The sequence below is a fragment of the Myxine glutinosa genome, chromosome 5, assembly GCF_964187855.1.
Source record: "Myxine glutinosa chromosome 5, kmMyxGlut1.1, whole genome shotgun sequence".
NCBI classification, from domain to species: Eukaryota; Metazoa; Chordata; class Myxini; order Myxiniformes; family Myxinidae; genus Myxine; species Myxine glutinosa.
In genome coordinates, this window is record NC_136265.1 from 105,220,715 (window position 1) to 105,364,893 (window position 144,179).

General features: G+C 45.0%; 2 protein-coding genes across 3 annotated transcripts in view; one reads left to right on the forward strand and one right to left on the reverse strand.

Annotated features, from left to right (window-relative positions):
- Positions 1-13,141, forward strand: part of LOC137427286 (uncharacterized) — a 77,554-nt gene extending 64,413 nt beyond the window's left edge. For both annotated transcript variants that reach the window (XM_078778472.1, XM_078778471.1), the window contains 3 exons: positions 1-197; positions 11,254-11,382; positions 11,475-13,141. The exon at positions 1-197 is cut by the window's left edge and continues 8 nt beyond it. In XM_078778472.1, coding sequence (XP_078634598.1) covers positions 1-197; positions 11,254-11,382; positions 11,475-12,793 — 1,645 coding nt within the window. In that variant the 3' untranslated portion in view covers positions 12,794-13,141. The remainder of the gene's footprint in view (positions 198-11,253; positions 11,383-11,474) is intronic.
- A 5,061-nt stretch (positions 13,142-18,202) lies between these two features.
- Positions 18,203-101,021, reverse strand: LOC137427284 (serotransferrin-B). Its single transcript, XM_068116672.2, has 17 exons — positions 100,839-101,021; positions 98,548-98,720; positions 92,578-92,680; positions 92,206-92,406; positions 91,932-92,097; positions 82,881-82,948; positions 78,448-78,614; positions 76,870-77,059; positions 74,557-74,687; positions 72,770-72,866; positions 68,542-68,577; positions 68,231-68,401; positions 67,947-68,112; positions 62,712-62,776; positions 59,818-60,002; positions 19,668-19,860; positions 18,203-18,492 (listed from the first exon to the last, which is right to left on the reverse strand). Exons 1-17 carry the CDS (start codon positions 100,954-100,956, stop codon positions 18,431-18,433), a joined length of 2,292 nt encoding a protein of 763 aa, XP_067972773.1. The 5' UTR covers positions 100,957-101,021; the 3' UTR covers positions 18,203-18,430.
- Positions 101,022-144,179: the final 43,158 nt, after the last annotated feature.

Below are 144,179 nucleotides of genomic sequence, written 5' to 3' on the forward strand. Positions count from 1 at the left end.
CCAAGAATGTGATTGGCTCTTTGAGTTAAAAAGGCCCAATTCCTCCCACTATCTGTGGGCTTCCTTGAAGAGGCTAAACGCTACCATCGGTCGCCAGCAGCACCAGCTGGATTCCCTGAAAGTCATGCAGGAAAAAATGGCTGAGCGTCTGACCACCAGCATCGGTCAAATGGACCACAGGCCACTGGAAAAAAGAGGTGAGTTTCATGGAAAACAGTTTTGGGAATGCTGGTAAATTATTGTTCCTAAATGTGGATTGTATTCCGGGGCGGCCTGTTCGGCATTGCCACCTCAACCTATGATGCTCATGATGCTGGGAACCCGGAACCCGGAACCCGTGAATTCATATGAACGTGTACTGATGTCTACTAATGCACCTATTCTGCACATGATCTATGCACAACCTCATCTATGAGCCTTACATGAATGTAAAGATAAACAAGACCCAAAGTCTAACAGCGGCCTAGCCGGCCTTGTTTGATACTTTTGTTGAAGAGGATAGAATGACCTGGGTGGAGATATCAGTTAGAAAATTATGTATTTAATTATTTTGAAATACTCTGTCTCCAAGCTGTCTGTCACCATGGAAACAAAGAGATTGCATTGAGACACTGGTTTATTACCCTCGCCAGAGGAGAGGGTATTGCATTTGAGTCCGTTTGTTTGTTTGTCTGTTTGTTACTTGGCAAATGGTTTTTTTTTTTTGCAAGGGTGTTGATCACTCCGGTTTGTGTGTTTGTTTGTGTGTGTTTGTTTGTGTGTGTTTGTTTGTGTGTTTGTTTGTGTATGTGTTTGTGTGTTTGTCTGTCCGCTCACTAATACTTGCCTACAGGCCACAATTTTAAACCGATCTTCATGAAGCTTCACCAAATGGTGGAGTGCGTAGTCTGACATAATCCTATATATTTTTGAAGTCAAAAGGTAGGTCAACTAATAGGCCAAAGGTCAACCACTTTTTTTTAATTTCTAAAACCCTCAATTTTAATCCGATTGAATTGATATTTGAATAGGATTTAAATATCGGCTGACTGAATTCAACCACCAACTATTTTTTAGATCGGCTTCGGCCAGTCAACCACTATTTTTGAATTTCTAAAATCCTCAATTTTAATCCGATTTACTTAATATTTGAATAGGATTTACATATCAGCTAACTGAATTCAACCACCAACTATTTTTGAGATCAGCTTTGGCCAAAAGGTCAACATGGGCCAAAGGTCAACAACAATTTCAAATTTCTAAAATCCTCAATTTTCATTCGATTCACTTGAAATTTGAATGGGATTTACATATCAGCTAACTGAATTCAACCACCAACTATTTTTGAGATCACCATAGGCCAAAAGTTCAACATAGGCCAAAGGTCAACCACTTCTTTCAAATTTCTAAAATCCTCAATTTTCATCCGATTAACTTGAAATTTAATTGATATTTTCATATCGGCGAACTGAATTCAACCACCAACTATTTTTGAGATCAGCATCGGCCAAAAGGTCAACATAGGCTAAAGGTCAACCACTTTTTTGAATTTCTTAAATCCTCAATTTTAATCCGATTTACTTGATATTTGAATAGGATTTACATATCAGCTAACTGAATTCAACCACCAACTATTTTTGAGATCAGCTTTGGCCAAAAGATCAACATGGGCCAAAGGTCAACAACAATTTCAAATTTCTAAAATCCTCAATTTTCATTCGATTCACTTGAAATTTGAATGGGATTTACATATCAGCTAACTGAATTCAACCACCAACTATTTTTGAGATCACCATAGGCCAAAAGGTCAACATAGGCCAAAGGTCAACCACTTCTTTCAAATTTCTAAAATCCTCAATTTTCATCCGATTAACTTGAAATTTAATTGATATTTTCATATCGGCGAATTGAATTTTCAACCACCAACTATTTTTGAGATCAGCATAGGCCAAAAGTTCAACATAGCCTAAAGGTCAACCACTTTTTTCAAATTTCTAAAATCCTCAATTTTCATCCGATTGACTTGAAATTTGAATAGGATTTTCATAACATGCTAACTGAATTCAACCACCAACTATTTTGTGGTCAAAAGGATGCTCTACTGAGCACCATTCTACTTTGTTCTGTTTTGCCAAGTGTCGCTCTATGAGTGATTTTTCATCTGTTTGTTTGTTTATGTGTTTGTCCGTACAGGAAAAATATGATTTTTCTCTGCAACCTTTGGTCCGATTGACAGGAAATTTTCACGGTAGGTGCAAATCCACCTGTATAATTTTTTAATGACAATACGTGGTTCGGCCGCCATCTTGGAAAAACCGAAAAAAATTGCACCTCTATATCTTCGAAAGTGCTGAATAGAAAAAATTGAGACATAACTCATTGTAAAGAACTCTCCATGGGGAATAAAATATGTTAATGATGATGTCATAGGTGCTTCCATTATGACGTCATAATTCGACAAGTACAAAACTTCATCCGATCAAGATGAAATTTATTGAGCATAATCTAGGAATAAATTAGTTTAGAAAAAAATAATTATGACATCATCGGTCACGTGGTTCAGCCGTCATATTAATTTTAACACAAAAGCCTTAAAAACCACTGAAAATACATCCTGGCGAGGGTTTGCAATCTCTGATTGCTCTTTTTCTTGTTCTATATGTTGTTCAGTTAGTCAACACTATCAAATTGACCTCAACACCATCCCGACACACACCACTGTGTGTGGTACAGAATGAGGTGTTTTACGATGGCCGGAGTAAAAATCCTGCCACCAACCTCCTTGAGAGTGGACCCAGTGAGTTGGTACTCATTTTGCCCATCTAGGAAAGATGACAGGCTGAGTCAACCGACCTGGTGTTAATTCAACAGCTGACTGGGATTCTAAATCGGGACCCGAGGATCCCAAGCCCTCCACCGTAACGGTTAAGCCAACACCAAGCTTAGGGTGGATGGTTGGAGGCTGTGTTTGGAGAGCCCTTAATCAAAGTTTTAATTTTATATTAGCTGGAGGGCATGCACCCCCCCTCACCCTCCCTCTGCCCCCCCCCCCCCACATCATATATCATCACCCTGTTGTCAGAATTTCAGTTCACCCCAACCTGGTGGGTGTATGACGTAATATATGAGCGTTCCCTAAAGGGTGTTGAAAGAAACATAACTAGCAAAACCAAAGAAACATAACTAGGTGTGTGGAGTCAGTCGTAGAGTCCCTTTATAGAGAGAGTAGCGACAACTAACGATTTGACGCCATTTTGAGTCCATTCAGTGCGGAGCCGCCGTATGGCGCTAGTGCATTGAACCATGTATTCCATTATGTTCTCTATGTATGAGAGATGGGAATGGTCTTTTCCATGTTGATAATGAACAAATTATGTGAAGATGACAAAATAGAAGATTTATGACAACTAAGAGCCATATGATAAAGAAGAAAATCACAGAGCTGGTTGTGATTTAACAGTCACAGACATTTAGAACCATGACAAAGAAGGAATGAACTAGACAGGTACACGTGCTGCTTATTTCAGCCTCATTTTAATTTCAGGGAGGCGAGAGCGAGACTCGAACTCTCACCTCCCTGCTTATACATGTACATGTACAATACAATGTTAAGAGTTATCTTTGTATTTCTGCAGTTGTTTGACCTTGTTTATCGTGTGTGGGTATATATTTGTGTTTGTTTAATTTTAATATTTAAATTATTAATCTAAACTTTGCTGCATGTTGCCGATCATATATTAATCCCACCAAAAATAGATTAGCCCCCCTACCCCCGGCCCCCTCTTTCCCTCTCTCCCTCTATCTCTCTCTCCCTCTATCTCTCTCTCTCTCTCTCTCTCACACACACACACACACACACACACACACACACACACACACACACACACAATCTCTAATACATATACAAATTACATATTTACAATCACACACACACACATACACGCATGTGCTAATGCACACACATACAAATTATAAATTGAAAGTCACACACACAAACACAAGTTAATGTCCTCACACATTCAAATCAACAGAGACAAATACATACATTCAATGCATAACCCCCCCCCCCACCCCCCTTTCTCAGTTGTGGCATACAACTGTATCACTGGCATGAATTGGTTTCTAGCAAATTCTTTCTGAAGCATCATTGAAAATTTTGAATGACAATAAGGATCTAACTAGAGGGAGGATCTAACTCGGAAGAGGTTATATCACAGATTTAAAATGTATTGGTGTGGGTGTAGACTGCCAGATCTCAGGATACTAAACAGGTCGACCACCCCATAGAAGCATAGAAGGCAGCCTATCTAAATTCTGACTGTAGAATGGTCGGGACTGGCTTTTACCTTCTGGAGGTGGGGGAAAGGAGAGGGGAGGGGAGGGGGAAAGGAGAGGAGAGGGGAGGGGAGGAGGAAAGGAAAGGAGAGGGGAGGGAAATGGGGGGGGGGAATGGGGAGGAGGAGGAGGGGGCGGAATGGGAGGAAAGGGCAATGGGGAGAGGGGGAAAGGGGAGGAGGGGGATGGGGGAGAGGAGGAAAGGGGGGAAGGAGGGGAAGAGGTAAAAGGGAGGGCAGGGGTTAAAGGGGGGGGGGGAAAGGGAGGAGCGAAGGGGGGATAGGGGGAGGGGGAAAGGGCGGCAGGGGGAGGGAGAGGAAGAGGAGGAGGGTGGAAGGAGGAGGAGGAGCTCGATGGAGCAGCGAGCGAGCACTTTATGTGTGTGTGTGTGTGTGTGTGTGTGTGTGTGTGTGTGTGTGTGTACGCATATGGGACCATTACCACCATCACACTGACCTGGCAGAGAACTGACGGAGAAGTTACTTTCCATCCAACACGACTGACTCTGTTCTCCCAGATTTTCCATCTTTTAGCATCTGATGGAAATCTATACATCTTGAATCCCTTCTCCGTTCTATTTGTGCACCCACAGGCACTACAACCTGTCATTTTGTCGTAAAATCGATGTAAAACACGAATGAGAATGCTGAGTACAGCGGGAATGTTAAAACGCTGACCGATATGCGTCCGATCCTGATCCTGTCTGCGATGGACTCAAAATGGCTCCACTCAATCACGTGACTAGATTTTTCCGGACCCTATATGTCGCAACTCTGTATATAAAGGGACTCTAGTCAGTCGTATTAAATTCTACCTTTCAGAAGCGTGTAATTGTGGGTATAAAACTCACCCAATATGTAGGATAAATATGTGAGGGACAAACATACATACATATGGAGAGACAAACGCTGTAAACACAGGAACCAAACATCTACAACGTAAAAAATTGTTTGTTTAATCACGAATTTACCAGTTCAAAAAGTCTCTTTTGCGTTTGAAGAAGAGGAAGAAGCCCTAATGTATGGTTTATTCACACGGCAGTTTGAACGGAAACATTTATTATTATATGACAGTGGAAACCCTTTAAAAGGACACGGAACGGGCATACAAATTTATTTATACAGTTGTGATATTTTGCGAAGCAATACAAAACTATACAATAACCCACAAACAACAACAACCACAGCCACGATAACAATCGAGTGTCATAAAAACCCACAAACAACAACAACCACAGCCACGATAACAATCGAGTGTCATAAAAGATCCTCATTTTCACGTGTTTTACTTCATGTGTTTCACGTATTTGTTTGTGTTTCACACTGAATGAAAAGCATAGAGGTAGAGCATGCAGATTGTGATCCGTGACAGGTTTAACGATATGTCCGGCCTGAACGGCATAGGAATCCAAATGGAGGTGTGTGGAGTCAGTCGTAGTACCGCCGTAATGACATCACATCACCCCTGTCATGTGACCAGATCCTCAGCTCTGATTGGTGTACGTTTCAGGGGACATACATACATACATATACATATAAATATATACATACATACAGACAGACAAACACTGTTCGAGACGGCTTTGGGGGAGAAGGTTCTGTATGGGGGTCAGGCTGCGGAAAGGTTCTGGAAGGGCGGCGGGACGGACGCCATGGAAAAATGCCGCCCCATCCCGTGCAGTGACCAATGGGGACCAGCTGTGGGTAGTCCCGCAAGGTGGTATAAACTGTTGGTCCCGCGAGATGGTATAAACTGTTGGTCCCGCGAGATGGTATAAACTGTTGGTCCCGCGAGATGGTATAAACTGTTGGTCCCGCAAGGTGGTATAAACTGTTGGTCCCGCAAGGTGGTATAAACTGTTGGTCCCACGAGATGGTATAAACTGTTGGTCCCGCGAGATGGTATAAACTGTTGGTCCCGCGAGATGGTATAAACTGTTGGTCCCGCGAGATGGTATAAACTGTTGGTCCCGCGAGATGGTATAAACTGTCGGTCCCGCGAGATGGTATAAACTGTAGGTCCCGCGAGATGGTATAAACTGTCGGTCCCGCGAGATGGTATAAACTGTCGGTCCTGCGAGATGGTATAAACTGTCGGTCCCGCGAGATGGTATAAACTGTCGGTCCCGCGAGATGGTATAAACTGTCGGTCCCGCGAGATGGTATAAACTGTCGGTCCCGCGAGATGGTATAAACTGTCAGTCCCGCGAGATGGTATAAACTGTCGGTCCCGCGAGATGGTATAAACTGTCAGTCCCGCGAGATGGTATAAACTGTGGGTCCCGTGAGATGGTATAAACTGTCGGTCCCGCGAGATGGTATAAACTGTCGGTCCCGCGAGATGGTATAAACTGTCGGTCCCACGAGATGGTATAAACTGTTGGTCCCGCTAGATGGTATAAACTGTTGGTCCCGCAAGGTGGTATAAACTGTTGGTCCCGCGAGATGGTATAAACTGTTGGTCCCATGAGGTGGTATAAACTGTTGGTCCCGCGAGATGGTATAAACTGTTGGTCCCACAAGGTGGTATAAACTGTTGGTCCCGCGAGATGGTATAAACTGTTGGTCCCGTGAGGTGGTATAAACTGTTGGTCCCGCGAGATGGTATAAACTGTTGGTCCCGCGAGATGGTATAAACTGTTGGTCCCGCGAGATGGTATAAACTGTGGGTCCTGTGAGATGGTATAAACTGTCGGTCCTGCGAGATGGTATAAACTGTCGGTCCCGCGAGATGGTATAAACTGTCGGTCCCGCAAGGTGGTATAAACTGGTGGTCCCGCGAGATGGTATAAACTGTTGGTCCCGCGAGATGATATAAACTGTCGGTCCCGCAAGATGGTATAAACTGTTGGTCCCGCGAGATGGTATAAACTGTTGGTCCCGCGAGATGGTATAAACTGTTGGTCCCGCGAGATGGTATAAACTGTTGGTCCCGCGAGATGGTATAAACTGTTGGTTCCGCGAGGTGGTATAAACTGTTGGTCCCGCGAGATGGTATAAACTGTTGGTCCCGCGAGATGGTATAAACTGTTGGTCCCGCGAGATGGTATAAACTGTTGGTCCCGCGAGGTGGTATAAACGTGGGAGTTCCGTTTCTGGAAAATGTCACGACATTCAAAACCACGATAGTTAAATTCACTTTTGTATTGTAATGATGAGGAATTTGGTTCTTGCACTTCCATAAATTATAGAGGAAGGTTGGGGAAGCCGAAGAGAAACGCATCACAATTGAAATAAACACGTAAAATGAACATAAATCGGCTTTACGATGAAATCCCCTGTTACATTGAAGCAGATGAAACATTCAGGATGGATTAAACTTCCCCCCTCACCGAAACCATTCCTCCCCTTTAATCTCTTAAGTCGTTTATCTTTGTAATTTGTCCATGTGTTTCTTTTATAAATTGTTCTGCAGTTCACATTAAAACAACAGAAGGCTCGTGGCGAGATAAGCATCACATCTCAGCTCAAAAACCGCGATTGGTCTAAATTTAACCCGCGATAACTAAATCGGTACATGATGAGAGGTTGCCCGTGATTGGTCGAATTTTTTTTTCAAATCCGTGATATTTAAGGGTTCACTGTATATGGGCGAGGTGTGAGTGTGAAGCCTTTTCTTGGATTTCTGCACAATTCCGTACCCCCGGCCCAATCTCCATCAAATCCGTACCCCCGGCCCAATCTCCACCAAATCCGAACCCCCGGCCCAATCTCCACCAATTCCGTACCCCCGGCCCAATCTCCACCAATTCCGTACCCCTGGCCCAATCTCCACCAATTCCGTACCCCCGGCCCAATCTCCACCAAATCCGAACCCCCGGCCCAATCTCCACCAATTCCGTACCCCCGGCCCAATCTCCACCAATTCTGTACCCCCGGCCCAATCTCCACCAATTCCGTACCCCCGGCCCAATCTCCACCAATTCCGTACCCCCGGCCCAATCTCCACCAAATCTTCGTGTTTCCCAGGATCCGGTCAAAGGAATTTTGTGTTATATGTTTCAAGACAATTGATGGCTGAGCAATGTCGTTCGGAGTTTATCCTTCTCTGTTATTTTTGTCCCATGGCAAGTCAACGGAAGCATCTTAGGTTTGTCAAGCTTGCGTTTGATTGACATGATGATTTTCTCCCTGATTATTAGCCCCCATTGGACTTAGTCCGCAACGGGGGCTTATGGATCGGGTCTCGTCCGTCTGTCCATCCGTCCATGCGTGCGTGTTTATATCCGCAACCATATCTCAGAAATGTATGGATCGATTACTTGGCATAAAGACAACATATGATGGGATACATATGTACATCATTTTGTTTCACCATGCAATCAAAGATTGCTGACTGGCGGCCATTTTAGTTGTAAAAAAACAACAACCCGCTATTGAACACGTCTGCAACCATTTCTCGTAAATGTATTTCCCGATCTTGTTAAAAGTTAGCAGACAGATAACAAATGATTGCTTACATTTTCACATTTTTTTTTTTTCGAGATCAGATCCAATATGGCCGACTGATGGCCATTTTGGTATACTAACGTGCCATTTCCTGGCCATGCATGGACATAATTTGTTCAAACTTGGCAAAAAGACAATACATGAGAATCTACATATGTAGAAGCTTTTGTTTTTAATCCAACCAAGGATGGCCGACTGATATTTCCATACAGCAAAATTGCTAAAACCACCGGGACAATGACATTTTGTGTCTTTAGTTCCTTGTTTTTGCATTGACTTGAAGGATTATTTTAAATTGTATTTCCAATTTTTATTCTTCCCAGCTGTCAGATTAGTTGATGTGTATTGGGTTTTGGTTTTCATGAATCCATAATTCATCTTACATAAAACTGGTATTCCTTTTGGTTTTGCATGACTTGTCCAATCCGTAAGCTCTTTAGAGTTGATCACCTCGATTGAGTTTTAAATTTGTTCATGACATTTTGTGCCCCCAAGGGTAAACACACTGTCTAGCCTGGGTGCTTAGTGCCTCCGAGGGTACACATACCGTCTAGCCTGGGTGCTTCGTGCCCCCAAGGGTAAACATACTGTCTAGCCTGGGTGCTTAGTGCCCCCGAGGGTAAATATTCTGTCTAGCCTGGGTGCTTACTGCCCCCCGAGGGTACACATACTGTCTAGCCTGGGTGCTTAGTGCCCCCGAGGGTAAACATTCTGTCTAGCCTGGGTGCTTACTGCCCCCTGAGGGTACACATACTGTCTAGCCTGGGTGCTTAGTGCCCCCGAGGGTAAACATACTGTCTAGCCTGGGTGCTTAGTGCCCCCGAGGGTAAACATACTGTCTAGCCTGGGTGCTTAGTGCCCCCGAGGGTAAACATACTGTCTAGCCTGGGTGCTTAGTGCCCCCGAGGGAAAACATACTGTCTAGCCTGGGTGCTTAGTGCCCCCGAGGGTACACATACTGTCTAGCCTGGGTGCTTAGTGCCCGCGAGGGTAAACATAGTCTAGCCTGGGTGCTTAGTGCCCCCGAGGGTAAAGATACTGTCTAGCCTGGGTGCTTCGTGCCCCCGAGGGTACACATACTGTCTAGCCTGGGTGCTTGGTGCCCCCGAGGGTACACATACTGTCTAGCCTGGGTTTAGTGTCCCCGAGGGTGCACATACTGTCTAGCCTGGGTGCTTGGTGCCCCCGAGGATACACATAATGTCTAGCCTGGGTGCTTAGTGCCCCCGAGGGTACATGTACTGTCTAGCCTGGGTGCTAAGTGCCCCCAAGGGTACACATACTATACTGTCTAGCCTGGGTGCTTAGTGCCCCTGAAGGTACACATACTGTCTATCCTGGGTGCTTAGTGCCCCCAAGGGTACATATACTGTCTAACCTGGGTGCTTAGTGCCCCCGAGGGTACACATACTCACCCCAAAGCTGTCTAGCCTGGTTGCTTACTGCCCCTGGGGGTACACATACTGTCTAGCCTGGGTGATTTGTGCCCCCGAGGGTACACATACTCTCTAGCCTTGGTGCTTAGTGCCCCTGTGGGTACACATACTCACCTCAAAGCTGTCTAGCCTGGTTGCTTACTGCCCCTGAGGGTACACATACTGTCTAGCCTGGGTGATTGGTGCCCCCAAGGGTACACGTACTGTCTAGCCTGGGTGCTTAGTGCCCCCAAGGATACACATATTGTCTAGCCTGGATGCTTAGTGCCCCCGAGTGTACACATACTCTCTAGCCTGGGTGCTTAGTGCCCCTGAGGGTACACATACTCACCCCAAAGCTGTCTCGCCTGGTTGCTTACTGCCCCTGAGGGTACACATACTGTCTAGCCTGGGTGCTTAGTGCCCCCGAGGATACACATATTGTCTGGCCTGGGTGCTTAGTGCCCCTGAGGGTACACATACTCACCCCAAAGCTGTCTAGCCTGGGTCGTCGTTTTCAATTTGACTCGAACAAATGCTGTCCCAGCTCAAGCTTCATCGTCGTCTTCGCTGCCTGTGGCAAGCTGCTTGCTAACCACATTTCTTGTAGAGCACTCGCCAAGTGGCTTAAGCACTCAAGCAAGCACTCCTTTTTAAACCGTTGATAAGGATCAGCTGGCTTGGTAAGTGCTCTCTTCGTAGATTACCCTTTCGATCTGCCCGGATTTGCTTGCGGGTGTTCGAGATAGCTTTGTTGCTCTTTGATAGAAAATGGATGTTGCCCTTCGATTGATGATCTCATCGACTCATTGTTGAGCTGGTACTTGGACTGAATACCAAATTCTGTCTTTTGACGTCCAGCATAGTCATCACATAGCTAGTAGAGTAGTACAAGGTTCATAATTATGACACCTCCAAAGATCAAAGGCCCAAAGAGAGAAGGGACTGTTAGTGGAAGAGGGTTGCCAAAAAAAGGCTTTGTGAGTGTAAGTACGTGACCGGAATACCTTCTTGCCTATCTTACATGACCTTTCCCTCACTCAGGCCTTTCTCTTACTAGGATGTCTCTTTTGCAGCTTCACCAGTAGCGAGATCGAAGGTCCCAGCTTTTTCTGCAATTCTCAGCAAGCCAGCCAAGGTTGGAAAGGTCATTGCATTTGATAAGATTCAAATGAATAACAGAGAAAGTTACGACGTTCGTACAGGTCAGTTTGAACCACCTTCAAATTGCATAATTTCTAGGAGTCTGATGCATAACCTAAAACCACTTGGCTTACCTATAAATGCATTTCTCCAGGTGTTTTTTGGACACCAGAAGCTGGCCTGTATCGTCTCCGCACGGCCCTGACCCCAAGACGTGGATCTCACGTGGTGGCCATTATTCGAGCAGGCGGACGAATGGTGGGACGTTTGGACACGGCTCACAAAGGGGTCAATGAATCTTCCATATCATCGAGGCACAAACTCTTGCACTTGTCAAAGTATCATTATGGATCAAATAATCAATCAGAATTCGAGCTTGCTTCCCAAAAGCAAGATGGGCATTCCTCTGGATCAAACAAGACCAGTGAATCAGGAATGAATGGGTTCAACAGCAGTGATCTCAATGACAACGCACAGAATGATATTCAAGCGAATATCAAGAACAAACCCACGGAACCCACCACTTATAATCAGTCCAATGTGAGCAGTGGAAGAAAAAGGCTTATGGAGTCCTTTTGGAGATCAGAAGAAGTTGACACACAGTTGAAAGGGCAAAACCCAACAGGTGATGCTGTTTCGGGGGCAGTAGGCCAGTGGAAGCATGTTGCAGAATCGCATGGCAGTACCGATGTGGAGGAAGCCAAGCAGAAAAGTGATGGAATAGAAGAGGAGGATAAAAGTAAAGAGATAGTTGGTGGTGATGAAGAAAATAAGAGAAAGGAAGAAGAAAAAAGCAAAATGAAAAATCAAATTGAGAGGCCAATAGATGGAGGGAGTGAAGGAAAGGTGGTTGATGAAGTCGTTGCCGAGGAGACGGATCACGTGGATAAGAAAGAGGACTATATGAAGAAACTATCAGAAATGGACGAAAGGCCCGAAATTGAAGTGGAGGACAAGGAAAGTGAAAATCTAAACACATTGGATCAGGAGGATGGACTTGTGGAGGAGCAAGAAAAAAGTTTGGAAGAGCAGGAAGAGATGGAGGAGGATGGGGATGGTACGGAGGAGGAAGAGATGGAGGAGGAAGGGGACGGTATGGAGGAGGAAGAGATGGAGGAGGAAGGGGATGGTACGGAGGAGGAGGAGATGGAGGAGGAATGGGACGGTACGAAGGAGGAAGAGAAACAAAGGCTGATGGATCAAAAGACCATCACACACAGCAATGTGGAGAAAATGGTGGACGATAAGGAAACCAAGACACAGCGAGGAACTCCAAGGGATAAGATGAAGTTCATGAAGGACAACATCAAGGACAGAGAGGATGAAGACGGAGACGGAGGACTCCTTATTGAACTGGACCTGGCTCTGGGAGAGCCTGTTTACGTGGAGCTAGTGCGGGGTGCTGTCGCTCACTGGCGAAGACCACTTTCCACATTCAGCGGGGTATTGCTACGCCGTACGGCAGGTACATAAACGCCATAGAGGAGAGATGTAGATTTAAGGTGTTCTTCGCTTTAATTTAACTTAAATCTGGAGCCATGTTATTCACGCTAAGTTGGCGCGAAGGTTTCCGGGGACAAGATGGCGGCCGTTGCTGGGGACAAGATGGCGGCCGTTGCTATCGACATGATCCTTTGGATATATTGAGGTTTTGTTTGATCGCTTTCACAAATATTATTGTTTCCCTACACGTGTCGTTTCATGTTCGGTTGTTGAACTTGCGTTTCACATGATCTAGCACCTGCAGGGTATCGGTGTTCTGCCCGATCAATCCACCTGGCCGGATCTGGTCAATTTTACTACTGCGACAGGTGGCACAGTCTTTGGAATAAAAAAAAGATAAATTGAAAAGAAAGGTGTGTAACATGACCTGTATTTTGCAGGTAGTTGTTTATCCTGTGTACCCCGCCCAGTCCTCACCCTTCCACAGATCTCCTGATATCCCAGTTCTCTACTGTTGCTGGACAAACCGCTAAGATGGCGGCTTGCTTTGGCTGGATTGTTCTGTTGGCAGAGGCCCGCAGTCAAGTCATGTGATGTGGCTGATTTAGTCCCAGAAGCAATGAGCATTGCCTGTTCCTATGGACTCCTGGGGATATTATAGGATGGGCAGAAGGAAATGCAGGAAAGGGCAATTCTTCCTCCGAGGCAGGTGTTGTACCTCTAATTTGACACGACAACAAACCGGAACACAAAAAGCACTCAAAAGCCGGACGGCATCATTAGCCCGTCCCTTGCGCACTTCCGTGTGTCTGTCTGTCTGGGCCGTAACCTTTTTACCATTTGAGTTTTATCATCAAATTTTCACGAAACCTTTATTATGATAATATGGAAAAAGCAAGTTAAGAATTTTGTCAAAAGGTCAAAGGTCAGCGTCATATAAAATCATCAATTTATTATTATTATTTTTTTGTATAATAAGTCGAGGCTCGTGTAAGGGCTCACAAATAGAACATATAATAAAGGGAGAGGGAGACAAGGGGGACAGAGGGAAGTACAGCAACAGTAGAGAACTGGGACATCAGGAGATCTGTGGAAGGGAGAGGGCTGGGCGAAGTACACAGGACAAACAAGATGGACACTACTAGGACTTTCAGGAAAGAAAACGGAATTTGAAAAAGGTGGATTTGGGGTGGATTAACAGGGGTAGAATTGTTTGGATGGGGGAAGATAAGAGATGGTGGTGAACAGGTGTTTTAAAGACCTGGAGGGAGGAGTGGGATTGAAGAGAGTGAGGGAGTTTGTTCCAGAGGTGGGAGAAAAGAGGAATGAAGGAGTGAAGGTGAGCAGAGAGTCTTGATTTTGGCAGTTTCACGATAAGAGGGTTGCTGGCAGATCTTGTGCATCCTGTAGGAATATTTGGGGGACAGAGCACAGATAGAGCTGGAGGAGCAAGGCCGGAGAGGAGGCGGTAGAAGACAGAAGGACCACCAACCTACCTGCGGTGAGAGAGAGAGAAAACCCCTCACAATCAGCTTCATCGCGGGAGATTTGAATGACCTGAAATTTAAAGAATTTGTATATCGGGTCACTAAATGCGTTCATCTATCAAAAGCTAGAAGCTGATTTTTTTTTTAGATCAAAAGCTCAAAGGTCAATGCTGCATAAAATCATGAATTAAAATTTTGTATTTTTAAAAATTGTTTTCGTTATTTTGAGCATAAGAAAGAAGAATACATCTGAATGCAAACATACGCGGTCGGGCTTTGCCTTTTCAGATGCCTTCTAGTTTGTTTTGTGTCACAGTTACAATTATAGGTTACAAGGACCTTCAACGCAGGGGGATGCCATTAGGCCCATCAAGCCTAATCAATCCTGTTTTCGTCATCTATATACCCACCATCCACACTACTTCTAGATACATATCTAGATTGAAACAGACTTGCAGGAATGAGTCATAGGTCAAGGTTTTTCTGTGGGCTTTGCCCAAAAATGAGTACTCGGAACGGTGCAAAAGATCTGATCACATTTTGCTAACGGTGCCGCGTTCACTGCAGCTGGAGTCATGTGAAAGGCATCTCAATTATGAGACCAATCGGTTGGAGCTGAATGGATGGAAACGCGCTGTGAGTGGGAAGTGTGATGATCATTGTTTAACATACTGTTGTAGTCGTTCGGTCATTCCAGTTGCCTGGTTTGAATCTGGAAAGTTGCGTCAAAGTGACCGTAACGGTCAACCGATTTGAAACTCTCTGCCGGATCATGTGTCCAAATGCCACGATACCTTGCAGATTGGAACACTGAATCGGGCGAACACCACGCTAATTATATACCAGACACCTCATGTGGCACTGTTCGGGTGTGCGGCGTTGATTGCCGCCGCCAATTATCCTGCAACGGGCTTCTCCTGATCACAAAAGGAGGGCAAACGATAACCTGAATTCACCCTGAGACCAGAAGTATTTAATATAATGTAATCGATGGTCAGGAGAAAGAAAAATAAGGAAGCAACCAATAACAATTAATGATGACACAATAATAACTAGAACGAAACTCTTCGACGTCACGACGTCGACCAATATGCCCTCCCCCCACATTATTACATCATTTTAATACTTGTACCAAGTTTGATTTAAATCCATTCAGCTGTTCCCAAGTTATCACATTTTTACCTGACATGACTTCTGACCTTTGACCTCTTGGCCCAAAATTTAATCAGTTCATCTTTACATCATTATACATGCCTGTACCAAGTTTTACAAGACTACATCCAAAAAGGGTAGGTCAAGGACACAAATTAACTAGAAAGAGCAATCAGAGATTGCAAACCCTCGCCAGGATGTACAGGTGTTTCAAAAAGATGGACCCAATTTCAAAGCAGTATATTTCACGATGGCAACATGTTACAATTACACAAAAAGTTACAAACGGTTTAATGAGTTATCAAGTTTTACGAACCATTTTATAAATGCTCTATGTGCCCTCTACCTGCTGCAAGGACAACATCGAGATGATAGTTGAATTCGTCCCAAACGTCTCTAGAGTGTCTTCTTTCACTGAAGTCACCGCTGCCATGATTCTGTTTTTGAGTTCATCCAGATTAGTCGCTAATGGTGGCACAAAAACACGTTCTTTGACGTATCCCCACAAGAAAAAGTCGCAGAGTGTAATGTCTGGGGATCTTGGGGGCCAAGAGTGTAGCGCCACGTTTTGGGGTCCCGTGCGACCTATCCAACGTTGAGGCAGTGGGTCATTTAGAAAACGTCGAACCTGCAGGTGCCAATGTGGCGGTGCTCCGTCTTGCTGAAAAATGAAGTCATCGGAATCTTCATTAAGTTGTGGAAAGAGCCAGTTCTGCAGCATTTCGAGATAGGTTTGCCCCGTAACTGTTTTTCCCTCGAAAAAGAAAGGGCCTTTATTTGGGCCTCAACCTTTATTTGAGAAACGGCACGAAACACGTTCACTTTCGGGGAATCACGCTCATGCTCTACAGTTTTGTGTGGCTTCTCTAGTCCCCATATGTGCACATTGCGACGGTTAACTTTACCGCTTAGATGAAACGTTGCTTCATCACTAAAAATCAAACGCGGTAAGAAGCTGTCATCTTCCATGTTCTGTCACATCGCATCACTAAATTTTACACGCTTTCCTTTGTCACCTGTACGAAGAGCCGGTACCAGTTGCAACTGGTATGGCCTCAGGATTAAACATCGCCTTAACACACGACAGACAGTCGTATGAGGGATCGCAAGTTCTCGGCTGGCACGACAAGTGGACTTGCATGGGCTACGCAGAAAACTCTCTTGAATTATTCTCACGTTTTCCTCTGAAGTGCGTGGTCGCCCTGGGCTCTTCCCCTTACATAAATAGCCTGTTTCCTCAAATTTATCGGTACCAACGACGAATGCTCTTAGGCATTGGCGGATCAATGCCAAAACGCCATTGAAACGCACGCTGCACCGCAATTACGGATTCAGTCTTACTGAAATGCAGAACGCAAAACGCTTTGTGTTGCGGGGTCACCATCTTGCGAACGACTGAGGCTCGAGGCTGTTGGTGCGCTGGGAGAGCCATCTTGCAGTGGTCATTTGAAACTCTATGCCCCGCCCTTTCAAGTGGTAAGAGGTTCATTTATGGGCGGTTCGTGTTTGCAGAGATATAGCGATTTCAAATCTGGTCCATCTTTTTGAAACACCCTGTATTTTCAGTGGTTTTTAAGGCTTTTTGTTAAAACAAATATGGCGGCCGAACCACGTGACCGATGACGTGTTCATTATTTTTTTTTTCCACTACTTTATTCATAGATTATGCTCAAGAAATTTCATCTTGATCAGAAGTTTTGTACTTGTCAAATTATGACGTCATAATGGAGGCGCCTATGCCATCATCATTAACATATGTTATTCCCCATGGAGAGTTCTTTACAATGAGCCATGTCTCAATTTTTTCTATGCAGCCCTTTCGGAGATATCGAGGTGCAAATGTTTTGGTTTTTCCAAGATGGCGGCCGAACCACGTGACTGGTGACGTCATAATTATCATTAAAAAATTCTACAGGTGGAGGTGCACCTATGGTGAAAACTTCCTGTCAATCGGACCAACGGTTGCAGAGGAAATCATATTTATTCTGTGCGGACAAACAAACAGACAAACAAATGGACTCAAATGCAACACCCTCTCCTCAGGCGAGGGTAAATATCAGGTGTACAAATTCAGTGCAGGTATGCTATTATGATGCAAGAACATCTTGGAAGGCCAAGCGGTCTTTGAGATTCCACATTGGCAAAATTGAGTGATGGTGGATGTGATGTTGGGTGGGAGTGGTTGTGGTTGTGGTGTCATGGATGGGTGGTGGTGGTTGTGGTGTTGGATGAATGTGAGTGTGGTTGTGGTGTAGTGCTCTTCTTGTTATTTGGTTGCTGACCGCTGAACTCGGGAATGGAATATGCGAGGAATGACGCAATCCCTCCAACTTTAACAAACGCTGGTGGCAGAAGTGGGATTCTGGTGGCAGAAGTGGGATTCTGGTGGCAGAAGTAGGATTCTGGTGACAGAAGTGGGATTCTGGTGGCAGAAGTGGGATTCCAGGAAAAGTTCTGGTTCGGGTATGGCGACCCGCTCCAAAATAAGAAATGTTTGCATATTCCGGTTTATTTTGCATTGCCACCAAAAAAAACCTTGCAAACATTGTTTTATTTGTTTTTTATTTGTTTGCGACATTTTTCTTCTCGAAACCTTGCAGCGAGTTGCTGCATGATCTTGCCTTCTCCGTGGAGGTGCCCCAGACCATCGGCCGGCCAATCCACCTTTTAGCTAATTTTAAAGGCAGGGCTTCTCACGTATATCAGAAAGTAGAATTCATACCGAACAACATACGCGGACATTGCCTCGTCCCACAGGATTCTTACACAGAAATGGACACACCAAGATGAAAGAGGGAAATATTTTTTTTATCAAGTTTATTCAGTCCGTTGACGGTAAGGAATTCACAATAAGCTGCCCACCTACACAAGGAATTGCTGTGAGTTCAACACCTGTCTACTGCTCAAAATTCAATGTAATTACTATTTTTTAAGCACCTTTTTCCATTTCTCTTCCAATGTCATCACGGACTACGGACGCCTTTTGCAATCTGCTGCAAGGTAAGATTGGGTCCTTCTGAAATCTTTCTCAAAGCTTGAAATATTTCTTCGGAACTTTGCAAACATCAAACTCACAGGTTTCCACGAGCTCTGTAACACAAAGTCAGCGGAGGATGGTACTTGCCTTCTGGAAGTTAGGTGTATGTTTACCAACTACAGTACCTTGTAAGTCCTAGAGCACATATGGCCACAATCAAATATTGGTGGCCAGCATTATTGGTGAAATGATCCAAGATGTAATAGTTTCATTCGTTCCCGCCATGTTATCGTAGTAAGCCATGAATGCAAAATTGGCACATTTACAGTTCTTTTTGCAAACGTTCAATTGAAAACATTATCCATGTAATAAAACAGGAGTGTCTGTCTGTCTGTCTGTCTGTCCGTCGCCAAACTAGTCCCTCCGTTTTGGAGCTCGCCCCACCAAACTTTCTGTGGAACCTTTTGGGGTCCCAGTGGATGTCCTAAGGTGGCTTGGAGGTTGCATAAATGTCTCAATACAAGAGAGTGAGATTAGGGAGACAGTGAGAGTGCGAGATTTGGGAAAGAGTGAGAGTGCGAGATTTGGGAGAAAGTGTGAGATTTGGGAGAGAGTGAGAGTGTGAGATTTGGGATAGAGTGAGAGTGAGATTTGGGAGAGATTGAGAGTGCGATGTTTGGGAGAGAGTGTGAGTGGGATTTGGGATTTGTAATGTGAGATTTGACAATTATTTCGTTACCGCGATAACTTAAGAACGGCTGAGGGGATTTTCGTCAAACTTGGTGCAGTTATGTATGATGAGATATAGATGCACTGATTAGATTTTGGGGTCATGAGGAGAAAGGTCAGAGGTCATGTTCGGTAAAAATCCTGTTACAACGCTACCTCTATGGGAAATGTTAGCAGGTGTGGGGCACAGCCATCTGGAGAGAATGCAGTAGTTGAAGGGTTGCATGATAGGCACACATGGGTGAGATGAGGTAGTCATGGAAGTGGGTAGGAATGGGTAGGGTAGTAATGGCTGTTTAGACTTCCTGCCAGACATGACATTTGTGAGAAGTGAGAGTACAGGTCTGGGAAGTGTCAAAATGTCATTATGATGTTCTGAGTAGTGAAGCATGGTGGTCTTCGATGTAATGAAGGGGGAATGACGTGGAGTCTGATAACTCATGCAGCTTCGAGTGGGCTGTAGGTATCAATCTATACATTACTGTAATATCTCTCCTATAATATCTCTACATTACTGCTTGTACAGAGAGAGAGGTGTTAATGGGCAGCTAAAACTCACCTGAAGGACCGCAGGTATTGAGGCTTTCCAATACCTCCACATACTTCCCCCCCAAGAACTGCCAGTAGTTGTTGCTTTGTACAGGGATCAGACATTGTGTCGAGTCCTTAAAGAGCAGGTCGCGGCCCTTGTAGCCATTGGAGCTGAACATGGAAAAGATGGCTATCTTCTTTCCGCTACTCCCGAAGTCTTTCTACAAAGAAATGGGATAAAGGACAAGATGGTGGAGTGTGATGTAAATGCTAAATAACGTAAAACAAGATGGTGGGGATGATGGAAATGCTAAATAATAGAAAACAAGATGGTGGAGAATGATGGAAATGCTAAATAATAGAAAACAAGATGGTGGGAATGATGGAAATGCTAAATAACGTAAAACAAGATGGTGGAGAATGATGGAAATGCTAAATAACGTAAAATAAGATGGTGGAGAATGTTGGAAATGCTAAATAATGTAAAACAAGATGGTGGAGGATGATGGAAATGCTAAATAACAGAAAACAAGATGGTGGGGATGATGTAAATGCTAAATAACAGAAAACAAGATGGTGGTGGATGATGGAAATGCTAAATAACAGAAAACAAGATGGTGGAGATGATGGAAATGCTAAATAACAGAAAACAAGATGGTGGAGAATGATGGAAATGCTAAATAACGTAAAACAAGATAGTGGAGAATGATGGAAATGCTAAATAACGTAAAACAAGATGGTGGAGAATGATGTAAATGCTAAATAACGTAAAACAAGATGGTGGAGGATGATGGAAATGCTAAATAACAGAAAAGAAGATGGTGGGGATGATGTAAATGCTAAATAACAGAAAACAAGATGGTGGAGAATGATGGAATTGCTAAATAATGTAAAACAAGATGGTGGAGATGATGTAAATGCGAAATAACAGAAAACAAGATGGTGGAGTGTGATGTAAATGCGAAATAACAGAAAACAAGATGGTGGAGTGTGATGTAAATGCTAAATAACAGAAAACAAGATGGTGGAGGATGATGGAATTGCTAAATAATGTAAAACAAGATGGTGGAGATGATGTAAATGCGAAATAACAGAAAACAAGATGGTGGAGTGTGATGTAAATGCTAAATAACAGAAAACAAGATGGTGGAGTGTGATGTAAATGCTAAATAACAGAAAACAAGATGGTGGGGATGATGTAAATGCTAAATAACAGAAAACAAGATGGTGGAGAATGATGGAATTGCTAAATAATGTAAAACAAGATGGTGGAGGATGATGGAAATGCTAAATAATAGAAAACAAGATGGTGGGGATGATGGAAATGTTAAATAACAGAAAACAAGATGGTGGAGTGTGATGTAAATGCGAAATAACAGAAAACAAGATGGTGGAGATGATGAGAATGTTAAATAACAGAGAGCTTCGTAAGCAAACCTCTATGGCAATTGCATGTATGTGTAAATCCATTCACAATTTCACTATCATTCCCCATTCCCTTGGGAACAAAATTTCATGTTGTCATTTCAAATGTCCCTTCCATGATCCGCCATCTTGCTCACGTGATCTTGCTTTGCTGGCCGATCTCTCAAGCGTTAAACGAAGGCCACACGAAGAACGTGACGTATTTCCGTTTTATTTATCTACTTCCGGCTTTCTTCAAATTAATGCTTAATTTCCGTTACACAATGACAGGAAACAATCCTGAATACACTTTAACTACCTTTAGAGTCGACACCACCACCACCATCATACTCGATTGACTGACCATTGTCGACGAAGCTCTCACTCTACGCAATGCGTATTTTCATATATTTTATCCGATTAATTTAAAATTTGAAGACTATTTGCATATCAGCTAACTGAATACAACAACCAATTATTTTGGAGGACAAATGATGCTCTATGAGTGCCATTCTACTTTGTTCTCTTCTGCCAAGTGTTGCTCTTTGAGTGATTTTTCATTTGTTTGTTTGTGAACAGGACATCTCAAAAAGTTGTGGACAGATTCGGACCAAATGTGGTGGGGAGGTTGGGTATGCGGAGGACGAAATGATTAGATTTGTTGAAGATGACAGTAACTCCAAAAAAAACCCCAAACAAAACCCGCAATGCTGATGCGAGAACCATTAAAGTGATTCTTGACCATTGAGAGATATATAGCATCATATTTCAAAACGTTATGGATGAGTTATAACTAAACTTGGTGGATGAGTTGGTAGGCGACAAGAACAAGCTGATTCGACTTTGGCTGATTTGCTGTTCTAGTTTTACTTGAATTAATCTGTCTCACTAACTTAAACTATCAATTTAGTTAAACTCTTGTAATATACATGACACTCTATCTACGAGTAACGTGCACTTGCAATTTATGTTCAATAACACTCGCTACAGGACACACACACACACACACACACACACACACACACACACACACACACACACACACACACATATATATATATATATATATATATATATATATCAGTCACTATGCGACCTTCATATCATCAGTGGAGAACCGCCAGCAAGGTGTCCCATACAGCTGCTGCTGCACCTTGCTGGGAGCGATAAGCCCCGCCTGCCACGCGGTAACGTTATCTCTGGTATCCACTCATCATATGGAGTCGACCTGGTTGCGGTTGGGAGTTACTAATAATGGTATCTGTAATCTGGTTCTCCAACCTAATGAGCGGACAACATGACGTCATCACCATGCACGTCCGCCTTGCCTGCAAAGTTCCAGAGGAACCATCTAGCAGTGCGTCATTACGGATTATAAATCCAGATACTGTCACAAGTGCATGCAAAACTCACAGTTACCGACCTGGTTTCGCCCTTGTTGGGGCTTCATCAGGGCAACGCAGTGAGGCTTTCCATACACTTGTAACTCTGTGACCCTTTCGGTTTTTATATCAGTCACTATGCGACTGATATAAAAGTGACTAGTGACTAATATAAATGACTAGTGACTAGTGACTGATATAAAAACCGAAAGGGTCACAGAGTTACAAGTGTATGGAAAGCCTCACTGCGTTGCCCTGATGAAGCCCCAACAAGGGCGAAACCAGGTCGGTAACTGTGAGTTTTGCATGCACTTGTGACAGTATCTGTATTTATAATCCGTAATGACGCACTGCTAGATGGTTCCTCTGGAACTTTGCAGGCAAGGCGGACGTGCATGGCGATGACGTCATGTTGTCCGCTCATTAGGTTGGAGAACCAGATTACAGATACCATTATATATATATATATATATATAGTTACGGTTTTTAGAACCTTCACTTTATCAAATTTAGTATTAAAATCCCTAATAACCCCCCATGTACATTTCCCCTTAATTGGCTGTTAATTGAAATAAGTGCACCTTAGCTAGTCCATGTACAAGCACGTAGCCAACCATAGAACCTCTCTATAATTATTTCATTCGTCTGTGTTTCAGATAAGGCTGTGTGTCCAATAGTCGATCTTACGTTGCACCAAAATCAAATAAGATAGATCCCCTTTCGATGGCCCCAGAACCTCCATTGCCAACTGCATTGCCAACTGCATTTTTTTTTTTTTTTTTTTTTTTTTGTATACAAGATCGAGGCTCGTGAAAGAGCGAACATTAATCACACAGAAAGACAAACCGACACATAAAACATATAACATCGGGAGCGGTAGACAAGATGGGGAGAGAGGGAGAAGGACACAAACACAACATTTGAGAGCAGGGACCGAGAGACATGGAGACATCGAGAGATCTGAGAGAGGGCGAGGGCTTTGGGGGGGGGGGGGGGCATGGGAAGGGGGCGGTGGGAGAGGTATAAAACATATGGACACTGCCAGGACTTCCAGGAAAGAAGTTGGAATTTCAAACAAGGTGGATCTGGGGTGAATTAGCGGGGGTAGAAAAGATCAAGGTTTTGGATGGGTGAAGATAAGAGATGGTGGTGAACAGCTGTTTTAAAGACCTGCAGGGAGGAGTGGGATTGAAGGGAGTGAGGGAGTTTGTTCCAGAGGCGGGAGAAAAGAGGAATGAAAGAGTGAAGGTGAGCAGAGAGCCGAGATTTCGGCAGTTTAACCATCAGAGGGTTGCTGGCAGATCTTGTGCGACCTTTAGGAATATTTGGGGGACAGAGCACAGAGAGAGCTGTGGGTGCAAGGCCGGAGAGCAGTCGGTAGAAGACAGAAAGACCATCTACCTGCCTGCGGTGAGTGAGTGAAAGGCCCTCAGAGATAGCTTCATCGCGGGAGATTCCAATAATTCTGAAAGCTTTGGTTTCAACAGCGTGAAGCCGAGCTAGGTGTGAGGCAGGAGCACCGGCCCATAGGGGAGAACAGTATTCCATTGAGCTGCGGATGAAAGCCTTGTATGTGGTGAGGAGCTCAGGTGTGCCGAGGAAGGACTTCGCACGACGGAGGATGCCCAGTCGGCGACTGGCTTTGGAGGCCAGCTTGGAAATGTGGTTTTCCCAAGAAAGATCATGGCAGATAGTGAGACCCAAAATCTTGAGCGACAGAACTTCTTGGAGAGGATTGTTGAGAAAGTAGATGGGAGGGTTGTCCAGTCGATCTTTTCGGAGAGACATAGTAAGAGTGTGAGATTTGTCAGGATTGAAAGACATGTTCCACTTGTTTGACCAGTCTGTGATTTTGTCCAGGTCTTCAGAGAGTGAGGAGGCAGCAGACTGCCGATCTGAGGGAAGAGGAATGGAGCGGCAGAGAGTGGAGTCATCAGCAAAGAGATAGAGAGGATTTTCGAGAGAGTCAGAGAGATCATTGATGAAGACCAGAAAAAGCACGGGGCCAAGAACACTGCCTTGGGGAACTCCAGCCTGAACAGGAAGAGGAGATGAGAGAAACCCATTCGGGGCCACACGTTGACGACGACTAGAGAGGAAGTCCGCCAGCCATGCGTGGAGATTTCCATGGATACCAAAGGAGGAGAGTTTGGTGAGCAGAGCGGGGTGCCAGACCGTGTCGAAGGCACGTGATATGTCGAGGGAGACAGCTCTAATTTCCTGTTTGGCATTGAGGACCTCCATCCATTGTTGAGACAGCAGAAGCAGCATGTCCAGAGTAGAGTGACCTGGTCTGAAACCAAATTGATGATCAGAGATCAAGCCATTGGAGAAGAGGAAAGATTTCATATCCGAAGCAATGATGGATTCCAAGACTTTGCTGATATTTGGGAGAAGGCTGATTGGTCTGTAGTTGCTAGGATCTGTTTTTGCACCTTTTTTGTGCAAAGCGGTGATGTTGGCTGATTTCCAAGCAGATGGCAGTTGACCTTGAGCAAAAGAGAGGGTGAAGAGAACAGAGAGAGGGTGAGATAGAGCAGCAGAGCAGGATTTTAGGACCCGTGGGCTGATGCCGTCGGGTCCAGTTGCAGAATCAGAGTCGAGGGTTGACAGAAACTTTTCCACCTTGTCAGGAGGAAAGGACACGGAGTCCAGGAGCAGCAGGGTACGACTGGGTATGGTGGGTACAGAGAGGGATGGGTTTGGGACACAAGATTTAGAGGCAAACACAGAGTTGAGGCATTCAGCTTTTTCACGTGCGGAGTCAGCTGTGTAGCCGTTTGAGGTAAGGGAGGGGATGGAGGGGGAACAAACACCAGAAACGGATTTGACCAGACGCCACCAGGATTTGGAAGAGGGAGACAGATAAGGGAGTTCGGTCTTGAGAACGGAGAGATATTGTTTCCTGGCTCTCCTGAGGGTGGACACACACTTGTTTCGGGCTTTGTGAAAGGAAATGAGATTTCCTTCCGTTGGATTTGCTTTCCAGGAGACGAAGGCAAGTTGTTTCTGGGCAACAGCCTCACCACAAGATTCCGTGTACCATGGACGGGAGGAAGGGTACGACAACTGAAGACGAGATGGGATAAATCTGTGCATGAGAGAGAGCAATTTACTTTGGAAGAATTCCCAGGATGAGTTGATGTCAGAGGTGGTAGAGATGGGAGACCAGTCCAGATGATTGATGGCTGCTTGAAGACCGTGCCAGTTGGCCTGAGTGAAATGCCAGACTCGTCGACGCTGAGCAGGCTCCCTGAGGATGGTCAGAGAGATGTCCACTTTAACAAGGACATGATTAGATGATCCGATCGGAGCAGAAGAAGAGCAGCAGACATTTTCAGGGAAGTTAGTCATAACCAAGTCCAGAAGAGAAGATGTTCCGTTGACTGAGATCCGGGTCGGGAAATTGCCAGATTGTGTCAGTCCCAGTGAGTCGCAGAAGTCCTTTGCTGAGGAGCCATGGCTGGTGAGAGAGGTACCCACACCCAGCCAACTGGCATGATGACAGTTGAAATCACCACATATGAGGAAGAGAGAGTTGGGATGAGTAGATAGAAGTTGGTCCATATCATCAGACAGCGAGATGTAGATGGAGTCATCACTGTTTGGTGGACGGTACAACACACATATGAACAAGAGGTGGGAGCGAAGGGGAAGCCGTAGCCAGAGGTATTCCTGGGGGTGAGGTGGAGAGAGTGCAGTGCAGGGCGAGTGAGGAAGAGAGTTTTTGATAAAGATAGCAACCCCGCCTCCAGGACGAGGCTCAGGTCTATCATACCGGAGGAGGGAGTAGCCCGGGAGAGATACTATGGAATCAGAGACATCATAAAGGAGGAAAGTTTCTGTTAAGCAGATCACGTCTGGTTTGACAGAAGCAACCTGTATGGAGAGATCAGTTAAGTTTGAACGAAGGCCCCGGATGTTTGAGGTCCATACCGTTAATGAAGAGGAAGGGGGAGCATCAGATACAGAACAGGGGGGAGGAGGGGTAGGGTAAGATGTGGAAGAGGTGGAAGAGGTAGGGAGAGCTGTTGAAGGTGTGTCAGAGATTTCAGAATAGCTCGGAGAAAGGGAAGGATGGGGCGGACAAAAGGTTTGATGGTGATTGGGTGAGCCACAATGAGGTGTTATTTGAGGAGGGGGAAGAGCGAGGCAGAAGGTTGGGGGAGATGGAGGTGAGAGTTTGAAGGGGGAAGAAGCGGGGAGGACGCTTTGAGGAGGGGGAGTGAGAGGGGGGAAATTGAGAAGCAATGAGGGTGGGGAGTTTTGAAGGGGAGGGGTGAGGGGGGAGTTTGGGAGGGAAGGGACAAGGGGAGGGATTTGAAAGGGATGGGATATGGGGGAGATTTGGAGGGGAGGGGTGAGGCAGGAGTCTAGGAGGGGAGGGGCGAGGGGGCGTCTTGGCGGGGAGGGGTGAGGGGGTAGTTTAGGAGGGAGGGGGCAAGGGGGGAGATTTGAAAGGGATGGGTGATGGGGAAGATTTGGAGGGGAGGGGTGATGGGGAAGATTTGGAGGGGAGGGGTTATGGGGAAGATTTGGAGGGGAGGGGTGAGATTGGATTTTTGAAAGTGTACGATTTATGGGAAACGAACATTTATTGCAAAATGAGTTTCTTGTGACCTTCGAGTTAAAAATACGTTTAAGGACGCTGGATGGAGGATGGAGTGCAGGAGAGTTTAGGGAATGTAGAAAAAAGGCACTATAGGAGATGGATATTTTTTTTGGGATGAATTGATTTGGTGAGCAAGTCGAAAGCAGCCTTTTAAAGAAGAAGAAGAAAAAGGTGTTATAAAATATGACGGAATACATAACTTGAGGGGAAAGTGTAAACATTGAAGGTTAATGAGTGAAAACTATCTGGGGAAATGGGGGAGAAACACGTGGTCGAAGAACGAACGAACGAATAAGAATGAATAAACGAATGAGAACAGAGAAGGAAATGTTTTTTTTTTTTTTTTTTTTTTTTTTTTTTGAGTTGAGATTTACACAAGGAAGTAGGCTATGGGTGAAAAGACTGGGAATACAGAGAACGAAAGTTATTGGATCACAAAACGATGGACCGCTGAGAGAAAAACAAAGCCTCAAGGTTGTACAGTGCACACTGTACAAGGCCTCAAGACACGACACGAATTAACACGATTTTCAATACAGGTATGAAAGATTTGCACCGAAAAATCTTCGTCGGGACACAATATACGTACAACACCATAAATAAATAGTTTTAACGAAAATACAAATGGGAACAATCACTTAACTTCAATTTCAAATCGTTCGCGACGCGGCAAAGGCCTTGCTCGCGACACGGCAAACAGACGATCAATTTATGAAAGATAAACACCGAGAAACAACCAAAGTTGCACACAATAACTTCACACACCGAACGATAAATACAGTTTCGACAAAATACAATTGTGAACAGACTTAACTTCGAAAAACGTGGAGACCGTGTGGAGCTTCGAAAATCCCTCCCACCGTCTCCAAGATCTCGCGAGCATTACCTCCATTACCAACTGCATTTGCCGCCATTCAACATGTGCTCCAACTCGGAGAAGAAGGGCGTGGCCCCACCTCGTCATCAAGGGTGGAGCCCCCGAACGACCAACCAGAGATCAGGGGTATGGCTTGAGAGGCGTGACCAAGAAACATCGAGCAGTTTCGCGAACGTTCCAGGGTGTGGCGCTATATAACCCATTGCGCGGAGCCCCCACCTCAGTTGAGGAGTTCCGTGGCAAGCAGTTCTGCAAGAGAGTTTTTGAGGGAGGTGCTTGCGCAGGTGGCGGTCCTGCTGAGAGCTTCGGAGACGCATGAGGCAGAGACACGCAAACCTACAAGGCTACAGACAACAACAAGTGCGGGCACGCGAACCTCGACGTGCCGCGATCCTCGGACCTCCCTGTCGCCTGTTCTGTGGACCAGATTGCGGTGGAGTCGGTGGCCGCTCACCTCCAGCCTGCCGTCCTGCACGAACCCTTCTCTCCCTCCAGCCAATCCAACCTGCAATTCCCCATTCGTGTGAGTCTGCCCGTCGTCTGTCCTCTGTGTTGTCTGGGTTAAAAGTAAAGTTTGTATAAAGATTTGCCCTGTGTATCTGCTTCTTCCTCTTCCCTGTAAATTACTTCGTTCTTCTTTTCTTCTTTGGGTTTGTGTAAATAATAATAAATATCTGTTCCTCCATTCTTTGATTTCTTCTTTCTCATCCGATCGCTTTTGAGATTTCCCAATTGAGTTCCTGTGGTGCGATTTCGGCCAGCGCTTCACGATCGGGTTAGTCTTTGTTAATGGCGCGAACTTCGGACTGCTAACCCGCTCGGCAAATACCATCTTGTCCATGGTTTCGAGCGGAGTTACCCACCTGCCTTGTGGAGGGATTGGCGGAGGTGTACGGGAATCCCTTGACCAATCACCTCGGCCAATCCCACCCCACAGGGGAGCGGGGTAGCTTCAGGATCGGAGACGGCCAGTGCAGAATAGAAGGGGGATTAACCCCCCCCCCCCTTGGGGGGGGGGGGGGAGCGCCGTCCCCGTTTCCGTAACAATATATATATATATATATATATATATATATATATATATATATATATATATATATATATATATATATATATATATATATATACGTATATATACGTATATATATATATATATATATATATATATATATATATATATATATATATATATATACATATATATATATATACGTATATATATATACGAGTGGGGTCACCCGTGGGAATCCCACGGGCATGGACGTGTGTGACATTTCGACATATTGAGTTAGATGCTGCACCTGTTTCACAATAACACATACACACACACACACACACACACACACACACACACCTCGTTTTTTCATTTCTGTATCTCACAATTCGGTCTCTCTCTTATTCACACACCCACACAAACACACACACACACACGTACACCGACACACATACACATCTACACACATATACACATACACACACACATATATACACAAAGAATTAAGTTAAGCACCCCCCCCCCGTTTTTTTACAACCTCGCACATTACAAGTTTGTTGTCGTCAAAACAGTGTAATATACCCATGATATTGCTATATTTTCTGGAGAAGTGATATTATGGTCACATAAAAACATAACAATCATGCCGTTTTCAATATTTTATTCTGAATAATTAAAGGTGAAATTTTTTGGGAATTTTAGGCATATTTGCACCTCAATTTAAGTATGGAGCTATAGGTCCATCACGGACAGTGTGGATGACGTTTATGTTTTCTAACGTACAGTCATTGTTCTGAGAAGACCTCTAGCGATCTTTGCGTCAATAACGTGTGTAGGACCCACGTGATCGGATCACTGACTCAACCCTACGTCTCATAGACCCTGTAAGCCGTCGTATGCGTTGCTGTGGCAGGTTGTTCCATTCCCGATGTAATGCACGTTCCAATTCATCCAGATTGGCTATTGGAGGGACCATCTTCGCAATTTGTCGTCCCAACATGTCCCAAACGTGCTCGAGGGGGTTCAGGTCAGGACTGTACGCAGGCCAGGGGATGGTTGTCACAGCACCTTGCTCCAGCAAGGCTCGGACGCGTCTCGCACGGTGAGGCCTGGCGTTGTCATCCATGAAGATGGGTCTGCTGGCGAGGGTGTGGTCATCGAAGTGCGGGATTACGGTGGTATTCAGGATTTCCTCGGCATATCGCTCTCCGTTGAGGTTACCTCGCACAGTTATCAGGTCCAACTTACAGTCATGGGAGAAGCATCCCCAGACCATAATCGAGCCACCACCAAAGGGTACCGTTGGTTGAATGTTTTTAGGTGCATACGCGGTGTTTTTGTGGCGCCACACCCGAACACGCCCATCTGTCACGTACAGCAAGAACCGGCTTTCATCCGACCAATGAACTCGCCTCCAAGACCGGATGTTCCATCCACGTCGCGCTAGGCACCATGCCAAACGCTCCCTCTGATGTCGTTCGAGTAGCCTTGGACGCTTGATCACTCGTCTTGACCTTAAACCGGCCGATTTCAGGCGGTTCCTCACGGTACGGTGACATAGCCTTCTGTTGGGCAGCCAGTTGTCCTTCAGGAAATGGCTCGAGGCGAAGGGATATCGTCGCACCAGTCTCAAAAGCGCTCTATCTTGGCGGACTGTTGTCACGCGAGGTCTTCCAGACCTTGGGCGGTCCTTCACCGCATCCGTTTCCTGGTGTTTCTGCACCAACCGACTGATCACCGAATGGTGGTAACCAAACGTTCGAGCTACAGCTTTTCTGGACATTCCGGACTCGATCATGCCTATTATCCGCCATCGTTCTCCGTCCGACAACCGTCTACGAGCCACCATTACGAGAAAATGACCATGTAACCCCCACACGAGCTCAGGCGTGACTTGCAATAACCCGTGATGATAGTGCATTTACAGAAAATCACGACCACGTGGACGATAACACGTGCTGCACGAGCGATGGGCGTCACAGATGAGTGCACTCATCTGCATTTCATCAATGGATAATTGCTAATGTCATACCAATCATTATTTGATCTCACATACCTTAGAATATATGCCAATGTATACATATACACAAAGAATATATATTAGGGGGTGCTTACCTTAATTCGTTGTGTAGGGGTGCTTAACTTAATTCTTTGTGTATATATATATACACACACACACACACACACACACACACACACACACACACACACACACACACACACACACACACACACATACACACATACACGTACACACACACACATACACATACACACAGACACATACACATATACACATTCACACACACACACACATGCATACACATACACACATATACATACATACACACATGTACACCCACACACATGCACACACATATATATACACATACAGACACACATATATACACATACAGACACACACATATATACACACACACATATATACACACACATACACACGTGTACACACACATGTACACCGACACACATGCACACACATACACATATGCACATACACACATACACACACATATATATACACATACACACATGTACACCCACACACACACATACATACACACACACACACATACACACACACAAACACATACACACACACACACACACACACACACACATATACACATACAGACACACACATATATACACATGCACAAAAACACACACACACACATATATACACACACATACACGCACACACACACATACAGACAAATGTACATCGACACACATGCACACACATACACACATATGCACACACACATAGATATATATATATACACATACACACACACACACACACACAGACATATATATATATACACACATACACATATATGCACGCACACACACACACACGCACACACACACACACACACACACACACACACACGTCCCACATGTATATATCCCACATCCCACATGTATATACATGTTTAAAGTGTACGTGCCCTTCCTCCCTCCCCCGCCCGGCAACGCTGAGTACTTCTGCTAGTAACTAATGAAATAAAAACGAAGAAATATCTCTGGGTAATTTCCTGAAACTCGGTGAAATTCGCTGAAATTCGCTCGGTGTATCGGTGAAATATTTTATTTGGGCGGTGTATAATTGCTTCGAACGAAATATCTCTAGGCAATTTCCCATCTGTGTTTCATGTCCATGCACACGTGAAATTGAGTTTGTTTTTGCACACGTGAAATGAACATGTGAACCTTTATTTCCGGATAATAATGTTGAATGAAATAAAAACGAAGAAATATAGTGGGGTCACCCGTGGGAATCCCACGGGCATGGACGTGTGTGACATTTCAACATATTGAGTTAGATGCTGCACATTCATTTTTACAAAATGGTTACTGGCAAGTCATCAGATCCAGAAATGGTGTGATGAACACAATTTATTTATTTCACATAATATGTGACCCCTCACTCCTCTCCACCTGACACTCTCCTTTCTCCACCTGACACTCTCCTCTCTCCACCTAGCACTCCTCTCCTCTCCAATCCCTCACCTCTCCAATCCCTCACACTCCTCTCCTCTCCAATCGCTCCTCACTCGCCTCTCCAATCGCTCCTCACTCGCCTCTCCAATCGCTCCTCACTCGCCTCTCCAATCGCTCCTCACTCGCCTCTCCAATCGCTCCTCACTCGCCTCTCCAATCGCTCCTCACTCGCCTCTCCAATCACTCCTCACTCGCCTCTCCAATCGCTCCTCACTCGCCTCTCCAATCGCTCCTCACTCGCCTCTCCAATCTCTCCTCACTCGCCTCTCCAATCTCTCCTCACTCGCCTCTCCAATCGCTCCTCACTCGCCTCTCCAATCGCTCCTCACTCGCCTCTCCAATCGTCTTTCCCCGTCTCGTTTCTCTCATTTTTCTCCCGTCTCGTTCTTTTTCTTGCTCCAAATCGGCCCGTCTCGCCAGTCGGCCCATCGGAATCGGAAATCGGCCCGTCTTGCTTTCTTGCTTGCGCGTAAATAAATTGTGTTCATTACACCATTTCTGGATCTGATGACTTGCCAGTAACCATTTTGTAAAAATGAATGTGCAGCATCTAACTCAATATGTCGAAATGTCACACACTTCCATGCCCGTGGGATTCCCACGGGTGACCCCGCTAGTTTGCATTGACGTTCGTCGATGGACTCGTTCGCCCGTCTCATTCGTTTTCTTGCTGCATCCTGTTCAAGTCTGCGTTCTTCATCGATCGTCTCATTCATTTTGGAAATAGAAGTTTCCACGCAGCGCATGAATTGTTGCGATCCTCAAGAGGAAGTGTCTCGTAATCATCAAATGATAAATGGCAAGTAAATTATATTGTGGAAAATTAAAGATTTCAAATAAACCTATTTAAAGTGTATGCGCACATAACTAATAAAAAAACGAAGAAATATCTCTCGGTAATTTCCTGAAACATATTTTACTTCCGGCTAATAATGTTGAATGAAATAAAAACGAAGAAATATATGTCGGCATCATTGTTGACGTTTTTGTGACGACTGTCGTCAAACGAAAAAGTAATGTATCTTAACGGAAAAGCAAAAGCGAATTTTTAATATATATTGACACGTTGCCGTCGGTGTCATGTTGGGCGGTGTATGATACACCATGAAGCGATTTAAAAAAATATATCTCTGCATTTTCCCGCGTGTGTGGAATGTTCTCAATTATTGCTGACACCGAGTCTAAAACCATCGATAAAAATGAAATCATATGGTGAGTTAGATTCGAGATAAAGGCGTGAGAGAGACTCAATGGCCTTGAAGTTACAGGCGTTTGAGAATTCATTTCGTTCTATAAACGGCAACTTTCATTGGATTTTCTTCCCGTTTTTTTTCAACCGAGTCTAAAACTATGTTAGCGACTGTGAAAAATGAAATGATATATCGAATTTGATTTGAAATAAAACTGGGAGAGAGAGCAAGACACCACGGGCCTACAAAATAGGCCTCAAAGCTATGCGAGTTAATAAAATGGTGGATATTTGTTTATAATTATATGAAGCCACTCCCAGAATGGGTGGAGCTACTCTGCAAACCGAGTAAGCCACACCCCGGACAGACACCCAACAGACAGACAGACAGACAGACAGACAGAATCATCTACGGCTATTATAATATATATATATATATATATTGTTACAGACACGACTTTGATGTTAAGGTGGGCCGAGCGGAATGGCCGTCGTGTCCGCACAAATTACCCGATTGTACTCGAACGTCGACGAAGCCGCGCTACGCTGGCTCAATAGGAAAGAGAAGACACCCGGCTGGGTTATAATGACACAATACGACACCAGGGGTTCAGTTCTCAAGACCTCCGGAGGAGGTTATATTAAGGCGGAAGGTTAGATTACAACTACAAGAGGTACATCATAGGAAGACAGGCACTTAGACACAACCTTATATTATTCCCGACAGACCACAGAGAAACAGGACAAAAACTGACTCACACGGGGTTTGATGGCAAGGAAAGCGGGTATTCGATGGCCAGCACAAGGTGCACCTTGTGCTCAGGGACAGGATGGCGCGGCCCAAAAGATGCAGGAGGTCTCTCAGCGCTCGAGGTGGCGTCTTGTCGTCTCAAGCTGGGGGCGCATCTGTTTCAGCGCTCGCAGGTCCGTCTTTCTCCAGCTGGGGGCGAATCTGACGTCACATCCGGCGCGTGGCCGCGTATATCCGGCGGGGAGTGACACGCCCTCGGCTCGTTAGCTCCGCCTCGTGGAATCGGCACGTTGCTTCTCATTGGGTGCGTGCGGGGGGGGTTTACCAGGCTCCGCCCTTGACGAGGAGCTGACAAGGAGCCCCTTCGTGGTAACCCCGTGGAGCGCATGGTCTGGAGCTAATCGAGCCGGTGGGAGGACGCATCCTCCCCCGCTCCGCCGCCATCTCCTCTGTTGTTGTTGTAATTGTTGGGGAAGAAGATGGAAGGAGGTATGGGAAAGGTCCTAAACTCACTACTGATGCCATATAATCACATTCTGGTGCAACGAAGAGTCATAATTAATGGAGACGAGGCCTTAACTGACATAGAATAAGAATAACTAGGAAGATGTCCGAAAGTTGTCTACGTGTGGTGCGGTGGACCTGGGCACGACATTTAATGGGGGAATAAGGGGAAGGTCGGCTCTACTGATTGTTATTTACATGCAATGGGACTAGGGAATGGGGGATCGGGGAAAGTTGGGGAGTATTGGAGAAAATAGGGGAATATTTACAAGCGGATATGGAGGCCAAATTCCATATTCGCAACATTGCACCCTTCTCTACCCTCGGGGCGTCCCGACCCGATAAATTTTTACCTACTTTAGTGTGGCACGCAATGTAGTTCCCTCTACTATTAACTCTACCCTGAGTGCGACAGTTTTACAGATATTCACAAATGAGTAAATATGTCCCCCTGCGACGTTGCACCCTTCTCCTCACAGAAACACACCCACAGGATAACCGAATCCGGAAAGAATTCTCAAACTAAACATACAGCCGGTAGGGAGCATTATTTACAAGACTACGCTGCTATTTACACTACGATCCAGGACCTGTCTTTGGAGGAACACATGCAGATGTTATGCATAGAGAGAGCGCGCTTGCCAACATCGATACACCAACCCACGAGTGCTCTGTGGCCGACGGCCTTTAATAACGTGCAGAGCACCCTTCCCGAGCATCAACAGCACCACCCCACCACCAATCGGTGCAGTCACCATTGTTCATTGGTATAAAAATAAATTCGACAACCCCTAACACTGCAGGTGTCTCTTGCTCTTCGTGTGGCCTTCAGTGGTGTTAATTAACAGTGGTTCACCTTTATGGCATAGGTGCCACGTTGACCCATAGGTCCTTCCACGGGTGGTGCTTGGCCGCAAAAGAGCTGCGGTCCATTGTGGGTGGCCACAAACATTGCGGTCCATATGGTGTATCGATCCAGGCAGCCAACAGCGAAAGTGCAGGCCCACAACTGCGTAGCCAGCACCTCTCTCTCCTCTCTCTCTACCCCAAAGCCAGATCCTCGGAGGTGGGAGACAAAAGAAGAAACAAGTGAGTAAGGTGGTAAGGGCGCAAAAGTGCACGCAATATAAGGTAATGCACACTGGGGGCACATGGGAACCAGGTGAGACAGGTACGTTCCTATCGTACGCCCCCCCCCCCCCACCAGGTAACCTACATGGCCCCTCCCTTACCCCTTACTGTATCCACAAAACACAACACTACCCATAAACATCTACTTTACAAATCAACAAACATCCCTACTGTCTTCCCCGTTCCTCCCATAAACCAAATTCGTCTTCTCTCCCTCCTAACCAATCAAATTTGCCATTTTCAACTCTCATCAAAATTTGCCATCTCCAACTCAACATCATAATTTGCCATTACCAATTCATCATCAGTCCCTCCTAGGGAGGGAGAGATGGAATCACCCCAATGTCTCATCCACGTCGTGATGCGTCTCACAAATCCACACAGCGATTCATCTCCTGCAACAAAACAAAGAAAACACAGGTGTGGAGTCATCATCATCACCACAGGTAAGTGGCTGCGTATGGTGCGACAGGTTCATCAATCCTAACTATCTCCTAAATGACTTTAACAACTTTACACCACCCGGGGTCTTCCTCCGGCCAAACCATTGGCCCTCTTACACTATGGGTTCTAAAAACCAATTCCCATTGGCCAAACTGTGGTGCTCTTCAATTTGGGGTCTCACTCCCCCCGATTCATCTCCCGGTGCCCTCGCACAATTTCTGGGCTGCGGCGTGTACCTCTCCCAGTGGGTCTACCCACCTGCACACCTCCACCACTGCAGTTGCCTCCGAGCTTACCTGCTCCTTACCCTAACCTAACTACCTGGGGAAGGCCCTCTGGCTCTCTCCCCACTCCGTGCCCTCTCTGGCACTGGGCTGCCCGATCCACACCCGGGATCCTCAGGCACCCACTCACAACTACCGGCTCCCAGAGCCCACCTGCGGCCTCACCTGGCCGACATCCTCACAGTGGTGGAGTGCCCAACCAACTACACACACTAACAGGCTACACGCCCAGCCATTTCCACAACACTAATGCACCCATTCACAACACCATTCTGCAACCGCACCACAAATGCCAATATCCAACCACAATTTACCTGCACCCTCTACCTAACACTTACACTACCCGCCCCGGGTACTCGTGAAAGGGGTCCACTCTTCCCCCATCCACACCTTCGCACCATGCACACCATTCCGTACCACTCACTCCAACTCTCTCCACACACCTGTACCTGCACACCTGTGCTCTCACACCTGGTGCCACCTGCACCCTTCTCTCCCCAAGCGCATTCGCGCTGATCCACACACTCACTACTCATACACTGCTCCACACACCTGTCCAGTTGCACACCTGTGCAATCACACTTGTTCAATCCTCACACACACAGCATCATCTCAGCTAACTACTCCCTTCTGAAACTTGCGCTTCCCAGTCGTCCCTTTAAACTATTGCGCTCCCTCGTCATTATCATCCATACTAATCTACCTGCGTCCCCACTACAGGTATCAGTCACTAACTAAACTTAACGTTACCTACTGTCATCTTCTAGGGCCCTATCAATATAACCTAACCCACCCGGGCTAGTTTTCACTGCCATACACCCCATAAACTATTGCTCCTTTGCCCCCCCTTGTGAGGGATGGTGGATTTGCCATCCCACCACATCGGGGGTCTCTCACTACCAATTTTGCACATCAAATTTCAACAAATCAAAAATTTGCCAATCACTACCCATCATCTGCCAATCACTACTGCCAATCCCTTGCCAATCCCTTGCCAATCATCAAATTTTGTTTTTCTCTAATTTTGGGTCCAAAACACTAACCTCATCACCCAGTCTACTCACTACTACCTCTCGGTGCGCCAATCCCTGTCCAAAGCCCGGCTTCGTAAAGCCAAGCAATGGATGCTGGTTGTTTTGTGCCAGCGGGTGGATGCGTCCGGCATTCGGGGCAGGGACGGGGGCTTACCCGGGCCGAGATCCCACGCATCACCTCGGCGTGGAGCCATCCAATGTCCCGATCTCGACCTGCCGGCACGTCTCAACAAAACGTGGTCGCCATAACGACCCTTCCTATCGGGCTGCCAGCTCCGCCTAGTGGAGCACGGACGCGGCCGTTCAAAGCGAGGCCCAGCACGCACCGAGGGCCCGCTTCGGCTAAAAGTCGACCTGACCTTTAACCCGTGTAACGTCGATGCTTCACCTGCATGCTTACACCCCGCAGCCCGTTCCTTGCTCACACATCCAGCTGTGCCCATGCTCCTCGTACCCTTCCTTACACACCCAGGTACACCCATTCCACTCACAGCCTTGGTCACACACCTGACCACCGAACACTTTGGCACACATTCGTTGCTCGCACACCTCACCAATACACCGCTTCGCACCCCCTCCTCGGTCACCTCCTCTGTGACAATCACAGGTGTGCCCTCATTCGCACACCCAACCACGTGCCTCACCACCAACTCCAGCGTGCATTCCCACTCACGCTCTACCATTCCAGGTGCGCATCCTTCCATCCCAGGTGTACATCCTCGCTCACCTGTCACAACTAACTCACGCTCCATGTCACTCTCACTACTTTCACCTCCATTCCTGACAACGCACTCACCCTTACTCTTGACAGCACACTCTTTCCCCATGCACCTGTCCGTCACACACCTTTCTCGCGCACACTCTCCCGTTACACCCTCTGTAACACTCACCACAGGTGGACACTCTTCCTTACTTCTGACAGCGCACTCTTTCCTCATGCACCTGTCCGTCACACACCTTTCTCGCGCACACTCTCCCGTTACACCCTCTGTAACACTCACCACAGGTGGACACTCTTCCTTACTTCTGACAGCGCACTCTTTCCTCATGCACCTGTCCGTCACACACCTTTCTCGCGCACACTCTCCCGTCACACCCTCTGTAACACTCACCACCCCGCGCTTCCACGTGCTCCCTCGCACACGCGCTACGACCGACTCACTCTCGCCAGCACCCTCACTCCTTGGCACGCACTTTTTCCTCACACACCCCAGAGTCGGACTTTCTCGCACACCTCCTTTTTCGCACACCAGCCCTGTCGCACACTTCACCAACGGCCTTTCACGAACACCCGGATCCAAACCAATCCCCAAGCTTCTTAAATCCCCTGGCGCATCATACGCACGACCATATTGGTCACCACTTACACCGGGTCCTCTTTCTCTTCGCTTCTCCTCCATCACCTGCGAATCCCTCATCCGGTTAATGAGCACATCATCACGATCCGAACACAGACTCTGGACCAATTCTTTTACCTCCTCTTTTATCTCTTTCTTATCCTCTCTCCGTCGCTTTTTAATTTCGCTCACCCCTTCTTCCACTTCTTCTAATTTTTGCTTCATCTCCTTCATCTCTTCGTGCGCCCCTTTAAGTTCTTCCTCTAACTCCACTTTATTTTTTTCTATGTGCTCCCGCACCTCCCGCTCTTTAACCTCCATTACCTCTACCACCTTGTCCATTTTCCTCGTCAGGTCCTCATGTACCGTCTGACACTCTTTTTTAATTACCCCTACGTCCTTTTTCATCTCCTTCTGTGTCGATTTTAAACCCTCTATTACCGCTGTGTTCTTCTTTACCTGGTCCCCCAACTCCTTTTGTCCCACTGTCAGTTGTTCTACTCCCAGCGTCAACTCCTCTATACCACCTTGCAATTTTACAGTCCCCTTTCTCACCTCTTTCTCCATGCGCTCCTTACAGTGCCTCACCTCCTCGCGCACTCCTCCGACCTCCTCACTCACTCCTCTTCTGATCTCCTCTCCCATCACTTGCATCTCCTGCCCAGATGCCACCCTCATCTGCTCCATTTCCTCCCTGTGAGCATCCAGTTTGGTTTCTACCCCCATTCTGACCCCCTCTATCTGCTGCCCCATTTGGTTAACTTCCCTTTCCGCTTGGTCCCTCATGTCCCTCAATTTGCCTTCCATGGTGTTTTCTAACCCCTCTAACCCTTTTTGCATCCCTTCCATTTGATTCTCTTGAGCGGCCATTCTGTTTTCTACCCCCGTTAACCCATGTTTCACTCCCTCTATCTGATTCTCTTGAGCGGCCATTCTGTTTTCTACCCCCATTAACCCATTTCTCACCTCTTTTATCCCGTTGTCTAACCCCTCAAAATTATTGTCTAACCTCCCAAATTTCTTGTCTAACTCCTCAAAATTATTGTCTAACCTCCCAAATTTCTTGTCTAACTCCTCAAAATTATTGTCTAACCTCCCAAATTTCTTGTCTAACTCCTCAAAATTATTGTCTAACCCCTCACTGGTACCCCTCGCTTCGTCCCTCATTACCCCCATTTGGTTTCCCATCCCTTTGAAATTATCGTCTGTTTTTACCATAAAGGCCATCATCTGTTTCATAAACAGGTTCCAATTCATTGGCATCTCGGGTTCGGCTACCGCGACCACGGCCGCGGCTAAATTTGGTGCCGCTACACCCACGTGCGCGACCACGCTATTTTGCGACCCTGCCGCCCTCACTGCTTCGCTCTCCTCGCGTCCCTCAATTTGGTCCTGGACCGACCCTGCTTCACTCTCCCCTACCGGACCCCAGCCGTCTTGATCCGCCATAGCGCGACTTGCAAAATTCGAGTTTCGTAAAACAAATCCAAATTTTTTTTTTATTTTTTTTTTCGTTATAATTTCGTCGAGCGCAGTACGCGCTCCGAATCGATTTTCCCTCCCAAAATTTGGGCCTAACTAATTTAGTCCCGGGTCCGAATCCCACTCCTGACACCAATTGTTACAGACACGACTTTGATGTTAAGGTGGGCCGAGCGGAATGGCCGTCGTGTCCGCACAAATTACCCGATTGTACTCGAACGTCGACGAAGCCGCGCTACGCTGGCTCAATAGGAAAGAGAAGACACCCGGCTGGGTTATAATGACACAATACGACACCAGGGGTTCAGTTCTCAAGACCTCCGGAGGAGGTTATATTAAGGCGGAAGGTTAGATTACAACTACAAGAGGTACATCATAGGAAGACAGGCACTTAGACACAACCTTATATTATTCCCGACAGACCACAGAGAAACAGGACAAAAACTGACTCACACGGGGTTTGATGGCAAGGAAAGCGGGTATTCGATGGCCAGCACAAGGTGCACCTTGTGCTCAGGGACAGGATGGCGCGGCCCAAAAGATGCAGGAGGTCTCTCAGCGCTCGAGGTGGCGTCTTGTCGTCTCAAGCTGGGGGCGCATCTGTTTCAGCGCTCGCAGGTCCGTCTTTCTCCAGCTGGGGGCGAATCTGACGTCACATCCGGCGCGTGGCCGCGTATATCCGGCGGGGAGTGACACGCCCTCGGCTCGTTAGCTCCGCCTCGTGGAATCGGCACGTTGCTTCTCATTGGGTGCGTGCGGGGGGGGTTTACCAGGCTCCGCCCTTGACGAGGAGCTGACAAGGAGCCCCTTCGTGGTAACCCCGTGGAGCGCATGGTCTGGAGCTAATCGAGCCGGTGGGAGGACGCATCCTCCCCCGCTCCGCCGCCATCTCCTCTGTTGTTGTTGTAATTGTTGGGGAAGAAGATGGAAGGAGGTATGGGAAAGGTCCTAAACTCACTACTGATGCCATATAATCACATTCTGGTGCAACGAAGAGTCATAATTAATGGAGACGAGGCCTTAACTGACATAGAATAAGAATAACTAGGAAGATGTCCGAAAGTTGTCTACGTGTGGTGCGGTGGACCTGGGCACGACATTTAATGGGGGAATAAGGGGAAGGTCGGCTCTACTGATTGTTATTTACATGCAATGGGACTAGGGAATGGGGGATCGGGGAAAGTTGGGGAGTATTGGAGAAAATAGGGGAATATTTACAAGCGGATATGGAGGCCAAATTCCATATTCGCAACATTATATATATATATATATATATATATATATATATATATATATAGATAGATATATATTGTTATGGATCTCAGAGACGGCACTCCCCTTAGCAAGGGGGGGTTAAACTCCTTGGCCTGTTAAGCTGGCCGTCTCTCGTCCTGGTACTTGTAACGCTCTTTCGCGGGGTGGAATTGATCAGGGTTATTGGTCAAGGTGTTCTCCCAAATACCTTTACCAATCCCTCCGCAAAACAGGGAGACAAGTACCGCTCAAACCACGGACAAGATGGTATTTGCCGAGCGGTTTAGCAATCCGCGGTTCGAGCCGTTAGCAATTGACTAAACCCGATTCCGAGCGTTGGCCAAATCGTGCCACAGGTATTCAATTGGAGACAGGCCGAAAGCGATCGGGGGAAAGAAGAAACCAAAGGTAAGAAATAACAGACATTTATTAATTATTTACAAAACCAAAGAAGAGGAGGCGAAAGTAATATCCAGAAGAAGAAGAAGACACAGGGCAAACCTTAAAACAATCTTATATTATACCCCAGACAACAAACAGGACAGACAAACAGACTTACACGACAAGGGAATAGCAGGCAGGAATCACTGGAAGAAGGAGAAGGGTCCATGCAGGTGACAGGGTAGGAAGGTCTAGGCCGGTGCGCAGCGTCGAGGTTGGTGTCAGTCCACACTCCGGCTCGAGGCGAATTCGTTTCACGCGGTAGGGGCTTTCTGAAGCAGCTCCGCGCAGCTTCGTCCCTCACAGCCAGACCCCACCAAGCGCCGTCTCCAACCCAAGTCGATTCTCGTTTATCTCCTTCTCACTCGACTTGCAACCGCACCTTCTCACCCGACTCCGGATCACGTCTCTCCCTGCCTTCCTCCCACTGTTGGATCACGTCTCTCTGCCTTCTTCTCTCTGCCTTCCTCCCACGCATCTCTCTCTTGTTCATTCCTCGTTCTTCTCCCAACCGTGCCTTCTCACCGACTCTGGATCACGTCTCTCTCTGCCTTCTTCCCACTGTTGGATCATGTCTCTCTGCCTTCCTCTCACGCGTCTCACTCAAGCAGTCCCTCACAGCCGCTTTTTATTGCCCGTGTTGGAATCAATGCGCGCTTCATGGAGCCACGCCCGTGCTGGTCTTTCGTCAGCCCTGGTTGGCTGGTGGGGGATCGCTCGCCCCGCCTCGGGTGGTGCGTCGGCGTGCCACGCCCATGATCTGGCGGCTCCGCCCCCCTTATATCCTCGGCTTGACCGCATGGCTAATGGCGGCTTGGGGCAATCCAACGAATCAAGGCAAAGAGCAGCGAACGCTGCCCGACTGTTACTTTGCGGAGACGATTGGGGGAATTGAAAGGGACCTATCTTATTTGATTAATGCAACGCAGATTCAACTATTGGGAACAGGTCCTTAACTGAAACACATAATAATGAAATAACTACGAAGAGGTCCTATGGTTCGCTACGTGTTGTTCATGGACGAACTAGGGTGCGATCTTTACCAAGCCAATTGATGGGGGTATTTACAGGGGAACACTTATAATAAATATACCAATTTATTATAACTTTACCAAGCTTTACCAAGCCAATTGATGGGGGTATTTACAGTAAATGCATTCGCATTTACTAAAATTTACTGGTGAAGGTACTAAAAACAGTAACTATATATATATATATATATATATATATATATATATATATATATATATATATATATATATATATATATATATATATATATATTGTTGCGGTTCTCTACGCCGCCCTTAATCCCCTTATCAAGGGGGTATTAATCCCCTTGTCTTTCTGGGCTTGGCGGAACCGAGACTTGAGACGTCCCTCTCGGACACACGTGGAGTAGGGTTTCGGGACTACTTCTCGCTCGTACCTAATTCCCCGCGCTGCCCTGGGAGCGAGGAAACAAGCCTTGCACGAACCACGTGTGATGTGAGTACGCCGAGCAGATTGCGTACACATGGTCCGCACAGTCTTAATTAGTGGAACCTGATTGGAGCGATTTTATTCGTGCCACACTTAGTCAAATGAGGAAACCACAGGAACGGTCGAATCACGAAGAAAGGAAGAACAAAAGGGTTTAATTATTCCCACACGTATATACAAGTTCAAGGACGAAGAGACACAGAGCAACCTTGAGCAGTCTTAACTTATCCCTTGGACAACGGGCCCGTCTCACACTCACAAAGGGAATTGCAGATGGGCAGGTGTTCCCCAACGCGTCAAGAGATGGTCCCCGTTCGGCTCTCCACGGCCCCGGCACGTCCCGTGAAGATGGTGGCAGGCGAAGGCAGGGACTCGTAGCGCGTCTCTCGAACAAAGCAGATGTTGGGGGGTAACGGCAAAGGGCAGACTTAGCGCGGCTAGCGGTTACTCAGCCGTTCTCACTGGCGCGTCTCAAAATGCACGGTATTCGGTTCAAGCGTGTCTGGCTGCACCCGCGTACCTGTACTGCTCTCGTGCAAGTGCGTGAAGTTCATCAACTGCGGCGAGTTCTCCTTTGCACTCGGCTTTCCCGTGCTAGTCCGTTATCTTTCTCTCTCGCAGCAAGTCCTCTGCTTCAGTCCTTTGTTTGCCGCAAGTCCTCTCGAGGGCTTTTGCGCAGCGGTTTTATAGCTACGCCCCCTGAACCTTCTGGAACTCACTCGAACCTTCTCACCACGCCCTCTGACACCACGCCGCCGTCACCACCTCCGAGCTCTGATTGGCGGCTCGTGCTTATAGTCAGCGCTTCCTCCGCTCCACCCTCGACTCCACCCCGACCTTCCTAGGCCTGCCTCGTGTTAACTCGCCCAATGATCAACCAACGTTTAGCAAAATGGATCGAGCCTACGGATGTAGAATGATCGGTATAAGTAGGGCCTATTCTCCTGGCTCCTACTCAACGCAGAACTAACAAAGGAAAAGGACTAAGCTTACAAATACTAAGACATAACTATACTATCGCGAGGCTACATGTTGCTTGTGTGACTAACTATGGGGGGCAAACTTTAACCTTTATTAGGCTCACTCGACAGACTCAAAACTGCAACACTGCCCCCCTCCCTCGTCAGACTCATGCCCGAGTCGAACCTACAAAAACTGGAACGACCGGTTTTGAGAAAGAGTTGGAACTAACTTTTAATTCCGTGTGACACTTAGATGTGTTTCCCCATAACATTTACTCGAAGCCGTGTATGCGACAGTTTTACAACACTAAATATGTCCCACCTACTGCGTTGAGTAGCTAACTGACAGATTCACGCCCACAATTAACCGAATTGCGGAATTATTTTCAAACTAAACATAAAGCCGGTGGGCAGCATTTTTATATACAATCACAAAACCTATCCTTATTCACAGTTCTATGACCCAGGACCTGTCCTTTTTCGGAAAGAAGATTGGAGGGGAAAGAAAAGCACAGCAAAGCACAAAACACATTTCAAAAGTCATCACATTTCACATTTCTGCTGTTGTCTGGCATCTTCTTCTTGCTTCCTGCATCTTCTGTGTGCATAAAACTTACAGTTCTTCTTTCCGAGCACACCAATAATAAAAATGTACAAAACACGTGTTCGTTTTATTTGCCAGCAGGGCCAACCCTATGTGGTCCAACTGCGTGACATTGATGCCACTCAAAACAAGTGGTCCGAAGATGCAAGGTGAGTTTGCAGCAAAGTGCTGCACAGCAAAGTGTAAGGCCTCAAAACCTGTGGTCCATAATGTGTAATGTGGTAATGTGCAGCAAAGTGTCTGTGGTAGCAAGTGCTGCACACATGCAGCAAAGTTATAACAAATGCAAGTAATACGGCAGCAAAGTGCCATGCAGTTCAGCTGCACAGGTGTAGCAAGTGCAGCATGGGTGCTGCACAGGTGCAGCAATATGCAGCTGCACAGTTCCACCTCCAAAATGGTCCTGGGGTGGGGGAGAGACAAAGCACGACCGGCAAAGCGGAAAGGGCACAGAGGTACACAGCAGTACAAGGTAATGCAGCGCAGGGGCGCGGAAGAGCGAGCAGAGCAAGCCATCCCCCTAACCGTCTGTGCCCCCCCACGTCAGCCTACACTACCCCTGCCCTTCCCTGTATTTACAAATGCGTCACTACGTCCTGTCTCCCATATCCCCCTCTAAGCCAAATTAGTCTCCCAATCCCTCCCTGGAAGGAAGGAATGGAACAAAGACATTGTCTCATTACGTCGAGATGCGTCTTACACTCAAATCGTTCACTTGGTGCTGGTGCGGAGCTTTGTCATCCTCGGTGAATGGATGTGGATGGCGCGAAGGGAATCCTCTTCCTAACTACTCTAATAACATTAACTCACTTGCACTACCCGGGGTCGTACCTGCCAATTGGCCTCTTTAAACTATGTGGTTCTAAAAACCGAATTCCCCATTGACCACTCTGCGGTGCCCTACGAATTTGGGTCTCACTCCCCAATTTTTCACACTGTGCCCTTGTACAATTTCGTGGCTGGGTCGTGTGGCTCCACTAGCAGGTCTACCTACCTGCGCACCTCCGCCACTGAAGTCGCCACCCTAGCTTACCTGCTCCTGCGACTACCTAACTGGGGAAGGCCCTCCCTGGCTCTTACCCCCTGATGCCCTCTCTTGCATTGGGCTACCCGGGTCCTTCTCTTGGATCCGCGGGCCCCATTGAACAACTACTCACAACCCTAACTGGCTCCCAGAGCTTACCTGCGGCCTCACCTGGCCGACAAACTACCAGTGGCGGAGTGCTCCAATAACCATACGCACCAACAACGCCACACGCCCAGCCATTCACTGACTCATGCACCCAACCAAAGCACTACTTGCCACTTCCCGCAGCACAGGTGTCAATATCCAAACAATTTACCGAAGCCCTCTACCTGGCTTTAAACTACCCACCCCGGGTATTCGTGAATGGGTCCATCTCCCCCCATTCACTCATTCGCACCATGCATTCCACACCTTTTATTCCACACCAAGCATTCGACACCTTTTACTTTCACACACCATTTATGTCGCACACCTTTCATCTCGCACACCTTTTGTGCCCACACACCTTTTTCCACGCACACCTTTTGTGCTCTCACACCACTTCTCTCGCACACCTGTTGTGCTCACACACTACTTCCCATACACTTCAACCACAACTCCATTTGTTCTCCATACACAATTCCTGGTTATTCTCAACCAATTCCTCATTTGCTCAATACACAAATCCTCACACACGGTTATTCTCAACCAATTCCTCATTTGCTCAATACACAAATCCTCACCCACACGGTTATTCTCAACCAATTCCTCATTTGCTCAATACACAAATCCTCACACACACCGTTATTCTCAACCAATTCCTCATTTGGTTGATCCTCACACACAAATGCTCACACACACGGTTATTCTCAACCAATTCCTCATTTGCTCAATACACAAATCCTCACACACACCGTTATTCTCAACCAATTCCTCATTTGCTCAATACACACATACAGCATCATCTAGCTGACTACTTCCCCTAAAACTCGTGCTTCCCCGTCTTCCCATTAAACTAAGCACACCCTCGTCATTATCAACCACCTAAGCTACCTACGTCCCCTCCATGGTACAAATGTCACTACTTAAATCTTGTCTTCTAAAGTCAGCTAAATCCCTAACAATTAACCTAGCTTGCCCTCGGCTAGCTTCGGTGCCCCAAGGAGGTAACCATTGCTGGCCCCTCCATGTGCATGTCACTGCCATCCCCCTAATCGAATGCTAATGAGCCCCGATGTGTGAGGAATGGTGCAACTACCATTCCCCCACGCTGGGTACCATTCCCCAATACTACTGCTATCCGTCCACTACACTTGAGCCTCTCTGTGTGGAAATACATTTTCACAGCTCGGCTTCGCAAAGCCGAGCGATCCATGCGGGTGGTTTGTCTACTGTTGGTTGGGTCCGTCCGGCATTTTCGATCCAGGGGAGGAGGCGTGGTTGGGCCAAGGTTCAGGGCACCATCTCTGCGTGAGGCCTTGCGGTCCCACGCACGATGGCCCAACCGCCCACGGTCAGAGCACCGCAGCCGCCAGGGGGTGCGGCTCCGAACTCTCCTACCCCCCCTTGAACCTTGCCGATCGCCTTTCCCGCCAAGGCACGGCACCAACCATACAAGGCGGGCCCGGCGCGAACCGTGCACGCCGGTCCTTGTGAGACCACCATGGCAACGATCCCCACCGATCCCACACAACTCACCGAGGGCTCACGTCGGCTATACGTCGCGCTAAACGCTACCCCGGTCTGCGTCGATGCTCGAGCCGCGTTCTCACCACTCGCGACCCATTCCACACTCGCACACCTAGGTGTCCCTGCGCCTCCCATACACCATACATTCCGTTACTGCACTCTCCTGTGCACACTCTTCTCTTGCACACTCAGGTGCACACCACCCAGGCGCACTCACGCCCTCTGGTGTGCATTCTCTCTCACTCTCCTCGGCCATCGCACACTCTGTAACACACTCTCCTGTTACACACTCTTCCCCGATGCACTCCGTCATACACTCGCGCTCCGGTGCACACTTTTCTCGCACACGCGCACCAGTCGCCCTCATACACCGAACCATGGACCTTCCACGACCACCCGGGTTTCGTCTCGATCCCAAGTGCGCCAAAACCCTTTTCCCACCAAACACACTCCCACTCACCTTAGGGACCTTCTTCTCCGGCAGCAGCACCTGCAAACTTTTATTGGGGTTAGCAAGCACGTCATCATGGTGCAAATGCAGACTTTGTGCAAATCCCATTTCTTCCCTCTGTGCTATACTTTCTGACTCTGCCGTCTCTTCGGCCCCAATCATTTCTTCTTCAATTTGAATTATTTCTTTTTCTAGCTCGACGACCGCCGGCGCACATAAAATTTTCTTTTCCAATTCGGCGGCGGTCGGCTCTTTTACACCCCGAGTCGCGATTTCTATACCCTCGGTCAAACTAGCCACGCTCTGCTCTACCTTGCTCTCCAAGCGCTCCTCGTTACCCCGTTGCGTCCCAGTGCGACCTCCTCGCTCAACCTGCGCCCAATGTCCTTCCCCGATTTTTCCATATCACACCTGGATTCCTCCTTCAATTTGTCCATTCGATCACCAAACCCGTCCACGAGCACTAACAGGTGAGTCATGAATGATTGCATGTACCCTGGTATCGCGGGCTCGGCTTCCGCCACCACGTGCGAGGCGCCGCCATTTTCTTCCGCTACTGCCGGCCCCTCATCAATGTCCTCCTCTTCTCCCAATTCTTCCCGTGGGTCCTGGGTCATTAATTCTTCCTCATCTACCTCATCTTCTACCCCCACCGGCATTCGACCGCTTTGGCTAGCCATGGCGCGAATTTAAAATTTTGATTTTAAAACTAAATTTCGTCCACTCACAATTTCAAGTGCGTGAAGCGCACTCCGGGTCCAATCCCACACTCCTGACACCAATTGTTGTGGTTCTCTACGCCGCCCTTAATCCCCTTATCAAGGGGGGATTAATCCCCTTGTCTTTCTGGGCTTGGCGGAACCGAGACTTGAGACGTCCCTCTCGGACACACGCGGAGTAGGGTTTCGGGACTACTTCTCGCTCGTACCTAATTCCCCGCGCTGCCCTAGGAGCGAGGAAACAAGCCTCGCACGAACCACGTGTGATGTGAGTACGCCAAGCGGATTGCGTACACGTGGTCCGCGCAGTCTTAATTAATGGAACCCGATTGGAGCGATCTTATTCGTGCCACGCTTCGTCAAATGAGGAAACCACAGGAACAGTCGAATCAGGAAGAAAGGAAGAACAAAAGGGTTTAATTATTCCCACAACTATATACAAGTTCAAGGACGAAGAGACACAGAGCAACCTTAAGCAGTCTTAACTTATCCCTTGGACAACGGGCCCGTCTCACACTCACACAGGGAATTGCAGATGGGCAGGTGTTCCCCAACGCGTCGAGAGATGGCCCCCGTCCAGCTCTCCACGGCCCCGGCACGTCCCGCGAAGATGGTGGCAGGCGAAGGCAGGGACTCGCAGCGCATCTCTCGAACAAAGCAGATGTTGGGGGGTAAGGCCAAAGGGTGGACTTAGCGCGGCTAGCGGTTACTCAGCCGTTCTCACTCGCGCATCTCAAAATGTGCGGCATTCGGTTTAAGCGCGTCTGGCTGCGCCCGCGTATCTGTACCGCTCTTGTGCAAGTGCGTGAAGTTCATCAAGTTCATCAACTGTGGTGAGTTCTCCTTTGCTCTTGGCTTTCCCGCGCTAGTCCGTTATCTTTCTCTCTCGCAGCAAGTCCTCTGCTTCAGTCCTTCGTTTTCCGCAAATCCTCTCGAGGGCTTTCGTGCAGCGGTTTTATAGCGACACCCCCTGAACCTTCTGGAACTCACTCGAACCTTCTCACCACGCCCTCTGACGCCACGCCGCCGTCACCACCTCCGAGCTCTGATTGGCGGCTCGTGCTTACCGTCCGCGCTTCCGCCGCTCCAGCCTCGACTCCGCCCCGACCTTCCTCGGCCTGCCTCTGGTTAACTCGCCCAATGATCAACCAACGTTTAGCAAAATGGATCGAGCCTACAGATGTAGAATGATCGGTAGAAGTAGGGCCTATTCTCCTGGCTCCTACTCAACGCAGAACTAACAAAGGAAAAGGACTAAGCTTACAAATACAAAGACATAACTATACTATCGCGAGGCTACATGTTGCTTGTGTGACTAACTATGGGGGGCAAACTTTAACCTTTATTAGGCTCACTTGACAGACTCAAAACCGCAACAATATATATATAAATATATATATATATACATACATATATATACATACATATATATACTCAATTCATGGACAGTACTGTGTTAAACTTCTGTACGTTTTCCAGAAGTATCTCTTTATTTTGCACATTAGCCAAAAATTTTTTATAACAAAAACAAAAGTTAAATTACGACTGGGATTACGGACAGGAAAATTACAGTTCAGTACTTCGTGTAACCTCCACGAGCATTCAGGAGAGCACGTACATGTTGAGACATGCTGTTCACGAGATTTGCCAAGGTTTGGACAGGAATCGCTTGCCATGCAGTGACAATAGCCTGCTGCAATTCACGCACAGAGGTCGGCTGCTGGTCCAAGTGGTCGATTTGATGCGTTAATTCTGCCCACAAGTTCTCTATCGGATTCATATCCGGGGACATGGCAGGCCACTCCATATGCTCTACACCACGGTCAGCAAGAAAGTGTTGGATCATGCGAGCATGATGAGGCCGTGCATTGTCATCTTGGAAGACAAAGTTTCTTCAAAAGGCTGCACGAGCAAATGGAAGCAATGTTTCTTCCAGAATGGCCCTGTGCTTGAACTGGTTCAGGTTTCCATTCAGAACAACCAGGTCAGTTTTGCCCCCTGCATGAAAAGCAGCCCAAACGGTCACCCCACCACCTCCAGCTTGGACACTTGGCACTATACAATCTTTGTTGTAGGCTTCATGCACTTGTCTGCACACTCGGACGCGACCATCTTGATGATAGACCAGAAATCTAGACTCGTCACTGAAGATCACGTGATTCCAGTGTCCTGGCTGCCATTGACGGTGCTCTCTGGCCCACTGCAATCGACGCTGGCGGTGTTGTCTGGTCAGGCGTGGCTTTCTCAGGGGATGCCTGGCACGATAGCCTGCTTGAACCAGTCGTTGGTTGACTAGCCTTCTGGATACAGGCACATTTGTCAGTTGCTTCCACTCAGCCCTAAGCCGATTAGCTGACTTGGTACGGCCATTGTGGACTAACCGGTGCAGCTGGCGATCATCCCTCCTTGTGGTTCTGTGGGGACGTCCTGGCCTCGGTATTGGAGTAGGGATACCCCTCTGAGCATTTCGTTTCAGGATCTTTGACACCTGACCTTGAGTGATGCCATACTGTCGAGCAATAGCACGCTGTTTCATGCCGTAATTTCGTAAAGCCACCACTCCATGACAAACAGCATTGTCGAGTTGACGGACCATCTCCAGAGGAAGCGGCAATAACCTTTGGAGACGTGCAGCAGTTGTTTTCCACTAATACAGAACGCAACAACCCTTGTATACCCGACTGTGAAGCCAATCATCAAATGCACCTGTCCGTACATTTTGCCACGCCACCTGTGAGATAATCCTGTTGTTGACTTCTTGCTGCGACAGACAATCAGTGACATGGTTCTTTTAACAAATAAATCACCAACGTGTAAAATCAACTCACTAGATTGATGTACTGAGTTAAGAAAGTAAACCCAAGTCAAGAAAAAAAAAAATATTCCATATTAAATGCCAAGTCTGTATGTATATATATATATATATATATATATATATATATATATATATATATATATATATATATATATATATATATATATAAATAATATTGTTACGGTCCGCGGATTAGATGTTATTTTTACCGAGCGGTGGTGTAACCGCTGCCGAACAGTTTTTCCCCGACTAAAACCCGATTCAACCCAAACGTTGGCCGTATCGCGCCACCGCTATTCAATCGGGAAAAGACTAAGACGACAAATGCAAAGAGGAAAAGGAATAAGACGCGAAAAGGGTTGAAAATACTACTAAATTTATTTACTATTTGCAGGCTCAAAATAACCAAGGAGAAGGAAAGATAATAAAATAATATACAGAAGCTTTTAGAGACACAGGGAAAATACTAGCTTATCTAACAGGCTTACTTACTACCCAGGACAGAACAAACAAAGACACTGACTCACGCGGGGAATTGCAGAGTGGATTGCTGGAAGGAGGTGTGTGGCTGGAGGGGGGAGGACGGCACGGAGCTGGCTGGAGCTTGATCCCGCACGGGACGTCGGGCTGGACCTCGATGGCCGCTGATGCCACCGAGCCTGTCGTGTGCGCGGAGTCACGGTCGGAGCTGCTTGTCTCAGTAAAAACGCATCTGCTCTGGCGACCCAGCTCTTTCTTTGGACTCAGTAAAAGCGCAACTCTCTGACGACCCAGCTCTTTCTTTGGACTCAGTAAAAGCGCAACTCTCTGACGACCCAGCTCTTGTCTCCTCCCTCCTTGTCTCAACTGCTTGGGGAACGCCCTGCCGGCGGGTTATATAGGCCCCGCCCCTCAACCTTTTGCGAACCTCCCCCAAACGCTCTTCCTCCGCCCTCTCAAACCAAACCCCTCGTGCTCAGTTGGTTGTTCGGGGCTGGCTCACTCCTCCCCTCTATGACGAGGTGGAGACACGCCTTTCTTCCCCAACCCTGCCTCGTGGCCAATGGTGGTTGAAGAAAACCGCCCAAAATGCAGTTGGCCATCGAAATGAAATGAAAGGGGACCTATTCTTATTTCACTCGGTGCAATGGAGTATTTCAATTAATGGGAGACACAGCCTTACCCTAAGACACATAATAAGATATAAGCTATCGAACAGGTGTATTCTATGATTGGCTGACGTGTATGCTTTATGGACTAATTACCGAGACGCCCTTTTTACCTTTATACAACTCTGGAGGCAAGAGGGGCCATATCCAACCAATGGTACATAGCAGTTTACCACAATCCAATACACACAATCAAAAAAAATGCCATCCTCATATCCGCAACACTATATATATATATATATATATATATATATATATATATATATATATATATATATATATATATATATATATATATATATATACAGTGGAACCTTGACTTACGAGTGCACCAACTTACGAGTTTTCCGAGATACGAGCCGTCGCTCGGGCGGTTTATTGCTTTGAGATGCGAGCCGAGATCTGAGTTACGAGCTTACACCACCCGCTACCAAGTAGGTTCCGGTCACGTGGTTATCTTGCCGTGCAAGTATCTCTGCCGTATATCGCTGCTGCTTTGTTTTCACATTTTGGTTATTTTGAGTTTACGCCACCCGCCACCAGGTGGGTTCCGGTCACGTGGTTATCTTGCCGTGCAAGTACAGTATCTCTGCCGTATATCGCTGCTGCTTTGTTTTTGCATTTTGGTTATTTTGGAAAATTTCTTCGTTTTAACCATGGGTCCTAAGAAAGTGAGTGCCAAGGGCAGTGCTGAGAAGAAGAAGAGGATGATGTGCTTGGCTATAAAACACGCAATCGTCGAACAACATGAGCGAGGTGTGCGTGTTGTCGACTTGGCGAGGCAGTACGATCGTAGTACTTCTACGATATGTACGATTTTGAAGCAGAAGGAGTCAATAAAGGCTATAACGCCAGCCAAGGGCGTTAAGATTATTTCAAAGCTCCGGACCTCTATCCATGAAGAGATGGAGAAGTTGTTGTTTGTGTGGTTGACGGAGAAGCAGCTCGCAGGAGATACCGTGACCGAGAGCATCATCTGTGAGAAGGCACGAGACATTTACGGGGATTTGGTGCAGCAGACGGCGGGAACATCAACGGACGAGGCATCGGAAGAGTCATTCAAAGCCAGTCGGGGATGGTTTGATAATTTTAAGAAGAGGACCGGCATTCACTCCGTCGTCAGGCATGGTGAAGCAGCAAGCTCGGATGTGAAGGCAGCTGAAGATTTTATTATAACTTTTGCCAAACTGATAGAAGCTGAAGGATACATCCCCCAGCAAATCTTCAACTGTGACGAGACAGGGCTCTTCTGGAAAAAGATGCCGAGGAGGACGTATATAACGGCAGAGGAGAAGAGCATGCCAGGTCACAAACCCATGAAGGATAGGTTAACCCTTGCACTGTGCGCGAATGCGAGTGGTGACTGCAAGATTAAGCCGCTACTCATATATCACTCTGAAAACCCCAGAGCCTTTAAGTCTCATAGGATACTTAAAGAAAAACTACAGGTTATGTGGAGAGCAAACGCAAAGGCGTGGGTCACCAGGCAGTTCTTTGTGGAGTGGGTAAACCTGGTCATTGGTCCTGCCATCAAGAAGTACCTTTTGGAAAATAACCTACCCCTGCAAGCCCTTCTCGTCCTTGACAATGCTCCCGCACACCCACCAAACCTCGAAGACGACACCCTTGAAGAATTTAAGTTCATTAAGGTCCTCTACCTTCCAGCCAACACCACCCCTATCCTGCAGCCCATGGACCAGCAGGTGATTTCAAATTTCAAAAAGCTCTTCACCAAGCACCTGTTCCGGCGCTGCTTTGAGGTTACGGAGAGCACAAACCTCACCCTTCGAGAGTTCTGGAAGGATCACTACAATATCGTGACCTGCCTCAGAATTATCGACATGGCCTGGCAGGGTGTTACAAGGAGCACCTTAAACTCTGCATGGAAGAAGCTGTGGCCTGAGGTTGTGTCCGAAAGGGACTTTGAAGGATTCGAACCTGAAGTGTTAGTGGTGGAGGAGATTGTGTCCCTCGGAAAGTCCATGGGCCTGCAAGTGAATGAAGAAGACGTTAACGACCTCGTCGAGAAGCACAACGAGGAACTGACAACGGAGGAATTAAAGAAGCTACAGCAGCAGCAGAAGACGGAGGTTTTGCAGGAAATTAACGCGGAGGAGCCAGAGGCGGAGGTGGTTATCGCTACAAGTGAGATTAAGGAAATGTTGGGAATGTGGGAGAAAATTTCAGAGTTTATTGAAAAGAAACACCCTGAAAAAGTTGCAACAGGTCGTGCGTTGGCGCTGTGTAACGACACTTGCCTCACTCATTTTCGAAACATTTTGAAAGAGAGGAAGAAACAAACCTCGTTGGACAGGTTTTTCTTGAAACGCCCTGCAAGTGAAAGCGAGGAAAGTGTGGCGAAAAAGGCAAAAGTTATCTCCTCTACCTCCGCCAGCATCTTCGTCTGATCTTCAAGGTAAATACACTTAATAAAACCAGTTTATTTCTTTACATTCTCTTTTATTATGTACAGTATATACGAGGTCGTGCTTGTTTATACATTATTTGTTATTTATAAAGTACATTTTTCTTATTTAAAAACACGTAACAAAAAAAATTGGTGTGGTTTTTTGGGGGCTGGAACGGATTAATAGCATTTCAATGCATTTTAATGGGGAAATTTGATTTGAGAAACGAGCAAATTGAGTTACGAGCTCGGTCACAGAACGAATTAAACTCGTAAGTCAAGGTTCCACTGTATATATATATATATATATATATATATATATATATATATATATATATATATATGTATGTATATATATATATATATATATATATATATATATATATATATATATATATATATATATATATATATATATATATACTGTATATATATACACATACATACATACATTGTTACGGGGTCCTCCCCTATCCCCTGGTTTCGGTAAACCTCCGAACCCCGAGCGGATCCCCGGCAAGAAAAATATGTTATCCTTTGTTGAAATTAATCAATCATGAAACTCTCAATGAAACCATCAAATGAAACAATCAAATCAATAATGAAACCACACCAAGGGTTATGAACAAATATTAAATTAAAAGCACACCAAAAATCACCCTACAACAATGGGGGCAATCACCCCTGCAATCCAATCTTAAGATGGTACCCCAGCTCAGACTCACAGCACCCCCAGGGACTGAAGCAGAGCCCTTCTCAATGTCTCTAGCACACAACGGTGCTCCCGGTGTAGAGGCGATGGTGATGAGGCGGGAACGGAGATGTAGGTAAGGCGGGGACCGTCACGTGGTCCCAGCCAACCCCAATTGGTGGTGGAAAGAGGAATCCCCAAAGACGCTATCCAAACGTGCACCTATACCGTGCAGTCGCGAACCGCACCGTATTCTTCAAAGGCCGCTGTCGTGCACCCACATCCTCGGCAAACCACCGGAGGGCTGGACCAGCGGACGCGACTAATCAAGGGTCCGCGAACGACGCGTGAGGTCCCCGAAATGGTGGTATCTTCTTCCTCGGGTCGCAGCCGCTAGGCGAAGATTCTCCGGAATCTCCCACCTGTACCTGGCTTCACAGGCTTTTCCATGACACCAGTGGTATCAACGATCGCACGAGATTCCTTTCCAGGACTCAAAGTTCCCTCTCCATGGACGCTCGACCAAGCTCGGTGCGGAGCTGTTCCCCAAACGCCTCCTTTTTTCTCCGCCTTACGCGCTCTACTTCCTCGCTCCCTTTTGCCTTCCGGGTCACCATCCGATTTCCGGCCACATTTTACCAGGAGTGCTTTTAAACCTTTTAACCACAATAACCCTTACTGAGAACCAACAATAAGAATAATACCAACAATAATTAGGGCCGAATCCGTAACATCATTTATACATATATATCCAACAGGTGTGTGGCCAAGGGCACCAGCATAAACACCACCATCTTGTCATGAAGAACATTAAATTTTAAAGTATAACCTCCAGGTACGAAAGATGACTTGGTATAATATTTACTTGGACCACTCCACAACCATTCATCACTTCATTTTTTGTCATCTGTGACCCCTAGTGCTGTCATTTGTACGAAAATTCAGCCCCGGCTCCAGGCGGTTGTTTTGACTTGGGGACATGGGTCTTGTGCCTGTTTGTCTCCAACATGTGAAGAACACACTGCATCAGGCTTGAACTTTTCTGCTTGGAAATCAGAAAACATTTCCGCTTTACACAAAAAATGTGCAAAAACAGATCCTTGCAACAACAGACCAATCACCCTTCTCCCAATAATCAGCAAAGTCATGGAATCCATCATTGCTTCTGATATCAAATCCTTCCTTTCCTCCAATGGCTTGATCTCGCATCATCAATTTGGATTCAGACCAGGTCACTCCACTCTGGACATATTGCTTCTGCTGTCTCAACAATGGATGGAGGTCCTCAACGCCAAACAGGAAATCAGAGCTGTCTCCCTTGACATATCACGTGCCTTCGATACGGTCTGGCACCCCACTCTGCTCACCAAACTCTCCTCTTGTGGTATCCATGGAAAAATCCACACATGGCTTGCTGACTTCCTCTCCTGTTGGAGTCAACGTGTGGCCCTGAATGGATTTCTCTCATCTTCCCTTCTTGTTCAGGCTGGAGTTCTCCAAGGCAGTGTTCTGGGCCCTGTGCTTTTTCTGGTCTTCATCAATGATCTCTCCGACTCTTTGGAAAATCCTCTCTTTATCTTTGCTGACGACTCCACTCTCTGCCGCTCCATTCCTCATCCCTCAGATCGGCAGTCTGCAGCCTCCTCACTCTCTGCAAGACCTGGACAAAATCACAAACTGGTCAAACAAATGGAACATGTCTTTCAATCCTGACAAATCTCACATTCTCACTTTGTCTCTCCGAAAAGACCGATTGGAAAACCCTCCCATCTGCTTTCTCAACAATCCTCTCCAAGAAGTTCTGTCGCTCAAGCTTTTGGGTCTCACTATCTGCCATGATCCTTCCTGGGAAAACCACATTTCCAAGCTGGCCACCAAAGCCAGTCGCCGACTGGGCATCCTCCGTCGTGCGAAGTCCTCCTTGGCACACCTGAGCTCCTCACCTCATACAAGGCTTTCATCCACAGCTCAATGGAATGCTGTTCCCCCCTCTGGGCCGGTGCTCCTGCCTCACACCTAGCTCGGCTTCACGCTAATGAAACAAAAGCTTTCAGAATCGTTTGAATTTCCCGCGATGAAGCTAACTCCGAGGGCTTTCACTCACTCACCACAGGCAGGTTGGTGGTCTTTCTGTCTTCTACCCACTCCTCTCCGGCCTAGCTCCACCAGCTCTTTCTGTGCTCTGCCCCCATATATTCCTGCAGGTCGCACAACATCTGCCAACAACCCTCTTATGGTTAAAATGCCAAAATCTAGGCTCTCTGCTCACCTTCACTCTTTCATTCCTCTTTTCTCCCGCCTCTGGAACAAACTCCCCCACTCCCTTCAATCCCACTCCTCCCTCCAGGTCTTTAAAACAGCTGTTCACCACCATCTCTTATCTTTCCCCATCCAAAACCTTGATCTTTTCTACCCCTGTTAAAACACCCCAAATCCACCTCTTTCAATCTCCAACTTCTTCCTGAAATTTCTCGTAGTATTCATTTGCTTTATACTGTGTAACAATAACTCCATAAGGAAACCCTATCAGGCTTGAACTGACAATAACTCCATCAGGAAACCCTATCAGGCTTGAACTGACAATAACTCCATCAGGAAACCCTATTAGGCTTGAACTGACAATAACTCCATCAGGAAACCCTATTAGGCTTGAACTGACAATAACTCCATATGGAAACCCTATTAGGCTTGAACTGACAATAACTCCATGAGGAAACCCTATCAGGCTTGAACTGACAATAACTCCATGAGGAAACCCTATCAGGCTTGAACTGAAAATAACTCCATATGGAAACCCTATCAGGCTTGAACTGACAATAACTCCATAAGGAAACCCTATCAGGCTTGAACTGGCAATAACTCCATATGGAAACCCTATTAGGCTTGAACTGACAATAAATCCAGAAGGAAACCCTATCAGGCTTGAACTGACAATAACCCCATAAGGAAACCCTATCAGGCTTGAACTGGCAATAACTCCATAAGGAAACCCTATCAGGCTTGAACTGACAATAACTCCATAAGGAAACCCTATCAGGCTTGAACTGGCAATAACTCCATAAGGAAACCCTATCAGGCTTGAACTGACAATAACCCCATAAGGAAACCCTATCAGGCTTGAACTGGCAATAACTCCATAAGGAAACCCTATCAGGCTTGAACTGACAATAACTCCATAAGGAAACCCTATCAGGCTTGAACTGGCAATAACTCCATAAGGAAACCCTATCAGGCTTGAACTGACAATAACTCCATAAGGAAACCCTATCAGGCTTGAACTGGCAATAACTCCATAAGGAAACCCTATCAGGCTTGAACTGACAATAACTCCATAAGGAAACCCTATCAGGCTTGAACTGACAATAACTCCATAAGGAAACCCTATCAGGCTTGAACTGACAATAACTCCATAAGGAAACCCTATCAGGCTTGAACGAAACCGACCCTTGGTCATCACCCGTCGAGACTCGACTCGAGGCCACGGACAGAAGGAAACGAGCAAGTCGTGCAATCACAAATGTACATAGCACACCTTCGTGCTCCATTCTGCCCTCACCTGGGAAGCCTCAAGGAAAGTGCGCACAGCGCGCTTCATGGCTGCCCGTGATACCACGGCATGTCCGGGTACCGTGGCCAGGTTACACGAATCGTGCTGTGCGACTGGGGCTTGTGAACCATCTGGACACAGCAGCTTGAAGTCTGACGACCTGAGGTTCTGCGCCCAGCTTGCCCTGTTTGCTCCTGAGAAAGAAAAGGAGGTTCGTTGATTATTGGCAACGCAAAGCGAAGGTTGGTGTTGGTACCTCTACAATGCGGAAACGGAAGTATACTACAGTTAGATTATAAGTGTGACGTCATCAGGGCCTTAAACTTTGCTTCTGATTTTGGAGCATAAAATAATATGGTGACGTCATTGGGGGAGAAATGCAGAGAATTGTGATTCATATTTTGATTTCGAATGCCTGACGATCCATCAATGTGTGTGCCGTCCCTGGGACGGACGTTAACTTGGGTGTCTGTGTACATGCCAGTATCATCTGGTAGACATTAAAGTTCCTACACTGTCCTTCGTGAAGAGGAGATGGGTCAGATGTGCCCATCGGATCTGCTTTAGTGAGATGTGCCCATCGGATCTGCTTTAGTGAGATGTGCCCATCGGTTCTGCTTTAGTGAGATGTGCCCATCAGTTCTGCTTTAGTGAGATGTGCCCATCAGTTCTGCTTTAGTGAGATGTGCCCATCAGTTCTGCTTTAGTGAGATGTGCCCATCGCTTCTGCTTTAGTGAGATGTGCCCATCGGTTCTGCTTTAGTGAGATGTGCCCATCAGTTCTGCTTTAGTGAGATGTGCCCATCGGTTCTGCTTTAGTGAGATGTGCCCATCAGTTCTGCTTTAGTGAGATGTGCCCATCGGTTCTGCTTTAGTGAGATGTGCCCATCGCTTCTGCTTTAGTGAGATGTGCCCATCAGTTCTGCTTTAGTGAGATGTGCCCATCAGTTCTGCTTTAGTGAGATGTGCCCATCGGTTCTGCTTTAGTGAGATGTGCCCATCGCTTCTGCTTTAGTGAGATGTGCCCATCAGTTCTGCTTTAGTGAGATGTGCCCATCAGTTCTGCTTTAGTGAGATGTGCCCATCGGTTCTGCTTTAGTGAGATGTGCCCATCAGTTCTGCTTTAGTGAGATGTGCCCATCGCTTCTGCTTTAGTGAGATGTGCCCATCGTTTCTGCTTTAGTGAGATGTGCCCATCAGTTCTGCTTTAGTGAGATGTGCCCATCAGTTCTGCTTTAGTGAGATGTGCCCATCGCTTCTGCTTCAGTGAGATGTGCCCATCGGTTCTGCTTTAGTGAGATGTGCCCATCGGTTCTGCTTTAGTGAGATGTGCCCATCAGTTCTGCTTTAGTGAGATGTGCCCATCGCTTCTGCTTTAGTGAGATGTGCCCATCGGTTCTGCTTTAGTGAGATGTGCCCATCGCTTCTGCTTTCGTGAGATGTGCCCATTGGTTCTGCTTTAGTGAGATGTGCCCATCAGTTCTGCTTTAGTGAGATGTGCCCATCGGTTCTGCTTTAGTGAGATGTGCCTATCGGTTCTGCTTTAGTGAGATGTGCCCATCGCTTCTGCTTTGGTGAGATGTGCCCATTGGTTCTGCTTTAGTGACGTGCCCATAAGTTCTGCTTTCGTGAGATGTGCCCATCAGTTCTGCTTTAGTGAGATGTGCCCATCAGTTCTGCTTTGGTGAGATGTGCCCATCGGTTCTGCTTTAGTGAGATGTGCCTATCGGTTCTGCTTTAGTGAGATGTGCCCATCGCTTCTGCTTTGGTGAGATGTGCCCATTGGTTCTGCTTTAGTGACGTGCCCATAAGTTCTGCTTTCGTGAGATGTGCCCATCAGTTCTGCTTTAGTGAGATGTGCCCATCAGTTCTGCTTTGGTGAGATGTGCCCATCGGTTCTGCTTTGGTGAGATGTGCCCATCAGTTCTGCTTTCGTGAGATGTGCCCATCGGTTCTGCTTTAGTGAGATGTGCCCATCGGTTCTGCTTTAGTGAGTGCCCATCGGTTCTGCTTTCGTGAGATGTGCCCATCGGTTCTGCTTTAGTGACATGTGCCCATCAGTTCTGCTTTAGTGACATGTGCCCATCAGTTCTGGTGTGTTGTGCCCATCAGTTCTGGTGAGTTGTGCCCATCAGTTCTGGTGAGTTGTGCCCATCAGTTCTGGTGAGATGTGCCCATCAGTTCTGCTTTAGTGACATGTGCCCATCAGTTCTGGTGAGTTGTGCCCATCAGTTCTGGTGAGTTGTGCCCATCAGTTCTGGTGAGATGTGCCCATCAGTTCTGGTGAGTTCTGCCCATCGGTTCTGCTTCAGTGAGATGTGCCCATCAGTTCTGCTTTAGTTAGATGTGCCCATCAGTTCTGCTTTAGTGACATGTGCCCATCAGTTCTGGTGAGTTGTGCCCATCAGTTCTGGTGAATTGTGCCCATCGGTTCTGGTGAGTTGTGCCCATCAGTTCTGGTGAGTTGTGCCCATCAGTTCTGGTGAGTTGTGCCCATCAGTTCTGCTTTAGTGACACGTGCCCATCAGTTCTGGTGAGATGTGCCCATCAGTTCTGGTGAGATGTGCCCATCAGTTCTGGTGAGTTGTGCACATCAGTTCAGGTGAGATGTGCACATCAGTTCTGGTGAGATGTGCCCATCAGTTCTGGTGAGTTGTGCACATCAGTTCTGGTGAGATGTGCCCATCAGTTCTGGTGAGATGTGCACATCAGTTCTGGTGAGATGTGCACATCAGTTCTGGTGAGATGTGCCCATCAGTTCTGGTGAGATGTGCCCATCAGTTCTGGTGAGATGTGCACATCAGTTCTGGTGAGATGTGCACATCAGTTCTGGTGAGATGTGCCCATCAGTTCTGGTGAGATGTGCCCATCAGTTCTGCTGGAAAATGTGATTTGGAACTCACCATCTGTATTTTCAAGAACCGTCTTGTCATTCACAAAAGCCACGTCTCCTCCCTCGACCAAACATCTGGGGGACATGAAAAAACCAGAAGTTCTGTAGGTATACGTGCTCTCACATACGGGCCCATGCATTGTAGGTATACGTGCTCACATACGGGCCCATTTCATTGCAGGTATACGTGGTCTCACATACCGGTCCATGCATTGCAGGTATACGTGCTCTCACATACGGGCCCATGCATTGTAGGTATACGTGCTCTCACATACGGGCCCATACATTGTAGGTATACGTGCTCTCACATACCGGCCCATACATTGTAGGTATACGTGCTCTCACATACCGGCCCATGCATTGTAGGTATACGTGCGCTCACATACGGGCCCATGCATTGCAGGTATACGTGCGCTCACATACGGGTCCATGCATTGTAGGTATACGTGCTCTCACATACCGGTCCATGCATTGCAGGTATACGTGCTCTCACATACGGGCCCATGCATTGTAGGTATACGTGCTCTCACATACGGGCCCATGCATTGCAGGTATACGTGCTCTCACATACGGGCCCATGCATTGTAGGTATACGTGCTCACATACGGGCCCATGCATTGTAGGTATACGTGCGCTCACATACCGGTCCATGCATTGCAGGTATACGTGCTCTCACATACCGGCCCATACATTGTAGGTATACGTGCTCTCACATACCGGTGCATGCATTGTAGGTATACGTGCTCTCACATACCGGTCCATGCATTGCAGGTATACGTGCTCTCACATACGGGCCCATGCATTGTAGGTATACGTGCTCTCACATACCGGTCCATGCATTGCAGGTATACGTGCTCTCACATACGGGCCCATACATTGTAGGTATACGTGCTCTCACATACCGGCCCATACATTGTAGGTATACGTGCTCTCACATACCGGCCCATGCATTGTAGGTATACTTGCGCTCACATACGGGCCCATGCATTGCAGGTATACGTGCTCTCACATACGGGCCCATGCATTGCAGGTATACGTGCTCTCACATACGGGCCCATGCATTGTAGGTATACGTGCTCACATACGGGCCCATGCATTGTAGGTATACGTGCGCTCACATACCGGTCCATGCATTGCAGGTATACGTGCTCACATACGGGCCCATGCATTGTAGGTATACGTGCGCTCACATACCGGCCCATGCATTGCAGGTATACGTGCGCTCACATACGGGTCCATGCGTTACAGTGAGAGTTTTCATTCAGCCAGTAAAAAAAACTTACTCTGTGATCAATACAAGAACCATGGTTTATTAAAGAACCTGCTCAGGATGTTTCATACTTTGAGGTACCTGGTTCATGGAATCCTGTTTTACGGAACTGGGAGGGCAAATGATTCCGTTTGTGGGACGCAGACTTTTACTTGTTAAATTCAGGTATTGAAGCTCATGGAAGAGGGGAATAACAAGGAGCGATGGATCGATGGACAAAATGGGGCTGAGGGGAAAATGACTTTCGGTTCAGAGTCCGAACATGTTGAAGGTTTAAACCTGCCTCATCCTGCCTGTTGTTCATCAAAGCTGAGTTTTCCGTGCCGGATCCATCGTGTCTTTCCTTCCATCCCTGTGTTGTTAATTGTGTTTTCATCCAATTTCCATGTCTTAACCACACCTTGTGTTTCTGGCCTAACCTGAGCTGTATAAACACAAGATCTGCCAGCAACTCTCTTATGGTTAAACTGCCAAAATCTAGGCTCTCTGCTCACCTTCACTCCTTCATTCCTCTTTTCTCCCGCCTCTGGAACAAACTCCCCCACTCCCTTCAATCCCACTCCACCCTCCAGGTCTTTAAAACAGCTGTTCACCACCATCTCTTATCTTCCCCCATCCAACACCTTGATCTTTTCTTCCCCCGTTAATTCACCCTGATTCCACTTTTTTGAAATACCAACTTCTTTTCCTAGAAGTCCTTGCAGTGTCCTTGTGTTTTATACCTCTCCCCCGCCCTTCCCACGCCTCCTCCCCCAACGCCTTTCTCCCTCCCACAGATCTCCCGATGTCCCTGTTCCCTGCTGTTGTACTTGTGTGCTTCCCTCTCTCTCCCCATCTTCTCCCACTCCCCTTATTATATGTTTTATGTGTCAGTTTGTTTTTTTGTGATTAATGTTAGCTCTTACACGAGCCTCGATCTTGTGTCCCAAAAAAAAAAAAAAAAAACTCAAAAATTGGGCTGCACAAGCTATTGATTTTGGTTTTGGTTCTTTATGCTAAAAAGTTTATATTTTGACATGACCTTCAAATGCTCCGTCTATGTTTACAACTACAAACTCTTTTTGTTTTATTTTTAGAAGCCATCCTATTATGAATTTTAATTTAAATTTGTTTTTCATAATATTATTTTTAGCCGCGTCGCAGATGCTGGTCATAGAGTGCCCTCTGCTGTTGTTGTTGTTCTTCTTGTTCTTGTTCTTGCAGAGAAGACAAAACCTCAAAGCTCCACCCATTCTGGGAACCATAGCTCCACCCATTCTGGGAGAGGCTTCATATAAATAAATATCCACCATTTTATTAACTCGCATAGCTTTGAGGCCTGTTTTGTAGGCCCGTGGTGTCTTCCTCTCTCACACAGTTTTATTTCAAATCAAATTCGATATATCATTTCATTTTTCACAGTCGCTAACATAGTTTTAGACTGGGTTGAAAAAAAACGGGAAGAAAATCCGATGAAAGTTGCCCTTTATAGAACGAAATGAATTCTCAAAGGCCTGTAACTTCAAGTCCATTGAGATATATATCTATCTATAATTCCAGTAATCTCTGTATGTGTGTTTGTTTGTTTGTTTGTTTGTCTGTGACCGCTGTTTCTCGACAACCACGGGTCCGATATACTTTCAACTTGCCAGGTATATTGCTGGGGACCCGAGGATGTGCCTTTTCAAGGTTTCATATTCATCGGACAATTACTTACCGAGCTATGTCCAAAAAACGATTCAACCAATCAGAGAGCAGCGAGCTATCGCATGTGCCGAACGTGGCGAACACACTCTGCCTCGGACGGCACATTTGAGAGCGTATTCATTTATTTCACGTTGGAAAACTATGTTGCCGTTAAACTATGTTTTAAAACTAATTAAAACTACTATCTATAATTCCACGGGTCCGATAAAAAACACCGTACTCGCAAGCCGTTCGATTTGGACCAAACCATTTCATGTAAATAGAGGGGGGGGGATTGTCACCACTCGCAAGCCGTTCGCTTTGGACCAAACCATTTCATGTAAATAGAGGGGGGGGATATAATTTTAGATATATATATAGTACGGGCATGCCCTAGTTTTTTAAATCGCGGCATGGTTTGTCATACACCGCCCGAAATAACAGACGGGAAAATGCCGAGATATATTAAAAATTCGTCCATTTGATGACAATCGTCACGATGAAATATTTAATTTATACGTCGTCACAATAATGTGGAGAGAGGAGCATAGCTTCGTTCACGTGTCGCCACACACGGGAAATTGCCGAGATATGTTTTCACTTTGCACAAAAATAACATCAAGTAATCGAATCAATAGGAATGTCCTGTGCCTATAACATCGACGTTATAGGCACAACTGCATCTAGGCATTGTGTAACATCGACGCGGCTTTTGTTTTAATTAAAACTTTTTGTACTTGTTTGGTATACTTTGAGCAAGTACCGTTTGACAATATTTGAAATCTGAGGTTGGTAGTTCTCCTGAGTGTTGTTTGTGTTTATGTGATTGAAGGTGTTTTTTATAATCCTGTGAATGTTTCAAGTCCTGAGATCAGACGTTAAAATGTTGTTTTTCGTGCTCTGCAAGTTGCATTTATATTGAAATAAAATACAATCTATATATGAATATATATATACAATTACAATTACAATATAAATTATTACAATATAAATATATATTTACAATTATTACAATTCACAATTTACAATTTATTTAAATTTACAATTTTACATATTTATTTACAATAATTAATAGATATTTACAATATAAATATAAACAATATAAATATATACAATATATATATATATATATATATATATATATATATATATATATATATATATATATATATATATATATATATATATAATGCAATATATTTAGATACAAGTTGCATTTGTTGAAATATATTGAATATGTTGGCGTGATTGTGTTTCTTGTAATTCACTCTCTCCATTTTGTAACGCATTGTTTTATTATTATTATTATTATTTTTAGATTTACGTTTATTATTTTCATTTTTTTTAGATTGACTATTTCAGAAAAAATTAGATGTTTTTTTTTTTACATTATTTTTACAATTTTGTTTGAAATTTCCTTAACCTTATCCGATCTTATCCTTATTAAAAACGAACCTTATCCGATCAACACAAAACTTCACAAACGTGACCCATACATATGCAGAGTGATAGCATCTACCCGTTGTGGGACTATGCGGAGGCATATTGGCAACACGGTCGCATTGTTATAGTTTATTATATATTTATATATTAATTATATTATATATTTTCTTTTAGAATTTTTCATTTTTTGTTTCCGTTGAATGAGAAATAATTTTTTTTTGAGATTTTCTTTATTTGTTTTATAACAGGTTTTTCTGGATTTTGTGAATTTTACTTCAGAAAAGCAGTTGATTATTGGTAAAAGTACCTTCTAATTTTCGAGAAAGTGGTCAAAAGGTTACCCCAGAAACCCACATTTTCATAGTCGGGGGGGAATTGCTGCGGATATGGACATTTTCTGCGCAGTTGCTGTGAATATGGAGGTTCTAAGGCCCAGAGCGGGATTCAGTCCCCACCACCTGAATATGTGCCAGCCTTACGCAAGGGAGAAATCCTTTTAAAATCCATTTTTGTACAGGTAGGGTAAAATAAACTTTGATTTCCCCATTGACTTCAATGTTAATTTGATGTGCCTTAGAACCACCATATTCCTACTACTGGCCACCCAACCTGTTGTGGAATTCAAGAGAAAGAGATGAACCTTTCAAAAAAAATTTGACCTTTGACTTTGGAGTTAATGAAAGATGTATGGCTGTACCAACCCAGTGATTGCTATGGAATGATGATTAACAAAATCTCTGTGACATATGACCTTCATGACATCACCGTTACCACCACATGATGAAGCTAGAGATTTAAAAAAACATGTACAGGTAGCTAAGCATATGTGAACATCAATGTGTAACCACTATTTCAACTCGGACACACCTGAATGCTCCGGTGTATCCAAAGTAGCGCTCATTGGCATTGGCCTCGCACTTGTGTTCCCGGCGGGTACCCACAGATTGACCAGCTTCTCCAGCGCACAGCTGGCACAGTGAGGAGCTCTTAGGAGCTCCTGGAGCACAGCTCGACCCGAAGAAGGCCGCGGCCTCTGTGGAATTGCACAAAAGTTAGACAAAGTACAATGATTCCCGTCTCCTAAAAGTAATGACTCGTCCATCAACCAGAGTAAATTTTACGTATCCATCCATTTACTGCTGGGTATGTACCTCCAACGACGTCGCATGCACCGATATCACCGGAGCTGACCAGACGACCCACGGGAATGGTCCAACCAGCTGTGCGGTTAACCCCAGTGTGACAGGTCTTTTTCCCAGCCAGGTTCTTCAAGTTGAGTCTAGGATTGGATTTCTTCACAACCGCCACAGCACGGTACGAGCCTATACACCACCACGTACCAACATGTGAACAGCTCTACTGCATTAACTCCACACTCCAGGTAACAGCACATGCAGTGGAAACCACTAAACCGTTTAACAATATTACAGCCCACAGTATGAAGATGTGTTTCCCAACGTACCTGGGGTGTTGGCTTTTTGATTTTTGCAAGTTCTGTCTGTGTGGAAAGAGGTTCATTCCATTACATGCAAAGAGTTCAGTTTGAAGCCTTATAAAATATGATCTAAGCATGTGCGGAATAAATCAATACAAATCAATCAAAACCAAAAGGAAACCAAGCAAATTGTTATGGCTCTGGCTTAGGGGCTAAATGGGGCTTAGTTTATAATTTACTGATGTCATAATGCGTGTTAGTGTAGCCATAGATAATTACTGCACTTAAAGAGGCCGCGTCGAATGAAGTGGTTTAGGAAGCTCATGTCTCCCCTGCTCCAGTGTTTGTGTCTAAGCCCCATTCCCTACCCTCTGACCCCCCCACCGCCATCCTCCAAAGTGATCTACCTTGAGCATGTGGAAACTTCCATCCTGCAGCGCCAGGAGTCAGCATGCCCAAATGAGAGCAGTACACAAGGGGCCACATTGCTCAACAAATTTGAGGGTGCGAAATCCACTTGACTCAAATAGGAGATCAGCATTGGAGGCCACGCAGCTTGCCGGAGGTGGCAACGTTTCCCACATGCCGCACAGCCAATGAGTGCATGACAGACGGACTAAGAAGCCCAGGTTCGCTACACTAGGGAGTTCTCCAGTCCTTTTTGGGGGTGGCTTCCTGCGCTGGTAGATTTTGTTCGCTGGAGTTCATCCATAGAGAATCGCTAGATTGCATTCTCTCTCTCTGGCTCCATGGACGACCTTTCTAGCCCAGGTTCGCTACACTAGGGACTTCTCCGGTCCTTTTTGCTGGTGGCTTGCTGCACTGGTAGATTTTGTTCGCTTGAGTTCATCCACAGAGAATCGTTAAATCACACTATCTCTCTGGCTCCCTGGACGACCTTTCTGTAGCTGCACGATTGCTCTCCCCTGGTGACCGCTGCGTGGACAAGTGGTCCCAAGCCTACACGCTGGCCTGTTCTGACATCAAAAGCACGCGCTAGCATGGCCTGCTTGCGCCTTAGGTTCCTATCGTCTAGTCTTCTCTTCTATCTGTCTGTCTCGTCACCCCAGAATGAGTGTACCCACCTTCTTCTGTACCCACCTTAGCCAGTCATACACAGCTGCTCCTGGACTCTGCGTCCTTCTCTCGTGGCAAGGTGGAGAAGTTCTTGTCAAACCTCGACTCTGATTCTGCAACTGGAACAGACGCAATCAGCCCACGGGTCCTAAAATCCTGCTCTATCTCACCCTCTCTCTGTTCTCTTCACCCTCTCTTTTGCTAAAGGTCATCTGCCATCTGCTTGGAAATCATCAAACATTACCGCTTCACACAAAAAGGTGCAAAAACAGATCCTTGCAACGATAGACCAATCAGCCTACTCCCAATAATCAGCAAGGTTATGGAATCCATCATTGCTTCGGATATCAAATCCTTCCTCTTCTCCAATGTCTTGATCTCTGATCGTCAATTTGGTTTCAGACAGGTCACTGTACTCTGGACATGTTGCTTCTGTTGTCTCAACAATGGATGGAGGTCCTCAATGCCAAACAGGAAATCAGAGCTGTCTCACTTGACATATCTTGTGCCTTCGATACGGCCTGGCACCCCGCCCTGCTCACCAAACTCTCCTATGGTATCCATGGAAAAATCCACACATGACTTGCGGACTTCCTCTCAACGTGTGGCCCTGAATCGTGTGGCCCTGAATGGAATCACAGTCAACGTGTGGCCCTGAATGGGTTTCTCTCATGTCCCCTACCTGTTCAGACTGGAGTTCCCCAAGGCAGTGTTCTGGGCCCTGTGTTTTTTCTGGTCTTCATCAATGATCTCTCTGACTCTCTGGAAAATCCTCTCTATCTTTTTGCTGATGACTCCACTCTCTGCCGCTCCATACCTCATCCCTCAGATCGGCAGTCTGCAGCCTCCTCACTCTCTACAGACCTGGACAAAATCAAAGGCTGGTCAAACAAGTGGAACATGTCTTTCAATCCTGACAAATCTCACACTCTCACTATGTCTCTCCGAAAAGATCGACTGGACAACCCTCCCATCCACTTTCTCAACAATCCTCTCCAAGAGGTTCTGTCACTCAAGCTCTTGGGTCTCACTATCAGCCATGATCTTTCCTGGGAAAACCACATTTCCAATCTGGCCTCCAAAGCGAGTCGCCGACTGGGCATCCTCCGTCGTGTGAAGTCCTTCCTTAGCACACCTGAGCTCCTCACCACATACAAGGCTTTCATCCGCAGCTCAATGCAATATTGTTCCCCCCTCTGGGCTGGTGCTCCTTCCTCACACCTAGCTCGGCTTCACAAAGTTGAAACCAAAGCTTTCAGAATCATTGATATCTCCCACGATGAAGCTGATTCCGAGGGTCTTTCACTCGGTCACCACAGGCAGGTTGGTGGTCTTTCTGTCTTCTACCGACTCTTCTCCGGCCTTGCTCCCCCAGCTCTGTCTGTGCTCTGTCCCCCAAATATTCCTACAGGTCGCACAAGATCTGCCTGCAACCCTCTTATGGTTAAACTGCCGAAAATACAAGACTGTCTGCTCACCTTCACTCCTTCATTCCTCTTTTCTCCCGCCTCTGGAACAAACTTCCTCACTCTCTTAAATCCCACTCCTCCCCCCAGATCTTTAAAACAGCTGTTCACCACCACCTCTTGTCTTCCCCCATCCAAAACCTTGATCTTTTCTACCGCTATTAATACACCCCAGGTCTACCTCTTTCAATCTTCGACTTCATTCCTGAAATTCCTGGTAGTGTCAATTTGTTTCATCCCATGTATCCCTTCCCTTTTCCTCCCCACCCTCCCATGCCCCCCTCTCCCCGCCGAGCCCTCTTCCTTCCACAGATCTCCCAATGTCCCTGTTCTCTACCGTTGTGCTTGTGTGCTTCCCTCTCTTTCCACATCTTGTCTCCCACTCCCTTTAATATATGTTTTATGTATCCGTTTATGTTTTTAGTGTTTAACGTGTTAGCTCTTATACGAACCTCCATCTTGTATATGAAAATAAAAAATGAGTGGTTAAGTTATTCATTTAAGTTCCGACGTGGTGACGTGGCCTGTGTGAGGGTTTATTTCCGATTCATCAGTTACAGTCTGTTTCGCCATTAGCAGCCATTTTCTCTTCTTCTTCTTCTTCTTCTTCTTACCTGCTGCATTTTATTATGAACTAAACTGTCTGTTAATGAGAACCTGTTTTGTGGTCATCAGGTAATGGAGACTCCATAGTGCCTAAAGAGGATTGTAATAAATCTGTAGACTGGTAGATGGCATTAGCGCATTTAAGGCGCCATTAAAAAGGAATCGCCTGTTAATGGTTTGCTCGGCCGTTTCTGACAGCAGGCTGGTTCACGCACGGTCACGTGGTTTTAACCACAGACACACATGCAAATTAGCAGGTGGAAGTGGTGACCTGCTGGGCCCCTACCCACTTGACGGGTGCATCGGTAGTTGAACAAATCATTCAAAATCAACAGGAAATCAAAACAAAACATTTTGAAGAATTGCGAATTGGCAGATTGAATCAATGAGTATTTGCTCTCCACTCCCCAATATTATTATTGGGGAGTGCCACCTACTTATTACGTATGCAAATATATGTTGGGGGTTTTTTGAACTTTGGCCCCACCCTCCCCTTATCCCAATGCTCCATATGTTTCCCTTCCCTTCCCTTCCCTTCCCTTCCTCCTTTCTCCCCACAACCTTCTCCCTTCTTTCATAATCCTCCTACGTTCCCTACCCTCATTTCTCTCTGCTATCACCGGCCCCTTCTCTTCCCTTTTCTTTATTTGAGTTAATTAAATTTACCCTCACCTCTCTCCCCCTACACCACTCAATTTTACCAGTGTAGGCCTACGACGTAAATAGACGATTGGTGGGGGAATGAGGAGGGAGGAATGCATCATTAAGCAGCAAATCCAATCTACTGAATATCCTTGTAGTTTATATGGAGGTGACCATAGATTTGTCGGTGTTCATCTCTCAATCCCACACATAAGATTTGACCGGGTGGGATTCAATGTATTCGGTCTACTGGTTACGTCATCAATGAGGCATGGCCGTGTCACTTTATGTAGTGCCCCTGTGGAAGGAATTTATAATCTGCCCGGAGTTCCGGTACACAATGGCGTACCCTTTTTGAAAGGCACTCCGAGATCTACAAACAAGCACCAGCGACCGCAACTTTTGGGAAATGCAATTTTTGGGAAAATGTTAATAAAAGATAATAAGTACAACATCAAACCCACCGTTGTTATAGTACTCGGACATGACGGGCACAAGTCCGCACTTCCCGGCAGCGTACACGTATCCACCATCCAGCGTCATGGCATCTGCCTCCCTGATCTGGTGAAGAAGAATCCATACTGGTTGCCCTGGTAACCATTCCTATCTGAATGATCTCCCCATCTTAACTCGTGATGTTTGGATCCCAGGTTTCAATCATAGTTGTCGGTGGTATTAATAAAATACAACTATAATAGTCTCACAATACTAAAGGAGTTCAAGGATGACATGGACCAGGTTTGTCCATAGCTCAATGGAGTAATGCTCTCCACTATGGGCTGGTGTCCCAGCATCACATCAGTCTCTCCTGGATGATGTGGACCAGGTTTGTCCATAGCTCAATGGAGTAATGCTCTCAACTATGGGCTGGCGTCCCAGCATCACATCAGTCTCTCCTGGATGACGTGACCAGGTTTGTCCATAGCTCAATGGAGTAATGCTCTCCACTATGGGCTGGTGTCCCAGCATCACATCAGTCTCTCCTGGATGACGTGGACTAGGTTTGCCCATAGCTCAATGAAGTCATGCTCTCCACTATGGGCTGGCATCCCAGCATCACATCAGTCTCTCCTGGATGATGTGGACCAGGTTTGTCCATAGCTCAATGGAGTAATGCTCTCCACTATGGTCTGGCGTCCCAGCTTCACATCAGTCTCTCCTGGATGACGTGGACCAGGTTTGTCCGTAGCTCAATGGAGTAATGCTCTCCACTATGGGCTGGCGTCCCAGCTTCACATCAGTCTCTCCTGGATGACGTGGACCAGGTTTGTCCATAGCTCAATGAAGTAATGCTCTCCACTATGGTCTGGCATCCCAGCATCACATCAGTCTCTCCTGGATTTTGTGGAATTCAACATTATTGGAATCTCCTGAAATGATGTCGAAGCACCAGGTATGTTGGTAGCTCCGTGGTCTGTTTTTTTTTTTTAAATCTAACCTTCCCCAGCAACTTCAGGAATGCACGAGTTCTTCCAGCAACCACCAGCCTGACTGTACATCCCAACTCCTTTGTTCATTGGTTCTCTGTCAATGGAATCCCCATATTCCCTGCTCTTCCCGCAAAGACTTCAAGAAGGATTTTCACCAAAATGGAATCAATTTCTCCTTGTCGCACACCCAACCTGTCAACACGTTTTGTCTGAATCCGTCAATAACTTGTTGAGATATCCTCGTCACAGACAAACAAACAGACAGACAGGTGAAAGTGTAGCCAGACGGAGGTGGTGGAGTTAATAATCGAAAATAAATTTTATACGGTGAGTACAAGGAGGACTTCACATTCGACCGAAAGAAAACTCATGCGGCCATTGCGACGTATCTCCTAGAACACTACAGGAGGGACGGGGGTATGATGAAGAGGAAGACATGTGATGAGACCTGGATACATCATTTCATGTCAGTCACAAAGTGAGCCAGCACGAAGTGGAGAAGTTCTCCGTCCGCAACACCCAAAACTTTCAGTTCAGGGTTCAAATTCGGCCAGATAGCTTATCCGGCAGTCGTGTTTATGGAATGAAACAGTTTAATTTGAGTGGAATTTCTGCTCTCACAGGGCATGACTTTATAGTCCCAAATACGTACATAGTTGCAGAAATATAAAGGAAGGAAACACTCAGTTGATGCCAATGAAAAGGACGCGGCCTTCATACCATCACCTTAAAGGGGCAGTGTATGCAATGGTCATGCGATTTCCCTAAGGATTTATACAGTGTATGTTATTGTCAATATGCTGTGTTTGATGTACTCTAACCTTGATTTTCCAGATGCAACCCTCAATGGATGTAGCACTGACGCACAACAACTTCCTCTTACTGGGATCCCAAGTGTCACATTTCTGCCTTTCTGCATCGCCGATGCAACACCAACGTAGCGGCCCGGTCTCTGTGGTTTGGGATAAAACATCGGAGCCATTAGTCAGGTTCACTCTGTCAATAAATTATATTTCGTTCAAAATCATGGTAGATTAGCAAACCTATACATTTTTGGAAAGGTTATAGCATAAGGAAACTAAAAATCAATGTTTACATTTGGAGAGATACCTGTATGGCGGCCATTTTGGATTTTCAAAATGGCCACTGTAAAATACATATTTTGTTCTATTTCTGCCTCTAATTACCCTAAAAACGTTTTAAAATATACTAAACCTATATTTTCAGGGACAAGGAATCCAATGAAAGTATCAAATTAGTGCTATGGGGAATGGTAAGACACGAATCAAAGGTTTTGAATTGCAAAATACTGTCTTTATATTCGCGATAAGTTGCATAATCAAATACATGTTATCATTTTGTACAGGCAGTTAATAACATCAAAATGTGTCACAATAATTCATATCACCAAACATACACAGGCAGTCAGCAAAATCATACATACACATGCAGTCAGTATAACTTCACATCTACACAGGCAGTCAATGGCAAAATATACACAGGCAGTCATTGGCATCAAACATACACGATTACAGAATATGCCATTTAGAGTTCGTCATCACTGTCCTGTGTGTCGTATCCGACAATATTGTCCGCATCGTTTTCACAGTCCGTTCCACACGAGCAAAGGTCGGTCAAATTGATTGGCAAATCGAATTGGTCGAATGGTCGAATTGGTCGAATGGAATTGGTCGATTGGTCGAATTGGTCGAATCGAATTGGTCGAATGGTCGATCGAATCGAATTCGATGAATCGAATCGATCGAATTGGTCGAATGGTCGAATGGTCGATCGAATCGATTGGTCGAATGGTCGAATGGTCGAATTGGTCGAATGGAATTGGTCGATTGGTCGAATTGGTCGATTGGTCGAATTGGTCGAATTGGTCGAATTGGTCGAATGGTCGATCAAAGCGATTGGTCGAATGGTCGAATGGTCGAATTGGTCGAATGGAATTGGTCGAATTGGTCGAATCGAATTGGTCGAATCGAATTGGTCGGAATTGGCAAATGTAAACTTTGATTTTCAGATTTTCCATGTAATAACGTTTCCAAAAATGTATAGGTTTGCTAATCTACCATGATTTTGAACGAAAAAACATAGTGAACCTGACTACATCGGCAAAAACTGTATCCTGCCAGAAATGTTCAGCAAATTTGCTTTTCTAAGCTTGATAGATCAAAAACAAATGAGAGGTTAGAGTACATCTCGTAGGTATCTATCTATAATTCCAGTAATCTCTGTGTGTATGTATGTATGTATGTATGTATGTATGTATGTATGTATGTCTGTGACCGCTGTTTCTCGACAACCACGGGTCCGATATACTTTAAACTTGCCAGGTATATTGCTGGGGACCCGAGGATGTGCCTTTTCAAGGTTTCATATTAATCGGACAAGTAGTTACCGAGCTATGTCCAAAAAACGATTCAACCAATCAGAGAGCAGCGAGTTATCACGTGTGCCGAACGTGGCGAACAGACTCTGCCTCGGACGGCACATTTGAGAGCGTATTCATTTATTTCACGTTGGCAAACTATGTTGCCGCTATGTTGGCGTTAAACTATGTTTTAAAACTAATTAAAACTAATTTGCGATTCTTTCGCTTTCCTGCGCGTTTGTGCACGCGATGGCGATTTCTTTACCAAACTCCGCAAGCCGTTCGCTTTGGACCAAACCATTTCATGTAAATAGAGGGGGGGGGGGGGGGGGGGATTGTCACCGTACTCGCAAGCCGTTCGCTTTGGACCAAACCATTTCATGTAAATAGAGGGGGGGGATATAATTTTAGATATAGATATAGTACGGGCATGCCCTAGTATAATACAACCAGCAATCGATTTGCTTGCGTTACAAAGCTCCTGTACCACCTGAACCATTATGCAACTAATATACACCCCTTCTTCCTTAATCCATTGGCCTAGGGCCTAGGGCATTCACCCATTGGCCAAAGACACAGGTCACAGGTGTCATAGTGAAATGGCCCCTTTTCCGGTTTTCTTTATCCCTGACATGATGGTACCTTGTGGGACGACATGGAACAACGAAACGAGCACGTGACATGAAAGGCATGAGGACAATGATCTACAGCAACCACAACCTATCTAGTTCAATCAAACGTTCATTCGACTCACTTTCCATCCCGCTCAAATGTTCCAAGGCAAGGACGAATTTCGATCCCAGGTAGCTGCGGTAGTCAGACAGTGGCGGGAGCCGGAACACTGCCCGGGTCGAGTCGCGAAACATGGGGTTATTCACCTGGCTGCGTTTCTCTCCAAATAAACGGAACTCGCTCTTATGCTCACCGTCCTCTCCAAAGAGCTTCTGTCAGGTAGAAAGCAACCATCTTGTTTATGCAAATAAGACCATTTCTGCGACCTCAGGGCGTTACTTTAAAGGCGCATTGATACATATACATAGGTGTGTTATAGTCCGGCGGAAGGACGTTAAGTTGGAGGACCTGTCCGTCACCATTAATCCGTGGACGTTAAACATCGCACGGTGTCTTTTGAGAAGAGTAGGCGACCGATCACCGACACCTTGAACCAATTACAAATCACCTTCAGTCGAACGTCAGTCCTCTCCACCCGGTTCGTGAAAGACTTGGGCCAAAAACTTTCCGCCAAAAATAAATAAACAAGTAGCAGATGTGGCAGATGAGGATGATTATTGTTGACATGTTGTAATAATAGTTGGCAGTATTTACTCTAATTGGAAAATTTTGAAATTTCAGCATTGGTGTGTATTGCCTTTTCATAATCGCCATTTTGTTTCCCATCACAAGATGCCCTGAGGGCATTTGACATTGAACGATTAAGTGTGGCCTGACACACACCTTATGTGTGCATACGATGGCGACAAGCCAAAGTGGGGTATGCAGGTTACCTCATTCCTCGAAGATCATTAGTGAGCCAACTAGGTATTTTTTTTTTAATGACAATAAGACAATGACATGGCAATTCTGGCATTCCAGGAGATAAAATTCCAACTCTGAATACTTTTGTCTTCAGTCACATTTGAATACAGAACCTTTGGAGCTCCAGTTCAGCTTCCATATCCCACTAGAACACCAATAATGAAATATGTTCACATCTTTAGCTTATCTGGAATTGGAATTCCAGATAAGGTATTGTCATCGTTCACCGTCCATCCACCAATAACGATCCGTTCATTATTTAATAAATAAATAATCCGTTAAGAATTGTTCGTTCATTAATAAATAATCTAATAATAAATAAATAAATAAATTAATTAATAAAAAATAATAATTAATGAATAAAATTAATTAATTAATTAATAAAAGTAATTAATAAAAGTAATTAAGTAATTAATTAATAACTGTTCGTTCATTAATAAATAATCTAATAATAAATTAATAAAATTAATTAATTAATTAAAATAATAATTAATTAATAAAATTAATTAAGTACTTAATAAAAGTAATTAATAAAAGTAATTAATTAGTTAATTAATCATTGTTCGTTCATTAATAAATAATCCGTTCGCCAGTCTCCGATTTAGACTTGTCCGGATAAACAGCCAGGCCGATCCGGCTGAAATTGGGCAGCAAGGTTTGGCTCCTGGCTGGTAACAGGGATTGCAAAGCTCGTTCTGTCACGTGACTTTAAGTAGGTCAAAATGGCGCACTTAGTATATTCCTTCAAAAATCTTCTTCTCCAGTCAATTTTAATATTGAACCCCATATTACCAACCTGTGCTTGCTTCAGAAAGGTCAGAATGGCATCCTTGGTTGCCTTTTCTCCGGAACGGGCCACGACAGCATGTGGTGACACCGGTGCAATGTTGCAGGTCTTGTACCGTGACACTCTGGCCCGATTTCCATCTCGACACAAGAGCCGGTAATTTGCTCTTTGAAGTTCTGGGAGAACAGAAGGTTAGCGAGATGTGCAGAGTAAGAAAAGTTGTGGATTTTGTTGCTGCTCAAGTACAGCTGGAGGAACCCTTTTATGCTCTGATGCTAAAATTCCTAAAAAATAAGTAAATGAATCAAGCCGCACCATCAATTTAAAGGCGGTTAACATACACTTGTCAAAGTCCAGTTGATAACAAGAATGACCACACTGTTGGCACAACCTGCGACACTAATATATATATATATATATATACAGTATATATATATATATATAATTTATTTATTTTTAACCTCCTCTGTCCACTCAACTCCTCACCCTTGCTGTTGAAGATATTATCCAATTCATCTCCAAGGGTCTTCACGGTTTGGTGCAATATCAATTACGAGTCTGACGGACCGCTGGGTCTGGTTTCAGGTAACTAGGACACCCGCTCCGTAAAGGAGCGGCAGGACGGGTCATTTCATTATCCTCTCTGGAGAATATAGATTACAGTAGATCTAGGTGCAGGCCTCAAGAACATCTGAGGTGTGTTCAGTTACCAATTTTCTGCCCTCCCGCTCCCTCTATGGTCATAAACATTTTGTTCATAAAAAAACCTATACGAGGTCATTCGAGATACGGGACTTTGCTATTAAGCGTGACTGAATGGCCTTAAAAAATCCAGGTAATGGGTCGATTTGGAATCGCCCACATTGTACCGTTCAAAAATTACGTAACGCTACTTTTTTAGGGAGGCGCGTATTAAACCTTACTAATAATTTTACACTTGACCCAAACAAAGCCAATGGAAATCTGACACAACAAAGCCGGACAGTGGATAAATCGGCAAAGGCCGTACATAGGCCTCTGCTGATTAGGCCCACCAGGAAACAAGATGGCAGCCATGTAATTTCGTCTCGGCACTATGGTGGGTGGAGGCAAACGACAGATGTTAGTGTGACCAATGGGTGCACATTTCAAACATCGACCCCAAACACGAACCCAAATAACAATAGCAACATGAAGCTACCAAACAGCTTGGGGAGGATTAACAGGGGTAGAAAATATTTTCGGTTTGGATTGGGGATGATCTGAGATGGTGGTGACCAGCGGTCTTGAATACCTGGAGGGAAGAATGAGATTGAAGACAATGTGGAGCTGGCTGCACAGGTGAGAAAAGAGACGAACAAATGAGTGGAGGTGAGCAGGATTCTGGATTTTGATAGTCTCACTAGAAGGGGGTTGCTGGTGGACCCCCGTGCGTCCTGCAGACACCAAGGGGGACAAATCACGGAGAGGCAGAGCATAGAAGACCAGAAAGGAGGTGGTAGAAGATAGAGAGACCACCGACCTGTCTCTCATGTGAAAGTGATAGGCCCATAGTCTCAGCCTCAATGCAAGAGGTTCCAATGACCTTGAAGGCCTTGGTTTCGACGGCTGTGAGGCAGAGGCGAGAGAGAGAGAGAGAGAGAGAGAGAGAGAGAGAGAGAGAGAGAGAGAGAGAGAGAGAGAAGAGAAAGAGAAAGAGAAAGAGAAAGAGAAAGAGAAAGAGAAAGAAAGAAAGAAAGAAAGAAGTAGTCCACCAAGCTGTGGATAAAGGACTTGTATTGTAGGTGGATAGGAGTTCAGGTGTGCCAAGGAAGGACTTTGCATGATTAAGGATGTCCAGTTGGCGGCCGGCTTTGGAGGCCAACTTTGAAATGTGGTCTACTCAAGAAGGATCATGGCTGATAGTGAGAACCAAGAGTTTGAATGAATGAACTTCCTCAAGCGGATTATTGAAAAAGTAGATCGGAGGGTTTGCCAGACGGTCCTTTCGGAGAGAGAGACTGTGAGAGTGTGGAATTTATCAGGATTGAAAGACATATTACAGGTAAAAATTGACCAGTTTGTGATTTTTTTTTCAAGGTCTGAAGAGAGGGAAGAGGCAGCTGTCTGTCTATTTGAAGGATGAGGAATGTCACGGCAGAGAGTGGAGTCATCAGCAAATATATAAAGGGGATTTTCCAGAGAGTCAGAGAAATCATTGAAGATCAGGAACAGGACTGGGCCCAGAACACTGCCTTACGGCACTCCAGCCTTGACAGCCTTTGAACAGGACTCAGACCTACTTCTCTACCTTAAACAGGTCAATGCCCTGCACAATCATCCCCACATTTTCAGGCATAACAACTTTTCATTTATTTGTTTTGAATTCAATGAGAGGGATATGGGGATCACTTGCCTTTTGGAGTGTCCATCCGAAGTTTCCGAGTGTCGTTTAAAAGTTAGACCTCACCTCTTCATCTTACCTGACGGGACCTCGAGATTACCTCTTTGTCAGCAGCTGAATGTTTATTGACAGCCGAAAGTGGAAATTCTCCTGGCTTCCGGAAACAAATTCCCAGTTCAGCTGCTTTCACCTCGAGATGAACCCGGAACCTCAGACTCCAGGATACTCAACACGAGGCCACTGTACCAGGAAAATAGTGCCAGAAATTTCGTTTCTGGTCATATGGAAGTCTTTCATGGTAAGATAATGAACTTGATCGACGATTTGAGTTGGGAAGTCTGAGTTAATGCAGATCACAGGTATTCGATCTTCACAAGTCTCTGTCTGTCCCTCTCCGCTCTGCTCTGCTCAGGTTCCTCCATTTCTCTGTTTTGGTACCAGAAAGTGGAAGAAATTAATCTGTGGATGTAAAATTCCACAATTTCAATTGAAAATTGCTGTCTCTACTATGTTGGGCCACAAGATTATTCATCAGCCACCGAAGAAGGCACATGATGAGATGTAGAAAACATCGGGTTAGCATGGCACGGAGGGCCCAACACGATAGTTCAAGGATAGCCTCCTTACCTTTGGGCTGCCTTTACTCAGTTTGTTTCTTTACATAACTATAGACCTGCCCGTCATCATCGTCGTGTACCATGCTCTATACAAAGCATCTGTTATGCCCAAGCAGTTTTGTTGGCTTGGGTAACAATCCTGGATGGGACACCTCTCTGACACAGGAAGTCAGGCCAGGAATTTGTAATTTGTTCAGGGTGCCGGAAAAGGCTCGGCTTCAGCTTCTGGTCTGCTCAGACCTGGTCTATGGCCCAGTGCAATAGAACGGCACTCAGTAGAGAGCATACTTCCACCTGGTTGGCCATATCACTCAATGGTGAAGAATCACTTATAAAATTAAATAACTGTCATATCCGAATCCATATTCAGATCTTCACCAAAATCGAATCGATTCTTCCTGGTCACACACCCAACCGGTCCACCAAATTTCATCCAAATCAGTCCACAACTTTTTGAGATATCCCACAATGTATAGTTTTTGGCCCTATCTCCCAATGGTGAAGAATCACTTAGGAAATTAAATAATTATCATATCTGAATCCATATTCAGATCTTCACCAAAATCGAATATATTTGTCCTTCTCGGACACCCAACCTGCCCACCAAGTTTCGTCCAAATCCTTTCACAACTTTTTGAGATATCCCGCTATGAATAGTTTTTGGCCTGATCTCCCAATGGTGAAGAATCACTGAAGAAATTAAATAATTATCATATCCGAATCCATATTCAGATCTTCACCAAAATCGAATATATTTGTCCTTGTCAGACACCCAACCGGTCCACCAAATTTCGTTCGAATCCGTCCACAACTTTTTGAGATCTTTTGTTCACAAACAAACATACGGACAAACGGACAAACAGACAGGGGTGAAAACATAACCTCCATCTACCTTTGGTGGCGCAGGTAATTATCCGAGCTATATAACTACAATGTATTATATATATGCACATAAACAATAACGCATGGTTTTGCTTCATGTACGTAGTTTTGCTTCATGTATTTCTTTGGGGCGAGTGATTGAGGAAGTGGTCTGTTGCCTATACACCGCCGAAATAAAGAGACGTTCGGTTTCAGAGGAACGTGTTGCACGCTGGGAACAAGATCGCCCGTAGTAATGCTGTTGCCTATACACCGCTCACCCATATGTCAGGTACTCTGCCAATAATAAAAAAATAATCCAAACAAGAACAATAGGCTTCCTGACTGTCTGATTGGAAGCCTAATACTACGAATAATAATAATTATAATTATAATGTGAAGGCTGCACCTATTTAACGGTGTCAAATTATTGATTGTTTTGGTTTGCCATACCTGCCTCATCAGTGGCATCATATTGGTATCGTATTGGTATCCTCATCAGTGGCATCATATTGGTATCGTATTGGTATCCTCATCAGTGGCATCATATTGTTATCCTGCAGTCAAAGATGTAAACAAGCAAATCCAGAGTGAATTCCTACCTGTGGTCCTGGCCAGGACAGTACTGTGCTTTACGAATGCGACCTGACCTGCTCCATCCTCCAAACACCTGAAAATCACATAGTGCGGTGCACGTCACAAGGTGTGAAAAGTTGCAATGTTTGAATTTGTGCTTTCAATAAAATTATTCCAGATTACAAAGAATGTTTTTTTTTTGTTTCATGACAAAAGGTTAATTTCAGGAGTTTCTTATTGATTTTTTATATTCAATAAGATCAGCAGGACAGGGGCCACCAAGTGAAATTTTTTCAGAGGGGCCACCAAGTGATATTTTTTCAAAGGGGTCACCAAGTGATATTTTTTCAGAGGGGCCACCAAGTGATATTTTTTCAGAGGGGCCACCAAGTGATATTTTTTCAGAGGGGCCACCAAGTGATATTTTTTCAGAGGGGCCACCAAGTGATATTTTTTCAGAGGGGCCACCAAGTGATATTTTTTCAGAGGGGCCACCAAGTGATATTTTTTCAGAGGGGCCACCAAGTGATATTTTTTCAGAGGGGCCACCAAGTGATATTTTTTCAGAGGGGCCACCAAGTGATATTTTTTCAGAGGGGCCACCAAGTGATATTTTTTCAGAGGGGCCACCAAGTGATATTTTTTCAGAGGGGCCACCAAGTGATATTTTTTCAGAGGGGCCACCAAGTGATATTTTTTCAGAGGGGCCACCAAGTGATATTTTTTCAGAGGGGCCACCAAGTGATATTTTTTCAGAGGGGCCACCAAGTGATATTTTTCCAGAGGGGCCACCAAGTGATATTTTTTCAGAGGGGCCACCAAGTGATATTTTTTCAGAGGGGCCACCAAGTGATATTTTTTCAGAGGGGCCACCAAGTGATATTTTTTCAGAGGGGCCACCAAGTGATATTTTTTCAGAGGGGCCACCAAGTGATATTTTTTCAGAGGGGCCACCAAGTGATATTTTTTCAGATGGGCCACCAAGTGATATTTTTTCAGAGGGGCCACCAAGTGATATTTTTTCAGAGGGGCCACCAAGTGATATTTTTTCAGGGGGGCCACCAAGTGATATTCTTTCAGAGGGGCCACCAAGTGATATTTTTAAAGAGGGGCCACCAATTGATATTTTTTCAGAGGGGCCACCAAGTGATATTTTTTCAGAGGGGCCACCAAGTGATATTTTTTCAGAGGGGTCACCAAGTGATATTTTTTCAAAGGGGTCACTAAGTGATATTTTTTCAGAGGGGTCACCAAGTGATATTTTTTCAGAGGGGCCACCAAGTGATATTTTTTCAGAGGGGTCACCAAGTGATATTTTTTCAGAGGGGTCACCAAGTGATATTTTTTCAGAGGGGTCACCAAGTGATATTTTTTCAGAGGGGTCACCAAGTGATATTTTTTCAGAGGGGTCACCAAGTGATATTTTTTCAGAGGGGCCACCAAATGATATTTTTTCAGAGGGGCCACCAAGTGATATTTTTTCAGACGGGCCACCAAATGATATTTTTTCAGAGGGGCCACCAAGTGACGTCTTTTCAGAGGGGCCACCAAGTGACGTCTTTTCAGAGGGGCCACCAAGTGACGTCTTTTCAGAGGGGCCACCAAGTGACGTCTTTTCAGAGGGGCCACCAAGTGATATTTTTTCAGAGGGGCCACCAAGTGATATTTTTTCAGAGGGGCCACCAAGTGATATTTTTTCAGAGGGGCCACCAAGTGATATTTTTTCAGAGGGGCCACCAAGTGATATTTTTTCAGAGGGGCCACCAAGTGATATTTTTTCAGAGGGGCCACCAAGTGATATTTTTTCAGACGGGCCACCAAGTGATATTTTTTCAGAGGGGCCACCAAGTGATATTTTTTCAGACGGGCCACCAAGTGATATTTTTTCAGACGGGCCACCAAGTGATATTTTTTCAGACGGGCCACCAAGTGATATTTTTCCAGAGGGGCCACCAAGTGATATTTTTTCAGAGGGGCCACCAAGTGATATTTTTTCAGAGGGGCCACCAAGTGATATTTTTTCAGAGGGGCCACCAAGTGATATTTTTTCAGAGGGGCCACCAAGTGATTTTTTTTCAGAGGGGCCACCAAATGATATTTTTTCAGAGGGGCCACCAAGTGATATTTTTCAGAGGGGCCACCAAGTGATATTTTTCAGAGGGGCCACCAAGTGATATTTTTCAGAGGGGCCACCAAGTGATATTTTTTCAGAGGAGGGAAGGAAACACTGTAACCTGAAAAGTAAGAGAGTTGGATTAGTGAAGCAACGTGCACCAGCCCGTAGCGGAATGCAGTCGTACTCCATTGAGCTATCGACAAAGGCCTTGTAAACTGTGAGTAGCTCTGATTTTCAAGGAAAGCCTTGGAATGCCGGAGGATGCCCAGTCTATGGCTGACTTTGAAGGCCAGATTTGCTATATGGTCAGCTCGGAAGAGGTCGTAGCTGATAGTGAGGCCTAGAAGTTAAAGAGACTGGATCTTGTCCATTGGCCTACCATAGAAATAGACATATGACTTCGTTTGCCGATCCTTCCGGAGTGACAGCGCTGCTCAAAACTCGCCTGCTCTTTGTCGAAGGACATTCGTGGGATCTTTAATGTCCATCCACTATTGCTCGCAGACAGGTCCCGAGCTTAACGTTCATCCCCGGATGGGCATAGTCGTTAACACAATTCCCTGCTCATGAAGCAACAATCCAACTGTTTATAGTCGGACTGAGAATCAAATCCAACTTAGACAGCAATACCTGTGGACCATCCTGTCTCACCTTAAAAAATCCAGCTATTGTCCGTGGGGCAGGGAGGGCAGTGGGTTGTTGTTACCCTCACCTGAGGAGAGGGTATTGCATTTGAGTCCGTTTGTTTGTTTGTCTGTTTGTTTGTTTGTCCACACAGAATAAATATGATTTTCTCTGCAACCGTTGGGCCGATTGACAAGAAATTGTCACCATAGGCGCAACTCCACCTGTATAATTTTTTAAATGATAATTACGACGTCATAGATCACGTGGTTCAGCCGACATTTTGGAAAAATCGAAAAACTTTCCACCTCTATATAATATCTCCGAAAGTGCTGAATAGAAAAAATGGACACATGGCTCATTGTAAAGAACTCTCCATGCGGAATAACATATGTTAATGATGATGTCATAGGTGCCTCCATTATGACGTAATAATTCGACAAGTACAAAACTTCATCCAATCAAGATGAAATTTCTTGAACATAATCTAGGAATAAATTCGTTTAGCAAAAAAATAATGACGACGTCATCAGTCACGTGGTTCAGCCGCCATATTTGTTTTAACACAAAAGCCTTCATAAATAGCACTGCAAAGTGGGCGTAACCCCCTCAGCCCATGCATGGTGAAAACCAATTTCAAGATGGCTGCCGTGGCGGCCATATTGAAAATTGCAACGCACCCATTTTCGAAAGAAACCTTCCTCTAGTCAACCCCAACACACACTGCACAAATGGATTTAATCGGACAAGCCGTTGGGCCGATCACTTCCGATCACTTCCGGTTGGGCATCACTTCCGCTTCCGGTCCGGTCTGGAGAGGACGCTGGCGTTACTTGTTCGCCGCTTCTCCGACTGGGCCATTGTACATAGTTTGCTTTTCTGGTGGTCGTGGCGGATTTTTGACCGTTGGGTCTGCCCTCTGCTCGGTCCCGGCTCTGCTCCTGGCTTCGCCTGCCCGGCTCCTCCACTGTTTCCCCAGGCCCACTCCCGTTGTTTGCGGCGGTGGCTGTTTGCCGCTGTGGTCTTAATTAGCGGCTGCAGTCGTTTGCCGCTGCGTTTGCCGCTTTGCCTCCTCGACCTTGGCCTCGTACTCGTCCCTTCGCTCCTGCCTGGCATGGCTCTGAGGTACTCCGCCGCAGGGCTTCTTCTGCTCGGTACCCGCTCCACCCCATCATGCATCTCTGCCATTAAATCAAATGGACTCCTCCGACGACCCAGGTACATTCACCGTGGCTCCGGTCGTAAGTTTGTTTATTTGCAATCAGGTCACTCCATCCCCGTCCTCTGGTCGGCTCAGCGCACTCTCACTCTTCGTCCCAGCGCACCTGGTCACAGCAACGCACACGATCGCACCTCCTGCCTACGAACCCTGGCTAAATCACCTGAATTCATCCCTGCTGTTCAAAACAACATCAAGCTCACCCTGTTCAACACCCGGTCCCTCAACAACAAATGCCTCATCCTGAACGAATACATCCTGGATAACAAACTGGACTTTCTCTGTCTCACCGAAACCTGGCAACAACCTCTGGACTACTACACGCTCAACCTCACCACACCCAATGGATATTCCTACGTCAATAAACCACGCTCGGAGGGCCGAGGTGGTGGAATTGCCGTTATCCACCGTCAAGACATCAAGACCAACCTCATCTCCATCTCATCTGCTCCATCATTTGAACACCTGGCTTTAAAACTCTATGGTCGCACGCAGTCAGTCATGGCTGTCGTCTACCGCCCTCCCAAACCACACCCATCATTCCTGTCTGACTTCTCCTACTTTCTGACCCAGCTATGTTCCCTCTCCCCCTCAATCCTCCTCCTTGGTGATTTCAATATCCACATGGACTCCACTGACTCCACAATAACCACTGACTTCACTGATTTACTCACCTGCTTTAACCTCACTCAACATGTCGACTTTCCTACCCATATCCGTGGTCACATTTTGGACCTTGTCTGCTCCACTGGATTAAATTTGCACCATCTCTATGGCTCCGACCTCACCCTCTCTGACCACTTAGCCATCACTCTGACCATCAACATCCCCGCCCCAACACCAAGGCATTATCGCACAATCAACTTCCGTAAGCTAAACGCTCTTTCACCTACCTCATTCTCATCCACCCTCTCTGAAAAAATGTCTACTTCTCCCTTCATTGACCTCCACACCCCTTCCGACCTCACTGACTACTACAACCACACTCTCTCCTCCTGCCTTGACCAGCTTGCGCCTGTAAAAACCAAAACAGTTTCTTTCACCCATTCTGCTCCCTGGTTTACCCCTGAACTCCACCTGATGAAAGCTCGTGCTCGCCAACTTGAAAGACTCCGCAATAAAACGGGTCTCACAGTTCACTCCCAAGCCTACAAGGACCACCTACAACACTACAAAGATGCCCTCTCCCGCGCCCGCTCTGCCTACTACTCTCAAATTATCCACTCTGGCTCCGGAAACCCAAAAGCACTCTTCTCGACAATAAACAAACTCCTCCGCCCCCTGAACCCCACCACCCAGTCATTCACAGTAGACAACTGCATCTCCTTCCTCTCTTTCTTCCAACGCAAAATTGACAACATCTACAACAGCTTGACCACCGCCGCACCCGCTCCCCCTCCAACCACCTGCCCCCCCTTGTCCTGCCATCCCCTGTCTCGGTTCTCCCCAATCTCCCCTACTGACCTCTCTGAACTCCTCATAGGAATGAAAACTGCCACCTGCACTCTTGACCCCATCCCCTCCAGCTTTGTCAAAGCCTCCCTCCCTGCTCTCTCTCCACTTATCATTGCAACAATAAACTCCTCCCTGTCTACAGGCATCGTCCCACCTTCCCTCAAAATTGCTGCTGTTACCCCCATTCTAAAAAAACCTGGTCTAAACCCTGACACCCTAAACAACTTCAGACCCATCTCCAACCTACCCTTTCTGTCAAAAGTTTTGGAACGCGCTGTAGCCACTCAACTCAAACATCATCTCTCTGCCAATAACCTGTATGAAACATTCCAATCCGGATTCCGGTCCAACCACAGTACTGAAACTGCTCTCCTCAAAATCACCAATGACCTTCTCCTCTCCTCTGACGCTGGCAACCTCAACATTCTCGTCCTCCTCGACCTCAGCGCTGCCTTTGACACCATCGATCACACTATCCTCCTCACCCGACTTGAATCCACCTTTAACGTTACCGGCACTGCCCTCTCTTGGATTAAATCATACCTCTCTGACAGATGCCAGTTCATCTCCATCAATAACTGCAAATCCCCCACTGCTCCCCTCCCCCAAGGTGTCCCCCAAGGTTCAGTTCTTGGCCCCCTCCTCTTCATCCTTTACCTGTCCCCGCTCGGTCACTTAATCCGCCGTCATGGTCTCCAATTCCACTGCTTCGCCGATGACATCCAGCTTTTCATCTCCACCAAGTCCATCTCCACCGACACCCACTCTATCCTGACAAACTGCATCACTGAAATAAAATCCTGGCTTCAAATCAACTTCCTCAAGCTTAACTGTGATAAATCTGAAATAATCATCATTGGCCCAAAAACGCTCACAAAATCCACCCATAACTTTGCCCTCAACATCGACGGTATCCCAGTATCCACCTCCCCTCACATCCGGAATCTTGGCGTCATCTTTGACCAAACCCTTTCCTTCGACAAATACACTAAACAGATCACAAAGTCAGCCTTCTTTCACCTGAAAAACATTGCCCGTCTCCGCTCATCCCTCTCCTCCACGGCTGCAGAAACCCTCATCCACGCCTTCATCACCTCCCGTCTGGACTACTGCAATAGCCTCCTCTATGGTTCACCCTCAAAAATCACCAATAAACTCCAATACATTCAGAACTCCGCTGCCCGTCTACTCACCCATTCCCGGACCCGTGACCACATCACCCCCGTCCTTTACAAGCTTCACTGGCTCCCCATCCCCCAGAGAATCCAGTACAAAATCCTCCTCTTGACATGCAAAGCCCTCCATAACCTGGCCCCATCCTACCTGGCTGACCTCCTCTCCAGACACACTCCCACCCGCAACCTCCGCTCTGCTGGTACCAACCTCCTGACCCCCTCCATCCGGACCAAATTCAGATCCTGGGGGGACAGGGCCTTCTCCATCGCTGCTCCCACCCTCTGGAACTCACTACCTCACACCATCAGAGACTCCTCCTCACTCACCACATTCAAAACATCACTAAAGACCCACCTGTTCAACACTGCATTCAACATTCAACCCACAGCATTTAACCCCTGACTATCTCTTCTCCTTCTCCCTCCTTTTGCTTTAAATATTTCCCTATTGATTCTTGTCTTTTTGCAATTGTTGTTTTCATGTATTGTTATGCATTATGTTTGCATTATGCATCATGCATGCATTATGTTTTTATGTATTGTTATGCATTATGTTTGCCACTCTGTCAAAGCGCCTTTGGGCTTCTGGAAAAGCGCTATACAAAATAAATGAATGATTATTATTATTATAAGCCGTTCTGCTCGAAATTGACGGAAACCAATTTCAAGATGGCTGCCGTGGCGGCCACATTGAAAATCGCAGCGCGCCCATTTTCAAAAGGAACCTTCCTCTATTCATCTCCAACACACACTGCAAAAATGAATTTAATCGGACAAGCCATTCTGCTCGAAATTGACGGAAACCAATTTCAAGATGGCTGCCGTGGCGACCATATTGAAAATCGCAGCGCGCCCATTTTCGAAAATAACCTTCCTCCATTCAACCCCAACACACACTGCACAAATGGATTTAATCGGACAAGCCGTTATGCTCAAAATTGATGGAAACCAATTTCAAGATGGCTGCTGTGGCGGCCATATTGAAAATCGCAGCGCGCCCATTTTCGAGAGGAACCTTCCTCTCTTCAACCCCAACACACACTGCACAAATGGATTTAATCGGACAAGCCGTTCTGCTCGAAATTGACGGAAACCAAAAGTTGACGGACACCCGGACGCCCGGACGACGCCCGTGGGCCGTGACGACAATACCCCTTAGCCCAATTTGGGCTGAGGGGTGAAAACCACTGAAAATACATCCTGGTGAGGGTTTGCAATCTCTGATTGCTCTTTCTTGTTGTTGTTGTTGTTGTTGTTGTTGTTGTTGTTGTTGTATAGCCCTGGATAGTTCTCTTGAACAAGCCCGCGGCACGGCGATAGCCAGTTTATCTCCCAGGGAGTGACCCAAAGATGCCCCACATCTAGGATGGTGTACCCCGCCTTCACGAAGTCCAGGCCACGACAGAGTTAGAGAGGGAGAGGGAGAGAGTTAGAGAGGGAGAGAGGGAAAGAGGGAGAGAGAGAAGAGGAAAATGGCAGCTGGTCCATGGGGACCGATCGATACTCTGACTGTGACCGCGCTGCCGTGACAAATCCAGGCAGCAGGGAAGAATGGGGAAGATTTGGACCCCGACTTGTGTTTGGGGGTAGAACCACCACGAAGAGGCTTCCCCGATAGTTGTCGGGGAGTGGGTTGGCCGATTTGGTGTCACATCTGAGCACTTCGCTCATGATGGCTGGATCTCAGATTCACATTCCATGCATCGTTTAATTATTTAATTATTGCTTGGATTTACTAATGTCCTTCTAATTATTTACTTTTACATGCATGAGCATTATATCGCAATGTTAAAAATCTCTCTCCGTCTCTTTTTCCTGTTGCTTTGAATTAATCTCCTTATTTTTATTTTTAAAAATAATTTGTTTTATTTTATATTTTGTGTGTACAAGATCGAGGCTCATGTAAGAGCTAGCACATTAAACACACATTAGCACATAAAACACAAAAAACATAAACGGACACATAAAACAATAAAGGGAGGGGGAGACAAGATGGGGAGAGAGAGGGAAGCACACAAGCACAACAGTAGAGAATGGGGACATCGGGAGATCTGGGGGAGGGAGAGGGCTGGTGAGGGTGGGGGGAGGGGGGGTGGAAGGGGAGGGGGAGGGGTACACGGTATAAAACAAATTGCATGAGAGAGCGCAACAAATTGACACTACTAGGAATTTCAGGAATGAAGTCGGAGATGGAAAGAGGTGGATTTGGTGTGTATTAACGGGGGTAGAAAAGATCAAGGTTTTAGATGGGGGAAGATCAAGGGTTTGGATAACAGATGGTGAAAAGAAAAAATGTAAGATCTAATTTAAGTTGAAAAGCATTATATAAGAAGTAAAATGAATTGAGTTGGGCTAGTAAGAAGAAAAAGGAGAAGGGATTGTGGGGTTAGGGTAAAACCATAGAAACATTGTGAAACTTCCAATCAAATGTAGTGAAGTGCTGCAGAAAACGATCAAGAAATGAAGAATCAAGTGCGCGAATCCTCACTTGAAAGCACCAGCAAGGTTGAAGTACGGTTCGTTTGCGCTCGTGGTGCAGCGGTGATTTGCCGTCCCCTTGCACAGACTGCAGAGATTCTTGCTGCTCTGCTGATCGAGAGCGGTCACGGATTTGGCGCCCGGTGCACAGCTCCCGGAGAATAACCTGCTTACGGCTACCCCACCACCAATGGAAAGCTTCACAAGTTGCAACCCTAAGGTGGCCATGATCAAATTCAGAACCAACATAGATGCACAAAAGGCAGGATAGGTGGCATGCTCACCTTTCTCTACACGGCCTTCGGTGGGACCACCCCATTTCAGAAAACCCAGGTGCAAGAGAGCACCAATGGGAAGGTCCCAGCCCATAGTTTTCCCCACACCGGGGTGGCAGGACTTCTTGCCTCGAAGAGACTTTAAATTGAACGAGGTCGTGGCTTTCGTCACCGAAACGGCGTATGAGCAGGAGTCCTGGTGTTGTTGGTCTGGAGTGGAATTGGGAATGTTCGGAATCACAAAAAATATCAGGAACGGTAAAAGGGACTTGGACTTCAGAGCTCCAGGCACCAAAATAATTAAATAGTTAATCTATGAAAGAAGCGAGATTTACAGTGGCAGCGTGGCACACACCATCGGCTCCAACGAGGAATACTGACCTTTTCCATCATATTCGCCGGCGATGGGTGTCAGCTTGTGGGGATGACGTCCCGCTAAGAAAATATCTTCCGAGCCCAAAGTGACGGCGTCTGCCTTCTTGTCCTTTAGCAATAAAAAAAAAACATTCATCATTTTATGCCAACATACAGTGGATGCATTTGCCATGAAATTAATGGAATTCCACTTTTTATCGACAGTTCAATTTCAATGAAAGACGTTTCAACTCGATATAACAAAGTGAAATGCGTTATTGTTTCAGTATCAGAATCACCCGGGCTCCTCATCTATATACAGATTTTTAATGTTTGTGTCGTTGGTGTTTATCGCCATAATTTGGGTTTCGAAGTTGGAATGGAGTCCTCCCAGGACTCCAAGTATCCACGCCAGCATCGGTGAAGGATCATGATTCATGGGCTAAGTTGTGAAGTTTTGTTGTTCCAAAGACTCTTTTCAGGATCGTCACTGAGCCCCGTACATCCTCCAACTGTAGTTCCTTTGTGGTAATGTTCCCAGAGATGGTTTTTAAAATCTCTGTAAGGTTCTTCTTAATCATTCCTTTTGCTCCAATTACCACTGGTACAATTTTGGGGCTCTTCAACTTCCAGGATCTTTTCACTTCATTTTTGAGGTCCTGGTATTTGGTCATTTTCTTGATTTCTGCATTATTTAGGCCAAAATCGCTGAGTACTGATATCTCAATCAGCAACGCTGTATTTTCATTTTTGTTCCCGAGTACAATGTCTGGTCGCAATGCTTTGTTTTCTACAGTGCATATCAAAAAAAGGTAATCCGAATTCAAGGGGTTAATATGCAAAGGTTATTTAGTTTGACAATTTACATGTTGTTTACGAATTATGAGGAGATCCTCAGCTTTCCATTGATACCTTTCATGCATCATTGCTGTCACACATGGCCGAGTACATGTTCATTGAAAATGACAAGTTCAAATCGCATTTTTACAAGTTTGGCTAATCGGTGCAAGACAGTTTGAAATGGACGCATTACTTGTCGACTGCCAAGTTGATTATGTAAAATTGTTAAGCTGGTCTGGTAATCGTCGGTTGCGTCATCCTTTGTTTAAGATGGGTATTTAAGATGGGCCTACAGTGTATGGGTTTAGAGACAGTCTGAGTCATGGAAAAGATGGTTCAACTTACGATTGAACAGCGGACCTTCGTGGTTACAACCTTTCACCAAACTGGAAGTTTGCAGCAAACTCCTGATGCGTTCAGGGAACGTTTCCCAGAACGGGAGCCTACAGCAGCCAAAACCATCTGGGCGAATGTTAGAAAATACCAAGAGCATGGCACTAGCCTCAACCGCAACAGGGGGAATTCTGGTAGGAGGCGCACTGGGCGATCGGAAATGAACATTGCAGCAGTAAGGCAGCAAGTTTTGGAGCATCCTCGGGATACCAGCGCAAGACGAAATGGGACGGGATTGCCTTCGGCAACATTCAACCGAATCACAAGATTGGATCTCCACCAACATCCATATCGGATTCACATCCGGCATCAACTTACACCAGGGGATTTTGCCAGGAGGCTGGTGCTTGCCAGATGGTTGATAGCACGTTGAAGCAGATGTCAATTTCCTGCGGTATCTTGTTATCGGTGACGAAGCTGCTTTCGCCATGGACGGCAAGGTCAATACCCATAATGTTCTTGAATATGCACCGACAGGACAACCCCCAGAATTTAATTTTGACACCAACATGAATCGACAAAAGTGGACTGTTTGGTTGGGACTTTGTGGAAGTGGTCAGGTGAGCGGACCATTTTTCTTTCAAAGGAATGTCAATGGTAACAGGTATCTGCAGATGACCAATGATGAAGTTTTACCGCAGCTGAAGGAGAACTTTGAGCAACAGGTTCGTCATGTCTTCAGATATCTCTGGTGGGCCCAAGACAGCGCCCCAGCACATTGTCTTATCGCTGTCCGAGATCGACTGAGGGAACTCTTTGGAGACCGAGTCATCGCCCTCAACCATGCAGTGGAATGGCCGCCAAGATCACCTGACCTCACACCATGTGATTATTTCCTTTGGGGACATTTAAAGAACAAGGTGTTCGTAACTCCTCCCCGTGATCTTAACAAATTGCAGGGCCGTATTCGACATGAAGTGGATGCTTTGCGCAATGACATGGCTTTGGTGAGACGAGCAGTTCAGAGCATGCTCCACCGCTGTGAGCTTTGTGTTGAAAGGGGAGGTGGACATGTTGAAGGTGTGGGTGCATCAAGGCCAATCATTCCTGAGAAAAGTTCACATCTGACGTTCATTTTGCACCAATTATCCTGACTTGCATCGATTAGCCAAACTTGTAAAAATGCGATTTGAACTTGTCATTTTCAATGAACATGTACTCGTTCATGTGTGACAGCAATGATGCATGGAAGGTATCAATGGAAAGCTGAGGATCTCCTCTTAATTATTAAACCACATGTAAATTGTCAAAATAAATAACCTTTGCATATTAAACCCTTGAATTCGGATTACCTTTTTTTTTATACGCACTGTATGTTCACGCTCTATGGAACCATCAGGTCATACGTGAACATTATTTCCTTGTTTTCAATGATTGCTTTTGGTTCCTGTTTCTATGAATTTTCTGGAACTGGGATATTGAAATATCTGCAGATGTGCCAATGGATTACTCTACATACCTTGTTGTGACTTTGGGTGTACAGCTGCTCTGACATGAGTTTTTTTTACATCCCGATAGGAGGTGACTCGTACTTTCTTGTGTGTTTGTTTGTTTGTTACCTCCACCACCAAAGGTGGATGGAGGTTATATCTCCCCTGACTCCCCTGTCTCCCTTGTCCCCTGTCTGTCTGTCTGTTTGTTTGTCTGTCCGTTTGTGAACAAGATATCTCAAAGAGTTGTAGACGGATTTGGACGAAATTTGGCAGAGAGGTAGCATGTGCGACAGGGACAAAATTATTAGATTTTGGTGAAGATCCGGATTCGGATCCGGCTACTAGAATTTTTAAAGTGATTCTTCACCATTGGGCGATCGGGACAAAAACGATACATAGCAGGATATCTCAAAAAGTTATGGAGGGATTTGGACGAAACTTAGTGGACCGGTTGGGTGTCTGACAAGGACAAATAGATTCGATTTTAGTGAAGATCTTAATATGGATTAGAATATGAGAATTATTTAATTTTTAAGTGATTCTTCACCATTGGGAGATTGGGCTAAAACCAACAAATAGCAGGATATCTCAAAAAGTTATGGATGGATTTGGATGAAACTTCTTGGACAGGTTGTTTGTGTGTGACATGGAAGAATCGATTCAATTTTGGTGAAGATCTGAATATGGATTCGGCTACAATAATTATTTAATTTCTAAGTGATTCTTCACCATTGAGAGATCGGATGAAAAGCGATATATGACATGAAGTTATGGACGAGTTATGACTAAACTTGGTGGACGAGTTGGTTTGGTGACAAGAACAAGTCGATTAGATTTTGGTTCAGGTCCGAATCCAGATCCGGCCTAGCAGTGGGATACAAAACATAAACTGTTCAGCCTGGCGGAGGTATGCGGAGACTCACCTTGATACTGAGTGCCGTTCTAGTTTGTTTGTGTGTTTTTGTGTTTTTGTGTTTGTTTGTGTGTTTGTCTATGTGTTTGTGTGTGTTTGTGTTTGTTTGTGTTTATGTGTTTTTGTGTTTGTTTGGTTGTTTGTCTGTGTGTTTGTTTGTGTTTATGTGTTTTGTGTTTGATTGTGTTTATGTGTTTTTGTGTTTGTTTGGTTGTTTGTCTGTGTGTTTGTTTGTGTTTATGTGTTTTTGTGTTTGATTGTGTTTATGTGTTTTTGTGTTTGTTTGGTTGTTTGTCTGTGTGTTTGTTTGTGTTTATGTGTTTTTGTGTTTGTTTGTGTTTATGTGTTTGTGTGTGTGTGTTTGTGTTTGTTTCTGTTTACGTGTTTTTGTGTTCGTTTGTGTTTATGTGTTTTTGTCTTTGTTTGTATGTTTGTGTTTGTTTGGTTGTTTGTCTGTGTGTTTGTTTGTGTTTATGTGTTGTTATGTTTGTTTGTGTGTTTGTTTGTTTGTCTGTGTGTTTGATTGTGTTTGTTTGTGTTTACGTGTTTTTGTGTTTGTTTGTGTTTGTGTTTTTGTGTTTGTTTGTGTGTTTGTTTGCTTGTCTGTGTGTTTGTTTGTGTGTATGTGTTTGTTTGTGTTTACATGTTTTTGTCTTTGCTTGTGTTTGTGTTTTTGTGTTTGTTTGTATGTTTGTTTGCTTGTGTGTTTATGTGATTTTGTGTTGTTTGGTTGTTTGTCTGTGTTTGTTTGTGTTTATGTGTTTTTGTGTCTGTGTGTTTGTTTGTTTGTCTTTGTGTTTTTTTGTGTTTGTTTGTGTTTATGTGTTTTTGTGTTTGTTTGTGTTTATGTGTTTTTGTGTTTGTTTGTGTTTATGTGTTTTTGTGTTTGTTTCTATGTTTGTGTGTTATGTGTTTTTGTGTTTGTTTGTGTGTTTGTTTGTTTGTTTGTGTGTTTATGTATTTTTGTGCTTGTTTGTATGTTTGTTTGTTTGTGTGTTTATGTGTTTGTTTGTACGTTTGTTTGTTTGTGTTTCTGTGTGTTTGTGTGTTTGTACATTTTTTTTTCGCGACCGAGACGTAGCACTGAGAGGCCCCACATTTTAGATGTATAAGGCACTTCTGAATGTGGGCAAGGTTATAAGCTACAACACACTGGCCTGGTCATCCATTTGAGGCTACTCCTTTTTGAGGTCTCCTTAGATCCTCTTTGAAGGGTCTCCGTAGAGTCTCTTTTTGGGTCTCCTTAGATAGGCCTGCAAGGTTGTTCTGTTTTTGATTCTACACCCTGCTCACCTTGATGCCTTTGATAAACTCAAGAATTCCGTTAAGGTACACTCTTTTAGGGTCTCCCTATAGCCGCTTTATATGGTCTCCTTAAATCATCTTTATAGGATCCCCTTCGAGCCCCTTTGTAGGGTCTCCTGTGGAATTAAAATCTTTATTAAACTGCTTTAGGCCCCATGACAGCTTGGCTGAGTTGTATAGGGCAGGTGGACTCGTCAAATAAAATCGAGCAGTCTTTTGAAATCCACCTGTTCCGAAGACTGAAGCCAGGCTCTGAGAAAAATCCCTAGATCCCTTCTATCCGGATACCTAAAATGAATCATAATATCATACCTATATTCTAGCTTGGAGTGGAAATTTAAGTGTAAGCCCTATTAAATTGATCTCATCATCTATCGAGTTAAATACATCCTCTTTGTATGGTCTCCTTTGAGCCTCTTTATAGGATCCCCTTCGAGCCTTTTTTGGGTCTCCATGGAGCCTCTTTATAGGGTCTCTGTAGATCCTCTTTATAGGGTCTCCTTTGATCCTCTTTTCGGGTCTCTCTTGAGCCTTTTATAGGGTCTCTGTAGATCCTTTTTATAGGGTCTCCTATGAGCCTTTTTATAGGGTCACCTTTGAGCCTATTTTATATGGTCTCCTTTGAGCCTCTTTATAGGGTCTCTGTAGATCCTCTTTATAGGGTCTCCTTTGATCCTCTTTTCGGGTCTCTCTTGAGCCTTTTATAGGGTCTCTGTAGATCCTTTTTATAGAGTCTCCTTTGAGCCTCTTCATAGGGTGTCCTTAGAGCCTCTTTATAGGGTCTCTTTAGAGCCTCTTTATAGGGTCTCTGTAGATCCTCTTTATAGGGTCTCCTTTGATCCTCTTTTCGGGTCTCTCTTGAGCCTTTTATAGGGTCTCTGTAGATCCTTTTTATAGGGTCTCCTATGAGCCTTTTTATAGGGTCACCTTTGAGCCTATTTTATATGGTCTCCTTTGAGCCTCTTTGGGGGGTCACCTCGATATGTAAGACTCAGACAAATGGAGTGCAACGTGTTTTCTACAACCCAAAATGGCGACATACAACAGTTGAGGCACATCCTCAGTCCCATGGCCTGCAAGGTTGTTCTATTTTTGATTCTACACCCTGCTTACCTTGATGCCTTTGATACACTCAATAATTCCATTAAGGTGCACACAGTTGAGTTGGATGCGAGTGTGTTTGATCAGCGCCTGGCCCAGTTGAACACACCAGGCCTTCTCTGCCTGTGATGTAACACACCATCGAAGTGTCACCGTTTTCTCTGCATCGCTCACCGCTTGTGCCACTGGTACGACAACAATGGCACATGGCAAAGATTATTACTCCATAGGAAAATATTTTGGTTGGAATCTGATTACTTGTGGATGATGGGAGCAAAGGGAGATTGGAGGACTGGAGGAGTGTGATGAGAAGGGAAAGAGGTTTTGAGGAAATGTGAACAAGCCGAGAGAAAGGTAGGGGTACGTGCGGAGAAGGGGTACCTGTTGAGAAGGGGTACCTGTGGAGAAGGGGTACGTGTGGAGAAGGTGTACGTGTGAAGAAGGGGTACTTGTGGAGAAGGGGTACATGTGGAGAAGGGGTACCTGTGGAGAAGGGGTACGTGTGGAGAAGGGGTACGTGTGGAGAAGGGGTACGTGTTGAGAAGGGGTACCTGTGGAGAAGGGGTACCTGTGGAGAAGGGGTACGTGTGGAGAAGGGGTATGTGTGGAGAAGGGGTACGTGTGGAGAAGGGGTACCTGTGGAGAAGGGGTACCTGTGGAGAAGGGGTACGTGTGGAGAATGGGTACGTGTGGAGAAGGTGTACGTGTGGAGAAGGGGTACGTGTGGAGAAGGGGTACCCGTGGAGAAGGGGTACGTGTGGAGAAGGGGTACGTGTGGAGAAGGGGTACGTGTGGAGAAGGGGTACGTGTGGAGAAGGGGACCTGTGGAGAAGGGGTACGTGTGGAGAAGGGGTACGTGTGGAGAAGGGGTACGTGTGGAGAAGGGGTACGTGTGGAGAAGGGGTACTTGTGGAGAAGGGGTACATGTCGAGCATAGTGGGGAAATTGGCAGGTAAAAATGTCACCATATTTGGTGTACCAGATAAATAGCCTAATATTCTCACCTCATTCAAGATTATTCTCACCTCATTCCACCAGGGTGGTGCACAGGGAGAGAGAGAGAGAAAATAGCCTAAAATTCTCACCTCATTCAAGATGATTCTCACCTCATTCCACCAGGGTGGTGCACAGGGAGAGAGAAAGAAAATAGCCTAAAATTCTCACCTCATTCAAGATGATTCTCACCTCATTCCACCAGGATGGTGGAGAGAGACAGAGACAGAGAGAGACAGCACTCACCTCTGAGCTATCTTGTCTGGGTTCGATTCCAAGCTCGACTGCAAGCTTCGGTTGATGCTACACAGGTAAGGCGTTACCTTCCTTCAAATGGACGTTAAACTGGCGTCCCGTCCCGTGGGCGTTAAAGATCCAACGGTGTCCCTTCGTGAAGAGTAAATGAGTGCGGCACCCCCTCAAATAGTCTTCAGTAGAACATGAGGCCTGGCTAGCCGAGTTTGTGAAAGATTTGGGCCAAAGGTTTTCCCCAGGGATAACCCCACAGGTTGAGAATGATTGGAGTCATGTAGTAGTAGTAGATGACTTACCTCCTCAGTCACAACTACATCTTCCCACCTTTCTTCATTTGCAAATCCAAAACTTCCTCTGGCCATTTCACTTCTCTTGGATGAACCCTGAATGACATCATGATGGCCTATGTCCACCAGATAAGGGTTTCCTGATAGGACAAGTACAGCACCGGTCACTGACCTTTGACCTCGTTAACGTGCTGTTTGCACTGCAACTTCCAATACCATAAACTCTTGTACAGGTAGAGTCGCAGAAATGTACCAGATTTGAACATTTTATGTCAAAAAATCTTCGGAGGTAGAAATGTGAAAAAAGTGGATCAGGAAGGGGAAGCAATAAAAAATTTTTTGGTAAATATCTTTTCACAAAACTTTATTGATTATTTTATTGTCGGTAAATCCATGGCGCAAACAACAGAGGGGCGAAGGGTGAAAACATAAGGTGCACCCACCTTCGGTACCGGAGCGGAGGTAACTAACAATAGCTGCACACCACCTGATGCATCCACAGAACACTCAAACCCGTTCCCCACGAGGCAGAAAAGAATAAAAATCTACTGTTGTAAAAAAAAATATCAAAATTCCCATCGATGGGTGATGGAACAGCAATGTTTGTTATGATTGGATACAACAAAGTTTAAAATTTGGGTTCTACCTTCCTCTACACGGTCCACTCCGAGATCAAGTTGAGGAGGTCCTCTCAAAATGTTCCCTCCTGATTGACAAAGCAGCAAAAGTGCATCGAAAAGAGTTTGTGAAGATGGAGTTACCGCTTACCTGCAAAAGCCAGAAGGAACAGAAGCAACTTTCCTTTCGCCATTCCGACTTTGTGAGTTCTTTGTGACGACGACTTGCTGACTCGACTTTCTCTGTGCAGAATGGTCCCTCCCACCATCGTTTTTAATCAATCATCCCACACGCGATAAGGATAAGCAGAACGTGCTCATTGTCTTTCAATGTGCCTGATGTCACGTGTTTTTAGATACATCCACGTGACACTAAAGTTTAACAGCAAACATGTTTCACCCACAGTCTTATAATACAGATTGAGTAATGGAGAGAATGTGCCTGGTGTCACGTTCGTGTGACGTTCTGATGTAGAATAGATCACGAGGCGATGTCAAAGAGAACAATCATTTATTGCAGCACCCGGAATCAGGTTCATGTCGACGACCCTGTTTTGTTTGCGATTTACATGCACTGATCTCTGCACCTGGATTCAGTAGCGGACTGGGTCTTAAAACCGGCCCGGGCATCCTTCACCTCGGTCGGCCCATTATTCATTAATATGTTGCTTATCTGAGAAAATAGACAAAATGCTTGAAAAAAGAAAAACTAACTAAAATCCACGAAAAAAAATTTATTTTCAGTAACACAAGCACATGTCATGTCTAAGAGAGTAGGTGCCTGCACAGTTTGCTGCTTCTGGCAGCCACACCATCAATGATATCCTTAGTTTCAAGTTTGGCCAGGATCCCTTTTTCCACAGACATCAACATGAACGCCTAAAGATGTTCTTGTGTCATTGTACTTCGCAGACGGCTTTTGATTCTCTTCAAAGCAGAGAAAGACCGTTCACATGCCACTTGTGACACAGGCAGCGTAAGCAGCAGCTTGTACACAAGCCCAATGCTCTTGTAGGCATCAGTGAAGAGGTTCAACTTGAGGAGCACCTTGTAGCAGCAGAGAGGACAGGCTTTACATGACTTACATGTACTTGGCAGAGGCTTCCTGTCCTGTTCAGACTCACTGTCCTGTCCTCCTGCACTGTGTAAGCATCTGCTACTGATTGTTTTAGTGTTGACCATTGTTCTCCAAGGCTTCGCAGTTCTTTTCGTAGTTGTTCCGCAGTGGCACCATCATCAAATCTCAGCAAATGTTTATGTAGCTCTTCCATATCTCCCGATGGCACTTGATCAAAGTTATTTGGGTGAAGAAGTCAGAGATCAGCATACAATGTTGATGTTTCTGATCTGTCAAACCGCTGCTCAATGCTGCTCACAAGTGTCTACTATTCGGTTGTACCAATTTACACAAAAGTGTCCAATTTAGCATCGTAAGTCAGTTCGCGACATTGTTATCAATACTAGCCACTAGTCAGTAGACCTATCTAAACTTACTGGGCCTAACGGCTCAAAATCCTTTTAACTGTTGACTTGGTAGTTTTTACAATGAAGGAAACACGTATCGGGAGTACATACAACATAGCGATTGTGAATGTGACAGCTCTGAGGCGTCTTTCGCTTCGCATCGCAGTGACGGTGAGCACCAACATGGCGGCTGTAATATCAAAATCTGTCTTCAAGCCCCCTCACAGCCCAAAGCCTTCAACCAGAAATATTAACATGCTCCTCCCCCTTCATTCCCGTTCTTCAAAGCAAAGCGGTAAAAATTGTTGTATCATATCGCCATTATATATTAAGACTTAAGAGTAACGGCACCCGCTCTAAGGGCGGGGCTTCAATTTGGAGGCGCAATTTACATAAACATCCGTTAAATATCACACGCAAATCATCAAAATCTAAACAGTATTTTTAGAATTTCAATAAAAAACCACATCACTGTTCATATCGGTAAATATTATTCCATCGTGTTTCAAATCGTGATGAGTGATATCAACTGTCAGCCTGAAGGAGCTGTGCTCCTACGCGAGTCGAAAGGATTGACGCGACAAAAGACGGGAATTCGTCCGAGTTTCTTTATTGAGCAAAACCAAAACTCGGGTACTCTGAAAAGCCCGTTTATCGGGCAGCAATATATATATGCAATCAAACACGTCATGCCGGAGCGTTTGCCCGGGAAAGGCGAGACTGGGCGTGCCCGGGCGGTCTGGGCGAGCCCGGGAAAGGTGAGTCTGGGCATGCCCGGGAAAGGCGAGACTGGGCGTCCCTGGGCGGCCTGGGCGAGCCCGGGAAAGGCGAGTCTGGACATGCCCGGGAAAGGCGAGACTGGGCGTGCCCGGGCGGCCTGGGCGAGCCTGGGAAAGGTGAGTCTGGGCATGCCTGGGAAAGGCGAGACTGGGCGTCCCTGGGCGGCCTGGGCGAGCCCGGGAAAGGCGAGTCTGGACATGCCCGGGAAAGGCGAGACCGGGCGTGCCCGGGAAAGGCGAGACCGGGCATGCCCGGGCGGCCTGGGCGAGCCCGGGAAAGGCGAGTCTGGACATGCCCGGGAAAGGCGAGACCGGGCGTGCCCGGGAAAGGCGCGTCTGGGCATGTCCGGGCGGCCTGGGCGAGCCCGGTACAGTGATCGCTCCCTGGTTGCGTCTTCGGCAGGTGTAAGGCGATTGTGTATGCTCAGCGGCAACCGCTACACGCTTTTCTTTAGGGAAAAAAATGGAATGATTTCGTACCTCTTCTTCAGCTTAGAACTTCAGGATAGACGACATTGCTGATAAAAGTTCCTCTTCTCTCTTTGAAGTTCTTGGGATCGATTTTTATATTGTCACTGACGCCATGACATTATTCATTACATTAATTCATTCATTTAATGATCATTAAACATTATTCTTCCGCTCATTAAACGTTCATTAAACATTAAACGTTCATTAAACGATTACGAAAATAAAAACGAAAAACATTACGAAATTACGTTCACACCATCACGTCAAGCACTACCTTGAACACAAAAGTCACAAACATCGTCACAAACGTTACGTTACGTAATTCAAAGCGTGAACACATCGAATATCGGAGAGCCCATTGCGCAAACGATTTGTTTTCTCTGGTACGTGTTACTGGGCGGGTACCGTTTCAGATAAACCGGTAAAATGCCTCACAAACGGAAAGCCTCGTTAACGAAAACGTCCAAGGAAGCTGTTGCTAGAAAGAAGGCTCGGCTAGACGAGGACTATCGGAGGCAGGAACAAGTACGTGACACAGCTGCACACCAGTCTCGGAGGCAGTCCGAGGAATACAGATCTGATGGACAAGTACGTGACATAGCTGCACACCAGTCTCGGAGGCAGTCCGAGGAATACAGATCTGAGGAACAAGGACGTGACACAGCTGCACACCAGTCTCGGAGGCAGTCCGAGGAATACAGATCTGATGAACAAGTACGTGACATAGCTGCACACCAGTCTCGGAGGCAGTCCGAGGAATACAGATCTGAGGAACAAGTACGTGACTCAGCTGCACACCAGTCTCGGAGGCAGTCCGAGGAATACAGATCTGAGGAACAAGGACGTGACACAGCTGCACACCAGTCTCGGAGGCAGTCCGAGGAATACAGATCTGAGGAACAAGGACGTGACACAGCTGCACACCAGCACAGTGATGTGGCTTTTATTGAAATTCCACAAATACTGTTGATTTTGATGATTTGCGTGTGATACAATTTAACGGATGTTTATATAAATCGTTTAAAATAAAATAAAAACCTTCAATTTCTGATATTTTGCCTTTTCATTTGGGCCTTCCAATTGAAGCCCCACCCGTATGGCGGGTACCGTTGCTAGTAATTACAATGAGGTGTCAGGGGCGACCTTTTGACCTTTTGATATTTAGCGGGGAATCCCCGCGGATGGAGGCAGAAGTTTTCCGTGCCAATTTTTTTTTCAGCAGTTTTTTTATCCAGCCCAGCGGCCCATTTTTTACCCAGCAGTCCCAGCCCACCGGGCATTGCCCAAATGCCCGTATGGCCAGTCCGCCCATGCCTGGATTAGTCACGACGGCTCCGTGCATGAAGCCACCGGAAGTGCACTGTCCGCCATCTTGTCTCCCCCAAAAGAGGCGAACTGCAGTAACACGCAACGTTGAACCGGGCCCGGCCGATTTTGCGAAATATATTTCTTTAAATATATTTCAACTTCTGTCTAATATTTTAATGGATTTTGAAGTAAATTGCTGTTCCTATTACTCAATCGAATTCCGGAAAATTCCCTTGGAGCTCCTTGGCAATTGCAAGGAGGCGATCAATGCATATTATGAGGCCCGACACAGGCTTGGATCGTAAAACAAACATAGGCCGAACATCCAAGTTACATTAGGCTCCAGGTCACTTCATCAATAACAAAACAAAACTAAAGTCATGTTTTTTTATGTTATTTAAAATATGTTTTGTTATTTTAGGCAATTTTATGTTATTTTACGTTTCTTAATGTTTTAAAGGATTTTTAGAAGTTTCAACTTTGTTACGTTTTTTAGGGGATTAAAATTTTTTTTTTGCCGTTTTTAGTGTTTTTTAAGGTTAGGTTTTCCTCGACATTTTTTGTAGCAGGGGAGGGCAAAAATGGTGGGGGGGGGGGGGGGGGGGGACTTTGGTTCAATATAAGTGGGAGGGTCAAAACTTTTTATGTACAAAAGGGAGTGCAGGGGGAATTTTATTTTTTGTGGGGAAAATTTGTTTTCGCATCGCCAGCGATTTTGGGAAAGGCAAATGTGATTTAATTTCCAAACTTAAAGGGTTTAATTTGTTGGTTTTTAATCTGTCACTCTCCAAAATAAGAGGTGTACCATTAGATTCCCAGGTGGGCATGGAAGTTTTTATGGAAAAAAAAAAATCTTCGCCCACTAGTTGAGACCCCCCAAAAAAATCCTCACCCGATTCTGCATAAAGGTATACATATAAAAAACTTATTCTGCCCGACCCAAACTTCCATCCCCCCCGCCCGCCCCCCATTAGGCTTACATATTATTTCATTGCCCTTAACATTTACAGAACACTTTCAAAGAAATGAATTGGCCTAATGCAAAACATGCATGTACATAATGGGATGAAAATCACATAAAAGCTTGATGAGTTAAATTGCTTTAATTTCAAGATGCAGTACCTCTTACAACAAATATGAAAAAGACAACATTTACATCGTACACTATGTAGATTCATTCGAAAAATGTACCACATACGCACATGGAAACCAGCAAACAAAACATTTTTCCAAAGAGTTTTAAAAATGTTTAAATGATATAAAATATTGAGTCTAGATAAGACTATGAAAACGTTTTAAAATAAATATTATCAAAGGATGTAGTCTAAATGTTAGTGTAAAACTTTTTTGTCAAATATTAATAAACAAGTACCAAAAGTTTTAATTAAAACAAAAGCCGCGTCGATGTTACACAATGCCTAGATGCAGCTGTGCCTATAACGTCGATGTTATAGGCACAGGACATTCCTATTGATTCGATTACTTGATGTTATTTTTGTGCAAAGTGAAAATATATCTCGGCAATTTCCTGTGTGTGGCGACGAATTTTTAATATATCTCGGCATTTTCCCGTCTGTTATTTCAGGCGGTGTATGACTGACCATGCCGCGATTTTAAAAAAATATATCTTGGCAATTTCCCGTGTGTGGCGACACGTGAACGAAGCTATGCTCCTCTCTCCACATTATTGTGACGACGTATAAATTAAATATTTCATCGTGACGATTGTCATCAAATGGACGAATTTTTAATATATCTCGGCATTTTCCCGTCTGTTATTTCGGGCGGTGTATGACTGACCATGCCGCGATTTAAACAAAATATATATATCTCGGCATTTTCCCGTCTGTTATTTCGGGCGGTGTATGACTGACCATGCCGTGATTGTAAAAATATATATCTCAATGGACTTGAAGTTACAGGCCTTTGAGAATTCATTTCGTTCTATAAAGGGCAACTTTCATCGGATTTTCTTCCCGTTTTTTTTCAACCGGGTCTAAAACGATGTTAGCGACTGTGAAAAATGAAATGATATATCGAATTTGATTTGAAATAAAACTGTGTGAGAGAGGAAGACACCACGGGCCTACAAAACAGGCCTCAAAGCTATGCGAGTTAATAAAATGGTGGATATTTGTTTATATGAAGCCTCTCCCAGAATGGGCAGAGCTATGGTTCCCAGAATGGGTGGAGCTTTGAGGTTTTGTCTTCTCTGCAAGAACAAGAAGAAGAAGAAGAAGAAGAAGAACAACAACAACAACAGCAGAGGGCACTCTATGAGCAGCGTCTGCGACGCGGCTAACAAGAACAAGAAGAAGAAGAACAACAACAACAGCAGAGGACACTCTATGAGCAGCGTCTGTGACGCGGCTAAAAATATTTAGTCAACTTTGAAATATTATGAACAAAGATTTTTGAGCAATGGAGAAAAGCAATGGAGATTATCATTCCTCTGTGGTTTGAACAAGTACAAAATGGATATTTAGTATTTGTGGAAGAATTCTGTTTCCCTATATGGAAAAGCTTGATCTTCGAGTAACATGATGATGCAATTTTTACCGGTACTAGTGAACATGATTGTCATCTACTGCGGTGTCAAACTGGTGATCACGTAGCTCAGGGAACAGTTTTAGCTCTGCACAGATGAAGCAACTGCTTGTGAGATGCCCCCCCCCCCCCCCTGTGGAAGCTTTCCGTTTGAGGTCTTTAAGAATCTTTGGAAACACTTTTCTGTTTCCAAGCAAACAGTGATTACATTAGGTGATGCTTTCTGCAGACGTCCACGAGCCTCTTGTGCCACAAAGTTGCGAACCTTGCCATTGGGGGCAGTCAGTGCCTCCGTGCACACCATGCAGTTCACTTTACGTTTCATCATTTTTACTACAAATCCAGCAATGTAATTAATAGCTGCCTCTTTGTATTCTGATACTTGTTCAAAGTTTGGTACATCAGCATAATCATGGTCGTCATGTACTGGACTATCCCGGAGTATAAGATCACACTTCCGTGCTATGCTGATTGATGACTGTGACTGTGGCTCCACATGAAGGATAGTTGTAGTATCCCGAAGAATACAATTGCCTGTGCCATTCTTAATATTGTGCCTCATCAGGAGTCTCTTACCGGCTGCACTAAATTGACCTGCCGTTGGATTATTTATTAAATCCTCCCCGTGCTCTCAATGCAGAAAAGAACAACTCAATATGGTCTTCACTGAATTTATAAGTTAAGAGATATTTCATGGGGGCATCATGAGCAGCTATAAGTTCTGCGTAAAGTTTGGTGACACTCCTGATGCTCGCTACAAAGCCTATAAAGCCAGTCTTCCTTGGGGTAAGATACATTGGTTTACCAGATGCGTCTGTAAGCCCTAAGATGAATTGTTCAGCATCTTGCAAGATTTTTAGCATTTCTTCTCCATTTTCCTTCCTCATTGGAGTCTTTGTACCCTTCCCAAAAACATTTCTGCTGTTAAGGACATCAAAGGCAGCCATCCATGAGATTGCTACGGTGAAATGCATGAATGGCAAAAGTGGTTCTTGCAGAGTGCCCTCGTAAACGTAGACCATATGACTTTTTTTTACCCTGTAATGAAAAAGAGATTGTTTTTGCCTGAAAAGATCAATTAGTTTTCAATAATCTCGGCATGCAGGAATAGCATGACAATGATTGAACAAGTTACTATCATATAGTTCATGACTTGAGTTAGTAAACTTACCGGTGCGGTCTGTAAATCTGTAATCCCTGTCAGCGCACAAACGTAAAAGGTGATTAAACCACGCAAAGTGACATTCTCTCACGGTCACAGGAGGTCTGTGATTTCCACAAGTTCATTACACCAACTAATAAATCTTTGCATGAGTTACATGCAAAGTTTATTGCTTGCATTTGGAGATTTCTTACTGCCAGTCTGCTGTTTTCGTATTTCGCTGCAGTGATGTTTTGGGGGAGACAAGATGGCGGAAAGTGAACTTCCGGTGACTTCCCTCCTCGGTGTACAATCGCTGTGGACGCGACCAATCCAGGTGTAGAGATCAGTGATCAAGTCCTTCCTAGGCACACCTGAGCTCCTCATCACATACAAGGCTTTCATCCGCAGCTCAATGGAATACTGTTCTCCCCTATGGGCCGGTGATCCTGCCTCACACCTAGCTCGGCTTCACGCTGTTGAAACCAAAGCTTTCAGAATCATTGGAATCTCCCGTGATGAAGCCACCTCCGAGGGCCTTTCACTCACTCACCGCAGGCAGGTAGGTGGTCTTTCTGTCTTCTACCGACTCCTCTCCGGCCTTGCTCCCCCAGCTCTCTCTGTGCTCTGTCCCCCAAATATTCCTACAGGTAGCACAAGATCTGCCAGCAACCCTCTGATGGTTAAACTGCCGAAATCTCGGCTCTCTGCTCACCTTCACTCTTTCATTCCTCTTTTCTCCCGCCTCTGGAACAAACTCCCTCACTCCCTTCAATCCCTCTCCTCCCTCCAGGTCTTTAAAACAGCTGTTCACCACCATCTCTTATGCTGTTTTCGAGTATCCTTACCGTTTCGGTTGCCGAGTATCCTTACCTCCAAACCCGGGTGCGAGAGAAAGCCGTCCGCCCCCATCCAAAACCTTGATCTTTTCTACCCCCGCTAATTCACCCCAGATCCACCTTGTTTGAAATTCCAACTTCTTTCCTAGAAGTCCTGACAGTGTCCATATGTTTTATACCTCTCCCACCCCCCCTTTCCATGCCTCCACCCCAAAGCCCTCTCCCTCCCACAGATCTCTCGATGTCTCCATGTCTCTCGGTCCCTGCTCTCAAATGTTGTTTGTGTCCTTCCCCCTCTCTCCCTATCTTGTTTACCGCTCCCGATGTTATATGTTTTATGTGTCGGTTTGTCTTTCTGTGTGATTAATGTTCGCTCTTTCACGAGCCTCGATCTTGTATACAAAAAAAAAAAAAGGAAAAAAAAAGAAGAAGAAAAAAGGAAAAAAAAGTGTTCACATGTTTATAATTGATATGTTTGGAATATGGGAGTGACGTCATCGGAAACGGAAATGACGGTTGGAGTAGAAAGTGTGGGATGAGCTGATAGAGGCACGCGGTTTGGCATGAGGCCTAAGGCCGAAGGCTGGGTGATTGGTGATTAAACCGTTGACGTTCACAAGCAGTACGTTTCGTGTGATTACTGGATACAACATATGGCGACGAGGATGGCTGATATTTCGTTACCTCCACTGGCACCATTCTTGCCGATCCCAGGCGAACCCACAGTACCATGGCGGCGGTGGTATCAGTCGTTTGAAACGTACTTACTTGCGCTGGATTTACAAGCCATGGCGGCTCCACGTAAGCGAGCCATTCTTCTTCACTGCTTGGGTACGGAAGGCCAGCGGATTTTCTCCACTTTCGAACCGGCGAACGACACGTTCCAAGCAGCTGTGGATGCACTTTGTGCACATTTTGATTCTCGGCGGAGTCTTCTTCTCAATCGCTTTCAGTTTCGTCAGCGGTCTCAGCGGCCAGGTGAGTCCATGATCCAATTTGTGTCTGCACTGAGAGAGCTAGTACAGCACTGCAAATTCAGAGCACTGCAGGACTAGTTAATAAGGGATCAGCTCATTGAAAAACATGGCTTGTAGCCACGCTGTACAGTGTTACGGATACCTGCCCTAATTATGGTGGTTCTTGTTATCATGGTGGATTCTAGATGATGCTTATTGTGGTTAAAAGGGTTAAAAGCGCTCCTGGTAAAATGTGGCCGGAAATCGGATCGTGACCCAGAAGAGATAAGGAGGAGGGGGGGAGGGTGGGGGGGGGAGAAGAAGCGGCGGAAGTTCGTAAGCAGACGTTTCTGATTGCAGCTCCGGACCGAGCAGTCAAACGTACAGTACAAGGGAACTTTGCCTCCTTGAAAAGAAGTCCGCGCGATAGGAGATCGAGTATCCTTACCTCCAAACCCGGGTGCGAGAGAAAGCCGTCCGCCATCTTTGCCTCGCGCACAACCGGCAGTGACCAGGTTTTGTGTCGCGTCGGCCGTGCGTTATTTTCCGGTGGCTTGCCAGGGACGGCTGTACCAGACAGTGGCTTTTGGAGGGTTATTGAGGAGACTCGCGGATTGAACCGCAACCGTGTACGTACCAGAAATCGGCTTTGGGAGGTTTCCCATTCTACCGCTATCATGCTGGGGATTGGACCACGTGACCTGCGGGTTAGTTCGATCGTCTACGCCTCCACTGATTGGAATCGGAAATTGATTCCACGATCGCTGGAGCGAATCGATGTCGCCTGGGAGGAGTACAGAGACATTGGGGAAAGGGCCGTGAGTTTGGAGGTTAAGGGACTCGATAAGGTGGTGCCACCTGTAGATAGGAATTATATGGTGAAGTGCTGTACTAATTGGGGTCGTGATTCCTGTGTGGGATTTATCATATATTGTGGTTTGTTCGTAACCCTTGGTGCGGACTCGTTATTGATTGGCTTGTTTTCAACCAAGGACAACACATCTTTCTGCCGGGGACTTCCTCAGGGTTCGGAGGTTTACCGAGACCAGAGGATAGGGGAGGACCCCGTAACAGAAATTGGGGGCTCGTCCAATTGATATTCGTGGGCTCGCAATTGGTTCTGCGTCCGGGATCTGAAGATTCCTAAATTTAGTCCGGGAAAGAATTCCCTAACATTCCCAGAATTCCCAAGTTTGGAACTTTTCCAACATTCCCAAATTTTCTCCAAAAACAAACAAACCAAAAAAAAATTATTTTCTTTTTGATTTTTGTGTGAAGGTTAACAGGTGTTAACAGTAGTCACCTTGGAGTTTGATGCAGGGAAGTTTACAGTGACCCCTAGTGAAGCACAGTTCAGAGCGTTAGTAAAATCGGACCTCTTGAAATTGGCCAAACATTTTAACATGGAGGTCCGAACTAATATGAAGAAGGCAGAGTTGCAGACAGTGGCAATCTATGGTGGGATTAGGAACATGGGAAGAGGTAGCCTGGGAGTGGTTACCAGAAGAGCAAGAAAATTTGGAGCTCCAGAAACTGGAGATGCAATTACAGAGCCAGGAAAGGGGAAAAGCAGAGGAAAGGAAAGCAGAAGAGAGAAGGGAAGAGAAACAAGCAGAGGAAAGGAGAGTGGAGCGAGAACTCCAGGAAAGATTAAAAGCAGAGGAACGAGAACTTCAGGAAAGATTAAAAGCAGAGGAAAGGAAAGCAGAAGAGAGAAGAGCAGAGAAACAAGCAGAGGAAAGGAGAGTGGAAAGAGAACTCCAGGAAAGGTTAGAGGAAAAAAAACAGAGGAGAGAAAAGCCGAAAGGGAGTCAAGGGATCGTGAAATGGTCCTTCAGCAGGAAATCAAACTCAAGGAGCTGGATGTATGGAAAGAACGGGGAGAGGTACCATCCATGCCCACTGGTTCGACACCTGGTCAGAACACCTGGGATGTAGGCAGACATGTGAGGCTGGTTCCACCCTTCAACGAAAAGGAGGTAGCCAAGTTTTTTTCCACACGTTGAGAAAGTTGCTCGACTGTTAAACTGGCCTGAGGAGTACTGGTCCATTCTGGTGCAAAGTGTTCTGGTGGGTAAAGCTCAAGAGATTTATTCGGCTTTACCGATTGACCAATGTGCAGATTACGAGGTATTGAAGAAAAACATTCTCAAAGCCTATGAATTGGTCACGGAAGCTTACCGGCAAAAATTCCGTAGTGCCAGGAGGAGGGAGAGTGAGACCCATGTGGAATTTGCCAGAGTGAAGGAAACCATGTTTGATAGGTGGTGTGATTCAAAAGGAGTGGGGAAAGACTTCGAACTATTGCAACAATTGATCCTGGTGGAGGAATTCCAACAGTGTGTCCACGAGGACATTAAAATACATCTGGAGGAAAGGAAAGTACCAAAGTTGTATGACGCAGCAACCATGGCAGATGACTATGCTTTAACACACAGGATGGGGTTCCACAAACCGAACTTCTCGCCCAGACCGAGCTATGGTATATCAGGGGCGGAGAATGAAAATCCATGGGGGCGGCCTCGGGATGAAAATGAGGTCCACTTTGACACCACGACTTCTAGAAATCAGAAGACTGCGGTTCCAAGACAGACCTATCGTCCGGGGGACTCGAGGCAGACCGCCGCCCCCATGCCTTGGCAGACCACGAGGTTCTCCTCCGGGCCTACTTGCACTTTTTGCCATAAACCTGGACACTGGATGTCCAACTGTTATGCTCGGGGAAAGGAAAATCAGGAGCGGAGTTCGACTAGTACGACTCCAAATGCGATGGCCATTGTGAGAAATCGCCCTCAAAAGGGTTACCAACCATGTATTTCCGAGGGGTTTGTGTCACTGGATGGAGCCTCGACTAACCGGAGACCGGTTAGGATATTGAGGGACACAGGAGCACATCAATCTTTAATGCTTGAAGGCATCTTGCCATGGTCCGAGGAGACGGCAACTGGGGATAGTGTTCGTTTACAGGGGATTGGTGGCTGTGTTAGTGCTCCACTTCATGTCATCCATTTGGAGTCCGATTTGGTGTCAGGACCAGTCACCGTCGGTTTACAAGCCACGCTTCCTGTAGAGGGAGTATCGGTGGTTATCGGGAATGATTTGGCCGGTGGTCAAGTTTATGGTAACCCGATGGTTGTTAAAAAGCCCAGTAGGGAAAATAACACCACACCAGTTAGGGATGGCAACAAGTTTAGCAAGTTATTTGTAGGTGGACTGAACTTCAAAACACAGGAAGATGTTTTGGAGTCTGCCTTCAGCAACTATGGACCGCTTTTGGAAGTACTGCTGATAAAAGACAGGGAGACACGAAAGTCAAGAGGGTTTGGCTTTGTCACGTTTGAAAACTCAAAGGATGCCAGAGAGGCAGAAAAGGATCTGAATAGCAAGGAGTTGGAAGGTCGGACCATCACAGTAGGGAAGGCATTTCCTAGGGGTCGAGGGGGCTACAGAGGAGGACCACGGAGTAGTAGTGGCGGTGGCCGCAAGCGATATTATTATGGAGGCTTCCAGAGTTATGGCAGCTTCCGAAGGAAGGATTATCAGAGCAGTGGCCGAGAAGGAGACCGCCAGTCAGGTGACTACTGTGACAAGTGGTCCCACCGTAATTATTAGGAGTCCGGGGAAGTTGAAGCACTGAATGCTGCGGAGCCGCCGAGCCAAGATTCCTACACCGACTAACAGTGAACGCCACGTTCCTAAAGGCGTCCAGGTAGTGAACTTCCCTGCACGGACTAACCGTGAACTCCACGTTCCTAAAGGCGTCTATGTAGTGAACTTTCCTCCCCGGACTAACCATGATCTCCACGTTCCTAAAGGCGTCCATGTAGTGAATAATTCCAGCCCTCACCACCCAACCACCATGGAACCTGGCTTTCAGCTCGGCCTCCCGGGGAAAGTGCTATAGATTTGTTGGCCTTTGGGTTTTTGATCACAACCCCTTAACCTTCATTCAAGAGAAATGAAAAATAAAAATCAGAGGTTGATGAGATGGAGTTTGGCTTTGCAGGGGTTCAACTTGGAAATTGAACATGTGAAGGGCCGGGACAATGTCATGGCGGATGCGTTGTCCAGAGTGAGTTAAGTTTGGGGATTTTCTGTGGGGTGTGTGAAAAGTTTGTTGCTTTATTTTGGGAACTATGGATGGTTGTTGCTCACAGGAATTGATGATTTGGGGGTGAGCTTACTCTTGTTGGTGTAAATAATTTTGCCGACAACGAAAGTTTTCTCTATGTTCAAACTTTCTTTCTTGAGGGGGGGAAGTGTTATGGATACTGGCCCTAATTATGGTGGTTCTTGTTATCATGGTGGATTCTCGATGATGCTTATTGTGGTTAAAAGGGTTAAAAGCACTCCTGGTAAAATGTGGCCGGAAATCGGATCATGACCCGGAAGAGATAAGGAAGGGGGGGGGGGGGGGGGGGGAGAAGAAGCGGCGGTAGATCGTAAGCAGACGTTTCTGATTGCAGCTCCGGACCGAGCAGTCAAACGTACAGTACAAGGGAACTTTGCCTCCTTGAAAAGAAGTCCGCACTATAGGAGATCGCCGGATTGCTGCAGAGCCTGCATAGTCGGTTATCCTCACTGAGGTTGCCGAGTATCCTTACCTCCAAACCCGGGTGCGAGAGAAAGCCATCCGCCATCTTCGCCACGCGCACAACCGGCAGTGACCAGGTTTTGTGTCGCGTCGGCCGGGCGTTATTCTCCGGTGGCTTGCCGGGGACGGCTGTACCAGTCAGTGGCTTTTGGAGGGTTATTGAGGAGACTCGCGGATTGAACCGCAACCATGTACGTACCAGGAATCGGCTTTGGGAGGTTTCCCATTCTACCGCTATCGTGCTGGGGATTGGACCATGTGACCTGCGGGTTGGTTCGATCGTCTACGCCTCCACTGATTGGAATCGGAAATTGATTCCACGATCGCTGGAGCGAATCGATGTTGCCTGGGAGACATTGGGGAAAGGGCCGTGAGTTTGGGGGTTAAGGGACTCTATTAGGTGGTGCCACCTGTACATAGGAATTATATGGTGAAGTGCTGTACTAATTGTGGTCGTGATTCCTGTGTGGGATTCATAATATATTGTGGTTTGTTCGTAACCCTTGGTGTGGACTCATTTATTGATTGGCTTGTTTTCAAACAAGGACAACACATCTTTCTGCCGGGGACTTCCTCGGGGTTCGGAGGTTTACCGAGACCAGAGGATAGGGGAGGACCCCGTAACAACAGACACTTAAGCATCAGCTCACTTCTGCCCCCACTCGAGTTGTTAGGGTTAGGGTTAGGGTTAGGGCACTTCAGTCTCACAGCGTCCACGATGGTTACCTGTGATGCCTCCTTGGTGGCACTGGGTGCTGTACTGTCACAGCTTCATGATGGGGGTAGAGAATCCAGTCGCGTTTGCTTCCCGTTCCCTCACTCCGGCTGAACAAAAGTACTCGGTGGGTGAGAGGGAAGCGTTGGCATTCATTTGGGCATGTGAGCGCTGGCATCTCTACCTCTATGGCAGAGCCTTCACAATGCGAACAGACCATCAAGCTCTCACGGCACTTTTGACTACCAGCGGCTCAGGACATAAACCACTACGATTACTCAGGTGGGCAGACCGCTTGAATCAGTACAATTTTAAGTTGGAATTCACACCGGGACGCCAGAACACGTTGCGGACCTTCTGTCAAGAGCGGTCGTTCCACCATCAATGACTCAGCAGGAATCGGACACCGAACCTGATCTAGTGCAACTGCTTCCGGCACCCTTGTCCACTGTTGTTTCCATGGAATCACTTTGTAAAGGGTCCCAGGACGACGCTCTGTTTACCATGCTCCGTACCTACATCAGAGGGGGGTGGCCATCCAACGTGAAAGGGGAGCTGTTACCCTACTACAGAGTGAGGGTAGAATTATCCTGCTGGGAGGATGTCTGCATTGCCAGAGGTCACCGAACCTTGATTCCGGCATCCCTTAGAGTGCAGGTCTTGCGAATGGCACATGAGGGACACCTTGGAGTAGTGAAAGTTAAACAGCGCTGCAGAGACATTGTCTGGTGGCCCACCATCGATCACGACATCGAACCGATGGTCAAGGATTGCACTGCATGTCTCCTCAGTGGAAAATCATCTCAGCCAACTCCTGCCCCTCTATTCCCTATACAGTGGCCATCCGCACCTTGGAAACATCTCCAGGTGGACCTCTGTGGAGAACTGCATGGGGCACCAACCCATGCCCGTTACCTACTCGTGGTGCATGACCTCCATTCAAAGTGGCCTGGAGCTTTGCCGCTGGGGTCAGTCACCACTCAATCGGTTATTCAAAAGCTTGACATCATATTGGTATCGTATTGGTATCCTCATCAGTGGCATCATATTGTTATCCTGCAGTCAAAGATGTAAACAAGCAAATCCAGAGTGAATTCCTACCTGTGGTCCTGGCCAGGACAGTACTGTGCTTTACGAATGCGACCTGACCTGCTCCATCCTCCAAACACCTGAAAATCACATAGTGCGGTGCACGTCACAAGGTGTGAAAAGTTGCAATGTTTGAATTTGTGCTTTCAATAAAATTATTCCAGATTACAAAGAATGTTTTTTTTTTTGTTTCATGATAAAAGGTTAATTTCAGGAGTTTCTTATTGATTTTTTATATTCAATAAGATCAGCAGGACAGGGGCCACCAAGTGACGTCTTTTCAGAGGGGCCACCAAGTGAAATTTTTTCAGAGGGGCCACCAAGTGACGTCTTTTCAGAGGGGCCACCAAGTGACGTCTTTTCAGAGGGGCCACCAAGTGACGTCTTTTCAGAGGGGCCACCAAGTGACGTCTTTTCAGAGGGGCCACCAAGTGACGTCTTTTCAGAGGGGCCACCAAGTGACGTCTTTTCAGAGGGGCCACCAAGTGACGTCTTTTCAGAGGGGCCACCAAGTGACGTCTTTTCAGAGGGGCCACCAAGTGACGTCTTTTCAGAGGGGCCACCAAGTGACGTCTTTTCAGAGGGGCCACCAAGTGACGTCTTTTCAGAGGGGCCACCAAGTGACGTCTTTTCAGAGGGGCCACCAAGTGACGTCTTTTCAGAGGGGCCACCAAGTGACGTCTTTTCAGAGGGGCCACCAAGTGACGTCTTTTCAGAGGGGCCACCAAGTGACGTCTTTTCAGAGGGGCCACCAAGTTGCGTCTTTTCAGAGGGGCCACCAAGTTGCGTCTTTTCAGAGGGGCCACCAAGTGACGTCTTTTCAGAGGGGCCACCAAGTGACGTCTTTTCAGAGGGGCCACCAAGTGACGTCTTTTCAGAGGGGCCACCAAGTGACGTCTTTTCAGAGGGGCCACCAAGTGACGTCTTTTCAGAGGGGCCACCAAGTGACGTCTTTTCAGAGGGGCCACCAAGTGACGTCTTTTCAGAGGGGCCACCAAGTGACGTCTTTTCAGAGGGGCCACCAAGTGACGTCTTTTCAGAGGGGCCACCAAGTGACGTCTTTTCAGAGGGGCCACCAAGTGACGTCTTTTCAGAGGGGCCACCAAGTGACGTCTTTTCAGAGGGGCCACCAAGTGACGTCTTTTCAGAGGGGCCACCAAGTGACGTCTTTTCAGAGGGGCCACCAAGTGACGTCTTTTCAGAGGGGCCACCAAGTGACGTCTTTTCAGAGGGGCCACCAAGTGACGTCTTTTCAGAGGGGCCACCAAGTGACGTCTTTTCAGAGGGGCCACCAAGTGACGTCTTTTCAGAGGGGCCACCAAGTGACGTCTTTTCAGAGGGGCCACCAAGTGACGTCTTTTCAGAGGGGCCACCAAGTGACGTCTTTTCAGAGGGGCCACCAAGTGACGTTTCCGCGCACCTGTTAGTGTTTAAAACCACTTGTCTCACTTGTGTTGGTGTTGCAAACCACTCGCCGCACTTGAGATAGTGTTGCAAAACCACACTCCGCACTTGTGCTGGCGATGAAACCACTTTTTGCACTTGTGTTGGTGTTGCAAAACCACTTTCCGCACCTGTGCTAGTGTTGAAAAACATTTTTGCACTTGTGTTCGTGTTGAAAACTACTTATCGCACTTGTGCTCATGTTGAAAACTATTTTCCACACTTGTCTTAGTGTTGAAAACCACTTTCTGCACCCATGCAAGTGTTGAAAACCACGTTCCACACTTGTGCTAGTGTTGCAAAACCACTTTCCGCACTCGTGCCGGTGTTGAAAACAACTTTTGGCACTTGCGTTAGTGTTGAAAACCACTTTTCGCACCTGCTTTGGTGTTGCATAACCACTTTTCGCCCGCGTGTTGGTGTTAAAAAACACTTTTGGCACTTGTGATCGTGTTGAAAACCACTTTTCGCACTTGTGTTAGTGTTGCAAAACCACTTTCCACACTTGTGATGGCGTTGAAAACCAGTTTTTGCACTTGTGTTGGTGTTGCAAAAACCAATTTCCACACTTCTGCTGGCGTTGAAAACCACTTTCAGCACTCGTGCTTGTGTTGAAAACCACTTTTTGAATTTGGGTTAGTATTGCAAAACCACTTTTCGCATTCGTGCGAGCATTGAAAACCACTTTACACACGAGTGTTGATGTTGAAAACCACTTTCCGCACTCGTGCTAGTGTTGAAAACCACTTATTGCACTTGAGTTAGTGTTGCAAAACGACTTTCGCATTTGTGTTAGTGTTGCAAAACCACTTTTCGCACTTGTGTTAGTGTTGCAAAACCACTTTTCGCACTTGTGTTAGTGTTGCAGACCACTTTTCGGACTTGTGCTGGCATTGAAAACCACTTTTTGCACTTGTGTTGGTGTTGCAAAACCACTTTCCATACTTGTGCTGGCATTGAAAACCACTTTTTGCACTTGTGTTAGTGTTGCAGAACCACTTTCAGCACTTGTGCTGGCATTGAAAACCACTTTTTGCACTTGTGTTAATGTTGCAAAACCACTTTCCACACTTATGCTGGCTTTAAAAACCACTTTCCACACTTGTGCTGGCATTGAAAACCACTTTCTGCACTTGATCTCGTGTTGCAGAACTACTTTCCGCACTTGTGCTGGCATTGAATACCTCTTTCCGCACTTGTGCTGGCGTTGAAAACCACTTTCCACACTTGTGTTAGTGTTGCAGAACCATTTTCCGCACTTGTGCTGGCGTTGAAAACCACTCTTCGCACTTCTGCTGGTGTTGAAAACCACTTTATGCGCACCTGTTAGTGTTCAAAACCACTTTTTCACTTGTGTTAGTGTTCAAAACCACTTGTCTTACTTGTGTTAGTGTTGCAAAACCACTTTTCGCACTTGTGCTGGCGTTGAAAACCACTCTCCGCACTTGAGCTAGTGTTGCAAAACCACTTACCACACATGTGCTGGCATTGAAAACCACTTTTCACACATGTGCTGGTAATGCAAAACCACTTTCCGTACCTGTGCTGGCATTGAAAACCACTTTTCGCACTTGGGTTAATGCTGAAATGCACTTTTTGCTCTTATGCTTGTGTTGAAAACCACTTTCCATGCTCCTGTTAGTGTTGCGAAACCACTTACCGCACTCATGCTAGTGTTGAAAAACAGTTATCCCACTTGTGTTGGTGTTGCAAAAACCACTTTCCGCACTCGAACTGGCGTTGAAAACCACTTACCGCACTTGTGCTCGTGTTGCAAAATCACTTTCCGCACTTGAGCTAGTGTTGCAGAACTACTTTCCACACTTGTGTTGGCGTTGAATACTACTTTCTGCACTTCTGCTGGCATTGAATACCACTTTTTGCACTTGTGCTGGCTTTAAAAACCACTTTTCACACATGTGCTAGTAACACAAAACCACTTTCCGCACTTGTGCTGGCATTGAAAACCACTTTTCGCACTTCTGCTCGTGTTGAAAACCACTTTTCGCGCACCTGTTAGTGTTCAAAACCACTTTTTGCACTTGCGTTAGTGTTGCAAAACCACTTGTCTTACATGTGTTAGTGTTGCAAAACCACTTTTCGCACTTGTGCTGGCATTGAAAGCCACTCTCCACACTTGTGTTCGTGTTGCAGACCACTTTTCGCACTTGTGCTGGCATTGAAAACCACTTTTTGCACTTGTGTTGGTGTTGCAAAACCACTTTCTGTACTTGTGCTGGCGTTGAAAACCACTTTTCGCACTTGGGTTAGTGCTGAAAAGCACTTTTTGCTCTTATGCTGGTGTTGAAAACCACTTTTCGTGCTCCTGTTAGTGTTGCAGAACCACTTTCCGCACTTCTGCTGGCGTTGAAAACCACTTTCCGCACTTGTGTTAGTGTTGCAGAACCACTTTCCGCACTTGTGCTGGCATTGAAAACCACTTTTTGCACTTGTGTTAGTGTTGCAAGACCAATTTCCACACATGTGCTTGCATTGAAAACCACTTTTCACACATGTGCTGGTATTGCATAACCACTTTCCGTACTTGTGCTGGCGTTGAAAACCACTTTTCGCACTTGTGTTAGTGTTGAAAAACCTCTTTTCGCACTTGTGTTGGTGCAGGAAACCACTTTTGCACTTGTATTAGTGTGGAAAAACCACTTTTCGCACTTGTGTTAGTGTGGAAAAAACAATTTTTGCACTTGCGATAGTGTTGAAAAACCACTTTTCGCACTTGTGTTAGTGTTGAAAAACCACTTTTTGCACTTGTGTTGGTGCAGGAAACCACTTTTCGCACTTGTGTTAGTGTGGAAAAACCACTTTTCGCACTTGTGTTAGTGTTGAAAAACCACTTTTCGCACTTGTGTTAGTGTTGAAAAACCACTTTTCGCACTTGTGTTGGTGCAGGAAACCACTTTTGCACTTGTATTAGTGTGGAAAAAACACTTTTTGCACTTGTGATAGTGTTGAAAAACCACTTTTCGCACTTGTGTTAGTGTTGAAAAACCACTTTTCGCACTTGTGTTAGTGTTGAAAAACCACTTTTCGCACTTGTGTTGGTGCAGGAAACCACTTTTGCACTTGTATTAGTGTGGAAAAAACACTTTTCGCACTTGCGTTAGTGTTGAAAAACCACTTTTCGCACTTGTGTTAGTGTTGAAAAACCACTTTTCGCACTTGTGTTAGTGTTGAAAAACCACTTCTTGTGTTGGTGCAGGAAACCACTTTTGCACTTGTATTAGTGTGGAAAAAACACTTTTTGCACTTGTGTTAGTGTTGAAAAACCACTTTTCGCACTTGTGTTAGTGTTGAAAAACCACTTTTCGCACTTGGGTTAGTGCTGAAAAGCACTTTTTGCTCTTATGCTGGTGTTGAAAACCACTTTTCGTGCTCCTGTTAGTGTTGCAGAACCACTTTCCGCACTTCTGCTGGCATTGAAAACCACTTTCCGCACTTGTGTTAGTGTTGCAGAACCACTTTCCACACTTGTGCTGGCATTGAAAACCACTTTTTGCACTTGTGTTAGTGTTGCAAGACCAATTTCCACACATGTGCTTGCATTGAAAACCACTTTTCACACATGTGCTGGTATTGCATAACCACTTTCCGTACTTGTGCTGGCGTTGAAAACCACTTTTCGCACTTGTGTTAGTGTGGAAAAAACAATTTTTGCACTTGCGATAGTGTTGAAAAACCACTTTTCGCACTTGTGTTAGTGTTGAAAAACCACTTTTTGCACTTGTGTTGGTGCAGGAAACCACTTTTGCACTTGTATTAGTGTGGAAAAACCACTTTTCGCACTTGTGTTAGTGTTGAAAAACCACTTTTCGCACTTGTGTTAGTGTTGAAAAACCACTTTTCGCACTTGTGTTGGTGCAGGAAACCACTTTTGCACTTGTATTAGTGTGGAAAAAACACTTTTTGCACTTGTGATAGTGTTGAAAAACCACTTTTCGCACTTGTGTTAGTGTTGAAAAACCACTTTTCGCACTTGTGTTAGTGTTGAAAAACCACTTTTCGCACTTGTGTTGGTGCAGGAAACCACTTTTGCACTTGTATTAGTGTGGAAAAAACACTTTTCGCACTTGCGTTAGTGTTGAAAAACCACTTTTCGCACTTGTGTTAGTGTTGAAAAACCACTTCTTGTGTTGGTGCAGGAAACCACTTTTGCATTTGTATTAGTGTGGAAAAAACACTTTTTGCACTTGTGATAGTGTTGAAAAACCACTTTTCGCACTTGTGTTAGTGTTGAAAAACCACTTTTCGCACTTGTGTTGGTGCAGGTATCCACTTTTGCACTTGTATTAGTGTGGAAAAAACACTTTTCGCACTTGTGTTAGTGTTGAAAAACCACTTTTCGCACTTGTGTTAGTGTTGAAAGACCACTTTTCGCACTTGTGTTAGTGTTGAAAAACCACTTTTCGCACTTGTGTTAGTGTTGAAAAACCACTTTTCGCACTTGTGTTGGTGCAGGAAACCACTTTTGCACTTGTATTAGTTTGGAAAAAACACTTTTTGCACTTGCGATAGTGTTGAAAAATCACTTTTCGCATTTGTGTTAGTGTTGAAAAACCACTTTTCGCACTTGTGTTGGTGCAGGAAACCACTTTTGCACTTGTATTAGTGTGGAAAAAACACTTTTCGCACTTGTGTTAGTGTTGCAAAATCACTTTCCGCACTTGAGCTCATGTTGCAGAACTACTTTCCACACTTGTGTTGCAATACTACTTTCTGCACTTCTGCTGGCATTGAATACCACTTTTTGCACTTGTGCTGGCTTTAAAAACCACTTTTCACACATGTGCTAGTAACACAAAACCACTTTCCGCACTTGTGCTGGCATTGAAAACCACTTTTCGCACTTCTGCTCGTGTTGAAAACCACTTTTCGCGCACCTGTTAGTGTTCAAAACCACTTTTTGCACTTGCGTTAGTGTTGCAAAACCACTTGTCTTACATGTGTTAGTGTTGCAAAACCACTTTTCGCACTTGTGCTGGCATTGAAAGCCACTCTCCACACTTGTGTTCGTGTTGCAGACCACTTTTCGCACTTGTGCTGGCATTGAAAACCACTTTTTGCACTTGTGTTGGTGTTGCAAAACCACTTTCTGTACTTGTGCTGGCGTTGAAAACCACTTTTCGCACTTGGGTTAGTGCTGAAAAGCACTTTTTGCTCTTATGCTGGTGTTGAAAACAACTTTCCGCACTTGTGTTAGTGTTGCAGAACCACTTTCCGCACTTGTGCTGGCATTGAAAACCACTTTTTGCACTTGTGTTAGTGTTGCAAGACCAATTTCCACACATGTGCTTGCATTGAAAACCACTTTTTACACATGTGCTGGTATTGCATAACCACTTTCCGTACTTGTGCTGGCGTTGAAAACCACTTTTCGCACTTGTGTTAGTGTTGAAAAACCACTTTTCGCACTTGTGTTAGTGTGGAAAAAACAATTTTTGCACTTGCGATAGTGTTGAAAAACCACTTTTCGCACTTGTGTTAGTGTTGAAAAACGACTTTTTGCACTTGTGTTGGTGCAGGAAACCACTTTTGCACTTGTATTAGTGTGGAAAAACCACTTTTCGCACTTGTGTTAGTGTTGAAAAACCACTTTTCGCACTTGTGTTGGTGCAGGAAACCACTTTTGCACTTGTATTAGTGTGGAAAAAACACTTTTTGCACTTGTGATAGTGTTGAAAAACCACTTTTCGCACTTGTGTTAGTGTTGAAAAACCGCTTTTCGCACTTGTGTTAGTGTTGAAAAACCACTTTTTGCACTTGTGTTGGTGCAGGAAACCACTTTTGCACTTGTATTAGTGTGGAAAAAACACTTTTTGCACTTGCGTTAGTGTTGAAAAACCACTTTTCGCGCATTGTGTTAGTGTTGAAAAAGCACTTCTTGTGTTGGTGCAGGAAACCACTTTTGCACTTGTATTAGTGTGGAAAAAACACTTTTCGCACTTGCGTTAGTGTTGAAAAACCACTTTTCGCACTTGTGTTAGTGTTGAAAAACCACTTTTCGCACTTGGGTTAGTGCTGAAAAGCACTTTTTGCTCTAATGCTGGTGTTGAAAACCACTTTTCGTGCTCCTGTTAGTGTTGCAGAACCACTTTCCGCACTTCTGCTGGCGTTGAAAACCACTTTCCGCACTTGTGTTAGTGTTGCAGAACCACTTTCCGCACTTGTGCTGGCATTGAAAACCACTTTTTGCACTTGTGTTAGTGTTGCAAGACCAATTTCCACACATGTGCTTGCATTGAAAACCACTTTTCACACATGTGTTGGTATTGCATAACCACTTTCCGTACTTGTGCTGGCGTTGAAAACCACTTTTCGCACTTGTGTTAGTGTTGAAAAACCTCTTTTCGCACTTGTGTTGGTGCAGGAAACCACTTTTGCACTTGTATTAGTGTGGAAAAACCACTTTTCGCACTTGTGTTAGTGTTGAAAAACCACTTTTTGCACTTGTGTTGGTGCAGGAAACCACTTTTGCACTTGTATTAGTGTGGAAAAAACACTTTTTGCACTTGTGATAGTGTTGAAAAACCACTTTTTGCACTTGTGTTAGTGTTGAAAAACCACTTTTCGCACTTGTGTTAGTGTTGAAAAACCACTTTTCGCACTTGTGTTGGTGCAGGAAACCACTTTTGCACTTGTATTAGTGTGGAAAAAACACTTTTCGCACTTGCGTTAGTGTTGAAAAACCACTTTTCGCACTTGTGTTAGTGTTGAAAAACCACTTCTTGTGTTGGTGCAGGAAACCACTTTTGCACTTGTATTAGTGTGGAAAAAACACTTTTTGCACTTGTGTTAGTGTTGAAAAACCACTTTTCGCACTTGTGTTGGTGCAGGAAACCACTTTTGCACTTGCATTAGTGTGGAAAAAACACTTTTCGCACTTGTGTTAGTGTTGAAAAACCACTTTTCGCACTTGTGTTAGTGTTGAAAAACCACTTTTCGCACTTGTGTTGGTGCAGGAAACCACTTTTGCACTTGTATTAGTGTGGAAAAACACTTTTTGTACTTGTGATAGTGTTGAAAAACCACTTTTCGCACTTGTGTTAGTGTTGAAAAACCACTTTTCGCACTTGTGTTGGTGCAGGAAACCACTTTTGCACTTGTATTAGTGTGGAAAAAACACTTTTTGCACTTGTGAGAGTGTTGAAAAACCACTTTTCGCACTTGTGTTGGTGCAGGAAACCACTTTTGCACTTGTATTAGTGTGGAAAAACCACTTTTCGCACTTGTGTTAGTGCTGAAAAACCACTTTTCGCACTTGTGTTAGTGTTGAAAAACCACTTTTCGCACTTGTGTTAGTGTTGAAAAACCACTTTTCGCACCTGTGTTGGTGCAGGAAACCACTTTTGCACTTGTATTAGTGTGGAAAAACCACTTTTCGCACTTATGTTAGTGTTGAAAAATCACTTTTCGCACTTGTGTTGGTGTTGAAAAACCACTTTTCGCACATGTGGTGGTGCAGGAAACCACTTTTGCACTTGTATTAGTGTGGAAAAACCACTTTTCGCACTTGTGTTAGTGTTGAAAAACCACTTTTCGCACTTGTGTTAGTGTTGAAAAACCACTTTTCGCAATTGTGTTGGTGCAGGAAACCACTTTTGCATTTGTATTAGTGTGGGAAAAACACTTTTTGCACTTGTGATGGTGTTGAAAAACCACTTTTCGCACTTGTGTTAGTGTTGAAAAACCACTTTTCGCACTTGTGTTGGTGCAGGAAACCACTTTTGCACTTGTATTAGTGTGGAAAAACCACTTTTCGCACTTGTGTTTGTGTTGAAAAACCACTTTTCGCACATGTGGTGGTGCAGGAAACCACTTTTGCACTTGTATTAGTGTGGAAAAACCACTTTTCGCAATTGTGTTAGTGTTGAAAAACCACTTTTCGCACTTGTGTTAGTGTTGAAAAACCACTTTTCGCAATTGTGTTGGTGCAGGAAACCACTTTTGCATTTGTATTAGTGTGGAAAAAACACTTTTTGCACTTGTGATGGTGTTGAAAAACCACTTTTCGCACTTGTGTTAGTGTTGAAAAACCACTTTTCGCACTTGTGTTGGTGCAGGAAACCACTTTTGCACTTGTATTAGTGTGGAAAAACCACTTTTCGCACTTATGTTAGTGTTGAAAAACCACTTTTCGCACTTGTGTTAGTGTTGAAAAACCACTTTTCGCACTTGTGTTAGTGTTGAAAAACCACTCTCCGCACTTGTGCTTTCGATGAAACCACTTTTTGCACTTGTGTTGGTGTTGCAAAACCACTTTCCGCACCTGTGCTAGTGTTGAAAAACATTTTTGCACTTGTGTTCGTGTTGAAAACTACTTATCGCACTTGTGCTCATGTTGAAAACTATTTTCCACACTTGTCTTAGTGTTGAAAACCACTTTCTGCACCCATGCAAGTGTTGAAAACCACGTTCCACGCTTGTGCTAGTGTTGCAAAACCACTTTCCGCACTCGTGCCGGTGTTGAAAACAACTTTTGGCACTTGCGTTAGTGTTGAAAACCACTTTTCGCACCTGCTTTGGTGCTGCATAACCACTTTTCGCCCGCGTGTTGGTGTTAAAAAACACTTTTGGCACTTGTGATCGTGTTGAAAACCACTTTTCGCACTTGTGTTAGTGTTGCAAAACCACTTTCCACACTTGTGATGGCGTTGAAAACCAGTTTTTGCACTTGTGTTGGTGTTGCAAAAACCAATTTCCACACTTCTGCTGGCGTTGAAAACCACTTTCAGCACTCGTGCTTGTGTTGAAAACCACTTTTTGAATTTGGGTTAGTATTGCAAAACCACTTTTCGCATTCGTGCGAGCATTGAAAACCACTTTACACACGAGTGTTGATGTTGAAAACCACTTTCCGCACTCGTGCTAGTGTTGAAAACCACTTATTGCACTTGAGTTAGTGTTGCAAAACGACTTTCGCATTTGTGTTAGTGTTGCAAAACCACTTTTCGCACTTGTGTTAGTGTTGCAAAACCACTTTTCGCACTTGTGTTAGTGTTGCAGACCACTTTTCGGACTTGTGCTGGCATTGAAAACCACTTTTTGCACTTGTGTTGGTGTTGCAAAACCACTTTCCATACTTGTGCTGGCATTGAAAACCACTTTTTGCACTTGTGTTAGTGTTGCAGAACCACTTTCAGCACTTGTGCTGGCATTGAAAACCACTTTTTGCACTTGTGTTAATGTTGCAAAACCACTTTCCACACTTATGCTGGCTTTAAAAACCACTTTCCACACTTGTGCTGGCATTGAAAACCACTTTCTGCACTTGATCTCGTGTTGCAGAACTACTTTCCGCACTTGTGCTGGCATTGAATACCTCTTTCCGCACTTGTGCTGGCGTTGAAAACCACTTTCCACACTTGTGTTAGTGTTGCAGAACCATTTTCCGCACTTGTGCTGGCGTTGAAAACCACTCTTCGCACTTCTGCTGGTGTTGAAAACCACTTTTTGCGCACCTGTTAGTGTTCAAAACCACTTTTTCACTTGTGTTAGTGTTCAAAACCACTTGTCTTACTTGTGTTAGTGTTGCAAAACCACTTTTCGCACTTGTGCTGGCGTTGAAAACCACTCTCCGCACTTGAGCTAGTGTTGCAAAACCACTTACCACACATGTGCTGGCATTGAAAACCACTTTTCACACATGTGCTGGTAATGCAAAACCACTTTCCGTACCTGTGCTGGCATTGAAAACCACTTTTCGCACTTGGGTTAATGCTGAAATGCACTTTTTGCTCTTATGCTTGTGTTGAAAACCACTTTCCATGCTCCTGTTAGTGTTGCGAAACCACTTACCGCACTCATGCTAGTGTTGAAAAACAGTTATCCCACTTGTGTTGGTGTTGCAAAAACCACTTTCCGCACTCGAACTGGCGTTGAAAACCACTTACCGCACTTGTGCTCGTGTTGCAAAATCACTTTCCGCACTTGAGCTAGTGTTGCAGAACTACTTTCCACACTTGTGTTGGCGTTGAATACTACTTTCTGCACTTCTGCTGGCATTGAATACCACTTTTTGCACTTGTGCTGGCTTTAAAAACCACTTTTCACACATGTGCTAGTAACACAAAACCACTTTCCGCACTTGTGCTGGCATTGAAAACCACTTTTCGCACTTCTGCTCGTGTTGAAAACCACTTTTCGCGCACCTGTTAGTGTTCAAAACCACTTTTTGCACTTGCGTTAGTGTTGCAAAACCACTTGTCTTACATGTGTTAGTGTTGCAAAACCACTTTTCGCACTTGTGCTGGCATTGAAAGCCACTCTCCACACTTGTGTTCGTGTTGCAGACCACTTTTCGCACTTGTGCTGGCATTGAAAACCACTTTTTGCACTTGTGTTGGTGTTGCAAAACCACTTTCTGTACTTGTGCTGGCGTTGAAAACCACTTTTCGCACTTGGGTTAGTGCTGAAAAGCACTTTTTGCTCTTATGCTGGTGTTGAAAACCACTTTTCGTGCTCCTGTTAGTGTTGCAGAACCACTTTCCGCACTTCTGCTGGCGTTGAAAACCACTTTCCGCACTTGTGTTAGTGTTGCAGAACCACTTTCCGCACTTGTGCTGGCATTGAAAACCACTTTTTGCACCTGTGTTAGTGTTGCAAGACCAATTTCCACACATGTGCTTGCATTGAAAACCACTTTTCACACATGTGCTGGTATTGCATAACCACTTTCCGTACTTGTGCTGGCGTTGAAAACCACTTTTCGCACTTGTGTTAGTGTTGAAAAACCTCTTTTCGCACTTGTGTTGGTGCAGGAAACCACTTTTGCACTTGTATTAGTGTGGAAAAACCACTTTTCGCACTTGTGTTAGTGTGGAAAAAACAATTTTTGCACTTGCGATAGTGTTGAAAAACCACTTTTCGCACTTGTGTTAGTGTTGAAAAACCACTTTTTGCACTTGTGTTGGTGCAGGAAACCACTTTTGCACTTGTATTAGTGTGGAAAAACCACTTTTCGCACTTGTGTTAGTGTTGAAAAACCACTTTTCGCACTTGTGTTAGTGTTGAAAAACCACTTTTCGCACTTGTGTTGGTGCAGGAAACCACTTTTGCACTTGTATTAGTGTGGAAAAAACACTTTTTGCACTTGTGATAGTGTTGAAAAACCACTTTTCGCACTTGTGTTAGTGTTGAAAAACCACTTTTCGCACTTGTGTTAGTGTTGAAAAACCACTTTTCGCACTTGTGTTGGTGCAGGAAACCACTTTTGCACTTGTATTAGTGTGGAAAAAACACTTTTCGCACTTGCGTTAGTGTTGAAAAACCACTTTTCGCACTTGTGTTAGTGTTGAAAAACCACTTTTCGCACTTGTGTTAGTGTTGAAAAACCACTTCTTGTGTTGGTGCAGGAAACCACTTTTGCACTTGTATTAGTGTGGAAAAAACACTTTTTGCACTTGTGTTAGTGTTGAAAAACCACTTTTCGCACTTGTGTTAGTGTTGGAAAACCACTTTTCGCACTTGGGTTAGTGCTGAAAAGCACTTTTTGCTCTTATGCTGGTGTTGAAAACCACTTTTCGTGCTCCTGTTAGTGTTGCAGAACCACTTTCCGCACTTCTGCTGGCATTGAAAACCACTTTCCGCACTTGTGTTAGTGTTGCAGAACCACTTTCCGCACTTGTGCTGGCATTGAAAACCACTTTTTGCACTTGTGTTAGTGTTGCAAGACCAATTTCCACACATGTGCTTGCATTGAAAACCACTTTTCACACATGTGCTGGTATTGCATAACCACTTTCCGTACTTGTGCTGGCGTTGAAAACCACTTTTCGCACTTGTGTTAGTGTGGAAAAAACAATTTTTGCACTTGCGATAGTGTTGAAAAACCACTTTTCGCACTTGTGTTAGTGTTGAAAAACCACTTTTTGCACTTGTGTTGGTGCAGGAAACCACTTTTGCACTTGTATTAGTGTGGAAAAACCACTTTTCGCACTTGTGTTGGTGTTGAAAAACCACTTTTCGCACTTGTGTTAGTGTTGAAAAACCACTTTTCGCACTTGTGTTGGTGCAGGAAACCACTTTTGCACTTGTATTAGTGTGGAAAAAACACTTTTTGCACTTGTGATAGTGTTGAAAAACCACTTTTCGCACTTGTGTTAGTGTTGAAAAACCACTTTTCGCACTTGTGTTAGTGTTGAAAAACCACTTTTCGCACTTGTGTTGGTGCAGGAAACCACTTTTGCACTTGTATTAGTGTGGAAAAAACACTTTTCGCACTTGCGTTAGTGTTGAAAAACCACTTTTCGCACTTGTGTTAGTGTTGAAAAACCACTTCTTGTGTTGGTGCAGGAAACCACTTTTGCACTTGTATTAGTGTGGAAAAAACACTTTTTGCACTTGTGATAGTGTTGAAAAACCACTTTTCGCACTTGTGTTAGTGTTGAAAAACCACTTTTCGCACTTTTGTTGGTGCAGGTATCCACTTTTGCACTTGTATTAGTGTGGAAAAAACACTTTTCGCACTTGTGTTAGTGTTGAAAAACCACTTTTCGCACTTGTGTTAGTGTTGAAAGACCACTTTTCGCACTTGTGTTAGTGTTGAAAAACCACTTTTCGCACTTGTGTTAGTGTTGAAAAACCACTTTTCGCACTTGTGTTAGTGTTGAAAAACCACTTCTTGTGTTGGTGCAGGAAACCACTTTTGCACTTGTATTAGTGTGGAAAAAACACTTTTTGCACTTGTGTTAGTGTTGAAAAACCACTTTTCGCACTTGTGTTAGTGTTGGAAAACCACTTTTCGCACTTGGGTTAGTGCTGAAAAGCACTTTTTGCTCTTATGCTGGTGTTGAAAACCACTTTTCGTGCTCCTGTTAGTGTTGCAGAACCACTTTCCGCACTTCTGCTGGCATTGAAAACCACTTTCCGCACTTGTGTTAGTGTTGCAGAACCACTTTCCGCACTTGTGCTGGCATTGAAAACCACTTTTTGCACTTGTGTTAGTGTTGCAAGACCAATTTCCACACATGTGCTTGCATTGAAAACCACTTTTCACACATGTGCTGGTATTGCATAACCACTTTCCGTACTTGTGCTGGCGTTGAAAACCACTTTTCGCACTTGTGTTAGTGTGGAAAAAACAATTTTTGCACTTGCGATAGTGTTGAAAAACCACTTTTCGCACTTGTGTTAGTGTTGAAAAACCACTTTTTGCACTTGTGTTGGTGCAGGAAACCACTTTTGCACTTGTATTAGTGTGGAAAAACCACTTTTCGCACTTGTGTTAGTGTTGAAAAACCACTTTTCGCACTTGTGTTAGTGTTGAAAAACCACTTTTCGCACTTGTGTTGGTGCAGGAAACCACTTTTGCACTTGTATTAGTGTGGAAAAAACACTTTTTGCACTTGTGATAGTGTTGAAAAACCACTTTTCGCACTTGTGTTAGTGTTGAAAAACCACTTTTCGCACTTGTGTTAGTGTTGAAAAACCACTTTTCGCACTTGTGTTGGTGCAGGAAACCACTTTTGCACTTGTATTAGTGTGGAAAAAACACTTTTCGCACTTGCGTTAGTGTTGAAAAACCACTTTTCGCACTTGTGTTAGTGTTGAAAAACCACTTTTCGCACTTGTGTTAGTGTTGAAAAACCACTTCTTGTGTTGGTGCAGGAAACCACTTTTGCACTTGTATTAGTGTGGAAAAAACACTTTTTGCACTTGTGTTAGTGTTGAAAAACCACTTTTCGCACTTGTGTTAGTGTTGGAAAACCACTTTTCGCACTTGGGTTAGTGCTGAAAAGCACTTTTTGCTCTTATGCTGGTGTTGAAAACCACTTTTCGTGCTCCTGTTAGTGTTGCAGAACCACTTTCCGCACTTCTGCTGGCATTGAAAACCACTTTCCGCACTTGTGTTAGTGTTGCAGAACCACTTTCCGCACTTGTGCTGGCATTGAAAACCACTTTTTGCACTTGTGTTAGTGTTGCAAGACCAATTTCCACACATGTGCTTGCATTGAAAACCACTTTTCACACATGTGCTGGTATTGCATAACCACTTTCCGTACTTGTGCTGGCGTTGAAAACCACTTTTCGCACTTGTGTTAGTGTGGAAAAAACAATTTTTGCACTTGCGATAGTGTTGAAAAACCACTTTTCGCACTTGTGTTAGTGTTGAAAAACCACTTTTTGCACTTGTGTTGGTGCAGGAAACCACTTTTGCACTTGTATTAGTGTGGAAAAACCACTTTTCGCACTTGTGTTAGTGTTGAAAAACCACTTTTCGCACTTGTGTTAGTGTTGAAAAACCACTTTTCGCACTTGTGTTAGTGTTGAAAAACCACTTTTCGCACTTGTGTTAGTGTTGAAAAACCACTTTTCGCACTTGTGTTAGTGTTGAAAGACCACTTTTCGCACTTGTGTTAGTGTTGAAAAACCACTTTTCGCACTTGTGTTAGTGTTGAAAAACCACTTTTCGCACTTGTGTTAGTGTTGAAAAACCACTTTTCGCACTTGTGTTGGTGCAGGAAACCACTTTTGCACTTGTATTAGTTTGGAAAAAACACTTTTCGCACTTGTGTTAGTGTGGAAAAAACAATTTTTGCACTTGCGATAGTGTTGAAAAACCACTTTTCGCACTTGTGTTAGTGTTGAAAAACCACTTTTTGCACTTGTGTTGGTGCAGGAAACCACTTTTGCACTTGTATTAGTGTTGAAAAACCACTTTTCGCACTTGTGTTAGTGTTGAAAACCACTTTTCGCACTTGTGTTAGTGTTGAAAAACCACTTTTCGCACTTGTGTTGGTGCAGGAAACCACTTTTGCACTTGTATTAGTGTGGAAAAAACACTTTTCGCACTTGCGTTAGTGTTGAAAAACCACTTTTCGCACTTGTGTTAGTGTTGAAAAACCACTTCTTGTGTTGGTGCAGGAAACCACTTTTGCACTTGTATTAGTGTGGAAAAAACACTTTTTGCACTTGTGATAGTGTTGAAAAACCACTTTTCGCACTTGTGTTAGTGTTGAAAAACCACTTTTCGCACTTGTGTTGGTGCAGGTATCCACTTTTGCACTTGTATTAGTGTGGAAAAACCACTTTTCGCACTTGTGTTAGTGTTGAAAGACCACTTTTCGCACTTGTGTTAGTGTTGAAAAACCACTTTTCGCACTTGTGTTAGTGTTGAAAAACCACTTTTCGCACTTGTGTTGGTGCAGGAAACCACTTTTGCACTTGTATTAGTTTGGAAAAAACACTTTTTGCACTTGCGATAGTGTTGAAAAATCACTTTTCGCATTTGTGTTAGTGTTGAAAAACCACTTTTCGCACTTGTGTTGGTGCAGGAAACCACTTTTGCACTTGTATTAGTGTGGAAAAAACACTTTTCGCACTTGTGTTAGTGTTGCAAAATCACTTTCCGCACTTGAGCTAGTGTTGCAGAACTACTTTCCACACTTGTGTTGCAATACTACTTTCTGCACTTCTGCTGGCATTGAATACCACTTTTTGCACTTGTGCTGGCTTTAAAAACCACTTTTCACACATGTGCTAGTAACACAAAACCACTTTCCGCACTTGTGCTGGCATTGAAAACCACTTTTCGCACTTCTGCTCGTGTTGAAAACCACTTTTCGCGCACCTGTTAGTGTTCAAAACCACTTTTTGCACTTGCGTTAGTGTTGCAAAACCACTTGTCTTACATGTGTTAGTGTTGCAAAACCACTTTTCGCACTTGTGCTGGCATTGAAAGCCACTCTCCACACTTGTGTTCGTGTTGCAGACCACTTTTCGCACTTGTGCTGGCATTGAAAACCACTTTTCGCACTTGTGTTGGTGCAGGAAACCACTTTTGCACTTGTATTAGTGTGGAAAAAACACTTTTCGCACTTGCGTTAGTGTTGAAAAACCACTTTTCGCACTTGTGTTAGTGTTGAAAAACCACTGCTTGTGTTGGTGCAGGAAACCACTTTTGCACTTGTATTAGTGTGGAAAAAACACTTTTTGCACTTGTGATAGTGTTGAAAAACCACTTTTCGCACTTGTGTTAGTGTTGAAAAACCACTTTTCGCACTTTTGTTGGTGCAGGTATCCACTTTTGCACTTGTATTAGTGTGGAAAAAACACTTTTCGCACTTGTGTTAGTGTTGAAAAACCACTTTTCGCACTTGTGTTAGTGTTGAAAGACCACTTTTCGCACTTGTGTTAGTGTTGAAAAACCACTTTTCGCACTTGTGTTAGTGTTGAAAAACCACTTTTCGCACTTGTGTTAGTGTTGAAAAACCACTTTTCGCACTTGTGTTGGTGCAGGAAACCACTTTTGCACTTGTATTAGTTTGGAAAAAACACTTTTCGCACTTGTGTTAGTGTGGAAAAAACAATTTTTGCACTTGCGATAGTGTTGAAAAACCACTTTTCGCACTTGTGTTAGTGTTGAAAAACCACTTTTTGCACTTGTGTTGGTGCAGGAAACCACTTTTGCACTTGTATTAGTGTTGAAAAACCACTTTTCGCACTTGTGTTAGTGTTGAAAACCACTTTTCGCACTTGTGTTAGTGTTGAAAAACCACTTTTCGCACTTGTGTTGGTGCAGGAAACCACTTTTGCACTTGTATTAGTGTGGAAAAAACACTTTTCGCACTTGCGTTAGTGTTGAAAAACCACTTTTCGCACTTGTGTTAGTGTTGAAAAACCACTTCTTGTGTTGGTGCAGGAAACCACTTTTGCACTTGTATTAGTGTGGAAAAAACACTTTTTGCACTTGTGATAGTGTTGAAAAACCACTTTTCGCACTTGTGTTAGTGTTGAAAAACCACTTTTCGCACTTGTGTTGGTGCAGGTATCCACTTTTGCACTTGTATTAGTGTGGAAAAACCACTTTTCGCACTTGTGTTAGTGTTGAAAGACCACTTTTCGCACTTGTGTTAGTGTTGAAAAACCACTTTTCGCACTTGTGTTAGTGTTGAAAAACCACTTTTCGCACTTGTGTTGGTGCAGGAAACCACTTTTGCACTTGTATTAGTTTGGAAAAAACACTTTTTGCACTTGCGATAGTGTTGAAAAATCACTTTTCGCATTTGTGTTAGTGTTGAAAAACCACTTTTCGCACTTGTGTTGGTGCAGGAAACCACTTTTGCACTTGTATTAGTGTGGAAAAAACACTTTTCGCACTTGTGTTAGTGTTGCAAAATCACTTTCCGCACTTGAGCTAGTGTTGCAGAACTACTTTCCACACTTGTGTTGCAATACTACTTTCTGCACTTCTGCTGGCATTGAATACCACTTTTTGCACTTGTGCTGGCTTTAAAAACCACTTTTCACACATGTGCTAGTAACACAAAACCACTTTCCGCACTTGTGCTGGCATTGAAAACCACTTTTCGCACTTCTGCTCGTGTTGAAAACCACTTTTCGCGCACCTGTTAGTGTTCAAAACCACTTTTTGCACTTGCGTTAGTGTTGCAAAACCACTTGTCTTACATGTGTTAGTGTTGCAAAACCACTTTTCGCACTTGTGCTGGCATTGAAAGCCACTCTCCACACTTGTGTTCGTGTTGCAGACCACTTTTCGCACTTGTGCTGGCATTGAAAACCACTTTTTGCACTTGTGTTGGTGTTGCAAAACCACTTTCTGTACTTGTGCTGGCGTTGAAAACCACTTTTCGCACTTGGGTTAGTGCTGAAAAGCACTTTTTGCTCTTATGCTGGTGTTGAAAACAACTTTACGCACTTGTGTTAGTGTTGCAGAACCACTTTCCGCACTTGTGCTGGCATTGAAAACCACTTTTTGCACTTGTGTTAGTGTTGCAAGACCAATTTCCACACATGTGCTTGCATTGAAAACCACTTTTTACACATGTGCTGGTATTGCATAACCACTTTCCGTACTTGTGCTGGCGTTGAAAACCACTTTTCGCACTTGTGTTAGTGTTGAAAAACCACTTTTCGCACTTGTGTTAGTGTGGAAAAAACAATTTTTGCACTTGCGATAGTGTTGAAAAACCACTTTTCGCACTTGTGTTAGTGTTGAAAAACGACTTTTTGCACTTGTGTTGGTGCAGGAAACCACTTTTGCACTTGTATTAGTGTGGAAAAACCACTTTTCGCACTTGTGTTAGTGTTGAAAAACCACTTTTCGCACTTGTGTTGGTGCAGGAAACCACTTTTGCACTTGTATTAGTGTGGAAAAAACACTTTTCGCACTTGCGTTAGTGTTGAAAAACCACTTTTCGCACTTGTGTTAGTGTTGAAAAACCACTTTTCGCGCATTGTGTTAGTGTTGAAAAACCACTTCTTGTGTTGGTGCAGGAAACCACTTTTGCACTTGTATTAGTGTGGAAAAAACACTTTTCGCACTTGCGTTAGTGTTGAAAAACCACTTTTTGCACTTGTGTTAGTGTTGAAAAACCACTTTTCGCACTTGTGTTAGTGTTGAAAAACCACTTTTCGCACTTGGGTTAGTGCTGAAAAGCACTTTTTGCTCTAATGCTGGTGTTGAAAACCACTTTTCGTGCTCCTGTTAGTGTTGCAGAACCACTTTCCGCACTTCTGCTGGCGTTGAAAACCACTTTCCGCACTTGTGTTAGTGTTGCAGAACCACTTTCCGCACTTGTGCTGGCATTGAAAACCACTTTTTGCACTTGTGTTAGTGTTGCAAGACCAATTTCCACACATGTGCTTGCATTGAAAACCACTTTTCACACATGTGCTGGTATTGCATAACCACTTTCCGTACTTGTGCTGGCGTTGAAAACCACTTTTCGCACTTGTGTTAGTGTTGAAAAACCTCTTTTCGCACTTGTGTTGGTGCAGGTAACCACTTTTGCACTTGTATTAGTGTGGAAAAACCACTTTTCGCACTTGTGTTAGTGTTGAAAAACCACTTTTTGCACTTGTGTTGGTGCAGGAAACCACTTTTGCACTTGTATTAGTGTGGAAAAAACACTTTTTGCACTTGTGATAGTGTTGAAAAACCACTTTTTGCACTTGTGTTAGTGTTGAAAAACCACTTTTCGCACTTGTGTTAGTGTTGAAAAACCACTTTTCGCACTTGTGTTGGTGCAGGAAACCACTTTTGCACTTGTATTAGTGTGGAAAAACCACTTTTCGCACTTGCGTTAGTGTTGAAAAACCACTTTTCGCACTTGTGTTAGTGTTGAAAAACCACTTCTTGTGTTGGTGCAGGAAACCACTTTTGCATTTGTATTAGTGTGGAAAAAACACTTTTTGCACTTGTGTTAGTGTTGAAAAACCACTTTTCGCACTTGTGTTGGTGCAGGAAACCACTTTTGCACTTGCATTAGTGTGGAAAAAACACTTTTCGCACTTGTGTTAGTGTTGAAAAACCACTTTTCGCACTTGTGTTAGTGTTGAAAAACCACTTTTCGCACTTGTGTTGGTGCAGGAAACCACTTTTGCACTTGTATTAGTGTGGAAAAACACTTTTTGTACTTGTGATAGTGTTGAAAAACCACTTTTCGCACTTGTGTTAGTGTTGAAAAACCACTTTTCGCACTTGTGTTGGTGCAGGAAACCACTTTTGCACTTGTATTAGTGTGGAAAAAACACTTTTTGCACTTGTGAGAGTGTTGAAAAACCACTTTTCGCACTTGTGTTGGTGCAGGAAACCACTTTTGCACTTGTATTAGTGTGGAAAAACCACTTTTCGCACTTGTGTTAGTGCTGAAAAACCACTTTTCGCACTTGTGTTAGTGTTGAAAAACCACTTTTCGCACTTGTGTTAGTGTTGAAAAACCACTTTTCGCACCTGTGTTGGTGCAGGAAACCACTTTTGCACTTGTATTAGTGTGGAAAAACCACTTTTCGCACTTGTGTTAGTGTTGAAAAATCACTTTTCGCACTTGTGTTGGTGTTGAAAAACCACTTTTCGCACATGTGGTGGTGCAGGAAACCACTTTTGCACTTGTATTAGTGTGGAAAAACCACTTTTCGCACTTGTGTTAGTGTTGAAAAACCACTTTTCGCACTTGTGTTAGTGTTGAAAAACCACTTTTCGCACTTGTGTTAGTGTTGAAAAACCACTTTTCGCAATTGTGTTGGTGCAGGAAACCACTTTTGCATTTGTATTAGTGTGGGAAAAACACTTTTTGCACTTGTGATGGTGTTGAAAAACCACTTTTCGCACTTGTGTTAGTGTTGAAAAACCACTTTTCGCACTTGTGTTGGTGCAGGAAACCACTTTTGCACTTGTATTAGTGTGGAAAAACCACTTTTCGCACTTGTGTTGGTGTTGAAAAACCACTTTTCGCACATGTGGTGGTGCAGGAAACCACTTTTGCACTTGTATTAGTGTGGAAAAACCACTTTTCGCAATTGTGTTAGTGTTGAAAAACCACTTTTCGCACTTGTGTTAGTGTTGAAAAACCACTTTTCGCAATTGTGTTGGTGCAGGAAACCACTTTTGCATTTGTATTAGTGTGGAAAAAACACTTTTTGCACTTGTGATGGTGTTGAAAAACCACTTTTCGCACTTGTGTTAGTGTTGAAAAACCACTTTTCGCACTTGTGTTGGTGCAGGAAACCACTTTTGCACTTGTATTAGTGTGGAAAAACCACTTTTCGCACTTATGTTAGTGTTGAAAAACCACTTTTCGCACTTGTGTTAGTGTTGAAAAACCACTTTTCGCACTTGTGTTAGTGTTGAAAAACCACTTTTCGCACTTGTGTTGGTGCAGGAAACCACTTTTGCACTTGTATTAGTGTGGAAAAACCACTATTTGCACTTGTGATAGTGTTGAAAAACCACTTTTCGCACTTGTGTTAGTGTTGAAAAACCATTTTTCGCACTTGTGTTGGTGCAAGAAACCACTTTTGCACTTGTATTAGTGTGGAAAAAACACTTTTTACCTTCCCAAAAGCGGAAGGTTATGTTTGATCGCTGTGTATTTATTTGTATGTCTGTGTGTGTGTATGTTAATCGCATAACTCAAAAAGTATTCAACCGAATTGCATGAAATTTGGTGGGATGATTGGTTATTATACGGGACACATTTGATTAGATTTTGGGAAACAGATTTGCTCAAATTCTGACTATTTTTAACTCGATCGTATTTCACTCAAAGTTATGAGCGACTGAAGAAGAAGATGTCCATCCAGGACGTCATCACTATAACGCGATCTCCCGCGATCATTTCAACCTCAAAAAAAATTATGATTGCAGATTTGACAATAGATGAGGCATATTAACAAACGAATGAAACAGATTTGCTCAAATTCTGACTATTTTTAACTCGATCGTATTTCACTCAAAGTTATGCGCGACTGAAGAAGAAGATGTCCATCCAGGACGTCATCACTATAACGCAATCTCCCGCAATCATTTCAACCTCAAAAAAAATTATAATTGCAGATTTGTCAAGAGATGAGGCATATTAACAAACGAATGAAACAGATTTGCTCAAATTCTGACTATTTTTAACTCGATCGTATTTCACTCAAAGTTATGAGCGACTGAAGAAGAGGATGTCCATCCAAGACGTCATCACTATAACGCGATCTCCCGCAATCATTTCAACCTCAAATGAAATTCAAATTGCAGATTTGTCAATCGGGGAGGCATATTAACAGAGGAATGAAACAGATTTGCTCAAATTCTGATTTTTAAAAATCGATCGCATTTCACATAAAGTTTCACATCGCATACACTCCCATGCCAAGTACAGAACAGTAGCTGCGGCGAAGGTATGCGCTCTACCGAGTGCCCGGATTCTAGTTGCACTTGTGATAGTGTTGAAAAACCACTTTTCGCACTTGTGTTGGTGCAGGAAACCACTTTTGCACTTGTATTAGTGTGGAAAAACCACTTTTCGCACTTGTGTTAGTGTTGGAAAACCACTTTTCGCACTTGTGTTAGTGTTGAAAAACCACTTTTCGCACTTGTGTTAGTGTTGAAAAACCACTTTTCGCACTTGTGTTAGTGTTGAAAAACCACTTTTCGCACTTGTGTTGGTGCAGGAAACCACGTTTGCACTTGTATTAGTGTGGAAAAACCACTTTTCGCACTTGTGTTAGTGTTGAAAAACCACTTTTCACTTGTGTTGGTGCAGGAAACCACTTTTGCACTTGTATTAGTGTGGAAAAAACACTTTTTGCACTTGTGATAGTGTTGGAAAACCACTTTTCGCACTTGTGTTAGTGTTGAAAAACCACTTTTCGCACTTGTGTTGGTGCAGGAAACCACTTTTGCATTTGTATTAGTGTGGAAAAACCACTTTTCGCACTTGTGTTAGTGTTGAAAAACCACTTTTCGCACTTGTGCTGGCATTGAAAGCCACTCTCCACACTTGTGTTCGTGTTGCAGACCACTTTTCACACTTGTGCTGGCATTGAAAACCACTTTTTGCACTTGTGTTGGTGTTGCAAAACCACTTTCTGTACTTGTGCTGGCGTTGAAAACCACTTTTCGCACTTGTATTAGTGTGGAAAAAACACTTTTTGCACTTGTGATAGTGTTGAAAAACCACTTTTCGCACTTGTGTTAGTGTTGAAAAACCACTTTTCGCACTTGTGTTAGTGTTGAAAAACCACTTTTTGCACTTGTGTTGGTGCAGGAAACCACTTTTGCACTTGTATTAGTGTGGAAAAAACACTTTTCGCACTTGCGTTAGTGTTGGAAAACCACTTTTCGCACTTGTGTTAGTGTTGAAAAACCACTTTTCGCACTTCTGTTAGTGTTGAAAAACCACTTTTCGCACTTGTGTTAGTGTTGAAAAACCACATTTCGCACTTGTGTTGGTGCAGGAAACCACTTTTGCACTTGTATTAGTTTGGAAAAAACACTTTTTGCACTTGTGATAGTGTTGAAAAACCACTTTTCGCACTTGTGTTGGTGCAGGAAACCACTTTTGCACTTGTATTAGTGTGGAAAAACCACTTTTCGCACTTGTGTTAGTGTTGAAAAACCACTTTTCGCACTTGTGTTAGTGTTGAAAAACCACTTTTCGCACTTGTGTTAGTGTTGAAAAACCACTTTTCGCACTTGTGTTAGTGTTGAAAAACCACTTTTCGCACTTGTGTTGGTGCAGGAAACCACGTTTGCACTTGTATTAGTGTGGAAAAACCACTTTTCGCACTTGTGTTATTGTTGAAAAACCACTTTTCGCACTTGTGTTGGTGCAGGAAACCACTTTTGCACTTGTATTAGTGTGGAAAAAACACTTTTTGCACTTGTGATAGTGTTGAAAAACCACTTTTCGCACTTGTGTTAGTGTTGAAAAACCACTTTTTGCACTTGTGTTAGTGTTGAAAAACCACTTTTCGCACTTGTGTTGGTGCAGGAAACCAGTTTTGCACTTGTATTAGTGTGGAAAAACCACTTTTCGCACTTGTGTTAGTGTTGAAAAACCACTTTTCGCACTTGTGTTAGTGTTGAAAAACACTTTTTGCACTTGTGTTGGTGCAGGAAACCACTTTTGCACTTGTATTAGTGTGGAAAAAACACTTTTTGCACTTGTGATAGTGTTGGAAAACCACTTTTCGCACTTGTGTTAGTGTTGAAAAACCACTTTTCGCACTTGTGTTGGTGCAGGAAACCACTTTTGCACTTGTATTAGTGTGGAAAAACCACTTTTCGCACTTGTGTTAGTGTTGAAAAACCACTTTTCGCACTTGTGTTGGTGCAGGAAACCACTTTTGCACTTGTATTAGTGTGGAAAAAACACTTTTTGCACTTGTGATAGTGTTGAAAAACCACTTTTCGCACTTGTGTTAGTGTTGAAAAACCACTTTTCGCACTTGTGTTGGTGCAGGAAACCACTTTTGCACTTGTATTAGTGTGGAAAAACCACTTTTCGCATTTGTGTTAGTGTTGAAAAACCACTTTTCGCACTTGTGTTGGTGCAGGAATCCACTTTTGCACTTGTATTAGTGTGGAAAAAACACTTTTTGCACTTGTGATAGTGTTGAAAAACCACTTTTCGCACTTGTGTTGGTGTTGAAAAACCACTTTTCGCACTTGTGTTGGTGCAGGAAACCACTTTTGCACTTGTATTAGTGTGGAAAAAACACTTTTCGCACTTGTGTTAGTGTTGAAAAACCACTTTTCGCACTTGTGTTAGTGTTGAAAGACCACTTTTCGCACTTGTGTTAGTGTTGAAAAACCACTTTTCGCACTTGTGTTAGTGTTGAAAAACCACTTTTTGCACTTGTGTTGGTGCAGGAAACCACTTTTGCACTTGTATTAGTTTGGAAAAAACACTTTTTGCACTTGCGATAGTGTTGAAAAATCACTTTTCGCATTTGTGTTAGTGTTGAAAAACCACTTTTCGCACTTGTGTTGGTGCAGGAAACTACTTTCGCACTTGTGTTAGTGTTGCAGAACTACTTTCCACACTTGTGTTGGTGTTGAATACTACTTTCTGCACTTCTGCTGGCATTGAATACCACTTTTTGCACTTGTGCTGGCTTTAAAAACCACTTTTCACACATGTGCTAGTAACACAAAACCACTTTTCGCACTTCTGCTCGTGTTGAAAACCACTTTTCGCGCACCTGTTAGTGTTCAAAACCACTTTTTGCACTTGCGTTAGTGTTGCAAAACCACTTGTCTTACATGTGTTAGTGTTGCAAAACCACTTTTCGCACTTGTGCTGGCATTGAAAGCCACTCTCCACACTTGTGTTCGTGTTGCAGACCACTTTTCGCACTTGTGCTGGCATTGAAAACCACTTTTTGCACTTGTGTTGGTGTTGCAAAACCACTTTCTGTACTTGTGCTGGCGTTGAAAACCACTTTTCGCACTTGTATTAGTGTGGAAAAAACACTTTTTGCACTTGTGATAGTGTTGAAAAACCACTTTTCGCACTTGTGTTAGTGTTGAAAAACCACTTTTCGCACTTGTGTTAGTGTTGAAAAACCACTTTTTGCACTTGTGTTGGTGCAGGAAACCACTTTTGCACTTGTATTAGTGTGGAAAAAACACTTTTCGCACTTGCGTTAGTGTTGAAAAACCACTTTTCGCACTTGTGTTAGTGTTGAAAAACCACTTTTCGCACTTGTGTTAGTGTTGAAAAACCACTTCTTGTGTTGGTGCAGGAAACCACTTTTGCACTTGTATTAGTGTGGAAAAAACACTTTTTGCACTTGTGTTAGTGTTGAAAAACCACTTTTCGCACTTGGGTTAGTGCTGAAAAGCACTTTTTGCTCTTATGCTGGTGTTGAAATCCACTTTTCGTGCTCCTGTTAGTGTTGCAGAACCACTTTCCGCACTTCTGCTGGCATTGAAAACCACTTTCCGCACTTGTGTTAGTGTTGCAGAACCACTTTCCGCACTTGTGCTGGCATTGAAAACCACTTTTTGCACTTGTGTTAGTTTTGCAAGACCAATTTCCACACATGTGCTTGCATTGAAAACCACTTTTCACACATGTGCTGGTATTGCATAACCACTTTCCGTACTTGTGCTGGCGTTGAAAACCACTTTTCGCACTTGTGTTAGTGTTGAAAAACCTCTTTTCGCACTTGTGTTGGTGCAGGAAACCACTTTTGCACTTGTATTAGTGTGGAAAAACCACTTTTCGCACTTGTGTTAGTGTTGAAAAACCACTTTTTGCACTTGTGTTGGTGCAGGAAACCACTTTTGCACTTGTATTAGTGTGGAAAAAACACTTTTTGCACTTGTGATAGTGTTGAAAAACCACTTTTGCACTTGTATTAGTGTGGAAAAAACACTTTTTGCACTTGTGATAGTGTTGAAAAACCACTTTTCGCACTTGTGTTGGTGCAGGAAACCACTTTTGCACTTGTATTAGTGTGGAAAAAACACTTTTCGCACTTGCGTTAGTGTTGAAAAACCACTTTTCGCACTTGTGTTAGTGTTGAAAAACCACTTCTTGTGTTGGTGCAGGAAACCACTTTTGCACTTGTATTAGTGTGGAAAAAACACTTTTTGCACTTGTGTTAGTGTTGAAAAACCACTTTTCGCACTTGTGTTGGTGCAGGAAACCACTTTTGCACTTGCATTAGTGTGGAAAAAACACTTTTCGCACTTGTGTTAGTGTTGAAAAACCACTTTTCGCACTTGTGTTAGTGTTGAAAAACCACTTTTCGCACTTGTGCTGGTGCAGGAAACCACTTTTGCACTTGTATTAGTGTGGAAAAACACTTTTTGTACTTGTGATAGTGTTGAAAAACCACTTTTCGCACTTGTGTTAGTGTTGAAAAACCACTTTTCGCACTTGTGTTGGTG

Coding starts and splice junctions, on each gene's coding strand:
- LOC137427284 (XM_068116672.2), bottom strand. CDS start 100,956: ATGGTGGGAGGGACCATTCTGCACAGAGAAAGTCGAGTCAGCAAGTCG. Junction 92,407..92,577: donor CGGCGAATATGATGGAAAAG/GTCAGTATTCCT, acceptor ATTCCACTCCAG/ACCAACAACACCAGGACTCC. Junction 68,578..72,769: donor GTCCGAGTACTATAACAACG/GTGGGTTTGATG, acceptor CTTTCCACACAG/ACAGAACTTGCAAAAATCAA.